Consider the following 134,936-nt stretch of genomic DNA (forward strand, 5'->3'; position numbering starts at 1 on the left):
ACTGCCAGTCAGCGGTCTGGAAAGCAGAGGATATCTCAGTTTATGCCTGCTTCATGTCCCTCTACTTCCTTGCTCTCACGGACATGGATTACACTGGAAAACACAGGTACTCCGGCAGCCCTCTCTGATGCCTACTCCTTTTCTCATTCCCCTAGACTGGTCGAGGGGGAGGCACAGGACTCCTCATCTCACCTAAGTGGTCACATAATGACCTTCCCCTGTCACACCTGTCCATATCCACTTCTTAGAAGAGATGGATGTCCTTCTCAGCTTCTTCCCTGAGGACGGCACACCGCTCTCACTACTGGGTGACTTCCAGTCAGAACATCCAGTCAGAGAAGCTTCACTCGTCTGGAGTACTTGACCTTCTCTCCTCCTTTGACCTTACCCAATCCCACTCTCCTCCGACTCATAAGGTGGGCAATCAGCTCAACCTTGTCTTCACCAGATCCTCCCATACCTCCAACCGTACTGTTACCCCTCTTCCAGTTTCTGATCATCATTTTGTATCCTTCTCCCTTCCCCTCAAATCCACCCCCTCCCAGTCAGACTCTACCCACACTGTATCCTCTCGTCGCAACCTGTTTAATCCTTCTCCCTTCTATACACTGATGCAGCCTCCTCCACCCTCCTGTCCACTCTTTCCTCATCCTTCGACTCTCTCTGTCCACTGACCGCAAGGCCAGCACGATCCTCTCCACGTGCTCGTTGGCTGTCTGAAACCCTGCAAGCTTGTAGAATAGGGCTCCGGGCAGCTGAGGGGAAATGGAGTAAAACCGGGCTCTCTGATGACCTAAAACCTTATCTCTCTCTCCTCCTCAACTACACCTCCTCCGCATTAGCTGCTAAAGCTTCTTACTACCATTCCAAAATTCAATCATCTGCCTCTGACCCAAGGAAATTGTTCTCCACATTTTCCTCACTCCTCAACCCACCTCCTACCCCTCCTCCCCCTCCTCCCTCCTTCCTGTCTGCAGATGACTTTGTCACCTACTTTGAAAAGAAGGTTGATGACATTAGCAGCTCTTTCTCTCTACCTCTCTCCAACACTGCTACCACTCCTCCCAAACCCACTGCGCTACACTCGGTCTCTTGTTTCTCAGCTCTTTCCTCCCTCTTCCCTGATGATATTCTAAAACTGGTCACATCCAAGTGGGCAACCACCTGCCCTCTCGATCCTATCCCCTCCCCCTTTCTCCAATCCATTTCCAAAGACCTCCTTCCGTTCCTTACCCCCATTATCAATTTCTCTATATCAACAGGATCTGTTCCAGCTGCCTTTAAGACAGCCAGAGTCAAGCCTCCTCTCAACAAAGAACTCTTGACCCATCTGCTGTCCATAACTACAGACCGGTATCCCTTCTCTCCTTCTTATCTAAAACCCTTGAACTTGCTGTCTCTAACCAACTGTCTCACTATCTCCTTCAGAACAACCTCCTTGACCCTCACCAATCCGGCTTTAAGGCTGGGCACTCTACTGAGACTGCTCTCCTTGCTGTCACAGTGGCCCTCCACTCTGCTCGAGCTTCCTCCCTCTCCTCTGTTCTCATTCTTCTGGACCTGTCGGCTGCATTCGGCACAGTAAACCACCTGATCCTTCTCTCCACCCTCTCAGAACTGGGCATCTCTGGCTCTGCACTCTCCTAGTTTGCATCCTACCTGGCCGATCGCTCTTACCAGGTGACGTGGAGAGGATCACTGTCCTCGCCACAAGCCCTCACCACTGGGGTCCCCCAGGGCTCCGTCCTGGGAGCCTTACTGTTCTCGCTCTATACCAAATCTCTTGGCTCAGTAATTTCCTAACATGGTTTCTCCTACCACAGCTACGCAGATGACACTCAACTCTTTCTCTCTTTCCCTCCCTCTGATTCACAGATGGCAACACGTGTCTCTGCATATCTTGCAGACATTTCTGCTTGGATGGAAGCCCACCACCTCAAGCTCAACCTTAAAAAGACTGAGCTGCTCTTCCTCCCTGGGAAAGCCTGCCCTCTCCAAGACTTCTCCATCACAGTAGATAACTCTACTGTGACCTGCTCCCAGACAGCCAAGAATCTTGGGGTAATCCTTGGTCCAGACACTTGTGATCTCCCGCCTTGACTACTGCAACGCACTCTTGGCCGGGCTCCCCGCCTCCGCCATCAGACCTCTGCAGCTCATCCAGAATGCTGCCACCCGTCTGATGTTCAATCTCCCCAAATTCTCCCATGTCACCCTCCTCCTTCGCATCCTTCACTGGCTCCTGGTAGCAGCTCACATCAGATTCAAGACCCTTTTGCTCGCCTACCGGGCGGCAAAGGAAACAGCCCCTCCCTACTTGCAAGCAATGGTCAGCCCCCAAACCCCTGCCCGATCACTCCGCTCTTCCACCTTGGCTGGCCGCCTGGCACCACAGCCTCTACGTGGATGCAGCAGTTGCGCTATTCGGTCACAAGCTTTTCACTGTCCTGGCCCTTCGCTGGTGGAATGAGCTTCCCACTGCTGTCAGGACTGCAGAGTCACTACCTATCTTCCGCCGTAGACTGAAGACCTATCTCTTTAGGCTACATCTTGACTGTCCTTACTAAACCTCTCCCCACTACCCCCCTGTACAGATTCTCTACTGTAAATAAAAATAATAATAATTCTTCCTTCTTCTAACATTGTGACTGCCAATGGCTGCTGGTCCTAGCATAGATTTGTTTTTCTTATGATGACTGATGTATAGATGATTCACTTCCTTAGACAAATGTATTTGTTGTAAATAGCTTTGGATAAAGACGTCTGCTAAATGTCTAAAATGTAAAATGTAAAAGAGCAGATACCAAGTCAGGATTTGGCCCTGTAAGCATATACCCTCTTGAGTCAGGGTTGGGGTGTCACAGTTCCGCCTGGCCACCAGAGGATGGCAGAGATCGCCCCCAGACACAAATGATCTTGACGCAATTACCCTCTCCTTAAAAAATGTTTGGTCGTTTCGTTGTCTTTGCTTGGAATCGTCTACCACAAGCTCTTGCCTGTTGAGCTCCCCTCTAGGTTGTATCTTTGATCTTTGTCTCGAGTATTTTGTTATTCTCTAGTGTTTCCTTGCATCTTCCTGTGTTTATTCTCTAGTAAAGTGGCCTATTTCAGCTTAAACCAGCATTCTCTTGTTGCGTCATCTCTGCATCTGGGTCCTACCTTACACAACCTTACATGAGGTCAATTGGATTTCAATTCAGGATGTGATTTGAAATTGTAATTCTGAAATGGTAAAACTCTGGGGCCTGATTCACTAAGCGTGAACGAGACTGAACATGAATCTGTCCTTATTTGTGTTTTATTTCAATGACTCCTTCCCTTAATCTTCATTTGTACCTTTTCGCTCTAATTTCTGTGTTTAATTTCCTTTGGAAAAAACAGGTGCAATTTGCACCATGGTGAAAACGCTTAGTGAATCAAGCCCTCAGTGTGATAGAAGTGTTTGGGTGCCACATGGTTCTACAGTATGTGCAAATACAGTACATAGATTAATGTTACATCAAAGCCTTGTCACTCTGACATGCAGAAAAAGCCTTGAAAATAGTGTCTACACATTACAAGTGCAAGCCTCAAAGCTATTTAGAAGATTATAGCATGAGTATTATGAGCACTGCTAAGTGACTTTGTTAGCACTGTGGTTCGTGCATTTGGTTCAAGAGTGGGAGGTCAGGGTTCAATCCCTATTAAATCAAAATCAAAATCAAATTTTATTTGTCACATACATCGCATACAACCGTAATTGATATAGTGAAATGCTTTGGAATCTTGCTCCTCAATCAACAACAGTCAACAATAATCAACAAAGCAACAATACAATATAACATAGTATAATAAAACAGTGACCGTAGTAGTGCATAAGGGTGTAGTGAAGAGCTTGGCGGTCATAGGAAATAAAAGCAGCAGTGTGCTGCACACAAAAGGCAATAATAAGTAGCAAAATAGTAAGTAAATAGCAGGTGGAGGAGCAGATGCAACGGTGGCCATTCTACACGGCGCCATTATTAGAGTAGTCCACCATAGTTCACTACAATATTTAGTCATAACATAAAATAATCTTATGAATCAGTTACTGTCCTTCTTCATAAAGGCTAACATTCCATGTGTGCAGTGCCCCATTTGTGAATGTCTCCCTCATTACCATATGCAATGTCACCCTTAAAAGGTTTTAATACCGCCTACAAGCAAAATTCTCATCACAAAGCTAATATGTTATGTATGAAGGCTTTACAGATACCTTATACTGGTTTGATACGTACAGCGTTTGAGGAGTGACTGGTCAAATTGTTTATTACTGAATCACATCAAAGCTTTCTGCGAAAAGAAAGGTCAGACGTAACATCATAAATCTAATTATAAATTAGGCAAAGCTCTCCACAAACATAAGCATCACAGTCCTTGAACTATGACTCATGGTCTCTTCATTGTTTCATCCTGAAACAATCAACCTTTTATCTTGACTGCAGTAGATTTATGGGGAGAAAAATACTTTCAATAGCTCTTAGATAGCTGGGATAGCTCCAGAGGTAATGAATAATCCAGGAGACTACGCACAGTTATAGATGCAACGTCAAATACAACACAAATAAACATTCACAGACACACACACACACACACACTTCACTTCTCTTAAAGCTACACTCAATACAAATTGCTTGCGCAGAAATTAGTTTTGCCTCACATGCTCAGATTGCACATTTCTATGACAGAATGACATTCCATGAGAGCATAGCCTATTTACATTTTAAAGAGTAGACATTGAATTGTGGAGGCTGCTTTTAAATTCTTTCCTCCAAATGTTTTTGTTGAGGCTGATAGAAACCTGTTTGTATCAAATATCATTGTTGAAACCTGCTTGCGGAAGCACTTTCTGATCCACCTGTTTTCATTTAATCTCAATGTTTGTATTTGAAACTGCATGATGAGGGCACTAACGACCTGGATCCTGCGGCTCCACCACTGGGTAGAGAGTTCCTTATACTGACCAACACTGGTATTGTGTAACAAATCCCTGCCATGATAGTGTATTCTAGAACAAGGACTGCACAAAGACACTGTTTATAAACAATTAAGTAATACAACCAATATATATTTTGGGTTATGATAAATTAGGACAGTTGAACAAAGCTCATTAGGCATTCATGATTCATATTCTTCAAGAATGAACGGGTATGTATTAGGGCTGTACAGATGAATCGATAAACCGAACAGATAAATCAACCAATGCTTTAAATTCATCGGATTTGTATATATCAGAATCAGCCCTAGCACAATCAATCCCCCAAATAAGTCCACAATAAAGGGATCAAACAGCCATGCACAATCTACTCAAGCTCAGGTAGCCAAACAACAGAGAACCAATCAATCAAACCCACTGCAGTAATAAGAAAAGGTATTTGTGTTGTAATGAATGCGCAATAGCTTTTTTAATACCTTCGGTATTAATATAAGTGATGTTGAGTAAGCGACTGTGTGCCATTGTTTTGTGCTCCAATACCTTACCTTCAACTGGCATTGGGCTGAAATAGGATCCTAGCAACAATTAGCCCAGTTTCCTACGTTATAGACTTCTGCTGACACCTCACAGCATGGCATGCATAAGAGAGGGGTGGCACTGTCACCTTGGGTTGGCTGTTCCATGGGCACCTTTGAACTATGCCTTTTGTTGCATGTCGGCGGATCTGAGGGAAGCATGCTATGTGTTAGGCATACTGTACATTCAACACCGGTAAAGAGCTCACGACTGACATTGAGTATCACTACTATACCTAGTACACACTGACATGTCCCACGCCATCGGTTGTGTGTAGATCAAGCTATGCCTCAACCCCAAAGTAATGAAAAAAATAAACACTGAATAAGATCAGGAAATGATATGGTGCTTGTATTTTTCCATTCGATTGGGGTTTAGGTATATAGACAGACCTACACAACAAATTGCATGACTTGAATTGTGGAGTGTATAATGTCCCTTCAACACACATTACTTAAGAAAGGTTTGTATTCACTTTATTGTAGATATATGTATAGACAACTGCTATCAGGTCCCCAAACACAGTTTAGACTGTTTTACCATTTCAAACTTTAAGACAGCTCCATACAACCCATTGATAGGGGTTACATACAGTGCCTTCGGAAAGTATTCAGACCCCTTCACTTTTTCCACATTTTGTTGTGTTATAGACTCAATTTTGAAATTTCAGTAAATTTATTAAAAATTTAAATACAGAAATATCTGTATATGTACATAAGTATTCAGACCCTTTGCTATGACACTTTCCAGTGAGCCAAAAAACAAAAATGTCATCAACAAATCACTCAATAAGGTGAATTGAGTCCATCTTAATGCAAGGATCATAGTTCATGTAATTGTATATCTTTGTTTTTATAGGGTCTCTGATTTGCATAGGAATCAGTTACACACTGTGTAGATTAGGGTGTCACTACCAACTCAGCAAATTTCATAATTTTCTCTTGATCCTGACAAACTCCCCAGTCCCTGCTGGTGACAAACATACCAATAACTTCGTGCAGCTACCACTATTCTTCACATGAGAGATAGTGCAGAAACTGCATTGCATGTGCTGGATTTGCACTAAACTTCATGCTTTGTAGTAAAACCAAATAAACACATTTCCAGCCACTTTCTTTGCTGTATCACTTCATTGTTGCAAACACAATTATGCATAAGAGATAGATTATTTTCCATTAAGGGATTTTTTTTGGCCACTTGGTTATAGACCAATTTTGTAGAGTGACTGAGATGATGTTGTCCCATCGACTGGTTTTTCCTCTCCGCCATTCAACTTTGTCGATTTTTGTAAGTCTCCCCAGGCCTCAGGGTCGCATTCCTGAGCAGTTTTGTTCCTCTCCATTTGCTCAGTTTGTAATGACAACCTGATCCATACAGTGTGTAATTGATTCCTATGCAAATCAGAGACCCTATAAAAACAAAGATATTAATTCCAAAATTACATTAACTATTATCCTTGCATTAAGATGGACTCAATTCAACTTACTGAGTGTTTTGTTGATGACATTTTAGCATTTTAGCTCATTTTAAGAGTGTCAAAGGGTCTGAATACTTATGTACATGAGGTATTTCTGTAATTCTTTTAATTTAATCCATTTTAAATTGAGTCTATAACACAACAAAATGTGGAAAAGGTGAAGGGGTCTGAATACTTTCGGAAGGCACTGTATAAGGTTTACAATCTGATAACAAAGAAGAGTTGTTACATTACAACCCCACAACTGCGGACTTGGATATTCCCTAGGTCGCGAGCGCATATTGGCAAAGCGGTGCCATGAAATCTCCAAATAAGGCGTTGACGATTCAGGTGGTGTTTCATTTTTGAAGGAGCAGCTGATGCAAGTAAACGAGTTTGGAAAGGGGTCAGCTTTGGTTATCCAGCCGTAACCAATATGACTCGCGCGTCTCCCAAGGTGTATTCGTTTCCAATGTAATACAATCTGAATGACTTCATTTGAGTATTCATGAGACACCGAGACGAATGGAAAGCACACACTGCATCACATCAGACAAACTTTATAAAATGGACATTTTTTTGAAGCAAATATTTTTCATCATCATTGCTGATGGCTTGTTCACTTTTGGTGTGGCACATTGGATGAAAAAGGCGGATAGCAAACGTGCGCACTAGAAGTGGAACATCTTGAAACATCTTTGGACCGATGTCATTTTACGAAGAGGGTTTTTCCTTATACTTTATATTCTGACACGCTTTTGGATTATTTGCTGAAATGCAATATTTGACAGGCCAAATGCCAATCGTTTTGCGATGAGTAAGCCTGCATGCTGCAAAATATTCTGGTGTCTGTGGAATCGATGCGAGCTAAAGAGGTATACCGGTCTTGCCAGGCTATAATGAGAGACACGTGACACAGACAACATTTGTGTGATAAAATAGCAAACTAAGTGATTTTACATGCATCTATAAAGAAGAGAGAGACCTGGGGGAAAATGCGTCGCATCTTTCTCTTGCAGGTAAGTTTGTGCGCATTTCCAATAGGCCAGCAGATTCTCTCCATTCTTGATCTCGGGGTAAAATAATGAAAAATGTAAATGTATAGTTCATATGGCAGTATTGGTAATATATAGCTAACCATTTATTTGGTTAAATAAATATAGTTTCTCAGTGAATGTGTGATGTTTGTGAACTCCCTATCAGTATGAGTAAATCAGAATAGGCTATTACTAAGACAATTAGACAAAATTACAATATAAAAGATAATTATAAAAGGACAATGTACTAAATGACAATTTTTCTGGTGCAAATGTACATACAGTACATGGTGACAGACTGGAAATAGCTTTGTTATCATCAGATCTATCTTTGCAAGCGAGGCAAAAGCTACACATACAATGTGGTCACAGTAAAATTATGCTAAATTGGTATGACAAAAACGAATAAAATATATGATAGGGAAATTATAATGCATGTGACTATCAGCCACATAGTTTTGGTGCCAAGTATAGTCAAGAATCTTAATAACTATTTTAAATTCTCATGCTTTCTATTCACAGCATGCACCCATTGTTTTGATTTAAGACCAGCACTGGGCACCAACATACTTAACATGCCTGTAGAGCTCACAAGGAGCACTGTGCTGGAAAGAAAACTTGTGGAAAAAAATTACATTAAGGGAATTACAGGCTTGTTTTAGACTATCAATTTACAACTTGGTTAGTGGCTAATCTGTAATTACTTGGAAGGAAGTGGTCAGCTACCTGGACCTGGCAAGACTCCATCGCAGTGAAATCTAAGCAACAGTTGACCCCCCCCCCCCCCCCCCCCCTTCTCCAAGAAGTGCCTTTTAAAGGCACTGATGTAGGTCATAGTAGTAGTTGTAAGAGCTTACTGACTATCAAATACACCCATCAAAAATGGCAAATAACAATGTATAGTTCTGACCAATATAGAGAAGAAATTAAATGTAGTAAATTAAAAGTGAAACATAGGACATCACATCTTTAATTGATCAGAGATTTACTGATATAATTACAGTACATGTGTTTGCAAGTACAATACAATAGCTATGGGTTTTGCCTCCCTCCTCATGATTCTTTATGGAATAGTACTCCAATGGAGTATTGACCCTTATCCAAAATAATGATGCAACAACAGGGATGTGTTTACATGTAAGCATGGGCATAATCTGCTTTAAGAGACAAACTGATCAGCTTTATACACATTCACCGTGTCCAATCATAAAAGAGGCAATAATAGTTCTGGACATTTTCTGTTTTCCATTTTCGTTAGCATCCTTCATGAAGCAGTTATTACAAACATCGGTTGTCTGCCAAAGATCTGTGGTGTAGCAATGACATAATATGACATAAAATGCAGTGCAATTTGTATGTGCCTACTGTACATAGACAGCCAGACAAAGCCTAGTAAACCAGTTCACTTTCTATCCCCTTGTGTATTTCACTAAGGATGAAAACAGAGATGTAGAGATTTGACTGTTCGACTCACCAGGTCTTAGTGTACATTATGCAGTAAGCCGGTCTTAGTATGTGCTGCTCATATTAAACTGTGCATGGAATTTGGAATTCGACTCAGTGACTTTCTCTGTTCTCAGGTGTCTACCCTAATAAGCATTCTCCTATCGAGGGCTTCGGCATACCTGACTTGTGAAGCTCTGCTAATGCTATCAGGAAATATCACATGTAAGCCAAACATCCCAGTTTGTCCTGCATCTGTAAAAAGTAGTTCAGACCACAAAATGATTGGATTTACTGACCCAGCTCACACAATTCTGAGAATAAAGAAGTGATGACTGTAACACACACACACACACACACACACACGCACAGACACACACACAATTTGTTTTACATGGTATTTTTATACCGTGTATCTGTGAGTATGTTTGTGTAAGTTCTGTGCAAAGCTACTGTTAGAGCTACAATGGAAAAACACAACTATCCAAGTTAATCTTATCTATAATAATATTATAAATGTGTGTATATTTTAAGCAATATTTATTAAGCAATACAGTGTTTGACCAAGGTTAAATGTGCTTAAATATCTTCTGTAACTTTTAATTTCACTGTCAAAACGACATTTTAGTTGAATTTGTTCGCAATTTTAGTTGAGTTTGTTAAGTGGTTGCATTTAGAAAAGAAAACTAACTAGTGCCACTACAGCTACAAGCCCCCCCTAGATGATGAGTAGGATGCAGTAGAATTCTTGGCTTCTTATTGAGAGTATTGATCATTTCTCTCTCTCACTTACAGTATATTCATTGGCATCCTGGAATCAGACCTCAAGCAATGTCTCAGGTCAGTGGAGCACTGAGTGTAGGATGGAATACTGTCAGATGCACAGATGTGTAATTGACTTCTTCATCTTACTGTAAGAAACAGCAAACCTGATCTCCTAGTATTATAGTATCCATAGTATTGTTTCATGGTATGATTAAGATTATCATCTTATAGTACTTAAAACATTAAAGCCTGTGTACAATGCTGTTTCTGCATTCAGCAACACAACCTATATGTTGTGTGTACTATGTGAAGACCTCTCTCACAACTGTGTTGTCACTCAGAGACAGGGCTGCACTGTGACACCTCTATTGATGGAATTGGCACCTGTTGGCCCCGGAGCAGCGCGGGACAGATGGTGTCACGGCCATGCCCAGAGATGTTCTATGGCGTCAGATACAACACTACCAGTAAGTCACTCCACACTCGTCATCCAACACATTACCTATTGTCATAACAACCTAATAGATGTCAAGTAAGATAGGACATCATGAGAAAAAAAACAAAAAAACAAAAAAAAACGTGACAACCTCAGAACAAGTTAAACATGATTTAATTATAAGATAAAGAAGAAAACATGCTCATGAGAAAGGCAACCATCCGGAACATTGAGCACTGGCTCATGTTTTTCTGTTTCTCTTCTTTATTTTATAATTAAATTAAATCTCTACACAAATAGTTACAACAACCCTGGTGAGTCACGACAACACCCATATAGTCACAAGACCATCAATTAATTAGACACTAGGAAGAAGGAACAAAACGTGAATTTACACCTTTAATCACAACCCAGAGACAGTTGCAATACTACTTTTGTAATCAGCATGTACTGTATAGACAGACACAACACCTATTAAACCACAACATCAGTAGTCACAACATTACCAGTGAGTCACAGTAATAACATTAGTAAAAACTCCACCACTAAGTCACAACAATAATATAGCCACAACTCCACCAGTAAGAAACAACAATTACATAGAGCTATTGTACACCATTTACAGAACACAGGGACTCAATTCAATTGAGTTTCTTTGTTAAATTGGACACAGAATCTTTCCATAGGACTGCAATTGAATTCCTGAAATGGCTTCAACTTTGAAATTGACAGACATTTTGCTGTACATTTTTGCTGGACGGCAACACCAGTTACATCTTATCAACGCTCGACACACCACTGGTAACTGAAAACACTCTTTGCCATATTTGTGCAACTTTATATCTCTGCCTGTTTTAACAGTAAAGCCCAGAGAAATTCTTGACTTGTATTTTCTCTTGTACCGGTAGTTCCAGACCGTTAGCCTAGCTGAAGCTACACCAATTTGGTACAGCGAGCTCTGCACACAATGGTCTAGGAACCCACCTTTCCTCACTTTAATTAACTCCCATGTTAGCTGTCCATATTCAAGCTGGCTTCTGAGTGAGTACATTGATTGGTTGTCACATAATTGTCCCCCACCAATGAAATTGGAGGGGACTATGATTCGGTCTCTGTTTGTTCATATGTCATAAGCTTTTTCTCCGACACCACTGGGACAATTTTGATGAAACTTGGGTGAATTGGGTCTGGACATTTACAAAATTACACTGAGTGGCCCAATTTTGAGGAAACTACGGTGAAAGATGCGTCTTGCCATAGAGATTGTTTAGGAGTTTCAAGGTGACGTCATTAAACACATAGAGCAAAGTAGAGAACTAGGAGTGTAACAGAGTAGCTTGCTAGCAAGAGGGGGTAAAATACATTTATAGAGTGTTTGTTTCATACAAAAAGAGTGTATATTTATTTCAGAAACTGTAGTGGAAGACATCGTCAATTCCAACTGAAGTAGCTACCATCTTGTTGTGAAATGTGTGTTTGTCTCGTCCCTCCTTCCAGCTGATTGGACGGCTATTGTAAAAGTGATATTGATGGGTGCAGCTTTTTATCCAAAGTTTAACTCTGCTCTGCAAAAAAAAAAGCTCAGCTCCACATTTTAGTTTTACAGCGCTGAAAAAATGACCTGTTCTATTAAAAATAATGGGAAAACGAGGGAAAAACAGCCGCCGTTTAAAACTAAAGCTCGCTGTGGACACGGCCCCTAATGTAGCAGGCATAACGAATTTGGAAATAATATTTAGAGAAATCAACGCGAAGCTGTAAGAAGCAAGATTGATAACGAATCAAATAAGCACTACAGGTTCTGGTAACTTTTCAGTCTGGCTACGAATGCAGCTGTAGGCCAAGTGCCTAACAAATTTGGAAATAATATAAAGTGAAGTCTGTTATGCATCATAATTTTACACTGGCCTATATCAATACGGAAACCAGAGTTAACCTTGGTTAATCTTGGCTTATAGCCAATCGCATTTGTAACCAAATAATTTGCCTGTGCAAATATTTTGTTTCAGCTAACAAATTTGGGAATAATATTTGGAGAAATCAACACAAACCTGTGAGATGCAAGACTGATGGAAATATTGGCTGTTCAAATATTATGTCTTAGCCTATTGGTGAAATTTGTGTTTGAAGTAACGGCAGCTTTAGTAGTCTAATGGCGCCCAAATTATTTTTCTCTTTGGTCACAAAATGTCGCACCAAGAGAAAAGCCCTCCCTGTGCACAACAGGGACACAGCACTGTAAAACACAGACAACCAGAGTGTCATAGTAAAAAGTTCATGAATAAATGTCTTGCCTTATTCACATCACTCTCCTTTTATAGAGGGGCGCTACATCATTCGTGGGGGACAACATGTTTACTGGACACTTGTTGTATTTGCATTTGGGCATGTTGTTCCTTGCTCCTTTCGTTGGAAGAAAAAGGAATGATGCAGTTCTTATTTATTTCACCCTTATTTTACCAGGCAAGTTGACTGAGAACATATTCTCATTTGCAACCTGGGGAATAGTTGCAGTGCAGAGGAGAGGGGATGAATGAGCCAAATGAAAGCAGGGAATGATTAGGTGGCCATGATAGTACGAGGCCAGACACCGGCGTTAACATGCCATGGGATCTTAAATGACTCGGGAGTTGGGACCTCAGTTTAACGTCTCATCCAAAGGACAGCGAATCTCTGCAAGGGTCCCTAGACCAGAGGGAGGAGTGCTACCTACTGGTCTTCCAACACCACTTCCAGCTGCCTGTTTTGGTGCCCCATCCAAGGATCGACCGAGGTGTACGCTGCTTAGCTTCCCAGACAAGCCAGCAGAGGGATTTCTTAAAACAAACATTCCTCATGGTTCATTCAATTAAAAAAGACACAAGATAAACGATACAGGGGGTACACCAACCAACGTTTATACAACAGTTAGATCCGGCAACTCCTATTAGAACAATCGGATTGGTTAAAAGGTGCATTCCAGCCATGCTCAAATAACGATAAACAATGGCAAAACATCTTTACTGCTTGATTTGAATGATCGCTGCCAGTGGCCTTTCGTCATTCATGGCCAGTGGGGCCCCCACCAGCTGATGGCGCTGTTGTGCAAATTAAGCATCACCCTGTTATATAATTGTATCTTCATATCCTACCGTTAGCAAATCAGATAAAAATTGATGAACGGCTTTAGTTTATTTTTCTTGAGTATGTAAGCTCTGAAATGTGTGACATTTGCTGTTTTTCGCAGCTGGCTGGCTGTTTCAATGCTACTGTTTTCTATGGTAGTGGGGCCAGTCCTGTTCGGCCCCTCTCTATCAATGAAACGCTATGAGTGGGGAAAATGGTTGTGCGCATGCTCAAAGTATGCCTCTCCGTTGGGTCCCTAGTGGTTCAAAAAGGTGCTGCAGCCAGAGAAAGACAAAATGCTTGAATAGGCTATGTCTTCATGGAGGCTATATCCAACTGCGTTCATGATGGGTGATGTGTTTTGTTTGACTGTGGTTCCACTGGCATGCATCTGAGCAATTTTGAACCATTAGGGACCGTGGGGCCAGTGGAGCTCAGCCCCTTGAGCCAGTGGTTAGCTTTCATTGCCATGCCAATCATGAGACTGTGGAAGTGCATGCAGCGGTGGCTCGAGGATAAGCTTTGAATAACATGTTAATGATATGAAGTGGTCAAATGTTTCTCCGGGCCCTATCTACAGTATCAGCACAGAGGTCAGCTCAATGTGTAATCCATTCTATATGCTGGATATTTCATTCTGATGCAGTGACTGTTGACAACATTTTGTCAAACATAAGCACTATGACAGGCCAGACATCCAGGGTGTGTTGTCCATACCATTCAGCCATTGTGTCATGACAGATCCCCATGGCAGTGTTTGCCCTCCTCTCAGGGTTTGTGACTCAGACTGGCAAAACTGTCCTTGCCCCTGCATTCCACACACACACCCCCCCCCCCACCCCCTCCATCCCTCACTCTCATACCCCATGCTCACTCTCGATGGTCCCTAGAGGGTTTGTGTGTGTGTGTGTGTGTGTGTGTGTGTGTGTGTGTGTGTGTGTGTGTGTGTGTGTGTGTGTGTGTGTGTGTGTGTGTGTGTGCTTGTGCACTGGTGTGTGTGGGTGGGTGCAACTGAACAGCTGAATGATTGCTATCCTGTCTAGCTCTGGTGAAAGTGGATCAGGTGGTGATCAGGTAGCACAGGTGCATTGCTTGCGGTTGATGGGGGGCAGTGACCCTTACTGACCCTCTCACTATTGCCATCAGGGGAATCTACAATCAGTTTGGTGTTGAATGAGCCCCAGCATTGTGCACCATTTGTGTTGGTTGCTGGTTGGCTTGTGCATGTGTGTGTTGCATGAATACATAAATGTATGTTTGTGCCTACTGTATTTGCATAACCGTGTCTTAGTATTAGTCAATTCTGGTGACCTCAAGTGTGTGTGTGTGTGTGTGTGTGTGTGTGTGTGTGTGTGTGTGTGTGTGTGTGTGTGTGTACAGTAAGTGCATGTGAATGTGTTTTTATTCTGCACAAAAACTACCAACTCTCTAGAGACTAATAAGTACAGTAAGATGTATGGGCATTATGTTCACTTCTATCCATAGACACAATACAAAACAGGAGACCATGAGACCAATATATATTTTACTGTTAGGTTTACATTCAGTAGAATAACTTCCATGCAAATATCTCAGTAACTTGTGAGTTTTACACAATAACACTCATGGTCATTCAAAGACTATCAACAATGTATATGATCAACTGTTGCATGCTGAATTTGAGTTTTATTCAGAATCATTTTACATTGACAGAAATATTACATTTGCTTTACTTTGTGATGGGAGCTTGAGAACATCAACAATTATTTTTAGACTGCAACTAGGTTGGTAAATATCAGATATGATTAAGATATATTCTTCCCTCAGGTGATTCATCCAATTACAGGTTGTGGCATTGCCTCTGTTAACTGTAATCATGTTTGAGCTCTAAACAAATTTGTTGAATTAAGGGGGTTGTCTAATTTGCCCTTTTGAGCACAGTCACAATTAATTCTGATAAAGGACAGCTTTTCCACTTTAATGTCTTGTTGCCACTGTAGTATTTTTAGACAGTCTTTTGAACTACAATATGCTGTACAATGTTATCTCCAAGCATGATTCTTTGTTTGCATGGCCTACTGCATGGGAATCCTTTTTGCACGATCTATATATTGTTGTAGGGAAGTCAGATGGAAAGGAAGCGTGAAGGGAAAGGGGGCAAACCATGTAAGCCCTGGAGAAGGGCCAGTGTTCCACCCTGTGCACTCACCAGGCAGGAATAGCTTTGCCCAGAACATCTGTTTCCATGGGGGAAGATTTAGCACCTGGCACACGGCTGTTGCTGTTTTTAACACCCATTCAGAAACGCTGTGCCACCACAAAGCAAAGATTACAGCTATTTTGTATGCTTCATCCCCTCTTCAAACAGTGAGGCATGATGTCTGCAGACAAAGATACCCGCCAGACAAATCTTCATGTCACCAACATAATGCCTGGTAAATAACCAGACCAACAGTTACAGGACTGACACATTTAGGCCTATGTGAAAACAACGATTGCATTTGCATGTTATTTGTAGAGCCTCAAGTTTCTCCTGACCATGTGACCTGACCAGGAAGAATTCCAGGCCCCTATACTAGTTTTATCCTATAATTACGTGATCTGATCCAGGAAAAACTCCAAAAAAGGTTATTAGTTATATATTATGCTATAGTTCCATCCCCACATTTCCTACTTGGTTGTTTGGCAACAAGGGCTGCATACTAACTTGAGTACCCCATGCTTAACTCAGATTTCACGTAAATCATACATTGATATCAATGCAAGATTTGTTTGCAAATTCCAGTCACTTGCATGAATTTCAAGATAGGCTAGAGTACTCTCCTCTGCTCTTACAGGGTTGACTTGATACAGTAGCTGAGGTAACCCAGGTAACACACTTATTTAGATTAGTCATGGCCAACTGATTTCTCATAATCCAGGGCCCAAAGAAATTGTCATCTTTGTGCTTATGAATATGTTTGTGTTCTTCCATCAAAGTACCTCATAACATCACCCCCAGTGCTCTCTCTCTCACTATTAATTAAGTTTTTCTGGACCTCAACCGTGTATGACACTCAAGGTGAAACCAAAGTTGCACACAAATCTCACTTCACCTCTCCTTCTTTCTCTCTCTCTCTCTCTCTCTCTCTGCAGATAACGTATACAGGCAATGCCTGGCCAATGCCACATGGGCGTTGAAGGGGAATTATTCCATGTGTAAGGCCATACTAAATGAAGAGGTAAGAGATTGCCCCTCTGGGTAACATGTACGTTTCACCTGTCACCAGGGACTTGAATAGTATGTTTTATTTGATTTAACCTTTATTTATCCAGGTTAGTCTCATTGAGATAAAATCTCTTTTTCAAGAGAGACCTGATTTAAAATATTTAAAACCATTTCAAATACAGTACCAGTCAAAAGTTTGGACACACCTTGCCAAGAGTGTGCAAAGCAGTCATCAAAGCAAAAGGTGGCTACTTTGAAGAATATAAAACATATTCTGGTTTGTTTAACACTTTTTTGTTTACTACATAATTCCATGTGTTCCTTCATAGTTTTGATGTCTTCAATATTAATCTACAATGTAGAAAAGCATCATTGAATGAGATGAGACCATTGAATGAGAAGGTGTGTCTAAACTTTTGACTGGTACTGTAAGTATTTTTCCCAGGTCCGGAATAGAAGATAGAATGAATACATGAATACAATATGTACGTAATGGGACAGTGAAGCATGTTTTCTTCTTTTGGCTCTATACTCCAAACATTTGGATTTGAAATCAAACAATTACTATGAGGTTAAAGTATTGATTGTCAGCTTTTATTTAAGGGTATTTTGTACATGTTGGTTTCACCATTCAGAAATTACAACACTTTTATATGTAGTCCCCCTATTTTTGGACACCAAAGTAGTGGGACAGATTAATATTATGTCCAAATGAACCACTCATGTTTAGTATTTGGTTAACAAACCTTTGCATGCAATAACTGCATCAAGTCTGTGACCCATTACCCCACCCGATGCTGAGTATCTTCTCTGGTGATGCTCTGCCAGGTCTGTACTGCAGCCATCTTCAGTTGTTTGTTTTGAGGTCCTTTTGCCTCAAATCGTATCAGGAAAAGAAATGCATGTTCAATTAGATATACATCTGAAGATTGACTTAGCCAGTCGAGAACTTTTTGGCTCTTGCTATGGCAGTATGCTTTGGGTCATTGTCTTACTGTATGATGAAGCGCCATCCAGGAATTTGCTTGTAATTTACATCATCAATTAAGACAGGTAAGCCAGTTATAGTGGCAACTATAGGTACCCAAACCATGACACCCCCTACACCACGTTTCACGGGTGAGATGGTACAGTATGCTGTAAATCTTGGGCAGATCCTTTTTTCTCAAAATGTTCCTCTTGCAATCAAACCATTTGCGATTGCTGAGCTCATCAGTGCTTCTTTTTCGTTTTAATCTGTTGATTTTGGCAAGCCTAAGGTTTTGGCTCTTTAAATGCAAACTTTCAAGAGCCAAAAAAAAATAAAAAATGCTTCACTGTCCCATTACTTACGCAGGGCACTGTATATAACATGCTATATTATATGAAATAGATATGTCTCACGTATCACATGGAATGGAAATGTGTGTGTGTTCTATATACAGTTCATTTCTATCTTCAGTGCTCTAGATATTTCACTCTGATGAATAAGCCAGAGAACTCGGATTAAAAATCAGTACATCCACCACCATTGTTTTCAGCACCGTACTCGTACTGGGTGATGAAGAGACTTTTGTAGGCCTAGCCCTAAGGCTCACTGTTCATAAAAGTCATGTTGATTATCTTTGAAAGGGTACAAATATTTTCAAGCAGCGCACTGTGACTAACACAGAACCCAGGTATTAGGATGGAGAGGTGAGATTCAAAGTAATCTATGGACAACGCAGGTTTATATGTTGTTTAGAAGGATATTTTTGTTGTTGTTTGTTTGTGGCTTGAATGGCTTGAATATTCAATCATGTTCTTTTGCCCAGACATACAATTACACAAAGGGGATTAAATCATGAAAAGACAACATTGACGTAGATAGATTTAGATCAAACAACCTAAATACACTGGCTAAGCATAATAATGTGAGGCTGAGCACAGACTACAGGATTCACCCTTGAAATATGATATTTGTTAGGACATCTATTAATTAATGATGTGTTAGATACATTACAATACACTTGGATGTAGTGTACATGCTCACAAAGGCAAGTGAAGTGACATTCACGCACTGGACTTGAATAGATACAGTTATGGTTAAAAGTGACTGGGATTGATGTATTCCTAGTATCGGTAGAACATGTTTAATCTGAGCGTAGCCACAGGGTCACATAAAACCTGTTATGTGACAGATTACTGTTGGAAGGCTTGTGAAATCCAATCACAATGAATTGAAATGACTCTCCACACAGTTTTGTCAGTCTGTGAACATAGCTTTATATTTGTATACTGTATAAGGCAGCCATAAAAAAAAGCATTTAAATAATGAGTGCAATTTACATTATTTTGTTACCTCAAATGTTTTGATAGGTACACAGGATAGAACTCAGCATACAAGCATCTACCTAATTTATCCTTCTATGTTCTGTGATATTTCCTAGAAAAAAGGCAAGATGCACTACCGAATAGCTGTAGTCATCAACTTCCTTGGCCACTGCATCTCACTGGTGGCTCTTCTTGTGGCCTTCTTTCTCTTCCTGTGTTTGAGGTAAGACTATTGCCGATAATAGTGAATACACCTTGATGTTGTAATAACAAGCAGTATATTCATGACTCCTTTTTCACGACGCCTCTTCCTAACTCAGCACCATTCTGTCATAGGGAGAGTTGTTCTATCTCAGAGCTGCACATGTGGGGTTTAGAAACCCACAACCTGGGACACATTGCCCACAAAAGCGGTTGTTACAATAATAACTGAATATAACATTTTTACGGCTAGACACCAGGGGATGAAATGGGTTTTTGACAAACCAAAATAATTAGCAGCATTATGCGTTATTTGTTTTTTCACTAATTGGTTATTTTCAATTGGAAAGTTATTGCTCATGTGAGAAATCTCGTTCTCAGTTGCTTTTTGAGGAAAATCAAGGCGAATTCAGCCAGTGGAGTCCCTCTTTAAGGGGATTGTACTGTAGCATTTCTTGGTAAACCAGGTAGAAAAAGTAAGATTAACAACAGATAGTAAGCAGTGTGATGACGTTTATCTATGTATGGCTCTGTGTGTTAATGGAGTTTATTTCTGACTTATACCACAGCTTAGTTGAATAAGAAATACTGGTTGGCTGAAGGGGCATTCTAGAGTGTATAATATTTTACAATAAACGTACAGTTGCAAAAGATAACCGGACACCGACAGTATGAATTAGTGCCATTATTAATGCAATCTATATTGAGGCGCAGAAAGTGCCCAGAGCTTTAAGCAGCTGTCGCTAGCATCCTGGGTACAGGAATATCCAAATGTTTGGAAATGCCTTCATATACAATGTATAGCAACATCTTGCTCTGCTTTCCCCTTTACCCCTCAGGAGCATTCGATGCCTGAGGAACATCATCCATTGGAATCTCATCTCTGCCTTCATTCTACGCAATGCGACCTGGTTCGTTGTCCAGATGACCATGAGCCCGGAGGTGCACGAGAGCAACGTAGTAAGTGCCAATCATTGGAATTGAACTTTGACCCTGCAAAATAGAGGGAAACTTTCACATTTGCTGTCTATGTTTTTTTCTTTAATTGATAAACAATTGTATATAGCCTTGTGGGAGCCAATTAGTACATTTTCCTATATTATTCATGAGATGTATTTGATTTCTTATTGATATTTCTACTGCATTTGTTTTTGTAATGTTGCAAATTGGAGACATTTTGATACATTGAATTGGTTTATTATGCACTACAGTAATTAGGTAGTACCTCTTCAACAGAGAGAGCTTTGTGTACATTATGTGGCTTGTGCGCTTTTGTGAATAAGCTTTGAAAAGTAACTGTCACCTGTCAGTCAGTTCTGCGTTTAGCTATAAAGCCTCACAACCTATCCCTTGGAGTGGATAACTGTGATGTGCATCACCCATACCAGCCCAAGCTAAACAATTGCTGCCTTATCTTGTAGATGGGGGATGTCCTGCCTCATGGGAAGTGATAAAATACAATATTGAGAAATACTTCTCTTAAATATTTCTATTTCTCTTAAATATTTCTCAACCATTGTCACTTCGATCCAGCACATGGGCAAACTACAGTGCCTTCAGTAAGTATTCAACCCCCTTGACTTGTTCCATATTTTGTTATAGATTCATCTATTTTAAAGTCAAGTTGTAACAACAAAATGTGGAAAAAATCCAGGGGGTGAATACTTACTGAAGGCATTGTATTTTCAGATGGGCACATACCTTCTCTCTAAACAAATTGTTAAACAATACATCATCAATTATTATCACCAAGATAACATAGAAACATTGTACATATTCAAAACAACATTGACTGTGTCCCATCCTAGATAAATCTATATATTTTTCACTTTATAGATTTGGTGTCGCCTCGTGACCGCCTCTTTCAATTACTTCCACTCCACCAACTTCTTCTGGATGTTTGGTGAGGGCTGCTACCTCCACACAGCTATCGTTCTTACCTACTCCACGGACAAGCTACGCAAGTGGATGTTCATCTGCATCGGCTGGTGTACGCACACACATTAACTTCTTCCCAATACACAGTCGATATCCTGATGCGGTTAGGGTTAGGGTTGCAGTTCACCACATTCATTGTAGAATTCTGTATTTTCTTCTTTAGAATTTCCTTCTTTTCTATTTTCTTATTTGTTTACATAAGGTATTAACGAATAAAGAACCACAAACTTTTCACTTAACTTGCCTTCTTTAGGCATAAGGTTTCAGTGGACAATTGAACAAGTTCTTGTAAATGCCAAAAATGAAAGTTATCAAACACACTCTTTACTTGCTCCTCATAACAGCATGCTCACATTCACAACAGTCCCAAGCCATTCTATACATTAGGATTAGACTATATAGAGTAGACTGTAAGAGAAATTAGAGGAAACACAGCAAGGATTTCCTGCTAAAATTGGTAGTTTGCCTTCCTTCTTTTACCCTTTTGGAAAACAGACGATCACAGTGTATTATCATCAACCTGGGTTCAGCTTTTCATTTATTAGTAAAGGATTGTTTTAGGCGACAGGTCTTGGCTTGCCTCAGTCGATTGCCGGTAATTGCTTTGACAGATCTTGGCAGACATCGTAGGCTGCATGAGGAAAGACAAGACAAGTCATTATTACTTTGTTTGATATTTCAGTGTGAATTCCCCAGCAGGATATTGTGTTGTTTCAGTTGCTTTTAAAAGAGGAAGGAATCACATAATGCCTTTTTTTCTTGCAGGTATCCCTTTCCCAATCATTGTTGCATGGGCCATAGGAAAGCTGCATTATGACAACGAAAAGTGAGTTATTTGAACGTGTTCCAGTGAATGTGTTTACACAGTTTCAGTGGCAGCCTGTGTTTCCTGTAGTCCCAGTATTGAAGAAAGGCAAAGTGAAAGTCATACTATATTGCATTAAAGAGATGAATGTTAATTAATAACCAACTATAATCACATTCACATTAAACAGGATCATCACTACTTGCAAAAAATCGTTGAGGGACAACATTGTGAAAACATGATGAAACATTATTGTTAACACATAATGAAAACTGCATTATAAACACAGAGAGACTGACTGACATCTTTTGTCTGAAATCACAGGTGCTGGTTTGGAAAGCGAGCAGGAGTGTACACAGACTATATCTATCAGGGCCCGATGATCTTCGTTTTAGTGGTAAGACAAATGCATTATACTTTATATTAAAGGTCGAGTATGTAACATTCAAGCTTTCTAAAAGCTTCCCAATTGTTGTAATGGTTATGTTTATCTTCCCTTGAAAGAAATATTTCATGTACAAACACTGTTTTTGTCTGGAAAAAGCACTTTCTATAATGGAGTGTCCCACCTGACCCTCGGTTTGCATACAAACATGTTGTTACTGCCAGTGGACTCACAGATGTTCGCATTTCTGTCTCTGGTGGCTGACTCTTCAAGATATTATTTTGCCCCCGCGCCCAGCAATAGCAACAGTCAGGCAAACAAATCAAATTAAATAATTTTCTCCTCCACCCGCGTTTGGAGTAGGAAGTGGAGGACGGAGGAGTGGAATGTGAGGGAGAAGGGCCAGTGAGTCGGTGCTGAGCTGAGGCATGGAACTAATGTATACTCTATTCAGGAATCATTAGGAGGCGTATCTGTGCCCGTCTTCTAATTGGTTATCGCCTAATCCTATTGCCTGCGACTTCGAAAAAAATAGACCTGGGCTGTGTTCCAAAATGCGTTTTTATTATTAAACATTAAACAAAATAAACATGATTTTGAATGATATCCATTGTCACAACAATGGACAAATTAACAATACAATTTAATGTTAATTTCATAATCAACATTGTTTTCTAATAGGATCACTTTTTGACAGTTTGTCATAATTTGACGTTCTGTGACAGCTGTTTAACAGGTTGTTCACAAAGTAATTTTGGTATGACAGCTTTATAACACTGCTGTCATTCAGAGGCTACTAGATAACGCTGTCATATGCTTGTCATACAGGCTCTGTCAAATAAAGTTTTAGTATGCAAAAAATAATCTTAGTGGAGATATGTATCATTTTGGCTTAAAGTTCCAACTCTTCGATTGTTTCCTAAAGAGAAAAGTCACAAGCCATTAAATTAAATTTGTTTAAACGATGAAGTGAAACTACCGCTGGAGTTCATCTTTAACATGATATATATCAGTTATACAGTAAGGTGTGATGGACAATTACACTTTGACCATCTACACCTTATTATAAACCATTATTCTCAGATGTATTTTATTTACCTTTTATAACATGTTTATGCTATGTCTGATTTTCCTACAGATCAATTTCATTTTCCTCTTCAACATAGTGAGAATCCTCATGACCAAACTGCGAGCATCCACCACATCTGAGACCATTCAGTACAGGTAAAGTATGTCTGACAAATCACGAAGAATATCTTAGCCATCAGTTACAGATTTAGTCGATTTTAACCAGCAGAATTAAATTGTGTTCAATGCAGCTTTATTTATCCTCGAGACAATTTGTTTTAGAAGTACAGTGATATATCCCATACAGATACATTTTATACATAATATAGACATTGAGGGAATTAGCGCCCAAAAGGTCCCAAACTTTGTAATTTCTATTTTTCCTCTCTTCTGCAGAAAAGCAGTGAAGGCCACCCTTGTGCTTCTACCCCTGCTGGGAATCACATACATGCTGTTCTTCGTCAACCCCGGAGAAGACGAAATCTCCCAGATTGTCTTCATATACTTTAACTCATTTCTGGAGTCCTTTCAGGTAAGTCCCATGACTTTCTTCTGTCTGGATTTTTAACATCTAATACTACTTAAAAGCAAAAGTAAACCCTCTGATGCAACAGTATCTTTGTTTGAGTGCAGCCTGGGGTTTCAATAGAGTGCCCTGTGTAAGTAATGGGACAGTGACCATTTTTTATATAATTATTATGAGGTTAAAGTAGAGATTGTAGTCCCCCTATTTTAGGCCACCAAAAGCTTTGGGACATATTTATCAAATGTCCAAATTAAGCACTCAATTGTTTAGTATTTAGTTGACAATCCTTTGCATGCAATAACTGCCGGAAGTCTACGACCCATTGACCCCACCAAACTCTGGGTATATTCTCTGGTGATGCTCTGACAGGCCTGCACTGCAGCCATCTTCAGTTGTTGTTTGTTTTTTGGACATTTTGCCTCAAGTCTTCTTCAGAAAATTAAATGCATGTCCAATAGTATTCAAATCTGGAGATTGTCTTGGCCACAACAACTTTCCACTTTTTGGCCCTGAAAAACTCCCTAGTTGCTCTAGGTTTTGGTCATTGTCCTGCTGTATGGTGAAGCGCAGTCCAATGAGTTTTGAGGCATTTGCTTGTACTTTTGCTTGGCTGACAAGATGTTTATTCCAAAATGCATACTGCTGCTGCCGTCGGAAGTTACATTATCAATTCAGACATGTGAGCCAGTTCCAGTGGAAGCCATACATGCCCAAGCCATACACTCCTCCACCATATTTCACAGATGAGGTGGTATGTAGATATTGGGCAGTTCCTTGTTTTCTCCATACTCCACTCTTGCCATCACTCTGGTACATGTTTGCCTCATCTATCCACATTACCTTTTTCCAGAACTCTGCAGGGTCTTTTAGGTACTTTTTAGCAAACCGAACCTGGCCAACCTGTTTTTGTGGCTAACTAGTTGTTTGCACCTTGCAGTGTAGCCTCTGTAGTTCTGCTGGTGAAGTGTTCTGCAGATGGTAGTCTCTGACACATTCACTCCTACCTCCTGGAGAGTGTGTGACAGTTATTTTGGGGGTTTTCTGAATCAAGGTTCAAGGTACTTCAATCACACACTGTAGAAGTCGTCCTTGGCTTACCAGGTTTTGATTATGTTTCTGATTGATTCTTTCTGAAATTTCAGCCTCATAATGGCTGCCCTGACTTTCACTGACGTCATGTTGAACAATGCTTCACTGTTCTATTACTTATGCAGGCACTATGAATGGAAAGGCATAGGCTAATAGTGATAATAAATAAACTACAGAAAAGCTTTGCTCCTCTCAGGAAATCATAAAATGAATGTCTTGTGTGTGATAAGCCTGGTGTGAGTAAATAAAGCAAGTTGGTTTTCTGAGCAGTAAACATGTCAATGTCCTCCATTTTATGATGTTTTGTTTTCTCCCCTATCTCCCTCTGTTGCAGGGCTTCTTTGTGTCAGTGTTTTACTGCTTCCTAAACAGTGAGGTAAGCAGATTCCAGTCCTCTATATTCGCCAATTTATGTTGGTCAGTAAATAGAGACCTCTATAATCAGCTTCTGCTTTTGCAGTCTGTTGAGGTTGCCGGAACAAGTTCTCAGCCACACAACTTGCAGTTTTGTTCCTCTCCATTCGCTTTGCTTGTAATGACAACCTGATCAACAAAGTGTGTAATTGATTCATATTCAACTGAGGGACACTGCAAAGACAAGGTTATACATTCAAAAACAAGTTTGAACTATCATCATTGCACTCAATGGACTCAATTCAACTTGTTGAGTAACTTATTGAATACATTTTTGCATTCGATCTAATTTTAGGAGAGCCATAGCAAGGGGGATGTAGACTTTTGCAAACAAGTCTTCTCTGTTTTTAATTTTTAATACATTATTCAAATTTTGTATAAGTTTTCTTTCACTACACCGTAACGGATTGAAATCCTGCAGTGCCCGCAAGGTCCCCCTGCTCAAGAAGGCATATGTACAGGCCCATCTGAAGTTTGCCAATGAACACCTAAATGATTCAGACTGGAGCTCCAGGCCGAGGGCGATTGATGGTTATTTTGTATTTCTTCCATTTTCTAATAATTGCACCAACAGTTGTCTCCTTCTCACCAAGCTGCTTGCTGATGGTCTTGTAGCCCATTCCAGCCTTGTGCAGGTCTACAACTCTTACCCTGATGTCCTTTGAATGTTCTTTGGTCTTGCCCATGGTGGTGGAGAGGTTGGAATGGAAGAGATTGATTCTATTGACAGGTGTCTTTTATACCCATAACAAGCAGAGATTAGGAGTACTTTTCCTAAAGTGACAGGACTAATCTGTGTGCCTCATGGGCATATAACCGGTCTGTATGAGCCAGAATTCTTGCTGGTTTGTAGGGGATCAAATACTTATTTCCTTCGATCAAATGCAAATGAATTTATAACTTTATATAATGTGTTTTTTCTGGACTTCTTTGTTGATATTCTGTCTCTATTTGTTAAAATAAAAGTACCATAAAAATTATAGACCGCTCATTTCTTTGTAATCGGGCAAACTAACAAAATCAGCAGGGGATCAAATAATTATTTCCCCCACTGTAGATTGAAGTTGATTGATTGATTGGTTAATAAGATAATTCTGATCTATGTTCCTTCACAGGTGCGGTCGGCAGTCAGAAAGAGGTTGCACCGTTGGCAGGAGCAACACTCTGTCCGTGCCAGGATGACCCAGGCTATGTCCATCCCCGCCTCGCCATCGCGAGTCAGCTTCCATAGTATCAAGCAGTCCACATCACTATGATGACAGGAGACACTAGGCAGATCTGCATATGCTTTAACCAACTCTTCTGACTATCATGTTTGGCATAACAACGACAGGGAATTTGGCTAAAGCACATCCAGATCTGGGACCAGGCGAGGGAGACACTACTGGCCCCGTATCGCCATCCAAGGAACTCAGTATTGGTGTGGATTAAAGGGAGAAAGGAGACAAGTTGGGGAACATGGGTGTGTGAAAAATAAATACAAACATTCCATGGAACTAGACTGTGGATGTTTGAGAGATGAGGCCCATCTGATTTCAGGACTGAGAGGATGGGAAGGATGTGACAGACTCAAACTATCAATCATAATTCACCTTGTGTATAGTAATAGACTTTTGCCTACCATTGAATTACGCTGTGAATTTCAGTCTTGCACTGTTTTGTCATTGAACAGCAATGGAAGTTTCACTTGACTGAACTCAATTCAACTCTACTGTACATGGTGCTGACTAATAATTATAATAAATTAAATTGTGTTCAATGCAGCTTTAAAGTGAATTCGACTCAAATTTTAGTGTCACAATCAATTGTTCTTCAGTGTTCCACTGTTGACGTGCTATTGTTTTTTCTTCTATTTTCCGCTAGATGCAGTCATGTTGTTTAAATTTCATTAACTTAACTAAAAGGTCAAAGACATTCCATGTCCCCTTATTGAATAAAAGGTTTTGCAGTTGCTGCCCTTTTAATGATGAACCAATTATGAGGGACTTTTATGACCTAGACTAAATACAGTGTCATATGTGTTTACCTCCCCTGGGTAACTGCATTTCTTTGGAATTTAGTGTGTTGGATGTTGGATGTTGGATGTTGGATGTTGGTGTTCTGGGTTAGCTGTCAACAGCTTTGTCCCTGCCTGTCTCCTGTACGACAATTTTGGTAAACATACCATACATGGACTTGAGCACTTAAAAGTGTTTTATACAGTAAACACATCAAATATTTACTCTGTAGAGAGCAAGCCCAAGGAGTATACGATGCATTTTATTCTTTATTGTGGTGAATATGAGTTCAATACCAACAAATCAGAAACTAAGCAATCTGAAAGGGCAAACACTGTATTAATGGGTAAACAAATTGTTTTATCTTGTCACTTCAAAAAATCACATTCCTACAAAGACAATAACATCCCTGTAATGTTGTAGCTCACATGCCATGTCTGCTGTTTCTTGCTATACAATTGTTTTTCATAAACATTGTATGAAGGGCCATATCTGTTTTCTCTTAATTAAGTTACTTTGTTAAATCAGCATTTTTATGATCTTTACATAATTATTTAAGTGAGAAGAGTTGTTTTATGTGTATGTAAAATAAAATGCTATTTATTCAAAGTTGGATCATTCTTATAGTTTTGGATATGTAATTTGATACTGTGGGTAATACATACCTACTCTATATAAAACTACAGGTAACACTTTATTTGAACAGTATGGCATAAAAGATTCATACCGCTGTTATAAAAGATATGACAAATGTTATAAGACATCATGGTATCTTAAGTCACTGAATGTCAAGTGTCAAGACAGTGTTGTTTGCATGCATTGGAAACACTTGACAGGTGTTATGGAATTTGTGAACAGAATGGTCAGAATGTTGCATGCTGTAATGTTATGGCTCCATCTAGTGTTACATTTGTAAACTATTTTGTGTGCTGTCTAATAAGTTCATATACATGTAGGTAGTGTAGTACTTGTGTCATATGTAGAAATTAGAGGTATTTGTGGTAGTAGAAATGAGGGGGAAGCATGGGAGGGAACCCCCTGGAATTGGATTCCATTCGGGATGAACAGCATATGCCTAGTTGCATTCAGTCTAATTCTGGACCCCCATACCATTCCCCTTTGCAGAGAATCAAGTTATTTTTCAACACTGGTTATCACTATCAGTAATAAACACATAATGTCAGAAATGTCTGTCAAGGCAACGCTGTAATGAATAATGTCCTGGCAGATGTAGACATGACAACTAATTTATTAACAACCCTTGAGAGTCCCACAACTGTTTTTTCAGGTAGACTATTGCCAGGCATGCCCTCTATTGATGTGAAATCAGCCATTATCATGTGAAATCAGTTACCATGAGCTGACATCATCTGTCATGACCAGCCATATATCACATTAGTTGTCGTGGGTTGAATCAGAGATGGTATTTGAATGTACATTACCGTAGTGTAAGATTGAATTAGCTTCAATTGCCTGTGTGTGTGTGTGTGTGTGTGTGTGTGTGTGTGTGTGTGTGTGTGTGTGTGTGTGTGATTTAGGCCTGTGTGAAACATGGTCATGCAGTGGAGGCTGGTGGATCATGCTTCTGAGTGCATGCACTCATGAAGAAACATGATAGCAGTCTATTACTATATACAGTCAGCAGTCTCTGTTTATGGTGGTCAGTATTTGGTCTCATTCTTCATTCTTCCATTCAAATATTCCAGTAGATTTGCAACGTGGCTGAATGATCTTACATGGTCATCATGATCATATCAATCTACGGTAGGCTACAAGTACAATTTATTGAATTGGGTATATGCTTGCCACGAAAACGAGAAGGAGCTAAATATACGACTCTGTTTGTATGAAGTGAAACATTTGGATAATTGTAGCATGAGATTTTCACCGACATTGTTGGGTATGACAATAATAAAGTTTCTTGCTGTATGGACTTTCCTTCCCAGTTTCCGCTGAGTAAAGATTGACAGCTATGGCAGCCAATAGAATGCACTGATTCAAGGCACTGGCAAATCACTGAACTAGTAGGCGGGTTATTATCAATCCATGGACCGTTGGTAACTGAGCAAGCAGGTAAGCATGAATTTGTCTTCTCTAACTTAAAATCAGATGATTAAATTTAGTAACTGACATAAAAAGTAAAGTTTATAAGTAAATATTTAACTACGTAATTTGATGTGATGTTGATATTTTTCTTCGTCTACTGATAGTCGAACAGACCTTGATAACCAGCATCGGTCAGAAAAGCTAGCTAGCTAACTTGCTTGTTGCTAGCTAGCTAACGTTGAGAAAGTATCAAAACATTCAATGACAAGAAATTTGCTGATAGGTTCAGACTAATCAATGAATTTCCTAGCTTTGACATCAAGCCCATCATTCACATATGTCACTAGTTAACACAATACACACAACGGATATGTTTAAACTGGCAGAAGTATCCTCTTTGCTAATTTAGCTATGACTTAACTTACACAGCTTTTACCACTGGCTGGCTCGCTACTAGCTAGCAGCAACTGTTTTGAAAAAAATGCTAGCTAGCTAACGTTAGCTCGTAACACATAGCACCAGATAATTGATTGACCGGTGATGTAGCTAAAGTTAGCTATAGTATCAAGCTGCAGTAAACTCCTTTTTTAATGGCCAACACGATAACATACTAGTGAGTATTTCCAAGACATGAAAGTAGCTAATCATTTAATTTTATTGAGCAGGATGAACTGAATGCAAAACAAGTGCTCAAGTAACGTATACATTTGTAATGGAATTCATTATTTTCCCTCAACTTTTACTTACAGGTTTCACTATATTTGCACATTTGAACTTTGGAGTTTTGGATCCAGTCTTTCCCAAATGGACACCATGTTCCAGGTATGGACAATTAGAAACTTTGCTGCAATGGGTCAATTGTATGAATTGACAGGTTGGAGATTCAAGACATGAATATTCAGTACATTTGAATTATGCCTTATTTCAAGAATTGTTCCTTTAACTCAAGGTGTATTCAAGGTGAATTGACTCCAATGTGAGCTAATATATGCCTAATGAAATATAAAAACACAAGACAATGTACAGCAGTAGACAATACAGTGAAGACAATGGTTGCATTCCAGGTTGTCTACCTTGCAGCCTATGGCAGTACACACGATGAAGAAATGTTTAAATGTTTAATGTTTAGCCGGATCAACTAGCCGGAGAGCTGACTCCACATATACCTGTATATGGAGTCTGAGTTATGGTATCACTCTCCGCATTACGGTGTTTTTTGTTTGGGGTTTCATGTGTCCTTTTATATAAACAATTTTGAGCTCCATAAGGCATCACTTCACCATGATCATTTTAGTCAGTCTAATTCCAAGAGTGTAATTTCATCCTTGTGTCCTATATCCTCACCTCATTCCCATTGATAATTCTCTAAATGTATTAGAGGAGAAGGTTCGAGGATTAAATTAAAGACTTGGTATTAGGCCCATGGTTGACTGACTACTGCAATAGAAAGATTTTATTTTGAATGTGCAATGCTGAGCGTTGCCGATAGAAATGTTATGAATAGCTGACATGATTCCTTACTCTACATGCTAGAACGACATGTTGTGCACAATTGTCTTTCTGAACTTTCCACTCAAGGTTCACAACAGATTTACTGGCATTCCATTGCCAAATGCGATCTGAAGCATTGCTTGCATTTGCCCCCATTTGGTAGAAAAAACACTTTGAAGGCTCCCTCTTGTGGTACATTGCCATTGTGCGGCTCTTTATGTCGTTCCTTGTCTGCCCTTCACTCTAGCGGCGAGCATGAGAAATGTCTCCCGCCTACCAGCAACACACACCACTTCTCGCTATGTTTGTCAGAGAGACTCAAATCCGAGGGAGAGGAGCTAGCCGCCATTTTCTGAGCGTCTCTCCCTAAAACGAGAAAAAGACTCTCAGAGAATTAGCGTCTCGAATACCTTGTTAAATTGAGGACTGGGGCTTGCGTTAAGGGATTGTGGCTATAGAACCCACGGCGGAAGTATTTAGGACCAGAAAGTAATATTTTACCTCCTTGCTATGTTAGTAGTGGTGGCGAGGCGAGCTAGCGCGTTAGCTGGTAATAAGGTGTAGCTAGTTAGCTGATTCGCCCATTGCTTGATTCCGGAACGAATCCAAGCGGCACTCTTAACTGGGTCTTTGATAAACGGGTTGCATTTTCTAAAAGAGGAATGGCTGATTAATCGATTCGAGTCGTGTTTTTTTGTGATATCAATCTACATTTTCCTTGAAAAACTGCGGGGGATTGCTGCCGAAATTCCCTCGGATAGTGCGCCTCGTCACGTGGTAGGTTCCTCCTTTTTCTTTGTTACTAGCCAGTACTAGCAAGACTGGTAAGGTTTACTCCAACTGTTTAGCTTTTAAGAAACCGTCTTTAGATCACAAACATTGACTGCTATTTATCAAAATTAAATGACTTGGCAATAACAACGTCATCAGTAAACGAACTAGCTGGTATATAACTAGCTAAGTGGTTTATTTTTGGGAACAAATTGCAATGCCAAGAAAGATCATGACCATATCATCATCATCACAGCCATCGTTAGAAGCTGAGCAATCGTCAGCCAGCGGAGTTTTAATTACAATTAGTAAGTGTAGGATGTGATCCCATATAATAAACAACTGCATGTTTATTTTTTTTATTCGCATTAGTGGTTATTATTCGAACTGAATGGTAGTGGATGTATTTTTTAATATTCGGTATGTATTGTTTTTCCAACTGTTCAGTTGCCTGACTGCACAGCCACATTTTATCTAGCTTTTAGCCAACGTAGCTAGCCAATCATATAAACTAGAGTTAGCCATAGCGAATGGACAGACTCGCTAATATGCAGATAATACTCTAATTTAACCGATGGAACCTCCAACTTAATTTCAACCGTCACCTAGAAAGAACAACACAACAAACCAGTAAAGTAACTTCAAGCAGGTCTCGATTGGGTAGGTTTTGCGGATGTGTTACGCAGTATTCTATACCGGGGTACCTTCTTCCCGACTCGGTGTGCTTGCAACTCTGAGGAGGATATACCAGCTAACTCCTATTATGGATTGACTACTTATTTACAGGCTGGTTTAAACAGTAACATGTTTGTGTGGTTAGGTTGTAGTTACTAGTGTCTAGCTAATCGATGTTACGTGAGGCGAGCATGCAATGTTGGTTGTTTAGCTAAGCGTTAGCTGACATAGCTACTTGCATCAGCTGCTTTCTGCTATGTATATTCATTTCCACACATTGCACATACAGTAACTAGCTTTTCGAATTTATTTCAGACTCTGATCAGTGATTTTGAACTATGTAATCTTGTAGCCAGTAGTTTTTTGCCAGTTGAAATTTATTCAGTGCATGCTGAAGTAATTATGAATGCGACCTCGTGAATATGGCAATTCTTGGTTTATGTAGGGCTAAAGAGCAAGGGCAGATGTAGAGGCGCTAGAATCTCCTTATGAATTTGATGATGAAATACACAATCAGTGTAAACAAATCTATAGCCATTGGGCAATCCGTTTCCAACGCTTAATTGAAACAAAGGAAATAGAAATGAAATAAGTTGTCAATACATGTTATTCATGAGCTGCATGCGAACAATTTGATTGTTTAATTATGTTATACATAGCTAACGCCTTTAATACGAACAAGTTCAGTGGATTTGTCAGAGCTGAATGGGCGGTATTACGTGGATGAATTGCATTGCATAATCTCCCTCGGAAATACCAACATGGCGTTGTGCGCGCTGACTAGAAACTGCGGTGGAATACTGAGCCTCCCATTCATCTCGCCTGACAGATGATACAGCTAGAGGCAGAGCGTGTTTTATCATTAAGGGTTTTGTTTAGATTTCTTTAGATATATACATTGTTAATTTGCACTAGATTTTTATATCATTAACTTCTTATAAATATACTACCCACCTCATTTGAAACCTGTCATAAAAATGCTCATTGCACCATTACAAATGTAAGTAGTGACGTGAACACGTTTAACCGTATTAGATCTTATTAGATTCTCGAAATGTGGATGCTTCATTTTGTTCATCTGAACATCATACAGGAAGTCGGAATGGCATGTGCTTTGGGCTATTACTGGGGCTAAATCCACCTGCTTACATGCCCATATGAAACCCTGCTGCAAGCTGACTTAGCAGGGCACATCTAGGGCAGGCAATAGGGTTTGAATAATTTGCATTGACTTTGCCTCCTTTTATCTGACTATGTTTGAATTGAATAGGCACAGATCATTCTTTGAAGAGGAGCGTTTGTAGTAAATGACGATGGCCAACTTGTTCTCACAAGCATGGGTGTTATAGATTTTACTAGTCTGAGATTAAGCTATGCTTACTTGTTCCAAGTCTGTAGCTTTATCACCCAAACCCCAAGGTCGGGGCATGGCACCCCATTCCTGCATTTTATCCCTGAAGTCAAGGAAGATTCACAGGGAAGAAATGTCCTATTTTGGGCAGATTGTTATTGAATCAGAATTCAGTCTGCAGGATTTTCTGCTTTTTGTTGTTCAGCTATAGTTGTTTCTGTAGCCTGTTTTTTTTCTTGTTTTATAATATTAGGTGAACTCAAACCCTGTGTTTTAAAGAACTCTTCTTGTGTAAGTTACATTTTGTTGCAAAAGCTGACTTTGTAATTGATAATGTCTCCACTATATGATGACAGAATCATGTTTCTTTTCCTTAAATAGATGCAATGTTTACCAGAAGTTAGAGAAGTGTGTTTAAATCATTTTATAACTAGAATGTAGACTTCCCGAAGAAACTTTGCGTGATTGCTTTTGCAGCCTAGGACAATACTGAAACTAAGAAATACCGGTGTTTCTACAATCTTGCCAGTCTTGAATCATTGGAATTATGCTAAGCAATTATATTTATGTAAAGATTCTGATGGCAACAAACAAACCTGTCATTATTATCCAAGTGTGCATTCAACCCAGTGGTGGCACAGATGGAAGGGTGTAGTGAGTAGTTGGAGTGTGCACATTAGACCCAGCCAAACAGGTATGTAACATGAGCTCAGTGCAAGGCCGGTGCACGCTCTGTAGAGTCTGACGTAAAGGAGTGTGACTTTTTTCAAGCCGCCATCTCAAAACGACCTGTTTAAAGGTAAATGCCGGGGTGTTTTTCACGTCAATCGCTGTACATTGTCACTATCAAGCAGGGACACTGGAGTTTGTCTTCATGCCTCCTATTTGCAATGCGTCTCATCAAAAAGTCTTCATAGGAAATCGGCATATACATATACGGTGAATTTGTGCCTTGTTTCAAAAGTTCCATAAAGTAGATTTTCCATTAAGCCTCAGCAACTGTACACGGTGTAGTAATCTACATTTATATCATTCCTGTTTCAGACAGATCTAATAGCGTATAAGAACACATCTTAAATTTCCCTTTTCAGATGACATTTTCTGGAATGTGAGCTTCATCTTTTTCTAGTATTCTGTGGTTCTTGTCTTAGTCAGGCCTGTCAGTCACCAACTACTATTGGTTCTCAACTCTGCCTCATACCTTCCTGTGTGGCTGTGTTGCCCTATGGCGTACTAGTGTCTGACCTTGTTTCCTGTGTCTCCCTCCCTCTGTCTCTTCCGTTCAGGCTGTCCTCTGGCGGGGCAGTAAGCGGGTGGTGTGGAGCAGGCAGCGGTGCCCGTTTCTCTGCACTGCATGGCTGCGATGGCGCCCGCTCTCACAGACGCCCCAGCCGAAGCTCACCACATCCGCTTCAAACTGGCTGCCCCATCCTCTAGTCTCTCCCCGGGCAGCGCAGAGAACAACGGGAACGCCAGCAACATACTCATCCACAGCAGCAGCACTGCTAAGCGCAAGGTCTCATCCACCACCGAAGAGTGCTCCCTCGATTTCTGTGGCGACAGCAAGAACCAGGAGCAGCAGTCCCACCAACCCGACTCTGAGACCCCAGCCTCGACCCTGGGCAAGTTCCAGCCACTGGTGGCATCCTACCTGTGCTCCGATGTGACGCCCGTCCCCTCAACTAAGGAGTCCATTAAACTACAAGGCGTCCTTATCAAACAGTCAGTTCTGAAAAGCCACAGCATCCTGCCTAGTTCCCTCTTCAACGGCGGAGGAGACTTCCTGCTGAGGAAGCGGCAGACTCTGGAGCTGTCTGGAAGCCAACTGAAGAGCCTCATGAGCGGCAGCACCAACAACGGCGGAGGCCAGGCCATGGCCCCTGTCAATGGACTCGCCAAGAAGCTGGCCATGTCCAGCACTGGCTGTGTGATGGCGGTGAATGGCGGCAAGCCCTCCGCTAATGCAGACTCTAAGCCCCAGACTCCGCCCTTAGATTCAAAGACGTTTATGGGTTCCTTGTCTGGGCATGTCCTGCTAAAGGGAACCCTCATGCAAAAGCATTCCCCAGGGGTTCCTCAAAGCGATGGAGGAAACAACCTCCAATCGCAATCTGTCCACTCTGCTGCACCTTCGCCCTCAGCCTATGGCAACACTCTGCCTGATGGGCAGCTGAACTCGGAGCACCTGATGGCGAAGTCAGACATGCCCTCAAATAAGCTGCAGCCGTCCGTAACTGACGGGGAGAGAGCAGGAAGCAGCCAGCAGGGATCCCCAGCCTGCTCTCCGGCGCCCCAGTCTCATCCCTCCTCCTCTCTTGGTAGCCTGGACGCTCAGGTGAGGGAGCGCACCCTGCTCAACAGCTGCCGCCAGGGTGAGATTGAGGGACGACTGCGGCGGCTGCGCAAGCGGCTGCAGGTGGTACAGGCCAAACAGGTGGAGCGCCACGTTCAGCAACAGCTAGGTGGCTTCCTGGACTCTGCTCTTAGCAGGCTGCCCACCGCCACCCGTAAGGCCGACATAGTGACCCCCACAGCCACATGGCGGACCGGGCGACACTCCTCTGGCACAGGGGACAGTTTAGGCAGGTATCTGAAGAGCGGCTCGATGCCCACGGAGCTGGAGCGGCTGTACCTGAGCGGCACGGCCAACTTGCACTCGGCAGAGAGTGCTTTCGACTCGGACGTGACGGAGAGCAGCTCTGGTGGGGATTCTGACCTGGAGGAGGAGGAACTGACCAGAGTTGACATTGAACAGCGACATGTCAAAATGTAAGTACCACCAGAAACATGGCACGGCCAAGGGAACGAAATAATGAAATGAAAGGCTACAAAATTGTATATGAATGACTGACTTAGTTATGAGCTAAAGAATGACACTATGAGTGTTGCACAACTACCAAGACTCCTGAAAGGGGTACAAAATGCAATTTCTCAGAATCCACCAGCAGTGCATTTAGGTGGACACCTCTGTGCCCTTTTCTTTGAAGTTACCATGTCATTTTACTATAATTTTAGCAGCAACAGAGGCCAAAAGACCTTTGTCAACCATAACATGTAATCTTGATCTGTTTGTTGCCTGGCTGGAGGGTGTAACGTACTGTAGGACTAGTGTAGATTAGAGGTGAGATTGTGCTTCTTCTCATATTGCCCAGGAGAATGATCCTAATCTTTCAGGTATGAAGGATCCCACAGCTGTCACATAAAAGTCTGTGCTTCTCTAGTTTCGCTCTCCACAATTTGCTATTAAGGCAAGCAGGTGCTAATCTTAATTAGTGAGTTTTCTCAGTAGACGGTCAAACTCCAGGGAGGGGCAGATATGCCAGCAGCTCAGGAACCATGTGTAGTAGTGTGGGTGGTGTCCTGGGGAAGACAATTCACTCCATGAATGTATTCAAACCCCTTCATAGTGGTTTACTGCAAGGCTCAAGGCTGAAGCTGAGTGTTATCTGCAGAGAGCATCCAGAGTAGCTGATGTTGTGGTTTAGATTTGAAAGAGAAGGAAACTTGGGGGTTTTCATGGAAACTGTATTTTCAGTCGGTTTGTGTGTGTTTGGGGGGGGGGGGGTTACATCAGCAGGGACTTTTAAATGTATTCTATGGGAAGTTCAAGTGAGTGTGTCTCATTTTGCAGAATATATTTGAAAGTGAAAATAGACTGCCGGGTGGGTCAGCAGCATTAATGGACTTACTGACCTGTGTAGTGTTTGGTAGATTATTAACAAAGCGGCTAAGAACAGTGATTTTTACAGCCTTTCCTGCTGCCTTTGGACCTTTGACCTAAATATCTTTGTATCCACATAGAGCTACTGAATAGGCTGCCTTACTAGCACAGCCTAAAGCATAAAAATAACGTGAATAATTCTTCTGGTTAGGATAGAGCGCAGACATAAGTGGCCCTATTTTGATCTGTATGGCAAATTAAAAACATTTCGTCCCGTCTTTTGGCAATTTGGTAGGAGCTGTGGAACGAGCAGTCAGTGACTGTTTTATGGTCTAAGCATTTGGTTGTGAGAGGTAAAAGTTGTCTCCCTTATCTACCCTATAATTGTTTTTGAACCCAGGCTTTTTTGTTAGGAATGCTAATTGTGCATCTTTATAACATGTTATTTGACCTATACTATAGATAATTTCCTCACTTCCTCTTGATAGTTAGTTGGTCAATGCTAGTTTGCTATGCTAATGTTGCAGCCCTGTTTTATTAATCAAAATATAATATGCTCAATTTAACATTTCCAGATTGTGGTATTTATATTTCCTACATTTCTCTACATTTAACATGATAGTGTTGCACCATGGCCTCCTTTCTTACGAAAGTAGGGATGCAGGTTTATATTTCTGGAGCAAACATCACAAACCACACACATTACATCATGGTTCAATAGAAAGTAGCAAATCAGTTTGAAATTGCTATTCTGTTAACCTAAGGTTGATTCTGCAAACTTTTTTTTGTTCTAGGCTTAATTCTTGTCTATATTCTTGATATTTAGGTTGACTACTGAATATTGTTTTGATGCCTAGAAGTGTGCCACCAAGCATTATATTAGTTTTTTTCTAGGGTAGTTCCTGACATCACAAATTACAGTTGCACATGCCACCCCCCAACCATGATCAGACTCTGGTTAAGTAAATGCCTGCCTCCTGCAGTGTCATGACAAGATAGAGAGATGTGACTACCAACAATCTAGACAGTTCACCAGCATAGCTAAGATACGTCTCCCTGCTGCTAGACATATCAGAGATTCTCTTTGAATATGAATACCGTTTTTACCAATCAAGGTGTCTGGTAAAAACGGTATGGTTTTTCTGAGCAGTGTAAATGACCAGTAAAATGCTCTTGTTGACTAAAGTAACTATTCATTATTTTAACTTCATCAGGAGTAGAGTGACTTGGTTGATTGGCTAGATGCCCTGTCATTCCTGAGGCGTCAAAGCTGAGGAAATGTATCCCTTTCGAGTCGTTCAGTTAAATGTACTCTCCTGATATTTAGGAGTGAAGTCACGGCCCTCTATAGAATTAGGTTGTGGAGAGGCTATTGCTTGCTGCTCATTGCTCAGCATTACACTGCAGTCTAGTCAAGTTTTTTTTTTTTTCTTCCTTTTTTTTCTCTCCTGTCTGTGTACAGGTTCCCATCCTGTTCGACACATCTGGATTTGTTTAGCTCTGCCGAGTTCCTCCTCAACATGAATCCACAGGCGTTACATAACCCCTCTTTTTATGTAATGACTGCAGCTCTCCAGCTGAATATGACCCTCTTTATACCCCACGCCCTCTGCCTACTGCCTCACTCTGATCCAACTCCCATGCACCAGGTCCTATTCACACTGGGGATGTTAAAAAAAAAAAAAAAAAGCTCAACAATTCTCTCAACCTTTAGTGGGGACAATTTCAACCAAAAGAAGTTATGAATTCTAAATGTATTGCCTAAAGGACTGTTTGTGTGTTGGGCCCTGAGTTGCTACTGGCTTTGTTTTCAGTCATCAGCTTGTTGGGATGCTTCCCTATCTGATTTAGTTTAGGGGAATGTGATCAGAGCGTTGAGATGCATACCACACAGGTAACCATATGCTGGTATTTCCCAATCATCTCTCAATGAAAACAACATTTGCGGGCTAAACTGTCTCTTTAATACTTTTACTTTTTAAAGCAAACACCATGTTTTCCTTGTTTACCCCGAGCAGTGGACCATCCAATTCGTTAGTTTCACTGATGGATGATTGCGGCTTTAAGCGTCCTTAATTGTTTCATGTAAAAATACATACATAACATACTATACAACACACAAGACTCATAAAAACAGGTTACTTTAACAGGCTTTTACTGAGGATGGTTGGCATAGGGAATTCATGATTTTTTACAGGCTAGTGATGATTGTGATGATTTACTTCTTACATGGTGGCAACAGTGGGATTGCTGTGGTCCTTTGTCATTTTATCCCACTTTGCTCCGGACCCCAATGTTTTTGTTTCTGTGTCGTTCCTCCTCAACTTATTGTTTGGTATACATTTAGCCTAGCTGACCTTGTAGATTGGAGTAGAGGGTGGCAGCTTGTCCAGGAAGAAAAAAACAAAAAAAAGAATCGCTGCAGCTTTCTTGGTAATCAGTACAATCAGAGTGTAACATTAATAGAAATATGCAGCTAGCCTGCATCCACGTCCTTCCCCATGCCAGGGATGCTTTGCACTGTGAAGCATGATCGCAAGGTCCTGAACGTTGACTCCTATAGTTGGGTGACTTGCCTTTAAGCCTTGAGCCTTTTGGGGGCCACGAACCTGTAAATGTTAGTGTACGTTGTTCAGTGTTGAAGGGGCGTTTCTCTGGGCAGTATTATTGTATGGGGGTGCTGGGTACCGTATAACATAGGCCCTATGTGCTGTGTCCAGGGAAGCGCCATGGTGGGAATGTGCTGACAAACACAAATGTGCCGTTAGTGAGTGTTGGTGCTTTGTGCTGGAGAGGGGGGAGGATGGTGCGGAGGGGAGATGGAGCTCCTCCTGTATCTGTAGGGAGGATTTTCTGAGCTCTGCTATCGACCCCTCCTTATGCTGACGATTGAGGTCATTGGTCCCCTAACAGTGTTAGTGTTATGTGCAGGGCTTGGATTTGAGTAATCGCGTTCCCAGACACTTGCACCCAAACGCTCGGAAGGTCCGGTCATCAAACTCGCCCTTTGTTTACAATGCAAGAACCTGGAGACTCAGCCGGTTGCATAGCCCATTGGCTTAACCAACCGATCAATTTCCCACAACACCTCACCCTAGTTCTTCGGCACCACACGTTTCTGATTAAGAGTCACGCCTCCGCAGTCGTGTGCTTCCCAGAAGAAGAAAAAAAGAGAAGAATTTAGAGTCCTTAGATTTATAGGTTGTGTTTAAGGTTCTACCTGCTATATGCTAGTTACCCTCTCATACCATCCCCATGTCTCATAGACCCCCTCTTCCCCCATACCCCCCTCTCCTTCATCCTAGCTGAATGTCCTTGTCTGACCTGTCTACCAGTTTTGCTTTGTTTGCACACAAGTATGGAGATGCAGATATGTAAAATGTGCCATTTGCCAATTCAGAACACAGTTTACACTCCCACTTGTTCCCTGTCAAGGATGATGAAGTGTCCCATGAGGTGACCTACCACATGGGTGTAGACTCACCCTAACCCCCACACAGCAAATCAATTCAACAATTCCCAATCTGTGAACTATGGCACAGTCCCTGAGTGATTGGTGCAATCGAATGTGAGATGTTCTCTGGGCCACTGCTTCTTTTTTAGAGAACAGCCCATTGGGACACAGATGTAAATGAGATACCGATGCATTGATTGGGCAGATCAGCCAGCAGGGTATTCAAGAGGGTGCAGTATTACAGAATGTTCACCCAAAAATGTAGGCTGTTTTGTGTCAAGCTGACAAGATCATGTGTAGAATAGGGAATTTCGCAAACTCTATAGATGATTGTATTTCCATCTGCAATGTCCTAAACGACGGCCTGCTGAATACGCCTCTGATGTATGAGCTCAATGTTGAGTATAACTTCTGATTGAAAAGGAATTAGATGAGTCAAACGAGGTCTCTGATGTCCAGAATCAATTGATAATGAGTCGTCAGTGACTCACTGCAGCAACCTCAAAAGAAAGCAGTGACAGAATTCCCCTTTTGGTTGGATTACCAGACTGATCCTAGTGGCCAATGCAATCCTGCCCCACCCCCCATGGCCTATAGATTTGCTTTTTAAGTCTATGCTCTCTGGCTACAAGCCTCCCTGACACATTTCACATTGACTCCTCCTCCTCTCTTTCCTTCTCTTCTGCCCTCCTTTGCAGAGCGACAGCCTCTTTTCACTTCCTCCATTCTAGTAGAGCTCTTGAAAATGAAAACAGAAACGGTGGGGAGGAGTGCAGAGTCTATCTTTGTCTGGCATCTGAGTCATTTATTTTCATTGTTCTCCCACGGTCAGTTTAGCTCCAGGTCTATTTTAATGAAATGGTGCCCCCTGTGGTTGCTATTCTAAAACACTGGATCATGCATTTCCCTCCAGGTTATGTACAATTTAAAGTCAATCTCCACTGCATTGGTGCCTTTCCTATGAAGAAATTATCTGATGAGAATTAGTAGTTCAGTGCAGGGCATTACCTTTTTAAGCCACTTGTCTTTCAGACAAGTAGGACTCATTTTTAACAGTCCGAAAGCTGAAGTAGAAAAAAAGGGGACTACAAATTGTGAACACCCCAAATGTATATTTTACTTTGTAGTGTGTTTTAGGTGCAAAAAAGCACTTAATCAAATAAAATGGCTTATTAAAATGATTATTACCATACAGATAATCAGACAAATGTGCTCCAGACACCATTATGCCCATTTGCTTTCAAGCCTGTCTCAAAATAAAACACTGCCCCTTTAAGGAATCTTAAATTAAATTAATCTTAACTGTTTACCTGACTTGCTTTTCAGATTGAGAGAAGTGTAAAGCTTTTGTGCTCTTTTTAGGAAGCAATCGTTTCTCCGTTGCTGTTACAAAAATGAGATATAAGTAGCCTGTAAGTAACAAAGAATATCAGATAACAAATGCACACCGCTCGTGCTTGTCAATGCAACAGAATTCTACTGCAAAGCGCTCTGCCTGGAACAAAATCACTGAGTCACAGTTTGTAAAGTTAGTTTATTGTATTGAAAGCGGCTGATATTATATTGATTCTTATAAGGAAAGGGAGTGTTATTTGTTTTGTGGTCCAGCATGTGACAGCATGTTCATGCTACATTTGACTTGTCCAGTCATACATTTTACTGGTCCCGGACTTCAGTTGTTTGTAATGGCTGATTCATGGGCCTCTGCAACATGCCACATTTAACAATCTGTGGGGAAAGCTCGTAGTAATTCATTATTCTAAGAATGACCCACTTTTTTGAAGGTCAACATACACTCCATGCGTACATTCATGTGGTGTAATTCTGTCGTTTGTATTTGAATGAATCGAACCGCGTAGAGCAGGTGTCTTGCAGGTTGAATTAACATCAGTACATTTGTGTGTTTTTCCATACCAGATGGAAGAGGGCGGAGAGTCGTTACACCGTTGAGAGGGCCTCTATCATCAGCCACTGGAATTGGCTCCAGGCTCACATATCGGACCTGGAGTACCGCATTCGCCAGCAGACGGACATTTACCGCCAGATCCGCGGCAACAAGGTCAGTGCCTTTGCATTGGGCTAAATACTTGCAGGACGCATGCGTGTCCGTATAGATGTGATGAGTGACAGAGAATCAAACGACATGGTTGGGGGTCAATTCCATTGAAATTGTCAATACTACTCATTTACTGCACTGAGCAGTCCAGAGCACGGCCCAGACAATGACACGGCAGCTCACATTTTGAGTATCCCCATATGTCACCGGTAGGCTGTCTGTGCTTTGTGTGATGTTCTTTGGTCTGAAGTTGGTGGTATGTTATGCAACATTGGCTGTGGCTTCTTTGGGATGGAGGTATAATGTTTGTCTCTACTGTTCAGGGCACAGTGGAGTTGGGAGGTGTGGCCCCCAGTGCGTTGGTTGTGGGAGGGGTAGAGGTGAAGGCTGAGCCTGTAAGCTGCCAGAGTTCTCAGGTAAGGGGTGGGGCCTTGGTAAGGGTGACAATGCGATGGTTTCCACAATCAAGGTTACTGGTAGCTTTTTATTTACTTCTTTCTAGGAAAATGGAAAACAGTTGGTTCGATGTCAATGGGTAAATTGCAAGGTGTCTAGTCAATCGTTTTGAAAGAAAAGTAAAAATGCATCAACTTATACAATTATTTAACAAATACGCCACGAGACAATCTCAGGCTACACCTTTTTTGAGTTTGTCAGCTCTGTAGATTGGGAACGTCATGTTTACGACACCACAGGCATGGAACTCAGAAGCTCAAACCACTTTTGGTGGATTTACGCTCCAGAAAAGACATCTTGTGTTCTACTGTTCCGCCGATGTAGGAAGTAGCATTGACCACCGTGAAAGCGTATCAGTTCCATCTCACATCTGTGAAGAATTGCGCAGCTGTTGCAGCAGCTCTTGTGTGGTTCCCTGGATGGCGTGGTCTCAGACTCTCTCTCCTCTCTCCAGGACTGGAGTTCGGAGCGGCTTGAGCACTCGGTGACTGCTCACGTCACAACAGCAGAGTCTGGACCGTGGAGAGGCCAGAATGGCCGGCCAGTCAACGGAGTCCTCAACAGGTATGGATGAATACGATAACGGGCCCTATTCATCAACGGGTTCCTAAATAATTCCTCGATTTGTTCTTATGAAAAGCTCATAAGTGTAAGCAAAACAGATTCATGAAACGTGCCTACACCCCAGAAAGTGACATGTCCATTGCGGTTTGATTTCTCATGTGTTCGTATGAAGGGCGCACATCCAGGATGATGATCGTTATCCTTAAAGGCATGACTAACAATCTTCATCTTGTCTGTAATATGATAAGAAAACACTGAAGATGAGTGTCAAATGCCAGTGTGTGATACTCATTAGTGTCAAGCCTTGAACAGACAAGACTGCGGTTGCGTTTGGTCCCATTTGTTTTCAATCGGATTCTGGGCGCAGACGACATCTGTGTTCAATGTGTGCATTGAAATGCAGTCAAGTTGGTTGAACAGTTGCTTTGTGATATTCTACGCTAACTTGTAACACCACAACACTTGTTAGCCTCTCAACTATGTTAGCTTTTATTCAAATCCTGTTTTGGATGCAGCAGCCAATTGTTTGAATTACAAAGTGCGAACCACCCAGCTCCCACTCACCATACCATGCTAGCAGCGGGAAAACTATCTGGCAAATCTGCTGCAGTCTGTCTGTTAAAGGCGTACGGCCTAGTTCACCAAATGCACTTCGAAGAAATATTGAATCAATGCATAATGCATTCGTAAGACACATCTGTCCACTCCTTGAGCTTATTTAGGAAGTATGTGAGGTTATGGAAACATTGCTTCAATGTATTTCTCTTGGCTCTCATGTTTGTAGGGTGGCTGACGGCACAGATCAGAAGCCTGGCGCCAAACACCAACCCACACCCAACGACAGCACCTGTGTGTCCGCCCGCACACGCCCCTTACTCAACTGCAGACGACGGCGACTCGTTCAGCCCAACACGGTGCCCAACCTCAACGGCAAGGTGAGTGTGTCTTTGAGAGATCGGCTCTGCTTTAATCAACCAACAATACTTAAACCACTCCAACCAATCATGGTCTTGAAGCGTCTGTTTAAAGGTATGTTTTATCTGCTCCACCTACTTGACTGCGGTGTTCCATGTCCAGTTTGTGGTGTTCTCCAGTTTAACTCTCGGCACCTTCGTCCCCAGGGTCAGAGGACCAACAGTGTCGAGTGCAACTGCAGGGTCAACCCCTCCTGTGTGACGTGCGGGGGTCGTCCCACCCCGAAAGAGGAACCCCAGTTTGAGCTCCCTCCTCTGGAGCGCCTGTCCCAACTGGACCCCGGTGTCCACCCCATCCTCTCCTTCCCCGATGGTGAGGTCGAGCCCCCCAGAGACAGTCTTTGTCCAGTAGTCTGTCATTTGTTTTATGAACATTAATTTCTTCATGAATTTGTTCATATGTAGTGTGTAAATCCATGCCCCTGTAACTTTTACTGTCGGTTATGTCTGAAAACTGGCACCCCAACAGTGTTTCACTGTCTTTTGTAGTATTGTAATCGTGCCACCAGTGTTCTCACTGATGATAATATTATTATGTTTTTTTAAGAAACAGGGAAGTCGAGGTGTACTCACAACTGTCAAAACATCTGAATTTCAAACACATTTCTTATTTTATCCTTCCAAATTCCTCGCGATATCTAAATTTCTCTCTCTGCTTCTTTCCGCATCCACTCTCTCCTCATCTCCCACATATTCTGTTCTCAAAGTGTGTCTCTGTTTCTCTGACAGATGTGTGTGTGAGCCTGCGTCTGCAGCAGGTGCTGAAGAGCCAGTGGCAGGGCAAGGCACTGCAGAGGACCAAGCCCCCGAAGAAGCTCTCCCTCAAACACAAGCTCTCCTCCTCCAAAGAAAAGCACAAGCTCTCCAACTCGCTCATGGCAGTTAGTAAGTACACGCACAGACATACAGATATACACTACTTGTCTCACAACCTTTGGAAATCAAGGTGTCAGTGAGACCTGGAAAGAAAAAAAAAAAGAAAGAAAAAATATATATATACACACACACACCCCCACAGACACACCCTACCTCAACTCACCAGTGCCTCTCGCTGCAGGGCTGTCTCACTATAAGAGCCGGACTGAGAAGCTGCAGCGGCAGCAGCAGCAGGACAGCGGTGGTGTGCTGTGCGCGGCCAGGCTGGAGGGCCACCCCCTCTGCAAGGCTGAGCGCCTGCAGGCCCTCTCCTCGCCCTCTGGGAGCTACAGCCGCAAGAGGCCCCGTGAGCACTCCCTGGACAGGACTGACCGTGAGTGGCCAACACAACTCTGTGACCCCATGATCCCCAGAGCTCTCCCCAAAGAATGGAAGAGTGGTGCCGGCCACGCTGTGAACTTGCCGGTGTCACTATGTAAACATTTCATGGCAAATTAAACTATTTATTTAGGAACGATAGAGTAGCTGTCTTTGATGGCGAAAGCGTTATGATGTTCTTCAGGTTGATGTTCTCGGGTTGATGATGCAATCCAGCATCACGCTGTTCAAACATCCTGGGGAGAACCTTGACTCCCCGTAGTTCACATAGCAAAGGATGTGTATGACTAAATGGTCATGTTGGTTAAATGTAGCATTTGTGGCTGCATTTTGTTTCAATGCAGTATATTTGTCTCATGTATTTGTATACTTTCTCATCTGCTGTGGTGTTAATAGTCTAGTCCATAGTGCGCTCTTACCTGGACTTTTATCTGACTGTTTATAAGCCCTGTGTGGCGCTACTTTGACCTGGGAGATCAGGTGAGATGCACATTTTGCCAGGTGGAATTTGAAGTATCACAGTGACACAGCATCATATTCGAAGGAAACACCCCTGGTCAATGACAACCCCAAGTGAAGTCAGTGCAGGCAGCAGAAAATAGCTTCTAGGGATGTACCCGAATCCAATATTCAGATTTGCATGGTTAATGAGATTTTAAACAAATAAGTGCCGAATATGAATTTGAATTATTGAGCATTTCTGTGGAGTGCATTTTCTCAAAGCAGATTGCCTAGAAAGTGAGAAAGAAAGACTCGGAGCGCTTCCCTTCAGCTGAGAGAGAGCACTAGGGGGAGGGGTGGTGCATTCACTCACACCACACACAGCAGTGAGGGAGAGGGGGTGATCTGTCTGTTTTTGCCTATTTGTTGGAAACATCCATGTTTGTTTATTCATTTACTTTTTCTTATGGATAATAACTTTGGTTCTATATTGGCAAAAAAACCAGGCTTTGTTCAGTCACTTATGTAAAAACAGTTGCCTACTCTCCAGCTAACTTTGGCCTATTGCTAGCGAACACGGGCAGTTGTTTCTCTGGGGATGCTTCTTATAAATGTTTTTATAAAGCTGGTGTATTTTGCCTCCTATAATTTTGTACTGCAATGCACGTAGATAGACCTATATGCCAATGCACAACACAACCATATTCTGCATTCTTATTAAACCTTTATGGTCAGGGCTTAAAACTGCAACCACTTGTAAATATTTAGCAGTACGACCTGGCATTTCTATTTGGGAGCATCATCAGAAGTGGTGTGAATCGCCACCTCCTTGTTAGTAGCTCACAGATCAAAGCATGGAAACGAGGCTACCGTGTCAACTGTCTCAAATTGAAGCTTTATGATTGCTTAGTAAATGTAGGGGAAAGGAAATTGGATGTTTGTGTTGAAGACAACACCCATCTGGATTGCCAGAGGGCAGCGGCGACTCTACACAGGTTTGCTCCTGTGGCCCTGGGTTGATGACCATTTTAATGACACTGATGTAAATCTCTCTCTCTTTCTCTTTCTCTCTCTCTTTCTCTCTCTCTTTCTCTCTCTCTTTCTCTCTCCCCCTCCAGCTTCCCCAAAGCTGTTCCTGGATTCGGGGAGCCCCTGCTCCTCCTTGACCAGCCTGCACTCCTCCATCCACAGCCCCCTAACCCGCCAGTTGTCCACCTCCTCTGAGAGCTCCACCCCACTGGGCCCCAACAACCAGAGCATCCTAACCACACCTGTAAGAGCACATGCTGAAGTGATTAGGTGTATTATAGGTTGACTGTAGGTGTACCAATAAGTGTTTGTATGAGAGGGAGAAGAGGATGGAGGACTGTGTGGTGAGAGTGGTTTTGATTAACACTTCACACACAGTGATTTGAGTACTAGTGTGATGGAAAAAGGAGGTCATTCTATGTGGCCTTGATTAGGTGTACCGGTAGGAACATAGATGCATCATCGTGTGTGTTACTGTCGGGAGAGAAAGAGGTCGAGAACAAGACTCGGGGGTGGATTTATTGTGAGATTAACCAGGTCTACATTAGTTTTCTATTAAACTGGACTGCTTGATCTGGTATGCCAGTTGGAGCCCAGTGATGTGAGAACATTCAGGGTTGTGATCAGGTAAGCCGTACGCTCCATTGTTCAGAGTCAGTGACTGAGGGCTTTGTGTCCATCTGTCTCCCCGACAGCAGCCCATCCGCAGGAGGCGAGGCGAGAGCTCCTTTGACATCAACAACATTGTGATCCCCATGTCTGTAGCTGCAACCACTCGCGTGGAGAAGTTGCAGTACAAAGAGATCCTCACACCCAGGTAGCTAACACACACACACACACACACACGTTGTACACTTCTAATACACATCCTACCGGTGCCCACGTACACATTAGGCTATCAATGGACATGTTTGTTTATTTATTTAGCTAAGTAAGTCAGAGAAAAGTGAGCGTGTTTCGGTCGTGTGTAGAAATGATACGACTGTGATGCTGAGCGATGTTTTTTTGCTTCTTTTTTTTTTTAAGTTGGCGCGAAGTAGACCTTTTCTCACAGCCCATGGCAGAGGATGAAAACGCCACAGAGGTAAGAAAAGAAATGCGCTTCTTTCCTAAGCTCTGTTTTGGAGACTTGTCACATTTCAAATTGCTTATAGTAACCCAAATGTGTGTGTGTGTGTGTGTGTGTGTGTGTGTGTGTGTGTGTGTGTGTGTGTGTGTAGGTGGAGGACCTCTCAGACTCGGCCTTCTCACAGCTCCATCTGCCGTGCGAGGATCAGGAGCGCTCCCGCTTTACCTGGATGGCCCTGGCCCCGGCTCAGAGGAGAGGCAGCAGGTCAGTAGTGTTAGTCAACCATATCTATTACAGACAGCGATGTACTTCTTTCTCCTAGATCAGTAAATGCATCACAGCCTCTCCTGGCTCTTCCTGGCCTGTTTTAGTATTTTCATGCCCAGTCCCAATCCCACTATCCCATTCCTGTGTCATGGAAAACGTGTCCCGTTTCACCCCGCAAGTTCTGGCGTTGAGGGTTAGCAGTAGGCTTGGCTTAGATTGGGAGTCAGCCATCATGAGAGAGCAGGCTGTGAGATGCAGAGTTCTGTGTGACCATCTGGAGGCAGTGCAGCGGAGAGACACAAACTACATAACTACGGTAGCCTAGATACTTTCACATTTCTACATTAGGGGATATTGTGACTTGCACAATCTACCTGTTAATGTGGCTGGTAGGATTGACAGATTTATCTGCTAATGCCCAAATGTATCTGCATGTGGCGGGTGGTGGGTGTTCAGGCCCTGAAGTCTGAAGGAGCTTCGGAAACCAAATAACTGGAATGAGTCAGTTATTTGTCTGAGGTTCAGTGAACACAGTTGTAGGTTTTTTCCCTTTGTGTCAGAGTTATCCCCCTGTTGCTCTACAGATCATTCATACCTGGCTGCTTGTTCCACAGGTCATACAAGTCCATCGATGGGAGGACTACCCCGTTGCTGTGCGGAACCAACCCCCCTACTCCCCAGCCGGCGTCCCCGGAACACAGCCACTGCCCCCTGCTCCACGACTACAGTTACGTGCCCTCCCCAATGAGCCCTGCCAGCCCAGACACCACCTCCAACCCCTACACGCCCTGCTCGCGCGACTCCCACCGCATGCTGTCCAGTGAGGACACGCGCTGCTCCACGCCTGACTTCACCTTCGAGGAGAGGGTACGCCCCTGCCGACTCATCAAATCAGTTTATTTGAGTAGTATTGATACTGTTACGAACCGGCACAATACCACAACCGTATTTACTGTTTCGTCATACATGTTAATGTACAATGGTTCAGATTTCAATTTCTACAGTATTATGTTAAAATACGGCATACACCTTTCCTGTTCCCTTCCTATTCCCCATACAGACGGTGGCACCATGGGAGCGTCGAAACTTCCCCATGTCGGAGGACCCTGCTCCGGAGCCAGAGATTGAGGCGGACGACGAGATAAGGCCAAGAATGCGCAACGTCTCAGGTTGCCAAGCAACAGGCTACGGTAGACTGGAATCCGATGACACAGACGCCCCCTTGCCTTGTGAGGAAGACACCCCCAAACAGAAGGCCAATGCCCACCGATGAATGACTGACAGGCTGAAGTCCCCCTCACCCCTCCCTTCTCTGGCATTAACAAGCAGAACCTCAAACCGAAACAAGATATTAAAAGGGTTCCTGTTGTTTGATATTCAAACATCAGTCTAATACTTTTCACAGTTTTTAGTGAATATTACGGAACATAGAAGCCTTTCCCTACACTTGTTTTTGTCGCAGGTAAAATAAATGTAAAAAAAAAAAAGAAGAAAAAAAGAAGAAAAAAAAAAGTATAAAACAACATGTTACAAAAAATGATTTCTGTAGTAGGCTAAATGATGTACATGGGGCTTAGCGGTGTTTCATATGTCGCGTGTACACTTGTAGCGCACTATGTAGCGGACTCCTCAAAGTATGGCCAAAGGGTGTTTTCTATTGACTAGTTTGCTTGTGTTCCCATGTACATTTTTAGTGGAGTGACAAATAACAAAACGTGAGAAAAAAAAAAGAAAAAAAAACATTCTCCCCAATAAACAGGTACATTTGGGATGATGTGTCCTTTTTGTAGAGGGCCTCTGAAATCGTGGAGCACTTCTTTCACTGCCAAGTCAAGTTTTGTTTGTTTGCTTTTTCTTGTTTGTTTCATTCCTGACAGCTTTTTTGTATTGTCTGTTAAACATTACACATTTTTGTGTTTGGATGGTAATCATTCCTTTAGAATCTCTTGAGTACACCCAGATCCTCTGACCCTGCGACCTCGCCCCATCTTGTTTGTGGGAGCGACAGCAGAGGGAGGGGGGTGTTCTATCCTAGAGCACTTGTCCTACAGGGAACGCTGCTGCATGCTATAACATGCTAATGCTAATCAAATCACCACAGCACACATAGAACAGGAACTTTCTACACATGAGGGTGAATAGGGATGACTCTAGCATCGGCTTGCTTCACTTCTTTTCTGGTGCACGCACACCTAATCCTTGGTGTAATATGTTAACGTAGTCAAATTGATGCAAAAGATAAAATCACGCAGGTTGTCTGGGTTTTTTCGTTTGGGGGGGGGCGGGGGGGGCACCATTTTGAGTACATGCTGGTGAATTATTGGAAGATGTTTATATGTTGATAATTGAATTGTCTGGTTCAACTTGACAAGAATAAGAACTGTTCTCTTGTAAACATTTCAATCAAATGTAGCAGCTCTTTGCTAGAAGCCACCCAGACCTCAGGTTTTATAGTTTTAAGGGAATATTTCTGATGCTGAGAATACTTTTGCCCCTACATCAATCTGATCTAGAGAGACTACTATTTTGCAGAATGCATTTTGTTTTTGCCACCCCACAATGTCATAACCACACCACCATTATCCCCTTGAGTAACTAATTGCTATGCAAAATCTATGGTTTTACACCTGTGTTTTTATGCCACAGTCATTCAATCACTGTATTTTTGTTTTTGTTTTTGTAGTTACGCAAGATGTCAGTGTACCTGTTAAATTGTTGCAGCAGTTAACCTTATCAAAAGCAGAATTGTTTTTTGTAAATAGTACCATTAAAACATTTATGTTTAACTTGGCATAGTTGTCTAGGTTTCCTCATTAACCTTTCTGATGTGATTACAGAAAATAATATTGCTGTTTCCTAGCTTGTTGTCTTTGTTTTAAGAACTCAGAATATTCACTTAATGGTTTCAGTCAATTATCAGTAGTATTCCTAACCTGTGCTTTTAGAGAGAGGGGAAAACAGTGGTTTAATAGTATTTATTTCAAATTCACATTTACAGAGACAAGAATCATCAAACCAGTTATTGATCAAATGCACAATAACAATATCAACAATCACATTTTCACACACAACTGTACAGCGGCAAAAATAACCAAAGGGTGATTATGATATTTGTTACTGCAAAACCTTTCTGTTAGCCCCAGTACAGAGGCTAATGGAGAGGACCACCCCAAAAAAAAAAATCTTTTCCCTATTTTAATGTGTACTGGAACTCTTCAGTCAGTACCTGCCTTCCGACATACCTGTCCCAGTAATCCACACACAGAACACAGTGCACATACCCATTGAACACATTCAAACAAATGTTGTCTATTAGTGATGAAAATAACCAACAATTTAGCATGCAGATTATTGTGTTGCAAGCACGCCCTTTTTCTATAATGTCCTGCCTTGTTGTCAGTCCTCAATAAAATATCTTTGCAATTACAAGTCAAACATACACACATTGGAAAAAACGTAATGTTGTCAATGCACCTTAGCCTCCATCAAAAGGACAGTGGTTTTCCCTTGTTCTACTGATACCTACATAATATACCCCAGTAGGCAAAGCAGGTATTACAGGATATATAATGAAAGCAGTGTAGAAAGGGAGAACAAGACTGCTTAATCGTACATGAAATGCATGCGAGGAGGTTAGTTGCTATCATATTCAGAGTTGAGACAGCAGTCTATGATGAGAATAATATAACGGTGACCCACCATAGGAAGTATTTTTAAACATTGGGATACAACTTTGTGTATTTGAACATGACCGTAGGAGACGTTGCATACATTGACATTATAGGGAACAGACCACACAGTTTTATGACCTGTGAGACAAGTTGAGGAAGGCGTGAAGGGCATGCTCATGCACAGGCAATTAGTAGGCCTATACATTCACGCAGGGCAATGCGCTAAGTACTGTACCTTCACGTGACAAGCCTGGCGAGTCCAATGCTACACGGTTCAAAACTTCTTATTTACTTAGAAAGTTAACTTAGTTTCTTGAGAATAGCCATATTTTGTTCTCGTTTTGACATTAATTTTAATGCGTTTATTGTGTATGCAATTAGGCTATTAAGTATTTCTTTCATGATGTTACCTTCATGTCTCCGCTTTTTATTTCCACTATATTTGTTGTAAGTTTTGTGTTCTTTTGGCAACATATACCATTCTCGACTTATATTCCTGTCCTTGGTCAAATCAGGCATGTGTCAATTTTACAAGTTACAGCACCCCCGCAAAAGTTCAAGGGAGGTGTGTGCCTCTGTCCAATCAGGTAATTTAATGAAAATTTTCTTTGTTTTTTGGCTTTAAGACAGTAGGGCGGCTCTTTTTCAAAGTCCATACCCTCTAGCCATAATATGGTAGACTCTGACCTTGTATACAGTAGTGCTACTGCTTACATAGTCGTCCATTATGGTCTGGATGAGAGTTTCAATTATTGTCTAGTATTCACCAGCACAACATGGATTTGAATTCAACAGTGCTCCTAGATCTTTGTCAAAATAGGCAAAAGGTGCCAATCGTGTGCAATGACCCATATTTGCTTGGACATTTTTGCCTGCTATAATTCTGTTAATTATACAATGAAGTCTTCCCCTCTAATTCATCTCTTCTTTGTTAAACATTAAGAGTAACACATATTTTTGTTTGGAATTTATCACTAATAGTAGCAACAAGTAAAATTTAAACTGCCACCTCATAAGACAAAGCGGAAACGCATTTACAACAGAGCAACAACGGAAGAACCAAAAAATAAATAAACACTGACAGTAGCAGGCACAATCCAAATGTTCCTCCATATCAAATACATGTCATATCCACAGAATACAATTAGAAAAGTGTGCCCAACACTCACACCAAGGTTCTATGCTTATTCATTCTGTATCTGTTCTTTTGTCCAGAAAGGTAATGTTAACCCCTGTGAACTATACAACCTTGGCACGCAAAGCGAAGACATCAAATAGGTGAGGTCTAAACGTAACTGTCCAAATGAAATATCTGCTACATGAGCCCACCATTCCTCACCACGTATGAACCTACTGTATACCCTGTAACTGAATGTGTTTTCTTGTGTTCACTACATTTTAAAACATGGGCCTTTGTCCCACATCTCAATCCAGTTTTCCATGTAGGCTATCAAAAAGCCATCCAGGAAATGCCCATGAAAGATAATTTGCACATCGAAAATGTAGTTCTCAATTTAAGGGCTTCGCAGCCATAGTGACAGTGAAATTAGTTTTTAAAGACACAATTAATATATGGATACAAATGTAAGATGATGTCCAGGACTGGGTTCTGCTCTGTCTTGATCATTAAACTCTTAAATTGACACTTACAAAAGGTAGAAATATAAATGGCAAAAAATTATCAACAACCACAGACATGGATGACAGAACTTTGTTTGGCCTACTTTAATTTCTCTTTTAAGACCTATTTTCTAATGATAATGCCTCAAGAACAGTTTCAAATGTCAGTGAAGATAAACAGTGATTGGTAGCTAAAAAAGTTCTGTGAAAATGACGAGGAAGGCTTCACGACTCCTACATGGTATGTGGTTGGGGTCTTGACAGTGCAATCACAAGCCTTGCATGGCCAGAGAGGCAGACACCTGGTCGGCTAATGTGGAGAGCTGTGGTGAATCCACCATGTTGATGCTGCCAGAGGAGGACATGGTACTGAGTTGGTTGGGATCATCATCCAGGGAGACGATCTCGGCACCGTGGTCAGTACGGGCCTTGGCCGTTTCGCGGAACGTCAGCTTGTGGCTCTCAATCTGCCAGTCAAAGACAAATATATGAACATCCTATGCACACTCTTCGGTAATGGTTTTGATGGATCCTGGGTCAGACGTTTTCATTGATTGATTAATGTTATTGACAAAGTGAATGTCAAAGTTGTTTGGCTATTTATCTGTGGTAAAATACTGCTATTTTTGACGAAACTATTTATTTTGCAGATGATTTATTTCATTAGGTTAAACCAAATGATCAAACCATGCAGTAACAAATATTCTCATAATGTTCTGATATTATTTGGGCACCCTCTGGTGGTAAAAGCATGGTGGAAGAGGTGAATTGAAATAGTGTTCATTTGCTCTGATAGGGATGCACTTCTCAGTTTTTTCACAGTTAGTTGCAGATTACATTCTACCCACTCTTGGTGGATGTTATGTACTTACAGGAGTCCTCAATCTTTATGAGGGGGTTCATCAGGATGGGTGTGATGGGAGCTGAGGGGAGGGGCTGAGGTGACTGTGGGGGGGTGTCAGCAGGGGAAGGGCTGTACATGCCCCCATTTGAGGGGCTGTCTTTGGAACACGCTTCTGCTTCCTTCCCCTTCTCTCTCTACAGAGGTGCCCCAGTGAGGGGGTGACAAAGCATGCAACAAAAACATGTGATGGGGTCAACATAATTAATAACTTAAAACAAAACGTGTGAAAATAAATGAATCGATGAATGATGATGATCTCAAACAAAACCATGTACCAGGTGATGTGAATGTTAGATTATTCATTTAGGGAAAACAATTTCTAAAGATGCTGAGGGGGGAGGGGGGGAGGGATGATGGCATGAAAAAAAGTGCTAGAAGCCATGTATATGTCGTTAATGGAGCAGATCACGGGGAAGGAGCCAAGTTGGTTAGGGTAAGAGACTGTGGTAAGAGAAGCAGGAAGCCAGTATTTTAGGATATAAGTGGTGAGAGAAATTAATGACACCAAACATGCAGAGGAGATGAGAGAGGGGGAAGGAGAGCAGGCGGTTAGGCAGCCACAGTCACCCAGGGGACCAATGCAATGTTGTGTGCTTTTTGTCTGTGCATGTTTCATTTGGCTTAAAGCTGCTTGCATTTTGCAACATGACCACATAGCATCCTGTTAGTTAATAGATAATTGAAAAAACTATATTTGTTTCATGTTTGTTTGCAATAATTAATTTCCATTCAGCTCTATGTTACCTTGCTCAATAGTGATTTTCATAGCACGATTGCCAAGCAAGATATTCTAATCTGGGGTATGCCATGATTGCAAGGCTTGGAGCAAGCAATAGAGAAATGTTGCAGTACATGGTGAAAATGTAGAAAACATACAATCACAGATATTGGGCTGTGTAATCCAGGTAAATTGCAATCTTCAAGAACAATTGTCTGTCATCTTACCCTCCGCCCTCCACCTCCAGCCACATGCCCGATGTTGGACAGAGAGCCAACCTTTGACTCGACCTTGAAATCTAATTTCTCCGTCTTGATCTCAATATTTCCTCCACCTAATTGCAAAAGAAGTAGTGTACTGTTATGCAAAATGTATGCACAAAAAACTAAACGATGCATGCAATAAATGTTTTCTTTAAATTGCTTATTGATGTCACTTTAGCTGACATTTTACTCTTCTTAACTCATGCATGTGAGCGACCAGTAGCAAAACATGAGTCTCCTGTGCACTTCAAGATTGTGTTAGCCAGCTGAGCTAAAGCCTAAGTATTACCTCAGGGAGCTAACGCAAATCTTCGGGTCTCATGCAAGATTCCTCATCACATGGTGGTTAACTGACCTAACACCATTATACTTCACACCCGTTTGACTTCCCCTTCCTTGCAGATACCCATCCAGGTCACAGCCCAATGTGACCTACCAGTATCAAACCCAGGTCTCGTCGCCACAAGATGGTGTTGGACAGCTGAGCTAGGTATTAGCTTGGGGAGCTAAGGTAAATTTTCAGGCATAGTTACTCTTCATGCAATGGCTCAACAAACCGGCTCCTTTACATGTGCAATGCACGAAACACTGTGATTCTCCTTAAACCTTTACCAGGATATATGACAATATGATGATGTTTGACAATGCATCATGTTGTATGGAGAGGGTCGAAGAAGTAATTACCTGGCTTATGGCGGATGTTGTCTTTAGAACCACATTTTGATTGAACATTACTCAGATCAATCTTTTTGTGGACAATTTGAACCTGTGCAGAGAGATAAAATAACAATACATATTTTTTCAGTTTATTGAATAGTTTCTTTGCGGAAAAGTATTATTGTTGACCTGCCAAGCATGCAACCACATATAGGAGGAACTTGCATTTGCCTGTTAGCATTGACCTGTTAGTTTAAGAGGGTTATTGGGAGGAGTAAAACACTGTTAACACACAATACACACAGAAACACACAGTTACGTACTAGACTAACTGGCTACGTTAAAGGGGCAATCTGGGATTCAAACACCGAAGTGGATGTGATATGACTAAGCCCATGAGGCATTTAGAAGTTATATTCTTGAAGAATCAATGGTTATATATCATTAATTTTAAGTCCAAAAATGTATTTACCAATCCCGGAGTGCCCCTTTAACCTTGCTGATATAATTGTACATTTTAAGTCAATAGTTACATTTTGATCAAACAGCTTGCTATCTTTAAACATCCCACATTTAAACTACTTTTGTAGAAAACTACAGTAAATGGTTACAATCAATTACAATATCATTAAACACTGCTTTACCACACAAAGGCATTGTTGGAGATGTTTCCTGGCAGTAAATTGAACCCAGTCTAATTTTTAACCATAACTGCCGATGTTACTAAGATAAATACCATGTTCATCAGCCATCACAATACAAACTCAGATCTGATGACCTCATCACAGGCTCCCAGGATGAGGGGCTCGGCTGGCGTCTCCTGACACAAAGCTCCCTGTCTCTCACAAGTGAGGTCACCTCTCTGCTGCTCACTACAATATGCTAGCAACTCAAAGCAGGGGCATAGGACAGACACACTTTGTTAATAAGAGATGGCTGTCCCATTTGATACCTCTGCTGAACATTGTGTGTACATTGTTTTACTTTATAACTTTATTTCAAATGTCATATTGTATTATTTATGACTGGCATTGCTACCCTTGATAACTAAATATGATATCTACAGCGCTTGACAACTGAAGTGCAATTTATATTAGATATTGACCTGTCTAGGCTCAGTTGATCAGTTTGGCCCCACTTGAATGCACAAGGCCAAGTATTCCATGCATGTTATCTGAAGGTCAAGTGAACTATTGCTGATCTCATCACCAAACACAGGGAAATTGACAGATACAGATTCAGGGGATATGTCATCAAGCCTACTTTAGGTTGCCATGAGCATTACATAAGATTTCATTAGTAGTTGTGACTAATGTCATATGATATAACAGAGTTCTGACTGACACAAGCAGCAATTTAGGTCAGCTAGCTGACAAGCCGACAAGCTAGCCAAAGATAGTTCTGTATGCAGTGCATACAGCATTATACAACAGAACAGTGTTGAATCACTTCAGCAATATCTCTGCTATTGTTATAGATACAGTATGCTCATTGCTGTTCATATAGGCTGTATGACAATTGGTAAAGTGACGTGTTAATATCTCGCAGTTGAGAAGTGGGAGTGTTGTGGTCTCAGACTGAAACGGATAGAACACACAGGGATTTTCGTGCAATAGTGTCTGAGTTCCTTTATGAAGATGCAGATTATTCTGTTGGAATAGGGAAGGGCTTTGGAAAGAGCTGCACAACTGCAGGGAGTCATGGGTTATTCCCTTTACTCACATTCCCACCTCCGGGTACATGTTTCATATTATCTTTGGAGCCACATCGAGACTGGACATAGCTTAAGTCCAACTTCTTTTCAAGTATTTGTACCTGGAAATAGTGCAGATGCAGGGAAAGAGACTGTTATCTTAGGGAAACCAAAAGCAACCAAGGCTGCGAATGAGGACCATTGTGTGAGAGGAGAAAGTCATGAAGGAATGTTTGAATGCGGTTCAAAGAGAGGTACAGTATATTCATAAGACTTAACCAGGTGATGGGGGGGGGGACCGGTAGAGAATAACTTTTCAGATTTTACCAAAGGTTGCTTTGATGATCATCAAGACTCCCTTAGTTATTCACATTGTAACCTTGTCCCCAGGCTATAGCACAGTGCATATAAAACTGGAATAACAACGACTCAAACCTGGCCTTAGTGGGAGTGAACGACTTAAACCTGACCTGAGTGGGAGTGAATGTACCGAGTAGTTATTTACATTATCCAATTTCAGTGAATCACACATCAAACGTGTGGTGTGCAAGCACTGGGAGATGATTGGTTGGTAGATTAAGCGGATTAAGCCAATGGCTATGCGACCGGCAGATTCAATCTTTGTATTGTCAGTTTTATGCGCTCCACCAGACCTTCCGAGCATTTGGGTGGAAGTGTCTGGGAATTACTGACATTGTCACCGGGACATGTTTCATATTTTCTTTGGAGCCTCGTATTTTTTTACCTGAAATGGTGCAGTCGTAGGAGAAGAAACCGTGATACTGGAGGAATCGAAAGCAGCATGGCTACAGATGATGAAAGCTGAGACTGTGAGTGAAATCTGACTATGGCTGAGCTACAGTAAGTCAGTAGTCCTTGTATAACTAGATTCTAAGAAACTAGGTTTCTTATCGGGAAGGTTCACTATTCTATCCCCAGCTGGCTTTCCACAGTGGTGCCTGTGCATGCTAAGGCTAACTAGTGGCCAGTTGGTGCTCAAAGCTCAAAACGTGAATAAGCATGTTTGAACAGCTGTGCTTCCAAATTAGCCCTGTATTATGATCTCCAGTTTGTTTACATTCTGAAGTTCATGGCAAACTATCAACGAGACACTAACAATACATAGCTAGCCACTCACCATGTTAACTAGCCAACCTAAGTACTTGGGTGTTGGAAAAATTCCACCCTCGATCTAAAATACGCCCCCAGCCCCATTTGGCCCAATGAGGACCTGACTATGGAAAATCAATTGGCCTTGATGAGGCTACTGAGAGCATGAGGGTTTCCAGCAATTGTCAGAAAGATGGGGCACTGATTGATTATTAGGATAGGTACTGTGAGAGAGATTTTGTCTTGAGAAGAAAAGTCAAACATAAGCTGAGACGACACACTGGTTCCTCACCCTGCCCCCGCCGGGAGTGTGCTTCATGTTGTCTTTGGAGCCACACCGAGCCTGGACATTGCTTAAGTCCAACTTCTTTTCAAGTATTTGGACCTGAAAGAAGTAGAGGGAAGCAAGTATTACCCTTGAGTAAATAAAAGCAGCAAGGCTGCAGATGAGGACCATGCTGAAAGAGGAATTTGAACTCTTGGAGGGAGGTGGACATACAGGGGATGTAGAGATAATTTGACTCACTTACTTAATCAATACTTAATGTAGTACATTGTCGGGTTAGTGCACCTATGATAATTTATCTTAGGAAGAGCAAGGACAGAGAACCGGAGAAGGAGTATGTTATTTCCCATTTTTAAAAGGGTTGCTTTGATGATCATAACTGTAGAGATACTCAAGACTATGGTGTTGAGTTCATCCCTTAGTTACTTGCCACCTCTGGGGACATGTTTCATATTGTCTTTGGAGCCACACTTAGACTGTACATTACTTAAGTCCATCTTCTGATCAGGTATTTGTACCTGAAAAGAGGTAGAGGTAGGGGAAGAGTCTGTTATCCTTCAGAGTTTCAAGGCAGAGGACTGAAAGCTGAGAGCTGTCTGAGGAGGATTGATGCAGACTTTTATTTGTATATAACAAATAGTTAGCCTCACCACAGTTAATATATGCCATTTAGCTGACACTGTTATCCAAAGCGACTTACATTGCAGTGAGTACATACATTTCAGTATATATGGTCCCAGCAGGAATCAAACCCACGACCTAAGCGTTGTGAGCACCATGCTCTACCAACTGAGCCACAGAGGACCACAGTTCTTCAGCGCAGTCAGAAAAATGTATAAGCCTCAAAGAAATTTACATGATTGGCCTGAATATTGGAAAGCATCGCTTAGCACCACCTACAGATTCGCTACTTTAGTCTATTCCATTGATCTCTGACTATCTTCAAGTTTCAAGAAAGCTAACTACACACAGCTGCCACTTCTGTGCAAAACACTAAAACAGATGGGGGGACAGTGAACCAGGGAACTGGAACAGAAAACAAGTTGTGTAAGGCACATTGCAGTGTACTAACACAATTACACCTCTTCTTACCCTGCCTCCTCCAGGCTGGTGTTTAATGTTGTCAGTGGAGCCAATCTTGGACCTGACGTTCTTTAGGTCTGGCATGGGGGCCGCGGGGGCAAGGGGAGCAGGTGGGCGGCTCTTCAGGGAGCCAGGAGACTTGGGTGGGGTACGCACCACCGCAACCTTCTTCACTTGATTGGTGGCCACAGCCAAGGGCTTCCCAGGAAGGGCTTTGCTGGAGGGAGACTTGGGAGTACCAGGGCTGCTCTGCCCACTGGTGTCGTCTTAAAGAGGGTTGAAAGGGTAGTGGGTAAAGGGTAGAGTGCAGAGCCAGATAATTGTTATTTAATAATCAATATGTTATTATTATTTTTAAGATTCTTATCTTTAATTTTAAGAGGCCATTGAAAAAAACTAAACTAATTGTGGGTTGGGCCATGGTGTTTTAAAGTTATGAAATGGCTTTATCCAAGACCACTTATGGCGCTTTTCCACTAGTGACTGGGTCCCAGACTTTTTCTTGTGCCAAAGCACTAGTGTTTTTTTTGTGTGCGTTATATTTCCACCAGCTAGGGTGATTCTGAGGACTTGGGGAGAGCAGAGAGGAGCAAACTATCAATGTCGTCAGAAAAATAATTGACTAATTAATAATAACATAATTGACATGACTGCAATGACTGTAATTGCTTATTGCTGAAACAATAACTGTAATAATTGTCATGTTTTCTCCAGTGAATTTCTTAGAAACTAGCATATGAGTTGTGTGGTTGAATGTGAGGCATTTATTTAGTTTGGAAATGTACAATAAAACGAGCATAGATTGTTCAGTTAGGAAGCCAGCCTGATGAGCCAGTCACATTTCTTGTGACATGAAATGGGTGCTTACCCATTGGTTGCTTATTCCCTTAAGCTGTGCAAACATAATAGTGCATGTAAATGCTTCTAAATGCGACTTTAAACCAAAGTAACTAATGGTTTATATATGTGTATGTGTGTAAGTGTATGTACGTATGTATGTATGTACCATGCCAAGTAAATAGCTGTACATTAAGAGAATTGTGATTGTTACTTTATTTTTCATGTCCTCCATTTGATGGGAGGGTTGGGGCAGCAAAAAAGGGGGGACTACAAATAATGCAAGCATTGCTATCAGATAGAAATGTAATTATATTTACGAATGTTGAATGCTGATCTACCCCCCAAAAGAAAAATAAATGTGTTTGTGCTTTTGTACCATAAAAAGTAGCAGTCCCATAGACTAGCCTAGCCAAAAAATGGGAGGGTGCAGTACACATCGCGCGCCTACCCCCAAACCCTGCCCAAGTCACAAAAAAGTCCCCAAAATCTCCCCAAAGTCCCAGGTCAGGGTAGGACCTTGGTGCCATGACCCTTTGCTTTTTATGGGCCGTTCTTGAAGATGGAAACAAAAAAGTCTGAGGCTTTGGGCTAAGCACCGGTGCCAAAAGTGACAGTGGAAAAGTGCCATTATGTCCTGTGCCTTGAATTGGACTATATTTTGCTTTGTGAAATTTTGTTTTTACCTTTGTCATTTTTCGAAGGCGGTTTCTTAGCGCCTGCTGTATTACAAAAACACCACAAATTGGACATAATCAGTGGTTTGTCAATATTACATGTGTGCTGATAGTAAGGACAGGTGAAGATGCAGTAGCAACACACCTGATTGAGTTGGGGTTTTAGCAGGGATTTTAGTTCCGGGGGCCTGAGGCCTGGCACCACCTGGAGTCTATCCATAACCAGAAAAAGAAACAAAGGATTGAACGACATTAGTGCCAATTTACTGTTTAACAAACATTCTCCAGTTAACCTTGAATTTCTTGAAAGCTGCAATTGAAAGAGAAATGGGTAGCCTAAATGCATTCAAGAGCATTGCCAAACCGTACCAAAAAAAGAACATTACACTCAGCCATTAATAGAGATTACCAGTCTAGAATAATGTAACAAATATAATCTATATTCCATTCAAAACCTTTTAATCCACCCTCAATCACGACTAGTTGCAAAAACAGCTGACAAGGCTGGGGTTAGTGAGTGTTAGTGTTAGCTATAGGAATAGTTCATGATTATACCTAATTTTCTGCTTACCCAGGGTGGTTGACACTTTTTTTGTCATATTTCCCTTCTTGAGCAAGTTCAGCTCAGGGGCTCAAAAGTCACAAACCAGGAAGTCTTAGTAAGTGTTCTTACTATAATACTAATAATACACTTTACTAATTTAACAGCAAAAATAAAAATAAAAATTCATATGGATATTTAACATCCAAAATCATGAACAATCCCTTAAATACACAAGAAAATCATTTCAGGATTTAAAGATGGTGGAGATGTCTAGCTTGTGCCACACTCAGCCATGTGCAGAGAATGATCAGGCCTATGCCATACTTACTCTGGGTTGCCTGGCCCCAAAACCACTGGCTTTAGTGGGGGTTGAGGTTGGCTCATTTTTGGAGGGGACCTTAGTTTTGGGGGCCCTGTTGACTGGGCAGGGTCTTTTAGGGGCAGAGGTGGGTCTAGCTTTGGTGGCAGTTTTGGGTGTCTTTATATCATAGGGAAAAAAATGAGTGTATAATAATAATAATTCTAATCATAATAGTTCTAAAATCTTTAAAGTAAATGATGAGAAATCATGCTATCCATGACAAATTAAGAGGAAATGAGTGGTATGTGTACCAAGTTATCTGCTTTTGGCTCAATCACCTACCTTCTTCTCCGCAGTGTCATTATCAATCTTTGATGGAGCTATGGAAGTAAAGGAGAGACCGAGACTTAAAATCCTTCCTCGAGTGTTTTTTGGGGAAAACACTGTTAATTGCTTACTTTATTGCCACTTTGTAACCCACCAAGTGCAGGAACTTTGAGACGGCAAATAGCATGTTTCTTTCTTATCTCTGTGTGTACAAGTGGAAGTGGAGACAAAATGAAAAACAATACAAAGATGGGTGATGTGGAGGACTAACAAACATGCAGAGTGACATACTGTACATACATGACTTGTGGAAACACTCAAATACACTTATCCATAAATCAAGGAGGATAGGGCTGCAGGACGAAGAGACAAAACAGAAACAAATATTGAGGAAGTGGGGAGGTGAGGACAACAAGCTCTTCCTCAGCTCATTTCCACAGTGTTTTGTTTTTTTAGAGGGAGTGCTGCATAGCATACAGTATCTGTATTGTAAATCAAAAAGTGGGAGGAATTAACTAAAGAGATTTGGTTTGGGATTGGTGAATAGAACTGCAAACAGACCTTTGAATATAGCAACCGGGACCAATGATTTTCTTCCAGGCGAACTTTGGGGAGTTTTCTTGAATTCATTTGTTGTCTTGGAGGACTGTATGACATTGCTCATCTCACGGTCATCCACAACATCAGGCATGGAAGTATAGCTTGCATCTTGTAATGCTATGTCAGTTTTAGTGTTAATTACACCTATGTCAGATAGCACAGTCGCCAAATGTTTGTCACTCTCAGAAATGATGTTCCCATTGATGTGTGTTGGGTTCTGGAATCCATTAGTGTCCTTAGATATGGGTTCATGCACCTCTTGAAGATTTTCTGGTTGACGGCCAGTGCTTCGGGACACTGGTGTGGATTCCCCAGGTACAAAGTGGGAATATGACAGACTTTGAATCCGTCTGGAATCTGGGCTTTCTGGAATGATCTGCTTGGATCCATTGTCCCAGGTAGTGAGAGAACCTGAAGCTGCTTGCTGAAGAGCTTCAGCATAGTCAAAAGCCAGTCCAGGTTTTGTGGCTTCATTTGAGATGGAGTCCTCTCCTTCATCAACCCACAATCTCTTCTGTCCTATGGATGTAAGGTCTTCCAAGGCTGTGCTGCGGACCAAAGACATGCCCGGCAGATTGCTCAACCCAGACAGGCTCTCAGGTGCATCAAGACTGACAGCCTTTTGAGAATCTGCTGCATTGTCCCACTCTGAGAGGTCCCCTCTCTCCTTTAACCCATGGCCTTGGTCATCAGAGGCCCATAAAGAGTCACTAAACCTCTTCCCACACTTCCCTGCCTGCACCGCCCCTGAGTCTCCAGCCTCCATGGTTCCAGAGTCCAGTGAACAGAAAGCTCCCAAGCTCATGAAGTCAATAATCACTTTGTTTTCAGAACCCTCAGATCCACTAGGAGCCAACATGAATCCACTGAGGGTTCCTGCACAATGCCCCTCTAGTTTGTTTGAAAAGCAGGTTAATGGTGACAGTGGTGACATTCACAGCACTCTTTTCCAATTCAATGAGAAGTAAAAGAGAAATACATTTGACAGTGAGCTCCATGACCATGATTTGGAACAAAAAAAGAACAAACTGAAAAATAAACTGTTGTTCTTCTTTATTGTAACAAATTACATAAAAATGGTGGTGTGAAAGTAAGGCCACGGGATGCATTTAATGCCTGTCCATCAGCTATGAAAAGTAAAAAAAAATGTAAAGGTTTCTAAAGCTACTTTACAAAACAAATGACGTGAAAATGAACATAATGCATCATAGCTGGATAAACAGAAAACAATGAAGAGAGGACAATGGCATTGAAACATTGATGTAACAGAGAAATGTGCTGTGATGCATGTGCTGTCGTACTGTACATTTGTTGGAAAATGTGTTTTCAACAAATATATTCCATTTTGTTGTTTGGCCTCTGAACATCTTTTAAACAGTTCTCAAATAACAATTTTCTCCCAAATATGTTATCAGTGGGGACTATTGAAATACAGTTAAATGTTTCACAGATACCACTTGGACTGTTCCGTAGTCTACAATTTAGCTAGGGACGGTTCTCAAATTAAGTCTCCATTGAAGATACTTTTTTAGTCTAGTTGTACGGTAGGCTTAATCTGTGTTCAGGAAACCTGTCCATAGTGTTCAGAGAACATACAATTAGAAGATAAATGTGTATCAAAATGGCTTGTATCTTGCAAAAAGTATTAGTATACTACATATAGTCTCAAGTGATATCAAAATACATACCGGTTGTTGCTGCTCCACCAGTTGCTGTTCAAACATGGAGATGCAGTGGGAAGAAACAAAAGACAATCATCTGTTAGGCTTTGTCAAACATATCTGTGCCATGGCTACTTAACATGAAACCACACCACTGCAAAGAAAGCAAAGCAGCATGAGACACTTTACAACATGCACAAAGTCCTCGGTTAATGCACAAAGCCACAGCAACTTCTCTTTATTTCTAAAGATTCTCATTTGAAGCATTCTGAGCACAACATGGAGTCACTCAATGAAACATCCCAATTTAAATCCAAGTAACTATGTGTGTGGGTCTATAGACAGATCACCAGATGTAGAAGGTGCTGAGACCAACACAATGTTTTCATTTAGGTCTTAATTAACATGGTCCAACACCACACCTAACCTGGTATTCCTTCTGGTTGTTCAGTGTTCTCCATTATTGTGTCATTCCCCATATCTGAGGGCACTGTATCTGTTAAACAGATCACATGGACCTTTCAATCTTCAGCTTTACCATTTTGTCCTCTCTGAAACTTGCATGCTTAGTATAATATCTATGATCAACACATGGTAGGCTCAGATTATATAGACTATTTTTCTAGTTGTGATAGTGTAGCAGTGGTATTGTGTATAAACCAGGGAGGACGTTATGCTTTGTGATTATCTGCTAAAAACCTGACCACACAACAAAGCAAAGGCACAGGAAATAATTCCATACCTAGGGGGTTAAATCAAAAGTCAACAGAAGAAGACTTTAATTGATTAAAGCAAGGAAAGAAATGTTAGTCTATGAAGACCATTAAACTCAGCAAATAAGGTATGCAAACCAAAAATAAGCCTCTTCAGGTTATGACTCTGAAACAAACAAATAGATAGTTTAAGCAAAACAGTATTAAGCTTATTCAACACACTGTACACAAAGCCATTATGTTATGTACATGAAAGAGAAAAAGCTATTGAACTTTTAATGAAATAATTGTGTTAGTAGTTTTTGGTACAGTATTCAAGCTGAAAGCAAAGGCAATGGCGGTGGTAGTGGAGGCATACCAGCTTGAACCTCATCCGCACCAGAGGTGCCTAGTAGCACCTCCTCCTCACAGGGGGCGCCCTCTAGTTCAGAGAGCTCAGGCACTGGTTCAGCTAGTCTTTCCTCTGGTGTTGGTTCCTCAAGCTCAACTGTGAGATAAAGGCAAGCTTTCAGTCAGGAATTAGGTTAAACGTCACGTTAGAGATGGTTCATACTGTACATAGGCTGCAGGTGCCACTGGACCATCTTCAGGTAGTAGTCTGGCCAGTTAAAAAGGATATCACACTATGCGATCACAGGGCACTGGGGTGTAAATAAATAAAGAATAGATACAGAATAGCAATAGATTAATATTTTGAATATTAATTTGAAAATCTAAATTATTAGTCAATATAGTCCAGGGACAAAGGAGACAACTTTGTTAATAGTGTTACATATCTTCAAAGTGCGGTGTCATTCAAGACCACAAAGTAATACGTGCAAAAGGCCCACAACAACCAACGTTAACACCAAATGTCTCCCATACATTTGCCTCATATGGTAGATCAAGGACAGAATTTCATTTGGGAATTTACAGGTTAGCAGTCAGAATTTTACTACACCTCACGTTAAAGCTTGTTTGGTTCAACACTACACCTAATATTGTATTTCCTCTGGCGGCTCGGCTGTATTTTTTATTCCTGTGACATTTCAGGGTCTGTTTAACAGATCGGAGGGACCTTTCAACCTGCAATATTCCCCCACCAACGTTAGGACAGGCCGTCATGCTCACTATTCATGATCAAAGCATGCTTGGCTCAGATTGGAGTGGGGTAAAGCAGCTCATTCTTACTAACACAGAGAACCATTCTTTCCTTGTTAGTCAGTGATACATGGCCCTTCACCAATACAAAGCTATTGTGGAGAATGGGGAGATTCATTTAGCATTTTGCATACATTTTTATACCCTAAAATGATTACTGTTTATGATGAAAAGGGGAATCATTTTTTTCAAATTTATTTTTTATTTTAACATTATTTTACCAGGTAAGTTAACTGAGAACATACTGTATTCTCTACTGATGCCTTGTTTTCAGTAGGTGCTCAAGTCAAACGCAAACCCCAACATTAGAAAACTAGGCCAAAATCTAAACGCAGCAACATTTTGCAACGTACAATAACTGGGGAAAAAACCCCAAGTATCTTACTCAGGCAGTGTGTTTAGAAAAGTTAAACTCTGTTGCAACATCCAAGTGGCCGATACAGCCAACTTTGGATCTGTTTTGATCGAGCTACATTACAGTAATTTCTAGCCTCATTACCTACATTTTGCTGTAAACATGGTAGTGCATCATGCGCAAGTGGGCCAAACTAAATTAAATTAAGAAGAAAGTAGAGATTAGTGAATGAAGGCTCTTAAAGTTATCTGTAAAGCCAAATAAAATCAGCAAACCAAATCCCTTTCCCAGGGATATGGCTCTGACTCTGAAACAAATGAATAGTTAAAGTAAATGTTAAAACTGATATCTTGCAAACAAGCACACATTTATAAACATAGTGAAGGCAAAACCAGCAGTAAGGATACAAGTGAATGTGTAACAATCTTTGGTATTCAAGCTGAATGCAAAGGGCAAAGGCAGTGGTAGTGGAAGCATACCAGCTTGAACCTCATCCTCATCAGAGGTGCCTAGTAGCACCTCCTCATCACAGGGGGCGCCCTCTAGTTCAGAGAGCTCAGGCACTGGTTCAGCTAGTCTTTCCTCTGGTGTTGGTTCCTCAGGCTCAACTGTGAGATAAAGGCAAGGTAGATGCTAAGTGTGATCCTTGGGACGACCCTACCCTAAACCCTAACCCTTAACCTTACCCTTACTCTTACTCAAATCGTAACCCTTACCTAACCCTAACCCTAATGTTAACCCTAACCGTAACCATTTTAAATCTCAACTTCAACGGGGTGATGTCAGAGTCGGATCATCCCAAGCATCCCACTTAGCATTTACCATAAAGGCAAGCTTTCAGTTGGCAATTAGGTTAGACGTCATTTGACCGAGCAAAGATGGATTCAGCAAGTGCAGGACACAGGAACACTGGCAGAGCATGTGCTCATAGGGCACTGGATTAGAGCACTGAATGTCAACAAATGCTGTGAAATAGAATACCAAAAAAGGCTTTATTACAGCATTTATACCTTGGCATTGGGTATTATTTTTGAGTCCCTAAATCCAAGCTTAATGTGCATCCTCCAATCAGCTCCCTTACTCCCCTTTCATTCAGAGAATGATGCCCTAACCCCTATTGCACCCCTGTTGCAACTGCCAACTTAATTCAGTAAGGAGCAGTTGGCCTAACTCAATATTTCATTGAAATATAATTAGATCAGGAAGTGACCAGATTTTTAAACATTGATAAATATGACCAAAAACCAGTTGTACACATCTAGAGATTCTCATCTATCACAACACTGAAAACTGTTTGACTCCTTTTTAAAGGATTTCTATGATTATCCACTTACCCCTGTTGATCCACCATTATTAGCCGAAAATGTTCCATTGTTTTGGCTTGTGAGAGACTACATTTTTGCCTTAAATCAGGGAACATGTATGGCTTCCAAATACATATACATTCTGTTTGTAGTTGCTTTATGGGCTGTCAAATACATGTTGCTGTTTTTTTGGAGCCTTAAAATGTTGGACACTGTTCACTTCCACTTGGCTACTGTTAACTTCGCTACAAGTTGCTCTACGAACACGATATGGACTCAAAAACCCCTTGGATGTTGGGATGAGTGGATAATCATAGAAATTGGATTTTAAATAGAAATCATCCTTTCAGTCTACATCTTCACTTGACTATTGGCCAAATCAGTGTCTACCTACTAAAGAGTGAAGTGTAAGGTACTCACTATGTGACGTGTTGTTGGTACACGTGCCATTTAGCTCGGTGGAGGAACCTGACTCTGAGGAGTAGTGCTTCCTGCTCTTCCGAGGGGTTATAGGGAGGGCGAAGGGGGAGAACGAGTGCACTAATGAGGGCTGTAAACTGGGGAAAGCTAGGCTACGTACTACTTGGCCAAAAGAGCAATGGGGGCATAGAGATGAAAAGAGATGATTATTACCGTTGTTGCATTTGTTTGACACAACAGTCCTCATTGTGAAAGGTTGGCAAAACTGACTGTACTCTGTTAGTACAGCTACTGTGCTTTCTGCATACAGTGTACCAACCCTACAAGGGGGCAAATATCATCACTGTAGCCAGGGCTTTTCCTATCATTGCTTTCCTTCCCTTGTCTTACTTTAGCATGCCATTGAGAACCAATTTGATTATTAAACGTACCATTTTTGTAGGTCAATGGCCTATGCACGGTCCTGAAAGCCTGATTGTTTGTGGGCTGAATTGGTAACAGTGATGGTAGATGGCAGAACAGGGAGCGTTCTGAGGCCCTGAGTCAGATGCCTGGATAACAGAGCAGAGAGTGCAGCTGCAATCGGAGACCGCCAGTCAAGCATGCCTTGTTTTCTTTACGTAGCAGGGATTAAAACAAAGCACAATCAGAAGCCTAGGCCTCAGCCTTCACCCTATTCAATGCATAGAATACGACTAGGAAACGGCATATGATTTTTATTTGAATGCTCCTCTTTTAGGCATGCGGCAGGGATGGAGAAGTTTTTGTATCTGACTAATGCTTCTTGGCTACAATGCCCACCGCGTCCACACATATCTATGAGATATTTGCTTGTGTGAAGCTATAATAAGATGTTCTAATGAAGTAATTTGTTGTCTTCCTCCTGAATAATGTGCCCCTAATCTGACTTTATGGTTTGTGCAATTTTAATGAAGAGATCCTCTGGAATTTACCCTTCAAGCTTCTTATATATTTTCGCCTATCTAGTGGCTTCAAATCAGGTGCACATGCAGAAACACAACAGCTAATGTCCAACACTGCAAGTCCATTTCAGGGGGGTTCTATTATTATTAGGAAGGTTGAAGATGTTGTTTTTTGGAACTTCTAACTCCATTTCGCCAAATCGCCGAATCGGCCAAAGGTGCCAGATTCACACCAGACTTATGCCCTGCTTCTTTAACCCTCGTTTTACTAGGCAAGTTGACTGAGAACTATTATCTTTTACAGTACCTGGGGAAGAGTCGCAGGGGAGAGGAGAGGGGATGAATGTGCCAATTGAAAGCTGGGCCATGGTGGTATGGGGCCAGATTGCAAAGCATTTCTTGATGGCTATGCTAGTTCAGCTGCTTCTCTGAGGCTGATAGGTGTCTGACCTTTCATGGGGCCATCCCCAAGGTTCCTGTGTCCCAGCTGGACCCCGTTTTCCTGGTGGTGCAGGTCATTGATGGTCATACCTCCTAAAGAAGCACTCATGGTGTCCCCAGAGTTGTAGTTGTAGCTGTTGGGTGCGTTGTTCATGTAGTCCTGGTGTTGATCCATAGCGAGTCCAATTCGGGCTACAAAAGAACAGAACGACATAAGGGAGTGAACAAAACTGAGAATGTCCTTTTCACTCAAGGTGGTTCGAGTCAAATTGGCCAACTCATGCATATTCTATTGAGAGCTCAAAGACCATCAATAATAAGCTACAGGTTGCAATGCAAAGTAATTTACCAGAGACAGTACCTGGTTGCTTTTCAAAATTGCAGGATAATAAATGAACAATCTATCTCTTCCACCTTACACAAGCGAGTGTGTCACCGGCTAAATGTAAACAGACACTGTGTGGGGGAAAACCTGGTTATTTATATACCTTAACATGGAGCCCTAGCATAGAGTTACAGGATCAAACACAAAAATAGTCCCCTGTGCCCACGTGCGTGGCATCCGCACTGTGATAAGTTGCACTTCCTAAGCAACCAGAGACCACCTCTGATTTCCTCTTTCAGACCACTCAACCAGTGCCATCACAGAGCCAAAAAGTCACTTGAGTATTGAGCTTGTGTTCTCAGACAAGATTTTGTCTGCTTTATTTCACATCTTGAGAAACGTGATTAATGTCAATCAATGGTAGGATGGGGACATGCTCACTCAGGGAGATGTGAATGGCTTCAAATCTCATATAAAGAGGATTACATGTCGTCAGATTAAAGCCTATGGTTATGTCAGCATTTTTCTGTTAGTATCACATATTTTTAGCTCTCTCTGTCTGTCTCTCTCACACTCACACACACACCCACACACACACACACACACACACACACACACACACACACACACACCACTAGCCATTGCATAGGGCTTATGGTATAATCAGCCCCAGGCTTCAGAACGGGGCTCTCTAATGTACTGTTTGCTTCGTGATTGAGATTTACCAGTCTCTAATCTTTATATGCCCTTTCCTGCCCATACCGATATACACATAACTGTGTTTGCTGGCTCGGCCTAACCCTAACTCATATTTTGTAACAAAGCTAAGGTTGGTCCACAAAATACCCTGGGGAAAAAATATGAGGTTCATTGAGAATTGAATCACCATTGTTTAAAACCACTGTTGCATGTGAAGTGAATTTTAATTGTTCCTTTTGCAAATGGCATTTGCGAAGATCCCACAAACAACATGCATTATTAATCACTCTAACAATTATCACATGCCAACTTAGCCTGATCAGCATTCGCTGAACACGGGCCCTGATCTCCTCCAGCTGCATCAACATGCTTCGTACCAATCGTTTGCTGAATGCTTTGGTGTGCATTGATTGTGCCTATTTTGTGCACACCACTGAAATTCTATGAAACGTATGATACGTAACTCAACTACCTCACAAAAGTCCCATTGTAGCATTACACATGACAGAATCCAAACAACAAGTTAGCTGCGTCCGCGCCAAAGAAAACAATTCCTTAGAGAGAAAGTTCACTCAGCTTTGTGTACCGGCGCTTTGAGGATTAAAGGAAAATTAACACAGGCAAATAAGGACAATAAGGACAAGGACAATAAGAACTAGATTCCTATAACAGATAACCACCATATCACATTCAAGGTATACCACATGCCTCTGGTTAGAAATGGAAACGCAAAAATGTAAAAAACAATGTATTGGTTGGTCAAGGATAGTGCCATCTTGGAAGCTATAACGCGAGCTTAAACTGATCCTACTTCAAAACCTTTCTCAAACACTCAAACCTTCTGTCAATAGATTCAAATGATGCACTTGCAACACATCATGTTGAATATCCTTTGGGGTGGAAGCTATATTTAACCAAGAAAAACATTTACAGTAGCAGCCAGTCCCTTGCCACAGAATTCAATCTTTGCAGACTTTAATTTCACCTGCTGAATAAATGGAGGCCTAGTCTTTATGGGAATTTCATAGGGAGGAAAAGGCACTGAGAGGTCAGCTGCTACAGCCAGCCTCTGGGTAGGGGCGTGTGAAAATGTGATCTTGGCCCAGGCCCCAGTCCTAAAGCAAACCTAGCTAAGACAGACGCCTCCAGAAAGAAGATGATCAACAAAGATATTTACATACAGTTACTCTGCGAGAACCATTTGGGACATACCATAAGACACCGTCTGAATTTGGTAGAGAGCCCTTATCTGATAGAAGAATGTTTTTCTGAGGATATGAGTGCTACCACCTTTGTTTGAGGTTCAATTTAATAGGTGTATTTTTGTTCATACAAAACCATATTAAAAACTAGTGACATCTCTTTCCTTTTTATGGGATTCACAACAAAGAAAAATGAGCAGTGGTAGTCAGGAACAACTCAGTAAAAGCTAGCAAAATGGTTTATAAACATTAAAGGTGACTGCGGGACATAAATCATTTGTAATCAATCATAATAACGATCAAATCATGTATACATATTTGTCTGCAATTCAATGGAGGAGTTGGTTTTTCTTGCCAATCATTAGATTGGAAAGTAAAAAACAAAAGGTTTGTCACCGCAGTGTGCATCTGATGGCATTCTCACTAGTGCTGCGTGTAGTTGGGCTGTGAGGCTACGATGCTGCCCTCATGCTTGACTGCCTCTGTATCTCTGACCTACTTTCCTCATGACTCCCTCTGAACACTCCCAGCTTCTCATCCTCAGGCACAGAGCACCAAAGAGAGAACCCTGACTTTACCTATTGAATAATTGTTAAGTGGACCTCAATTTTCCAGTCATATTGCGCTGAGAGAAACAGCTTGCAGCACAGTCGGGCCGGGCTGTGTGTGTTGTGTCTCACTCAGCATCTGATGGCAGCCAAAGTACACGTTAGGGGGATATTTTCTACTTTGTTTCCATGACTCCCGAGACTGAGATCCCCCCTATTCAAATCTAAATTAGGACATTTAATTTAATAACTACCAATATTAGGATGCTAGGAATATCTGTAGTGTAAACATTCCAAGGAGACTTGGGGTACATTTTCTGGAATTTGATCGATGCTAACATTGATTCTAGCATTGGAATTGAGTAATGAGGAATTCTTATGATGTCATGGCAGAGCCTGAGCAGTAATTACTGCAGACACTGCAGCTGCTGCATGTTCCAATATGTACACAAGGCCTGCAGCTATGATCGGGCACACACACCCCTGTCTGCCACTTTAATGAAGACTAGTGGTGCAATGAACTGAAGTCCTCCATCAGCAGGGTGCCAATTAACCACATACAAGAATGCAGTTTAATACTCAGTATGACATGTTATCCCCCTCTTAATGAGGCTATGCAATCCTGATCTCGAAAGACTTGTTGTTGTTGATTTTAAAATAATCTGATGAAATATGCAGGATTTTATATGAAGACCTCCACCCCCAACCACAACCACATGGCACACACACACACACACACACACACACGCACACACCACGTCCCCCGATAGTATTTTGCTATGCCGGACAGTGCCTCAAATTGAGGATTTTGTTGAATAAATCAATTTTAGGAGCATTGCAATAATGCATTGCCCCCCCTCCTCCTCCTTTGCCTTGGTGAATATGGAGTTGAACTAAATCCTGCTGCTTTCCTCCTTTCTGAACATAATCTTGTTTAATTTTGAGATGGTTTGCTTCTCCCAGTTACATTTTCAGAGATCTTTTGCAAAAGCTCTCTCTGTAATTAGTTACTGTAATTTACTGTTCAAGTTCAATTAGGCTTTGTGTGTCAGCTTTTTATAGGATTGGGGCACAGATCCTAGCACAGTCAATATAACCCTGTATACGTTTGCATTCCATCAGTACCAATAGTACTGTACAAACTGTAGTAGCTGGGTGGGGGTTTCAAAACCTCAACATGTTACTAAAGATATGCAGGCAAAGCTGTGTTTTTGCCATCTTGACTTTTACCAATGCTGCAATGACTCAATCTCTGTGTTCAATTACTGAATATGCAATCAATTTTACAGAACAATACCTTCCTGAATATGATTTTTCTCGAATGGATATATTTTCCTGTGATCCAAAAATCCACATTTAGTGGACTATGTGCAAGGGCACAACCGCATGGTTTTCCTCAACGCGCCGCTCCCCAAAACAGGAGGGGTGGAAAGAGGTGTGTCCGTGGCGATGAAATGGAGACTGTACTGTTCTCTGTTCCAACAAATTAATGTCTGCCAAGCGTCTGTTCAATCCCACAGCAATTATGATCGCATTACTTATCGATTGTGCTCAGTGTTTACTCTTTGAAAGGTAGGTTAAGCTTTACACAGTGGCAGGCTGGTTATGATGTGTAGACAAATGGCGACTAATGCGCACATGGATTTTGTGCGCGCCTCTTTTTAATCGTTAGATTAGACTCCTCAACCGACACAGAAACGGATTATTAAAGCACCCATATGTGTGAGTTGAACTACACCGGTATATGCTTAATGGCCATCTTCTCACATGTTTTACAGTAAAGCTAATACACATGAAAATAGACCGCATTGCATACGATGTAATTGGTACCAAATGTATCAAATGAAATTGGGCTTGGCATTTTGTCTGGCGCGTAGGCTGTTGATGAAAAATGCACACCATTTCGTCATGAACTGCTTCCAAAACATCCAACCTCAACACAATAGTGGTAGGCTAATAAAATATCACATTTCATATAAACATATGACAATTTGGTGGAAATTAGAATATCGGAGCAGTCTTGCCGTAGCCGAATCACAACGATTCCATAGCTATGCAGGTCCCCATATGTAAGAAAGGAGCAAGAAAGATCCAGAATAACGGGAGAAAAACACCGTGCTCAGATGCGCCGATTCCACAAATCACGTCCGCTACCATACACCACAAAGGCCAGAATAAAAAAACAAAAAAACATCGCGTGAATATGTCATTATAAATGTCGAATGATTCTTATTCTCAAAATTTCATGGATTAACCTTATTAAAATGCGAAAATCATTCATATGTAAACAACATCTCGTTGATCCGGGCCAATCAACCGACGATATTTACAAATAAATGAATAGGATAGGCGACAGAATATCACTGGTAATGCATTGCATTACATCAAACGTTTATAAGGGCAGCTACAAAAACATGTTATTTGTGTATTGTTGCATGCTCATGATCACAGTAACACCAATGCGAAAACGTCTGTTTTTGTAAAATACACTGCACTGTCCTTGAAACGAGAATACGACTTTATACATAGGGTATACACAATGTCACAATATCACCTTCCTTTATATACAAAATATATGCCTGCTATGGAGGCCCAACCTCTCCCCCCTCATGGAAAAATATAAATTACAAGACGAATGCCGATTGTAAATTACGACGGTATTGCGCCAACGCAACATTTGACACGCACTTCAGTCGAAGGCTCTTAGTGTTATGAAAAAACACGGTGCAAATAGCTTGTATTTAGATCGTGCGAATAATATAATTATCTAGATTTACTTACCTGTGTGTAAACAGCAGTGTTGTTGTCTCTACAGCGGCAGTCGCTCAACGAGCGCACAGTCCTCCGACGCAGTTCACCAAAATGCCATAGCGCGAGAGGGGCGCCAGAGAACTGAATTGTGATGGTGTCTTGAAGTGTTGTCTGTCTGTCAGTCTGTCTGTCTCTGTATGTCTGTCTGTCTGTCTGTTTGTCTGTCTGTCTCTGTCTGTTGGTCCCATTATTATGTTTTCCTACAGTCAAGATACAAGGAAGAGTAATGCTAAATGTAAAATTTTTATATTGATTTAAATATTTGTTTAGACATTCCACTTGGTTGAATCATATTTGCCAAACATACAACATATGGCCTTTTTTTCACCCTAATTAGATTTGTTCAAGAACTATGTTGACTGAAAGTACATGGATCACTGTGGACACATGGCAGTGACAAAAACAGCAGTCCAAGTGTGACGTACAGTAGGCTCTTGTGATACTGCTGTCTCTCTCACTGCCCTCTCTGTGGCCCTTCCATCACACACACTCTGCCAACTTTTACACTGAGTCGAGAAACCATTCAGTGCTGGAAAATACCAGGGGATTTATTGACATTCAAAACCTCTTTGAGAATGTTGAACCAACAATGTCTTGGCAAACCAAGCCCTCTTTCCTACTGAAGACTTACCCAGAACAACATAACATCTGCCACTATTTTGTTTTTGCTGAAGATTATTTGGATTTGTCCTGAGTGGGAGTTAATTGGGTAATACTAGAGAGTTCCCCTGCAATGGTTCATAGATGTTCAACTAACAATCAACAAACTCTTCAACAAACTGTTCATTATCTTGACCTTAACTTTAACCCTAAACCTCAACCTCAACCTAAAATTCACCTATAACCTTAACCCTAACCCTAATCTTGCATGTCAACAAAGTTGCAGTTGATACTGTAGTCTACAGACACTTAGTCTCTAGCCACCAGCTAATACAGTACGTCTGGGAAAAATGAATCAAGCTTTTGAGAAGTTCAAGAAGGGAGAGAAAAATCGTCTGGAGAGGGTCTTCTACATACAGATTCTCACGAGTTTGGGTGGGGTTCAGAATGAAATGGAGGAATCAATGAAGGAAGGCTCAGAGAAATAACGATAGCCGGATTTCCTGAATGTGCAAGTCCCTCCTGTTCCAGGACATGGAAGCCAATTGTTGAGCAGACGGTTAGCCGGGAGCATACATTATGTAATTTGTGGCAGGAAACACGGTCAACTTGGGAGATTAACAGAATCTAACTATCAACCAACTACTGTATCTAGGCCTATTAGGGGACTCTCAAAATAACATGTTAGCCTTTGTTGTTTGCCTCACTGTCTGCCAGGTGGGGGCAGACAGTGAGCAAGATCCTTATCAAACTAACGACCTCAGGCCATGTTCTTAATCCGGACTGGGTCAGCAGTCTAGCACTGTGCATTAAGGAACTACATGGCTGAAATAGATTCTGAAAAGCGTTTCCCTCCCTTGAAGAGCAGTTCTTCTTCCAAGGGCAAATGTGCAGTCAAACATATTTCAAGTTGACTTTGCTGAGGGTGACAGGCTGTCACCGGCTTCAATCTGTGTGTATACAGTGGTGTTTCCTCACACCATCCAATGAAAAACCCAGTGTAAACCAGCTACGGCATCGAAAAGCTAGCAATTCGATGGCACGGGTGGGGGTATTTCAGCTTGAGGAGTGAGGTTTATTTGAGGGATATTTGTGTACATATTGGTTTCTCCACCACTTTTTATACATAGTCCCCCTATTTCATGGCACCAAAAGTAATGAGACAATTGGCTTGGCAGGTGTTTCTGGTAAGTCAAGTGTGTTCCGTCACATCATTGATTCAGGCATAAGAGAACTGTCAATGTCTGGTATTGATTCTAGGCGTTTGGAGTCTGCTATTGGTGTCTGTGAACATGAGGACTAAAGAGGTGTTAATGAAAGTCAAGGAAGCCATTATTAGGCTAAAGAATCAGAAAATAAGTATCATAAACATAGCCAAAACTTTCCCTCCTTGGTGATTGACGTACGTCACTAAGGACGCGTTGTCCGGCCTGACAAGAAGTCCCTGTAGGAATGGATAAAGTGCCTGAGGGCCATTAACACGCAGAACTTAAGAACATGATATGGGTCATTGAGTCTGACCATATGCTGTTCATTGAACATCCTTCGTGAACTGCCCCCCCCCATCCCTGTAATGACACATCTGTCGTCAAAACCCTGTGTGAGTAGGGGTCTCTCCGCAGCTGTCGCACCATGAAGCACATCTTGGAGACAAGCACACATCCACGCTTATGCAGAGAAGGATCCAGATGGAGTGCTATGACCTATTGCTGGAATTCTCGCATGAGAAGGAGGCCAAGCTGGACTACCACTATCAGGAGTAGCCTCAGACACCTACAGTACGAGACTCATGGTTGGACAAAACACCTCAAAATAGAGGCGAAAAGCCTCTCACCTGTTCACGGTGGGGGCAGCTCGAGCCGAGACCGAGACCGAGACCAGAGTCACTGACAAGGATTTATTTAAAACATTGACTCATTATGACAACTTAAAATTGTAAATTGAAATTTTATTCCAATGATTGAATTTAAAAAAACAACATATAGAAAAAACCTCCAGGGAATGGTGGCATGGACCTTTTGACATAATACAGAGGAAAAGAACATGGTCAGAATAGACAAGTTCCTCTTGTGGCTGATAGGTATGAGGTTTCTTGATTCACTGAAGGTGGCCCTTGTTCAACTTACATGATTGGTCAGCCAGCCATGATATACTTGATGAACGCTGGAAAAAAGAGAGATGTATGAGCGTGTGAGGGAGACAGGGAAAGGTAAAAGATATAGTGTGACAGAAAAGGTTCCCAGAGGGGCAAACAATTATCAGAAAGCAAAACTAGGGAATCCTTGCATATAGAAATGGTTAGCTGACTCTAACCATTGTTCTTTGGAAGTATGGAGAGAGGAAATGAATGAAAGAAGCAATGAGTAAAGAACCACCACAATCGGGACCATGGGGGAGGGCATTTTTAAAGAGAGAGCTTTATGAACACTAGATGGAGACATAGCAGCATCGTTTTGTAGTCCCACCTTCATAGTTGATGCAGCCGTTTGTGTCCACCTGTCCTGCAAGCAACTGTTCCACTTCATCCTCAGACATCTTCTCACCTATAAAATAATAAGTTAAATGATCACATTAGAAAGACTCATGGGCTCTACCCAACACTAATTGTCCGCCGTAAATGTTTTAGGTCATGTTTCAGATAGTAGAATTAATGTACTGTATTATGCAAACATATATGCAAATCATTATCATTATTAGATCATTATTATAATATGACTGATGTGTGCTTCTGGACAGTGTTGATTTACTACTGCAGATGAATGGAGCACAATCAAAGACCTCACCTAGTGTGGCAAGCACATGCCGTAGCTCTGCCCCCATGACAGTACCATTGCCCTCCTTATCAAAGACGCGCAGACCCTCCACAAAGTCCTCTGTGGTGCCCTTATCTGGGCTCTTGGACACTTGCTGAAACATGGGTAGGAAGGTATCGAAGTCCAGCAACTGGCTGTTCATATCTGCAGACAAAAGCATGGAGATGGAGACAGGAAAATGAAATTCTCAAGTATACATTGGAATAAAAACAACAATTTAGGATAGACCCTTCATAAAGCAGGGCATTTCAACTAGCATCCACTGTACATCTGTGTCTAAAGAGCACTTCTGTCGATGTCTAGAGCTGGATGTCATCATGTACTCTACCCTCAGGTTTGGGCTTCCCCAGAAGTTTCAGAATGTCAGCATTGGTTGGGTTCTGACCCAGAGCTCGCATCACATCCCCACACTGGGCAAAACTGATCTTCATCTCCCCTGTTGTAGTCCTGTCGAACAGCGAGAAAGCCTCTTTGAACTCTGTAGAAACAAGACACAGGCAGGAGAGGATCAGCAAACTAGGACTGTTATTATAGTAATCAATCAAAAATAATGGCCACCTCTGTGGTCAGTTCCAGAAAAAATAATCCCTAATTCTCACTGTTAATGACAAAAAACAAAAAACAAAAGAGAAGGGTGCGGCTCAACTATATTTCAAATTAAAGTATTTATTTAAATCATAGCAGCAATGTATTGGTCTCAAGGAACTTCCTCAGCCCGCAAAAGAACCTCTGTGATAATTTCAAGTTTTATGTCTTGTTATTTAAACTCACTCTTAGGAAAGCAAGATTCTGTGAAAATAATATTTGGTTAAACAGTCCTGCACGAGGGCTATATTACACTGTCATAAGTGTTTCATAATGCAAGAGAAATCACAAAATTAGCATTTATAAATGTTACATAAGCTTATGTTGATCATTGATGTTGATGTTGTGTCAATCCACACAAGAAGTGAGGTATGCGGCTCTCAATGACATATTCATAGATATGGAGGAGGAGCTAATGATTGTACTATATGTTCTTGTGAACAGAAACAAAACAGCTGGTTGGTTAATACAATTGTTCCTACCTTCCACCTGGTCTGGGGTAAAGTCAGTCTGAAACAGAAACCATAAAATACATTATATTTGTAATCTGTATTGTATTGTAAAATAGCTTACAAGCAATGGCAATTGTAAGAATATATTCCCATACTCGCATAATACTGCAGCTGTCAGGTGAAACGGTGAAACACATTAGTAACGCCAGAACTGAGGACAACTAGAAACTAGAAAATAGCTTGTTAAGTTAAAATAACTGTTAACTCCTGGATGGGAAACAAGCTGTGGAGTGCTGATGGCCAGGGATCGATGTCAGTCGGTTACACATGCACAAATATTGAGGGTTTCAAGAACATACTGTATCTTCCCATTTGTTGAGCCTAAGCTCGGTCCTGGCACTATTCTTCTGAACAAATGCAGAACTGTAATGGTGTGGTAGCAGTTCTGCCACACCCAGGTTCTATTTCTGGCCTTGTGACTGCTGTACGCCTGTATAATATGTATAGATACTGTAGGTCTGAAACACATTACCACCTCTACCCCTCATGAGAGAATGGATGCTAATTTAAGAACAAGAGGAATGCATAGCTACACAGTGGGACTTGTTGGTTAGCAGATGTCCGGATTGGCATTGTGTACAGTACAGAATGTCCATAGATGCTATCCTGGAGTGTGCTATCCCAAAAATCCAGATTTGTTTTTACCATCAGAACCAGAATCTATTTGCTTAATTTGAAAGTTGGTTGATGTAGATATTCAATTAACATTAATTCCCTAATTGTACATCTGCTTAGGAATGTTAAACATTAAGCATTTAAACGATAAGAAAGAGCTACATGAATTAAACATTAATTTCCTAAACACTACGATGTTAAGAGCGGAAAACTAAACTTCTGATTTCAGAATTCAGGATTTATTTAGCTTACAATAACATGATGGTAACTTCGATATATGGTGCAAGGGGATTTCAAAAAGGACACTTTTGATTTCCTGCCCTGGACTCTAGCTAGGTTATGCCATGTGTTTCATAAAATGATATGCCACATCAACAACAGCAACCAGCAGAGGAACGGAGGAGAGAGAAGCCATGAGTTGGCTAATTGAATTGTAGAAATCACATCAACTGGCCAGCTACTACATGACTTATAACATGAGAATAAGAAAACACTGAGTACAACCCTAATAAATGGTTAGTAATACCCCAAAATTGCCCAATTAGCTACTTATTAAACACTTATAAGCCACAAATGAGTACCTTAAAAGTGTTCCCCATATTAAAGTGTTTGACATACTTGGAAAAGTAAGCACAGTTAAATGTCCGCTCTCTCTCTGTTTGATACTTCCTGCTTTTATTAAAGTTAGGGATACAGCAACACATTCTTTCCATTGTTATTTTTGGAAACAAAACTTTTGTAACAAAACTTTGCACACAAAAAAAATCAATGATTGAAGGCACTTACCTGTGCAATAACTCCCTTGGGAACAACTTTAGACTCTCCTGAAGGCTCAGACTCTGGAGCAGGAGCTGGGGTAGAAATTGGGGCTTTAGGAGGGGCAGGAGATGGGGCTTTAGGAGGGGCAGGAGATGGGGCTTTAGAAGGGGCAGGAGATGGGGCTTTGGAAGGGGCAGGAGTTGGGGCTTTAGGAGGGGCAGGAGATGGAGCTTTGGGAGGTGCAGGAGATGGGGCTTTGGAAGGTGCAGGAGATGGGGCTTTGGAAGGTGCAGGAGATGGGGCTTTGGAAGGAGTGGCAGGACCTTTGGCACGAGGTGGGGCTTTGGCAGGAGCTGCAGGGCCTTTGGCCTTTGTGGCTGCGGCTTGGGCAGGAGCAGGGTCAGAAGCTGGGGCAGGAGCAGGGTCAGAAGCTGGGGCAGGAGCAGGGTCAGAAGCTGGGGCAGGAACAGGGTCAGAAGCTGGGGCAGGAGCAGGGTCAGAAGCTGGAGCAGGAGAAGGTGTAGAATCCGGTGCTGGATCTTCAGCTGGAGCTGGGTCAGAGGGCGGGGCAGGGTCGGAAGACGGTGCAAGATCTATGGCAGGAGCAGGGTCCAAAGCCGGGGCTGGATCTGCACGAATAGGGTCAGTAGCTGGGGCTGTTTCTGGGGCAGGTGCCGTTGAAGCAGCTGCAGCAGGGTCCTCGATAATAGACTCTGGGTCGTTGGGTGCCATGTCCAAGAGAATCAAAACAAACAACTATTCTCAATATCAAATTGGCTCAAAATGGAGCCTATGCCACTCGATAACAGCTTCCTCTGGTGTAACCAGTTTCCTCTGGTGTTAAATACCATGCCCTGTCTCAGTCCAGTTGGTCATACCCCTCTTATTACACAACACACTATAAAAGGAAAGAAAGCTGAATACCCATGGCTACTTAAACAGTAACCCCCTTTTCCCCTGCAACCATTGTCAAGCCCTGAGCTCATCTTTTCTGATGTCCCTGGCCTATCCACTTGGCCCCACCTTATACTGCCTAACAGACTTGCATGGTCAAGCATCTGTTGCCCCTCATATGAGTGAGGGTGTGAATGATGGGGTATGACAGCAGTAGGGGTGGGGCCAGGGTCGGTGCTGAACAATAGAGTGTGGGGATGAAAGATTGGGTCTTTTTATAGACACATATTGGGACAAGAGCTCCTTCTCAGTAAACATACACCCCCTTCCCCCAACACACACATGAACACACAAATACACACACATACACCCTCCCAAGGCATGAAACCATATCTGTGCCCCACCTCCTACCACCCCCCAACATGCCATTGCACCCTGGGGCCAGACAGAGCTGTGTACAGTACTGTATGTTCCATGTTCAATCTCTGTTCCATGGATGTGGTGAGAGCTCACATGGGCAGCTGACCATGACAGCAGATAGGGTGGAGTCCTGGGATAAGGCGTGATGTGGTTGGATGTACCAATGTGTTGAGTAGGATATAAAATGGCAAGAGAGGATTTCTCTCATGTCAATACAGCCCATTTTGTATATTTCTTTAGGTTCATAAATTTGCAATTTTTATATATAGTACTCATGTAAACAGTTTAAAGTATGTGAGAGAAGGTATACACCCTTAGCTCAGTTTGTGGCATTCAACTTTTAACAAGGGGTTGATTCTATAAGACATAAAAAATACACCTACTACAGTATACTGTATATAGCGTCGTAGAATAAAAGTTGTTTGAAACTGTTGTAATTACGAGCCTAGAAGTGCATCGTTATCTTACTTACCCTTTCCCTTTCTCTCTCATTTGCTCTTTAGTCTTTACCTTTGTCTCAGTGTTCACTTAAATTTTGCATGATTATTCGTAAGGAAAAGAGGCCACACAGACACATTCTTCTTTCACTGTCCTCTGTCTGTCATGGTGAAGGGTCCATTGGGAAGGAGACCTTTTTCAATAATGGATAGGCTGAGAACTATGGTCCATCTGTAGCTCAGACCATGACATTCCTCCCTAGACTCTTATCTATGCTGCTCTGTGTGGTTTATGCAGGTGTTATATGTTTGAATCTGGGACAGCTCACACGTACAGAAGGCCTATCTATGTATTTCATCATGCGTATTGTATAAAAGACACTTCCATGTTTTTTTGCATGTGTTCTCTAAAAAGGTAATCAGTACACCTCCCTGGTGATGTCATCCTTTTATGTCGGATATGTAAGTTCAGTCATCCCTTAATGATTCAGTTAAATGTGGCGGAAAGCCCCTTCATGTTCACTTTGGTGAGGGAAACAGGTAAACAAGCAAAGGTACAGTAGCGAGGAAATTAAATAAGACAGGAACAGACTGCATTTCCGTGCACTTATTTTGTCCATGGCTGTTTGTGTTTTTAAGATAATATCGGAACCATTTTGAGAGACATACCTATATCTTCATCCAGACAGGATTTTGATTGGATTAAATAGGATACGTTTCTTGGCACCTGGTAGAATGTGGTGAGAGGATGACTCGGTACCCAGGCTGTACCATTTGATTCCCATTAACATTAGTCTTAACCATCTGCCGTTTGAAGATGGAACACTCCATTGCATGGGGAGGAGAGTCACTGCTAGATGGACAGTGAAATTACTTGGCATTTGTGTGCTAGCATTTAAAACTAAGGAATATGGACAAATTTGCTACTGTCGTTTTGGTCGTTTTTCATACAGTGAGTGTGGTAAGTTCAGTATTTTATTAAATGATTTGCATTTCCACTTTGTGCTATTTAGTGTGGTGTTCTTATTATTTGTATGACTGTGTGCCTTTTTATCATGAGATGGACTAGAAGGATGAAGCATGACTAATACAACAATTCAGATATAGCAAATGTACCTTTAATGATAGATATATCAGGTGTATTTTGTGATCTATGTTAAAGGGATAGTTCACCCAAATTACAAAATCACATATTTTGTTCCTTACCTACCGTGAAATGAGTCTATGGACAAGGACAGACTTCAATACAACAATGGTTCTGTTTATCTGGGCTTCTATTGTTTTTTGGTAAAAATGTTAACAATTAGTTAGTTACAGTGCCCAGATTAACAGAACCAAAGTTTGGATTGATGTCTACAATACGATGTCGTATTGTAGACTCCTTTCAGGGTAAGGAACCAAATATGTGATTTTGTAATTTGGCTGAACCATCCCTATCATTTTGCTGCACAAATATGCATAGTATAAACCATTTAGATTAACAGATGGGACGATAGACAGATACAATAATACATTGTGTCAGGGTTACAGTGAATTCACTCAATGAATGAATGATTTGCAATTTAATTAATGAATTGAAGAATTGGCAATTCATGAATTGAATGTCATTGTGTGAATTGAAATGCGAAATGACCCCAACCCTGCTCTCTCTCTCTTTCTCTCTCTCTCTCTCTCTGCATGTGTGTGTGTATGTGTGTGTGTGTGTGTGTGTGTGTGTGTGTGTGTGTGTGTGTGTGTGTGTGTGTGTGTGTGTGTGTCTTAGGTAAGGTCTACTCATCCAGAATGCTCCATTGTTCTTCATCTCTTGGAGAAGAAGGATGAATGCAAACTCAAGATGAAGGCCACCAGTGGCCTGTCATTATCAACTACTACTAAGACTGCAGGTAGAGCCTTCTCTTGACTACACGTATTGGCCTTTAATTCACTGAAAGAGAAGGGGGAAAAAGCCACAAAAGCGTACAATATGTGCATACCCCCAAAGACAGGTCCACCAACCAAAACATAAACAACTGAGCAAACGCATCCCATTACATTTTCACAAGCAAATAGCACAATGTGTGACAGACAGTGCCCTGCATAAGTAATGGGACAGTGAAGCATTTTTCTCAGCTTTTATTTGATGGCATTTATGTACATATTGGTTGTACCATTCAGAAATTACAACACTTTATATGCATAGTCTCACTGTTTCAGGATACCCCCAAATGTCCAAATTAAGCACTCATGTTTAGTATTTGGTGGACAATCCTTTGCATGCAAGAACTGCCTGAAGTCTTCGACCCATTGACCCCACCAGACCCTGGGTATATTCTCTGGTGATGCTCTGCCAGGCCTGTACTGCAGCCATCTTCAGTTGTTGTTTGTTTTGAGAAGGTTTTGCCTTAAGTCTACTCTTCAGCAAATTAAATGCATGTTCAATAGGATTTAAATCTAAGGGGTTTACTTGGCCAGCGAACAACTCCACATTTTGGGCCTGAAAAACTCCCTAGTTGCTCTGGCAGTATGTCCTGCTGTATGATGAAGCTTGTAGATATGCTCCGAAACTTGTAGCAAATGTAGCAAATCCAGCTGTAACTGATGTTAGCACACAGGCTGCCCGACATAGAGAGGTTAGGTGTTTGCAGATATCGTAAATTAGTTGGTTTGCTCTCAGACTGACTACAGTTGATGGTGTAAGCTAAGTCAGACAAGTGCTACATAGCATCTGGTTCTTGGTCTTGGGCGTTGCCATATCTCAGTCACTACAACCAACCGTTCAGCTGAAGCAGGTAAAACCCCACCAAATCCCTAATCATCGATTCTGGGACTAGAATGACCACTTTGTGAGAGCTATTTTTAAATACTATCGCTCAACAATCCCTGCAGACTTTTCAAGGCCATTTTATGCTGTAGTACAGTGAAAATGTCATGTTTAGCTCCTTTAAGTCTTAGAAATTGTTTACTATTGCTCCCTTTGTTTACAACCGCTTGTTTACAACTTTGGAAATCCAGGTTGTCTGGTGGAGTGGGATGGTGTGAGCTGCTGGCCAGCAGCCCTGATAGGACAGAGCATCGCTGTCTTCTGTCCTGTCCCCCTCCTGAAGCCTGACTCTCCACCGGGTAAACATTACATCATCTACTTCCTCAGAACTGCAGGTGTAGTCAGACATATCAAGAGGTGGAGTGTTTACACGGTGCCTTCAATGTTATTTCCCTTCCAGTTCTCATCACACGTAACTGCACAGTCCAAGGGTGGAGCAAGCCGAGCTTGCCGTATTACCAAGCCTGTTACTTTGAGGACGACAACGAAGAGGAGACTGGGGATGAGGTAGAGACATAGTTACAATGGCAAAACTGATCCTAGATCAGCACCTACTCTGAAATGTTTTGTGAATATAGGCCCTTATCCCATCTGAAAACCAAGGTAATAGCTTGAGGAGCTAATTGTAGTGTACAGGTCTTAGGCAAGGCTACTCATAAAGCAAGCTCAGTCTCCTTACCACAGTGTGTTATGTACAGTAGTCCCCTCTCAATTTAAGTGGCCTGTTTCCAGTTTTGTCAACAAGGAACCTTTAAATTGTCTGTTTTTCCTGACTCTTGTCACTGAATATTTAATTATTTGTTCCAGCAAAATTACTTTGCAATGGTGAAGCTGATCTACACTGTAGGATATGGGGTTTCTCTGTCTTCTCTCTTCGTTGCGATTCTGATTTTCTGCATCTTGAGGTGAGCTTTGGCATTTCAATGAATAGACATATTTTTTTTAATTTGAATGCATCTACATGTATCAATTAGAACGGAAGAACTTCTGTGAATCAGTCTTTAACAAGTTGCGAATAGCGTTCACAGGTGAGGCACAAAAAACAAGGCAATCTTCACTTGCAATTAATTCTTAGTGAATTCCCCCCTAAAGCTAGAAGCATACTGTACAGTACTTGCACCAAAATCAAACTTTTTTAGGTTCAAACAAAAGACGTAATTGCAAACAAAACAAACAGCTGTGTTTGTCTGCCGGAGTTGTTTGTTCGCAGTGCTGCACAGCCAAATTGTTGTGATTCACTGAAGTCACCACAGCTGAACTCCAGCCCACTATCATCTGTGATTGGTGGCAGGAGGGTTTCGTTGCTGCTGCTCCTCCACCACAAACAACAAATCAGCCATACCCTCCTGTGATAGCAGGCATAATAACAGTATTTTAATGTAACCAAAGAGAGTAAAGAGTGCTACTTCACTGTCTGCTGGTAGGCATGTGCGCTCCATTCATTCAAACTCCCAGTTCTCCTCAACGGAAGGTTGAAACAACTTGATATATGTCTAGTTTCTATTTAGAACCATAGTCTCCTCATATACCACTGATATGAGAGTTTAAGTTACCCCAAAATGCTAAAAGCCCCATCTCTTGTTTTCATCTTCTTTGATGAAATACAGTGCCACAAACAAAATGTCCCTTAGGGGGATAAAGTCTACGTACATCTATCTTATCTGTTGGTTTAGTATGAGTTTCTTTACATTAAAGAGAATACACAGCATTCACATACATAGTCAGATTTACGTATATTGCCATCTGCTGTATTGGAGTAGTATAGATATCAATTCAAAACAGAACCGCAGAAAGTATGCCCTGCAATGTTCTTGCCAAACATGTATAAACTATTAAAGAACTGAGTATGATAGAACCATGCCCCAGGCTTTAGTGTTTCCTCAATAGTAAGTGAACAAAAGACCCAATTGAGGTAATACGCAATTTACAGGTAACCTGTAACCAACCGAACACTTAAAATTTAGCTTATCAGTCAGTATAATATATATCTACTAGTTTGTCTCAACTGTATACAGGTCGCTAATGCGTTGGTCAATGTTATATGATAGATCACTGGCCTCTAAAACTGCCTTCAGTTAGACTACTCATTACAGCGGTCTTATTTGACTCTGGCAGGAAGCTACTATGCACAAGAACCTACATCCACCTCAACCTGTTCTCCACCTTCATCCTGCGAGGCCTGGCTGTGTTTGTGAAAGACACTGTGCTGTTCGCAGACGAGAGCATGGACCATTGCACCGTCTCAACGGTAGGACTAGGGTTCTGGTTATGATTATGCCCGTGGTTGGTGGGCACTCCACCCATTACAAATCATCATACAGTACTTCCCATGTAAGAAATGAATGGGACAATTCATAAACTTACCCATGAAGTGGAGAATGAATCATGAATTTGAAAATCAAGAATCTTCAAACAATGGAATTGGAATTTAATTGCAATTTAGAGTACATGAGAACCTAAAAGGGGTTCTCCACAGGGACAGCCAAACCGTTTTTCTAAGAATATACTGAGCAAGGTTGTTGGGCTTTGAATTCCCTTCAACTGTCAAAAAAATATAAGATGATATAAAGAGATGAGGTGGACTTAATGTAGAATCAAAATGTATATTTCAGAGTTTCAGAGATCTGTTTACCGTCCATTAGGTAAAGTGTAAGGCAGCGGTGACGTTCTTCCAGTACTGCGTCTTGGCCAACTTCTTCTGGCTTCTGGTGGAGGGCTTGTACCTGCAGACCCTGCTGGTTTTCACTTTCACTCAGAAGAGGAAGCTCTTTTGGTTGTACACTATCATCGGTTGGGGTAAGGTGTGTGTGTGTGTGTGTGTGTGTGTGTGTGTGTGTGTGTGTGTGTGTGTGTGTGTGTTTGTGTGTGTGTGTTCATCTAATTGTGCATTTAATTTTTCCAGGCACTCCCTCAGTAACCATCCTGAGTTGGACCGTGCTGAAGAGTCAGTTTGACAACGTAGGGTGAGAGGAGTGGGTGACTGACTGGGACTGTGACTGTGTCTAGATTAGACAGTTGTAGGTGTAGTACTTGTAGAAGTATTAGTAACACAGCATGCAAGAAGTGAAAGATGGTGAAATACATAACTGAATTTGAAAGATCAACAACGGGGAGAGAAGATGGGCATATTGAATGTGGATGGTAAAAGCTTGGGTAATCTATACTTGTATCATCTCTGCTCCAACAGGTGCTGGGATAATCTTGACAGTGGCCTGTGGTGGATCATCAAAACTCCTATCCTCCTCTCTGTCTTTGTAAGTGCTACACACCCTCTCATGGTGTGACTGGTGCTCTGTGACAATGAGAATCAAATATTTCAATCTGTATTTTGTGGTTCACAGGTAAACTTTGTGATCTTCATGAATATCAGTAGGATCATCATTCAGAAGATGAAGGTGGATGACACAAATGGAAGCGAGCGAACACCTTACAGGTGAGACTGACAGATCATTCATGCCACTTGTACAAATGTTACATGTCTATTACATGTTAAAGTATTTGGAATGGGTCCTAAACCTTCAAAACTGACTAGCTATTGTACCATAAATCAGGTACTCTCACTATATTTATCAACCCACATTGGTTACTGTAGGTGACAGTATTGGAAATCAATAAATATGAATAATGGGAACTCAATCAATTTGACAATTACAGTATGTTCAAATACAGGAATATGTTCAAATATTCCTAAGTGTAAGGCCATTTCTTCTCTTTCTCCCCCTCTTTTCTTTCTCTCTCTTTCTCTCTCTCTCTATCTCTCTCTCTCCCAAATGTCTGCTGCCCCATGGAGGAGGCTGGCAAGGTCCACTCTGCTCCTCATCCCTCTGTTTGGGGTGCACTATGTGGTCTTTGCCCTCTTCCCCGAGCATGTAGGCATAGGGCCCAGGCTCTACTTGGAACTGGTCTTGGGCTCCTTCCAGGTACAGAATCCTTATACCAGTGGTTCTGTAAGCCAGCCCCATACTTCCATGCATGCAGGTTTTTGTTTAAACCAGCACCTATTGGTGTTGTATGCAAATATTTCATATCTAGTGGTAAAGGAGTAAACCTCCATGAGAGAGCTAAGTCTTCATAAACCATGCAGAAATCTAAATAATCACTAAATCATTACAAAATGTATTTTTGTTTTCCTCTCTCTGGGATGAAAATATTCAAAAGTAAATATAACTCAAGCTGTATTATTCTATTACAGGGGTTTATAGTTGCATTGTTGTACTGCTTCTTAAATGGTGAGGTAAGATATTCTGACATTTAACATATAGTATTTTTCAATATTCATGATAAAATTCAAAAAGATACGATTAAGCTGTATTAACTCAATGTATTTCTCTCCAGGTTCAAAATGAAATTCGCAAGGTGATGAAGAGGTGTCGACCGCAGTCAGAAAACAATGCCATCAATCTGGCAACCCAGGTCTGCGTAGCCTAGATTCTGGGACATGATATGGATGGTCATTTCTCACAGTTTATAGCCTACCATGTTAATTACATGGCTCTTCATTCTTTCATTAATTTAGTTATGCCTAAAGTAGTCGGGTTGATTTTTTTGTGTGTTTTTTTTAAATTTATTTTTTACTATTACTTGTGTTTTTTACCTTTACCAGAGGATGGCAGTATAGTAAACCCTAGGAGGAGAGGATAATTTGTGCAAGAGACTATGAAATAGAATTTGTGGTGTGCTTGTATTTTCATTACAATTAATTCATTGTTCTTCTAATTGTAAGAGTTTTCGTACTAATTGTAACATTTATTGTTGGAGAAATACAGTAATTGTGTTGTATGTAATTATGCATAATTGATTTACATTTAGCTACATTATAATATTCCTTTGTCAGCATGTTTTTTTTTAGGTAAACCGTGTTTGTCTCAACTATAGCCTACTTCTCTGCCTCACAACGATCTGTGAAAAGTATGGTAACCAGTAGCTGCAAGAGGCTAATCCCGCTGTGCTGTCCATGCCATCTCTTCCAAGAAGCGTCTGCTCATTCTGCGGCAGTATGGCAACATTATCAGAGGGAGCGAACGAGCCCGGGATTAAATTTCTGTTCAGCTGTTTTATCTAGATCAACATAGGTTGGAGGGAGCATGTGCGACGTGAGAGATGGGAGTGGGGGCTTGGGGCAAATAATCTAATTTATTAATTTCTAGGTCTCAAATGAGAAATAGTCATGATTTCGTTGATGATTGCTATTTTTTGGTGTACAATAAACATTGAAATTAATTTGGCTACTTAAAGTACACATTTTGCCTGCTATAATCTTGTAAATTGTGGATAGTTTCAAATCAGTTTTAGCCAACCTCTGAAGAAATAATTGCATACGATGAAAATAGAGAATCATATTGTTCAGCCCTTCTTATGAAATTGCACGCAGTTTCCTGTAAAAGTATCCAATCATTTAATATGTTCATTGATATGTAAAAAGTTATAGTCTAAAGCCTATAAGGCCTTCTTGTAGTTTTATACATGGATTTTTTTTTTGCCATATATAGAAATGGTTGTTAAGATTTTGCGTTTGAAAATTGCGTTGGGATGCACTAGTTCCAAGAAGCAGACGACACCCATTTAAACATTTGTAATCACAGATCATTTTCCATAATCATATTACGCACATTAGAGCCAACTATAGCTTTTCCATGGGATAGGATTCCTCACTCAATCGAATTGGAGGCACACAGATGGGACGCGGACAAAGTTTCCTCTCCTTTCGTTGGTCCCTGTGCGCTATAGTCTGCAATACACACAAGAGAACTGCTTTTCCACCTGTCGCGCCATGCGCAAGACTGAAAGGAGTCTCCTATTGTGCAAGTGCACTTCGAAATCCCTACAGAATGCCATTCACGTGCACTGTCTTAGCCGCGAATTCTGCCACTGTTCGGAACCTTTTGTAAGAGAATAATGTACATTTCGTCATTAACATTATGAATCATTATCCATAAGTCATCCATAAGAAGACATTTCATTTGAGAGGAATTGGGTAGAAATTAAGAACAACAACTTCAAGGTGGCTGTGCACATTGCAATGCAAGCATATCACAAACTGCATGGATACAAGAAGGCTACGAACCAGCCAGGAAACACTGTGCAAGTTCCACATTCTGTGTAGGTCGACACATTTCAAGGAATACCTGTCATACAAAACGTACATAACATTCCCAAAGAGACACTTTTCTCCACCTATAAGTTACTTTTTAAGACGACAAAGATGCACCCATGATCGACTCCGGCTCGCCGTTTGGGAACCTCTTAGCTGCAGTCGAAGTGTCAAAAAGTTTTGACGTGATGATCCTACCTGAAGCAACTCTCAGGTTTCATTCAAGACACCACTGCGTCAGCAACAGCTGTCTTGGAGCTCGCGTTGGCCTCCAGAAGGGGAGAATTAAGTCCTCAGCCAAAGGCTTGACGGAAGACTTGAATTTCTGTGGAGTTTCTTGAGTTCTGTGGAAATATTTTTATTTGACTGTGCAAGGTAAAACGACAACTGCTCCATCTGCTCTGTATTGGGATGTGCTGGTTATGAGGGTTGAGCTTTGCGCTCTGCATGGATTAGCATGGAAGAATTTAAACGTCCCCATGTCGTAAGGGCGTAAACGGTTTAGTAGTATAGTTTTGTCTTATTGTTTACCCTTTGTTATTTTTTAAAATGTCTTGGTCTGAATTAGAAAGAGAAAGGACAAGCAACGCTGACCATCTCCAGATTCAGCTGGTCCACCTGTTGATTTGCTAATCTTGCATGTCATCTTTAAATTCGAATTGATACATTGTTCTAGTTCCACTTCTGTTATTTCCCGATTATATTGTTGACCATATTTGTCTGAGGTGATAATACAAACGAAGTCTTGGTAATGGAGTATTGAAGAGAACTGCTCCCCATGTGCAACCTACAAAGTAATTGGCAGAGGTAATATTGTAATTGAACAGTTAATAAAGTGTCTTAAAGTGGGATATCTCTAAACTATTTCCTCTGGGAATAGCCTACCTATATTTTGTAACATTCTAATGGTCTCGTAGGGGGCACTCTGGTCAACCATTTGCTTAAATTGGAAGGAGAATGAAAACAGTAATTGGATCTTAATGCATTAGAGAAAGTCAATGTCAGAGAAGGACTGTAAATGAGACGCCTGATATTTTCCATTCAATTCACCATAGGACCCCAGATGGTATACTGTATGTTATTGGTGCTAAATTTAGCCTTTGTTATGTTATTTGATTTGATTTAACCAGCTTGTGTGGGTGGGTGTGTGTCACAGATGTGTAATGTGCTACTACACTGTTGTGATACAGTAGCACCACTCAGGGGAGGGTTAGTAGTGTACTACCCCTTTCTTTGTAACCTGGCAGGTGAGGGCAGCCGTAATTTGTCAATAGCAACGTCAGATGCTTCGTCCTTTTGTGCAGTTTGGATGCTTTCCTTCCTCATCTAACCCTCCCTCCCTCCTCCCATGGAGCAGTTTATATTTAGCGAATGTCTTCATGGCAGGCAGGCAGGATACTCTGATGCTGTGGATGCTTGGTTGTACCCCACCATTCCTCCGCTGCTAATCCATGTTGCCCAAATCAGAGGTGTGGGGAGATGGAGACGGCCAGGCCCCAGGCCCTGCTCTTCTCTAGACATCCGGGTAGACATGGAGATCGGGTGGTAGCCTTCTGTCAGCAGTACACCACCTCTTATGTAACCATGCTGGATCCCTACAATGGACACCTAAGGATAGTGCTTGTACTAGCAGTGCATGAAGAGTTGCAGACGTGGCTTTTTTAAATTATATTTTCATAGATGCAACTTTACATAAAGCAGCTGAAGAGAAATCAAACCCCTGGCTCGTTCATTCCCACTGATAATTATTCACATGAAAATGTACACACATTTGATTTAATTCTCATGTTCTATCTAGACAAAGACCTGGTTACACATTGTGGCCTTCCTCCCTGTCTTCAATGAAAATATGTGCTGAATATTTTGATAACCTCAAGCATTTTAGAGTTATCAGTGTCTTGTTGTGAGGCTAGAGGACGTGTTGTAGCTTCTGATTATCCCCCTCTAAGTGAATGGTAAAAATAGCAGGTTAAGAGGATTGAATATGAATAATCAGTGGTAGATTTGCATGAAAAGAATTGTTATGCCAGGATCTGAAGTTAAGATTCTATTGATTTGGACTGGTGTCTTGTGAAAGTGGGTTGCTGGACAGGACTCCAACTACTTGGCAATCACTTGATGGGTGGAGACACACTATCGTTGTAGTAGCCTTCTAGTCCATGATGAAAGGTGTTGCCTGTTCACAGTGTGTGTGTGTGTGTGTGTGTGTGTGTGTGTGTGTGTGTGTGTGTGTGTGTGTGTGTATGTGTGTGTGTGTGTGTGTGTGTGTGCGTTCTCAACAGTGTATGTGTGCACTGGTCTTCCTCCGCCGCCTGTGTGTCACAGCACAGAGCATCACATGCTCTTGGACGCAGAAGGTGTTGGTTTTGGGTTTCTTTCACCAACGGAGGCCATGTGATTGCTTGGCAAGGTGTGCTCCTTTTCCATAGTAGGCAAAGGGTGAAATAAGGTTAAAGCTAAGGAAATCATAAATGCACCTTTTTCCAAACTCAGTCGCTTGGTTGTTTGTCATTTTGCCTCTCGATAAACTTTCCCATTCATCATTCACCCCCTCCACCCCTGATCTTGTTTGACCCCATGAGAATATCATATACCACATGAGTCATATCATCATGTTGTGCTGTAATGTGAAACTGTCTCGGATAACCTGGTTTGTCTCCTTTCAAAATGTACTTACGTAAGGCTATCACAACTGGCTATAATTTCTGTTTTAGATTCACTGAGAGACAGTTTGAGAGTTTGAAACATGTCTCTAGCTTCTTGCTCCCCTTTTATCATTTTCCATTAGATGTAACCAAGGCTCATGCACCTGCCAAATCAACCTAACCCCTTATGCACTTGTTGAGATGTGAAAGGATTTGATAAGAAGCCCCCTCATTCATTCATTCTTTGCAGCTTTGGCAAAGGAATATTAGTTGCTTTTACGAATTTTCTTGTACCAGACATGAATTTGTGTTGTTTTTTTAACTGCCACTTTTTAAAGTTCTGTAAGGATAATAAATGCAATTTATTATATTTTGAAGTTGATCTTAATGCCTGTTGATATTCTTACATTGGTGCAAGGTCACATATTAGCCCCCATTCCCCAACTATAGATCCCAAAGTAAAGATGCAGCACATTTTGCTTCATGACTGTCCAACGTGATCTCATTATCATTTGCACAATATCGTATGTAAAGTAATGTCCCAGAATCCGTAAAGATGTTTACGTGTAACCTCTGTTTGTAATTGTAAAAGAAGCTTACAGGTTTTCCACTGTGTTAAATCTTCCAGTTTCCACGAAGCACTGTGTTATCAGTGACTTACGGGGCAGTAAGGCAGTATTCGGCATTCATTTTGAGTGGTTAAGGGTTAGGGTTAGGCATTAACTTTGAGTGCTTAGGGTTACAGTTAGGTTTAGGGTTAGGCATTCACCTCGAGTGGTTAGATGTTAGGGGTAGGGTTAGGGTTAGGCATTCACTTCAAGTGGTTAGGGTAAGGGTAAGTTGTCAGGGGAATGTATTAGCAAACATTAGCATTAGCAGCAAGAATTAGCAAATAAAAACAATAAAAGCACTTTTGTCAAAATTGCTCCTAGAACCTGCAAGTGTTTGGGTTGCAAGTATGGTTTACGGACTCCCCCACCCCCAACTTAGCACCTAGCAAAGCAATATTCTTTTTCTCGCTTCTTGCTGGTTGACGTTGCCTGTGGAGAGGGGATTTGTAAACATTTTAAGTCGCGCTGACTCCACATACACGTAAACATCTTCACAGATTCTTGGACTTTACATGCTACTGCACTTAACATGCTATTGTATGTACGTGAGCTAATGGACAGCTCACACAAGGCACACACAATGACACAAGAGGAAATTGAAACAGGTGGGGGGTGGGGTTCATATTGTGGCCCCCTATGGAGTTTAAATCACAAGGTTAACTGGTGGGTGAGAGGGTGTTGAAGAAAGCAGGGATCAAGGGAGCTCTGCGATTTGAACCTGTGAGAAAATGAAGGAACTAGGGGCACAGCAAATGTCATGGGGCTGCCTGGATAAAAACCCTTGTTTGCTCTGTAGGGCTTTGTGTTTACAACTTAACACATTCCAGGCATGGTATATACTGTACCGGTATGCAGTACTGCAGGAAGGGGATTGAAATGTGAGTGTTGCTTGTTTTTCTAAAGTTTATTGGCATATGTATTGGGATACAAGGGAGTATATGTAATTCTTACTTGCAAGCACTCCTCCTCGAAAACACAATAGAACACAATCATACTATTATGATTGTCGTCTTTAGTATTTTCAAGTTGGTTCAGAGTAACCTGACAACATTCTGATACATGCTGAAAGCTGTGTAAGTTAGTTTCCGAATAGAAATATTGGCGTTCACATTCCAAGACCAGCTAGTGTAACTCACTGGTGTCTATATTACTCCCTCCATATCCTCAGACAGTATGTCAGAATGGACGGGTGGCCTTCATTAACGTGTACGGTGACATACTGTATGTGGAAGTCTGGGTCGGCCATTAGAAAGCTCTCGCTTCCGCTCTCTTCCTCCATTTATCACCAGTCCATAGCAGGATATGGAGTTCAATACTGGCTCTTGAAGCTGATGGGGCTAGGATGTAATGAGTCAAATGAGCTTTTTACTCTATTTGGTTGACAGTGGTACACAGTCATCATTATATTGTGGGTATCAGTGACGGTCCAGGCTTACATAATCCAACATTATTTTGAGACTTTTTCGAACAATTACAATTTTAATATTTTAGGTGGTCCAAGCTGTGTTGTTGGTTCTTTTTGGACACTTTACATTCATGTATATTTTTGTGGTTTGTAAAGTGTTTGTAATTATTTTAAAGACAGTTAACTGTTACTTTATACAGTAGATCGTTTTTGAATCAGAACAAACCGTTGTAACAGTTGTATGATTCATATTGAGTTAACATCACTTTGGTGCTGGTGGCTGAAATAGATTAATTGCAAAGAGCATGCCAGTTTTTTGTACTTTCAATCTAAATATGTCTATAAACTATTTACAAACCACAAAATGTATACCTTAAACATTAAGTGATTCCTTTTCTGCTCTTATTACTATCACTATTTTCCCATAAAGAATAAAACAGAACAGAAGGCATGAGGACTTACAGGATGACATACGTACTAGGTAACCAATCTTCTGATTGGACATTGTTCACTGGAACCGTGAAGTTATATATAGTTCACTATTTTGCTCCGTTTGTTAGAAATGTAATTTATCCTTCATTTCTAACTTAAGGCCTTTTCCCTTGGCTGCAAGTATAGCCTAACGTACACTGTCAAACACTGCTACAAATGTTAGCATGTCGTCAAAGGGTATTATTTACTTAAGCGACACAGGAGACAAGATACCACCGTCTCCAACCCCCATCCCACCCTCCTCATCACCCATAAGAAGAGACAAGTTATCCTATTCCAGATTGGCTAGCTGTCAATAAAATACGTGGATTATCCATGGGATGGCTTCTGATTGGTCGGGTAGGCTCCTCAATTAATGATGTGGCATAATGCAATCAGGAAATGTCTTCAATAAGCCCCAGAGGAACAAATCTGTCCTCAGGATGTGTATTTTAAGGCCAGCCATCGTTCCCTGCAAAAGAGGGGCCCCTTGTCTCCCAGAATGGGCTCTTGAAATGGAAGGGGCAGGGGGGGATGGACGGACGTCAGTGTAAGGGTAAGCCAGGATGCCCTACTTAATGGGTGACCAGAATGGCACAGTGAAGCCTAATAGTTGTGGGAAAATAACATGTGCAAAGGCCACCTTTGGCAGGAAATATGAAATACGGACTAGAGGTGTCGTGTAAAGAGGGGAAAGGGGGGTTGAGGATGGTGAGCGGTGGCATTGGTGTGTGGAGGATTTAGAGCCCTTGGTGTCATAGAGAGGAAGGAGGGAGGAAGGGAGGGAGGGTGTAGAGGCGGAAGCCCAGTGGATTTGGGCCCCCGTGTAAAATAGAAGGTGGCGGAGTGGGGAGTTAGCCCGGTAAGTTAAGTTGGCATGCTGGCCTGTTTATCGGAGGGATGTGAGGGAGAGAGCGAGGGTTCAGAGAGGGAGGAATGAGCAGAGTCATCGGGCTGCTGTAACATGACGCTCCACAGTGATTGCCTGTGGCAGCTGGGCAGCCACCGTATCTGTGTGTGTATGTGTATGTGTATGTGTGTGAATGTATGATTATCTGTATAAGTGCATTTGTGAGTATCTCAATGTGTGTGTGTGTGTGTGTGTGTGTGTGTGTGTGTGTGTGTGTGTGTGTGTGTGTGTGTGTGTGTGTGTGTGTGTGTGTGTGTGTGCGTGTGTGTGTGCGTGTGTGTGTGTGTGTTTGTTTTGCCACCACTTTCCCAGCCCAACCTACCCTCAGTGCCTCGGCTCTGAAAACACTGTGAATCCACTCAGTCATATAATCTGTATCTGTCAGTATCTACAGTACGGGCCCTAGGTCCCCTGTTCCCAGGTCATGATCATATAAGCATGCAGTTGCATCTGCCCATCTTGGCTTGTGACACACAACAGTGCTCTTGGTCTACAGCATATCCCTACTATCTGTATATTGTTGTTTTGTAGTCCTTTTCACATGACTAAATACTAAATACTCATTTTTACTCAATGATACATTTCTATTTTTGTGCATCAAACACATACTATTTAGTCCACATTTAAGGCAGATGACTACAGGTGAGGATGTCACAGGTTGATGATGGGATAATCTACCTGGTATTAATCAGTTGCCCTGTCATTTCAAATTTTTGCAGCTTCCTATTTAATAAATAACACTAAAAGATACATACTGTACATACTGTACATCGTTAGAGTAACTGCGGGTGTTATCAATCCTAACTTACTATCCCAGTAGGTAACTACGCTTTAGCCAAAAAAGACAGGATATTCAATCCCCACAAATCTAAATGGTCCTATATGCACTGATGAGGTTTTCCAACACACTGAGCTCTGACTCCTGCTTCAGTACAGTAGCTTTTTTGGTCTACTGTACTTCAGACAACAAACACTCACCACTGGGCAGGTTGTTGAGGATTCACACACAACTTCTCTCTTACTTTGAAAGTTTATTCTAAAGAAAAAAAGTACATTTCTTGCATGAATTTCATTTATATTGGGCGAACTTGTCACAAAGGACAAGAGCTTTAACCACGTTCTACATTATGATCATATCGATGTGTTGTGCATTAGGCTATCAGGATATGTATCCAGTTAGCCCACTCTGCAGTTTGGACGAAAATATTGCACTTATAAACTGAAAGTGCATGATTAGCATCTTACCATATCCTTTTTGATTGGAGTTACAAGCAAGATATTTTTTTAAGTTGGGAGCACACTAGAAAATAAACAATGTACAGCTTAACCTTAGCTGCTCCAGGGTAAACCAAACTGTCTCGACTGGTTGCTGAATGTAGAGCAGGCACGAAGTAAGCAGTGCCAGTTGGCCTGGATACGGGCCGTCTGTTAAGCTAATAAGTAATATGATGTACATGAGTAATGTCAGAGTTTCTTTGGTACTGTGGGAAAGTATCTTGTTGAAGCCTCAGCGCTGGTCCTGAGCGCGGCTCTTCACTTTGTCATTACCTTGACACTTTTATATGGTTCACCTCCTACCCCACTGCTGGTGTGGGGTTAGGGAGGGAGATGGGGGGAGGGGGCGACTGGAGATAGATAAGGCACCCAATCCTGGGATCGTTATACAGTGGCCACCAACACAGAAACACACACCATCTTGGACGCGCACATAACTACATATACTGTACATTGGCTCCTTCTCAATATGTGCACACATACTTTACCTAAAGGCAAGTGTACATGCATGGTTACGTTTTCTCACTGCTAAAAGAATTTGTTTTATTTTTCCCAAATATTCACAGACACTGTTCACACGTCTCTGAGGTTTTCATTTCTGTTGTGAATAATGTAATTTAAGTGACCATTTCAAAAGCATTTTATTGCAGATGAAGATGTCTCCCATAAATTCAATTGTTTGGGGAGACACATAATTAGTTGAATATACAGTAGGCCTATCAAATCAAAATACATTTTTTAACAGGCGAGAGTCATTGTGCTTTCCTCTCTGACAAGGCTTTCTGTAGCCAGTTGGTAAAGAGGAAAGAGCGGACTGTCAATGTCGTTCCGCTACAGTAGTTAAAGGTGAGGCATGTCATTTAGCCATTTTGATTTATCATATGATCTCAGTCATTGATCACTGCCAATGTACAGGAAGTAGAAGTGCAGAAGTAATGGGACAGTGAAGCATTTTTTCTACTTTTGGCTCTACACTCCAAAAGTTTGGATTTGAAATCAAACAGTTACTATGAGGTTAAAGTGGAGTTTCTCTATCTTTTATTTGATGGTATTTGTGTACATATTGGCTTCACCATTAAGAAATTACAATGCTTTTTATGCATAGTCCCCCTATTTCAGGGTACCACTAGAACTGGCTTACTTGTCTTCATTGATGATGTAACTGCTGACGGCAGCAGCAGGATGGATTCTGAAGTGTACAGAAACATCTTGTCAGCTCAAATACTCGCAAATGCCTCCAAACTCATTGGACATCGCTTCATCATACAGCAGAACAATGACCCAAAACATACTGCCGTAGCAACTAGGGAGTTTTTCAGGGCTAAAAAGTGGAAAGTTGTTGACTGGCCAAGGCCATCTCCAGATTTAAATCCAATTGAACATGCATTTAATTTGCTGAAGAGGAGACATATAGCAAAATGTCCTCAAAACAAACAATAACTGAAGATGGCTGCAGTACAGGCCTGGCAGAGCATCACCAGAGAAGATACCCAGTGTCTGGTGAGATCAATGGGTCGCAGACTTCAGGTAGTTATTGCATGCATCACTTTTGGTGGCCTAAAAGGGGGACTATGCCTAAAAAGTGTTGTAATGTCTTCATGGTGATAGCAACATGTACAGAACACCCCTTCAATAAAAACCAAACATTTGGAGTATAGAGCTAAAAGAAGAAAAAATGCTTCACTGTCCCATTACTTACGCAGAGCACTGTATATCATGGCCATTTAGCACTATTTTAAAGCTCAAATCTACGTACTGCACCTTTAAGCAGTTTCGCAGCCACAGCAGCTCAACTCAGCAATATAGTTATAGAAAACAAGCAGCTTCCTACTTTAAAAGTTGAAACACGACCTTCTAGAAATTCCAAAACGACTTTATCGCTGAGCTAAGACTGGTCGTAACATTGACTAAAGAGATGAGTCTTGAGCCTAGACTTGAACATTTAGAGTGAATCTGACTCCGTAACATGAATCGGAAGATTATTCCAGAGATGGGGTGCTCTGTAGCAAAAAGCTCTTCCCCCTGCCGTAGTCTTAGATATTCTGGGAACGGCTAATCTAACAGTTTGAATCATTTATTTGCAAAGTTGTTGAAATGCACTCTCTTTTTGTAAAGCGACGCAGTAGCCCACTCTCCGCTGGTAAGACAGCTGTCTATGGCTGCAAACACATTGTATGTCATTAATTATCCAACATGTGTTATGACCAAGCTCAAATATACACTCACCACGACTTTATTAGGTACACCTTATACCCTAGTACCAGGTTGGACCCCCTTTTGCCTTCAGAACTGCCTTAATTCTTTGTGGCATAGATTCAACAAGGTGCTGGAAACATTCCTCAGAGATTTTGGTCCATATTGACATGATAGCATCACGCAGTTGCTGCAGATTTGTCGGCGGCACATCCATGATGCGAATCTCCCGTTCCACCACATCCCGAAGGTGCTCTATTGGATTGAGATCTGGTGACTGTGGAGGCCATTGGAGTACAGTGAACTCATGTTCAAGAAACCAGTTTGAGATGATGTGAGCTTTGTGACATGGCGCGTTATCCTGCTGGAAGTAGCCATCAGAAGATGGGTACACTGTGGTCATAAAGGGATGGACATGGTCAGCAACAATACTCAAGTAGGCTGTGGTGTTTAAACGATGCTCAATTGGTACTAAGGGGCCCAAAGTGTGCCAAGAAAATATCCCCCACACCATTACACCACCACCACCAGCCTGAACCGTTGATACAAGGCAGGATGGATCCATGCTTTCATGTTGTTTACGCCAAATTCTGACCCTACCATCTGAATGTCGCAGCAAAAATCAAGACTCATCAGACCAGGCAACGTTTTTTCCAATCTTCTATTGTCCAATTTTGGTGAGCCCGTGCAAATTGTAGCCTCAGTTTCCTGTTCTTAGCTGACAGGAGTGGCACCTGCTGCTGTAGCCCATCTGCTTCAAGGTTCGACGTGTTGTGCATTCAGAGATGGTCTTCTGCATACCTTGGTTCTAACGAGTGGTTATTTGAGTTACTGTTGCCTTTCTATCATCTCGAACCATGACCTCTGGCATCAACAAGGCATTTTCGCCCAGAGAACTGCCGCTCACTGGATATTTTCTCTTTTTCGGGCCATTCTCTGTAAACCCTAGAGATGGTTGTGCGTGAAAATCCCAGTAGATCAGCAGTCTCTGAAATACTCAGACCAGCCCGTCTGGCACCAACAACCATGCCACGTTCAAAGTCACTTAAATCACCTTTCTTCCCCATTCTGATGCTCGGTTTGAACTTCAGCAGGTCGTCTTGACCATGTCTACATGCCTAAATGCATTGAGTTGCTGCCATGTGATTGGCTGATTAGATATTTGCGTTAACGAGCAGTTGAACAGGTGTACCTAATAAAGTCGCCAGTGAGTGTATATATATATTATTATTTTTTATAGTTGTGCCCCCTCAGAAACATAATGTACCTCTTAGTTACATTCCCATTGTTACTTTCCCCTGGCGCTGGGTCTGCAGTAAATAATGTTCAGAATTGTGAGAAAACACTACAGAAGACACTACAGCCAGTTTATATGTGTAACATCTGGAGACATAAAATTGCCTCAGTATAGGAGCTGCCCTGTTTTCTACAACTATATTGCTGAGTTGAGCTGGAGTGGTTGCTGGACATAGCTAAATAAGAAAGATATGTGCCGAAAATCCATCTGGATCGATCAACGACATACAGTATATCTAAAAACAAATGTAAGTGTAAAAATAGTGAACCATCCCTTTAATGTGGCCTCCTAAGGTTTTTCCTATTGTTCATAACTACCTCAATGCTAAATGGATTAAAAACTGTCTGGGTGAATGGAGTAAACCCTCGTTAAGTAAAAAATAAGGTATACCTTAAACTGCATGAAGAATAGCTTTATGTTATGTGGATATGACAACAATTGGTTTAAATAGTGGTTCTTGTGATCGTCGATCAGTGTAATCAGGGTATGAAATGATTATGTTATGGTAATAAATGAAAGGCAACTTGTCAGATGTAGCTAATTTGTGGTCAATTTGCAGTGTAAATAATGTGTCTAGGCCTATACCTTCTAATTGTTTCCCCAAATTATTTATAAATGTTGACTTTTTATAACTTTTTTCCAAAAAATGTTAATTGAATAGGTGGGTTCAAGCTTTCAAATTTGATAAATCATACAATGCCTGTGGCAATCTGTGCAATGAATTTTAAAATGGAGGCCGGAAGTAGGTAAGCTCCTCTGTATTCTATTTTCTGTTTTTACTGCAAATGTCTGTGAATAAACTACAAAAAGAAAACCTGGACTAGAAGAATATCTGTCAGAAACAAAAAAAAAGGTTAAAGTTCTATTAAATTGCATTGGTTTTCAATGGGACAGGGCAAATTTAGGGTGTAGTTTGTCAAGTGTTTGTCAGATTAGTGCTCCCTATAGCCTCTCCAGGGTATAAACTGTAAATCAGTGGCTCCACCTGTGAGTCTGGCAAACCTGAGTGTAGCAGAGGTGATTTGGATTCAGGCTCTCATGATGAGGTAGCCCTGCCTGAGCCATGTACAGTAAAGTCAAGTGTCGCCCTTGGACCCAGGTTGAAACATTGGTGCTGTGACCCGTATAGGTCTTCCTGTGGAGGGGGAGGTCATATAATATAGCTGAAGGTGATTTGGAGTCACGCTTGTGATGAGGTAGCCCTGCCTGCATGTTTAATACTCATATTAAAACAATAGTTGTTAATAAAGCTTTACAAATGCTCAATGTCTTGGTTTTCCAGAATGTTTGTGTAATCATTTGTAATTCTGTTCTAATTCTGAGGTTTTTTTTTCACTACACACTCTGCCTCTTCTCTCTCTCTCTCTCTCTCTCTCTCTCTCTCTCTCAGTTTATGCTAAATGATGGTTCCTCTTCTCATTGTCTCTCTCTCCCCTTCTAGCTCACTCTAGAGAGACCCCGGTGTGGTGGTATCTCTTCTCATTGTCTCTCTCTGCCCTTCTAGCTCACTCTAGAGAGACCCCGGTGTGGTGGTATCTCTTCTCATCGTCCCTCTCTCCCCTTACAGCTCACTCTAGAGAGACCCCGGTGTGGTGGTATCTCTTCTCATTGTCTCTCTCTCCCCTCATAGCTCACTCTAGAGAGACCCCGGTGTGGTGGTATCTCTTCGCAATGCGAAGATGGCACCCGTGCTCCCTCCCACAAGCGCCAAAGTGTTCCACCACTTCACCTCAGAATCACTGGCGGAGATCGAGAGGCTCCTGGAGGAAAGGAAAAAGGCAGCTGAAGTAGAGGGGTATGTGGAGGAAGGGCCATTGGCCCCCAGCAACGACCTGGAGGCTGGCAAGAGTGTGCCAATGATCTATGGAGATGCTCCCCCAGAGATGCTCAACACTCCTCTGGAGGATTTGGACCCCTTCTACAAAACACAGAAAGTCAGTCCTGGCCATCATGACACAACCAGCAGTATCACTAGGCAATTAAACTTAAACCATTTAAAACATATATATCTTCATATCAAGTGCAGTGATGTAGATTGTTAGCCAGGTAGGCTATGAGCCTTGATTAGCTTGCTTGTATTTCTCTATATATGGAAGAATGTATTACGTATTCCCATATAATTACCGAATGCATGCATTTATTTTCATGGTTACAGCAAAGTTTGCCTTGTATTTCAACAACAACAATCGGTTATTTTAGTCTTTCAGCCAAATATAGGGATGCCCTTTATGCAATCTTTTTCAGACCTTTATTGTGATCACCAGCGGACAGACAATCTTCAGGTTCAATGCTGAATCAGCTTGCTACATTCTAAGCCCCTTCAATCTTCTGAGAAGAGGATCCATAAAAATTCTCATACATTCATATCCTTTATGATTTTGGAAACATTTTGGAGGGGGGCTAGCCAGGATGGTCTTGATAATGATTATAATAATAACATTATTTACAATGCACTGTTTGAGTTATGCTTGAGTTAAGTTGTGTATTGTTTATCTATACATACAGCCTTGATGTCACTAACTGGAGTACAATCAGAGTACCAATGAATTTGCCTTGACTCTATATCAAATTATTTAGCCTGTTCATAATGATTACCATTCTTTCGAACTGCATATTTATGACAATGAGCAACCCACCGCCATGGAGTAAAACTGTTGAGTGAGTATACATATAACATACTCTTTTTCCTCTTAATCAGTTTTCCTCAACATACTATACTACTAATGCAGAAATGTACACTGTACACACATAACATTGCAGTGATCATTGGAGTTATGAAATGCTTTCTCATTGCAGATATGTTTTTACTGGTATTTATACCTTTGAGGCAACAGTCAAAGTGTTCTCTAGAGGCTTCTGTATGGGGTCATTTACATTCCTTCGAGATCCATGGAATTGGCTAGATTTCATGGTGATCAGCATGGCGTAAGTATCTGAATAACCAGTGATAGACATGTTAGTTAATTGGTTCATGGTTAACAATGAAATATATTTTCCTAAATGTAGTGTAGAAGGTTAAGTTATTATTCATGGAAGACATTACTTCTGCCTATTCTGTACCTATTTTACATTTGTATGTATCATTTGTTTGTTTTAGATTTTCAGTATGGCTACATAGGGCAACAAAACACAAAACTACATTCTGTACCTTTAATCTTAGGAATTTAAAAACAAATTGGAACACTGTAAAATAAGAAAAATTATGCAGAAGAAAATTATTATGAGGTAAACAGGCAAATGACATACAACACTTCTTGTTGCTAGATGGGTAAATGGTTGGACCACCCTCTCATGCACTGCCAGTTAGCCAGGCCATTTGGCCAAAGTAGTGGACCAATCTAAAAATAGACTCCATTAAAACATATCATATACCACACTGAATGCCGGCAGTGCATCAGCAGTGACAGTTTGAACAGTTTAATGCAACCTGTCCAAAATAGGATAATTCAATGAGTTTCCTTTGGCTAATGGTGTTGCTATGTACAATGTGTCTGTCTCCTCAGGTACGTTACTGAGTTTGTTGATCTAGGCAACATGTCAGCCCTTAGGACGTTCCGTGTACTCCGAGCGCTTAAAACAATCACTGTGATTCCTGGTATGTTTTCATTCATTTTTCACCATGTTGACACATATTACCAGTATTGGCGAGACTAGACAAATAGGAATTATATATTTTATTATATATAGAAACTTCAAAAGCATTCTCCCTGTATGCATTTAATCGATGATTTGATCTGGTTTGAATGCTCAACCTTTGTTTCAATTGTGATAGTAAACTGAACTGAACTAAATGAGAATACATATTCTCAGATGAGAACACAGCTGGATTAGGTTAATAGTTTTAGCAGGCCCATTGTCATGTTTGGAGATGTGTAGGTTTATTGTTGTTGGAAACCCTTCTATTGAGATAAGGCTTATTGGATGGCTTATTGATCTGTGGTTTCATTGACAATGTTAGTGATGTCAAAGGTTCAGGTTTATGCAAGGCCTTCTGTTCTACTATTTCACTGACATGCATTAACGCTATTTGGTCAGGTTTGAAAACCATCGTTGGTGCGCTGATCGAGTCAGTGAAGAAGATGGTGGACGTGATGATCCTCACCGTGTTTGCCCTGGCTGTCTTCGCCCTCGTCGGGCTTCAAATCTTCATGGGAAATCTGCGCAACAAGTGTGTCCGGTGGCCAATCCCCACAAACCAAACAGGATTTGATGATTACGACACCACCCCAGTGTTCAACGACACCATGGCCTTCAATGACACTACGAATAGTACATTTGATTACATGGCATATATTGACAACATTGGTAGGTTTAAATAATTTAAAAAACAGTCTGTCCCTTAACTTCATGCTGATGTTTTCATACTGGCTAAATAGATTTTATTCTGTGTTTGAATTTACCTGTCAATTGCAGAAAATCACTACTATTTGGAAGGCAGCCTGGATGCTCTTCTTTGCGGAAACAGCTCTGATGCTGGGTATGTTATTATAACTGAACAATGTAATTCCAATAAATTGTAATGCAGTCATGTATGTTTAGAACTCTTCTCTATGAATGTTGAACTAGACCTCTCTAGCAAAACAGCAACTATATTAAGAGCTACACATAACATTGTTTACTGTACTACAGCATATAATGGCCTTGACAAATCTAATCGAATAGTTGGCTCCTTGTAATTGCAATTTCCACTTGTGGCCACAAGGGAGCCAGATTTCATGTTAGCTCCTTTAAGAGAAATTAAGAGAAAGCATACTTCTCTGATAGAGAATACAATGAAAATGCAGAACTGTCAAATATACTGTAAGTCCAAGTTTTAATCAGGCAATCAGTGTTGTAGCTAGATGTTAGATGGCTTTGCAAACTGATTCTTCACCACTGCCCTGTTGATAGAAAGTGCCCTGAAGGGTTCGAGTGCATAAAGGCTGGGAGGAACCCCAACTACGGATACACCAGCTACGACTCTTTCGGCTGGGCCTTCCTGGCGCTCTTCAGACTCATGACGCAGGATTACTGGGAGAACCTGTTCCAGCTGGTTGGCACTTATTTTCCTCACTATTTACTCCTTGTGTTATTATTATAGAGTAACTTAAGGTAAACCATCTTTTCCCGTTGAAAACGGTCTATGTAGCATTGGTAGTAGTCATATACATAAATTCTAGCCCCCAAATTGACTAAAAAGTGTAATAATGACACTGGACATAAACCCAGTATTTTCAAGTTCAGTTTAAATTGAGTCAGTCCGAAAACAGACCGTGATTTTCAGCCAGTTGTGATGTCTCTTCTTTCCCTGACAAATGTTGAAGGTTGGGCTTAGGATGTGACATCAAACCACACCTACAAGAAAAAAATCTTGGTTTCAGTTGCATTTTTTTTTTTTAATGAGGAGGAGGAGGAGGAAAATCAAGGCGAAATCAGCCAATGCAGTCCCTCTTTAATGCTTAGATGTGCTGTTGAACTGCTGTCACCCACATTTTATTAAGACATGGTTTATCATTTCCTTTTAACATTCAATTGTCATGTCTTTCTAGTTTTGTTTTCAAAAATTAGATTTTTGCATTAGCATATAGTTCTTTACAATTTCACTGGTATTGCCATGTTATGTCCATGGAAAACGTCTTGCTTTGTGGTTCCTAAACCAGGGGTTTATTTTTGTAAAATGATTGGAAAAGCCTAAAAGGGACAATACAAAAATTATGACTAGTAAAGTACTTGCACAGGACAGAAAAGGAGTTACACTCTCTACTATAGACTTAGTTACTGATAAGAGAGAACTAGAGTTTCCAACACTTTGGCATTCCTGGCTGTAAAAAATGTTAGCACTCTGCAGTGCCAGAAAGTGACTCAGAGGAGGTTTATAAGGGATCTCTCTGTACTGCACAATTTACAACTATCTCAGACTGATAAAGTGTCCTCACAGTTCTGTACCTGCCTCTCCCAATTCAGACCCTTCGAGCAGCGGGGAAGACCTACATGATCTTCTTTGTGGTGGTCATCTTCTTGGGCTCCTTCTACCTCATCAACCTCATTCTGGCTGTCGTGGCCATGGCCTATGATGAACAGAATGAGGCCACTCTGGCAGAGGCTAGGGAGAAAGAGGAGGAGTTTCAGAGGCATATGGAGCAACTCAAGAACCAAGAGCAGGTCAGGTTACAGTCGGTATCCCTACAAGGGTATTGGAAACATTGGCATGTTATAGGAAACATTGGTATCGTTTACTCTACAAAGCTGCTCTGGGAGAACTGCAGTTTTATCTCTATTCTCTTTTGACGGTTTTCTTTGATGGTCAGAAAACAAACAGAAACTTCGATCCAATTCTCAGTTTTAACAGTTCCACAATCCGAAGAATGCATGGCAAAAAGTGTTGTGTAACAAATAAGTGTTAAGTGTAATTATTCAGCTCTGTGGTGTGGGAATACCCGGCAAGCTATAATTTGAATTTGTTTGAGGGCTGGTTGATTCACAGGTTACTGAAGAAAGTGATTGTCATTAGGATCTCATCTGGTTGCTTTTAGGTGTGATTGTATGTTTTGTATGGAATTATACAATATATGTATATAGTATATATGTATGTATGTACTATTTAACTATGTACTGTATCTGTGTCTATGTCTGTAATTTGCTGCTGTCTTGGACCAGGTCTATCTTGTAAAGTCTTTCTTATAAAGAGATTATTTATTGTTTTTTTTTCTCAAAGAGACTAACCTTATTCTCAGACACTTCCGCTCAAGTGCTCAGAAGGTCTGGTGGACCAACGCATCAAACTTGGCCTTTGATGCATTAGCAATACAAAGACCTGGAGAATATGCTTGTCATCACCATTGGCTTAATCGGCTTAATCTACCAACCACAACACCTCCTCCAGTGCCACACGTTTCACCAGAGCCACACCTCACAGTCGTGTGATTTGCTGAAATCAAATAATGACAAATACTTCACTCAGTAAATTCACTCACACAAAGGCCAGGTTTGAGTCCTTGTTATTCCAGGCTGTGTGCAATGGCCTGGGGACAAGGTTACAAAGAGACTAACCTGAATACCTGAATAGGTTAATACATGAAAAGATATCATATCCACAAACTATGATGTGAACATAATTTTTGGAAACCTCTGAATATTATATGTTGTTACATATCACAGACATATAACATGTGATAGTGAGGATGTTAATTTTTATACTGTTTCTGAATTCATTCCTAGTTAGACTTGTATTCACGTAATGGAGAAATAGTAGCCAAGCTCTGTGACATACCTAGCCCTCTCTCTTAAACCAAACTAAAGCTGGAAATGTTTCTAACATCGGTTATTGATTTATTTATCATTGGTGTTTGAGACAGGCACAAGCTGGGAGTCAGGCAACCCTTACCAGTCATCACACAGGGTCAGAGTTAGCGGATGATGAGCAGAGTCTCAGAGAGGAGGATGAAGTCATCAAGGACTGTAATGGGAGAATCGTGCCCCGACTGGTCATCAACCGTGTGCCCTCAGAAGAAGAGGTTAGTCTGTGACCCTCTGCTATGGTTTACCTTATCAGGTCAAAGGTCGTAGGTCAGAATGTTGCCTCAGGGCTGGGAATGCATGTTGTGTTGGCCAGGTTTCTTGGTGTTTGTCTGTAAATGCAGGTTGCTTTGCCTAATGATCTTGGGAGAATTATAAGTGCAACTGTCTGATTTGATTACTTGAACCTAGTGTGAACCAAATGCTATGACTTTGTACTCTGGCTTTTATATGGTCCTCTTGGCTCTAAATACAGAGGTCGGCCAACAGTTCTGACAACTTGTGACCAGTAATAATGAGTTTAAACATCTTTTTCCAGTCTGCTACAGAGGACGAGCACAAAAAGAAGAGGTCCATGGGCTCTTTGCACAGCATGTGTCACCTGGAGGAGCCTGGCTTGAAACATAGAACTGGCAGTGCTCTCAGTGTCCTCACCACAGCCATGGAGGGTATGAGAAAGAAATATAATGAGGATGATGATGATGATGATGATGATTGAATAACTATAGAAACGGAGGCAATGATAGTATTTCTACTTAAAATAGTTTGAGAATAGATTGATAAATTAACTGAAATGTGACCAAACTTCAATATTTATTTCATATAAATGACAGTATTACATGCATATCTACCTCTACATACAGCATCTATGCCATGACATCTATTTCTGAGCTCTGTTTTGTGCCTTTCAGACAGATATAAACATCTAGGAGATGTGTCATGTCCCAATAGCGAGTTTTGAAATGCATCAGGCTTAGTTTGGACTGCATGCAGGCAATGCTCTAATGTGAAGTGTAATTGCCGAGCTTATGATGCGGTTGTTAACATGGCACTCTGATCTCTCAGTCATTACAGTAGCATGACAGAAGCATTGTCTGAAGCCTGCCACACAGAGTAGTGTTAATCACATTGTGTGAAGGAGAGATCCCTGTTAACGTACAGTTGCATGCCCTCTTGGTGCTAAGCTTCGACTATTTCAGCCTGGCTATTTCAGTTGGGCTTGAATTCTGTGTTGTCCGCTGTTACGGTCTATTTTACTTCAATGGCTTGAGTATTGCCTAAATACCCCTGAAACATATCCCATGTGTTTAGGAAGTTGGACATGTCAATGCCATCTACAGACACTAGTGGCTTTAGTGCTGTTCCTTCATGCTTTTTTATTGACTGTAAAATATGGCTATCAAGTATGTTACTAAATATCCCAAAACTGTATTGGTGAATTAACAGCCAAGGTATGTGTTACAGGGTTCTTCCCAAATAATGTAAGAGTGGGGCTGTGAACTTGGGGAGAACCCTGGTGTTAGATTATGTTTATTTGTATTTTGGGTAATCTCGGATCCCAGAGTTTAGTCTGACTATAGACTGTGAAACTATATTTTGGGTAACCAACCTCTTGAGGCCGATATGTGCACAGGTATTATCAGGTGGAGGCTGACAATCTTTACTTTGACCTCAGTAATTTTGGATCCGGGTTTTTGGAGTGTGGAGCCGAGAGAGGAGGGGGTGCTTCGCTGTCCCATTACTGACACAGGGCACTGTATATGATTTATTATGTCATGCCAACGATAGTCATAGGAGTTGGCTAAAGCATACGGACCAGGAGCCAGGCTAGGTTAATTCTGTCTGAGACCTCTCCTTTGTACACCAGCGAACCTGATCAAACATTTTACTTTTGATGAGTGATTTTTCTCATGCAGCCTTAAATCTCTCAGCTAATTCTCAGAAACACCAGCTTTTTCGATTTAGGACTGGCAACGTGGCAAGAAATATGTGGGGAGCAGTAACACATTCCAGGGGAGTCACACATTCCAGGGAAAGCCATACCATGGAGATCATATTTTGAAACCGGAACGTGTAGATTCCATGTATTTACTGTTCCTTGTCCGTAATTATGTAATTAAGTCAAGAATGAAGAGATGAAAGATTTGTCATGTAGCATCTTTGTATGTTCAATGTATTTGTTTGCATTGGATAAAGGCGTCTGCTAAATGCCATAAATGTAAATGTAAATAACCTGTAAGTAACCTTAAGTAGTCATCTGAACGTCTTTTTTGACGGTGTTCATGAGAGATAGGAGAGGCGAAAAGGATGCCTTTCATTCTCCCCTCCACTTTCACCCTGGCTGACTAATATAAGTCCCCTTACTCATACTTCCTTCCTCTCCTCTCACTCTAATAGAGCTGGAGGATCTCCAAAGGCCTTGTCCTCCCGCATGGTACAAGTTCGCCAACACCTTCCTAAAGTGGGACTGCTGTGTGCCCTGGGTGTTCTGTAAGAAGTGGATGTTGTTTGTGGTGACGGACCCATTTGTGGACCTTGGCATCACCATCTGCATTGTGCTCAACACTCTCTTCATGGCCATGGAGCACTATCCTATGAGTCCTGAGTTTGAAGATGTTTTGTCTGTGGGGAACCTGGTGAGACAGATAGTTCAGAACCTGGGAATATTATAGAGAGATATTTCAGACCTCAATGAGCCTTCACACCTAAATCAAAGTTTGCCATATGGACCTAGCTGGGCTTCATTTTTTGAAATGATGATATGTACACCCTTCTAGGTTTTTACTGGGATCTTCACAGCAGAGATGGTCTTCAAGCTTGTCGCCATGGACCCCTACTACTACTTCCAGGTTGGCTGGAACATTTTCGACAGCATCATTGTCACATTCAGTCTGGTGGAGTTGGGGCTGGCCAACGTCCAGGGCCTGTCAGTCCTTAGGTCCTTCCGTTTGGTAAGACACACTCTATTGATTTCCACTATAAACTACACGTCATGGAATCTTTCCTTTATAATCATTCAGTTGACTGGGACAATATACAGTGATTTTAATTTCTGTTTGGACTTCAACTTGAAAGTGACATGGTTGGCTATTCATCTTATCATTGTCCCTTGTCCCTGGTCAGCCTAAAACAGGATTCAACATAGCATCAGCAAAATTTCCGTCCATGAAAACCGCTATTTGTGTATCTGCTTGTCTTTCTGTTCATTAATGTACTGTGTGTTGGAGGCAGCTGCGTGTCTTCAAACTGGCCAAGTCCTGGCCCACCCTCAACATGCTGATCAGGATCATTGGGAACTCAGTGGGTGCCTTGGGGAACCTGACTTTGGTGCTGGCCATCATCGTCTTCATCTTCGCGGTGGTGGGCATGCAACTCTTCGGCAAGGACTACAAGGATTGTGTGTGTAAGATTGCCGCTGACTGTGAGTTACCACGCTGGCACATGCACGACTTCTTCCACTCCTTCCTCATCGTGTTTCGTATCCTGTGCGGGGAGTGGATCGAGACCATGTGGGACTGCATGGAGGTGGCTGGAGCCGGGATGTGCCTCATAGTCTTCATGATGGTTATGGTCATCGGAAACCTGGTGGTGAGTGCAATAATGCTTCATCCTTAAACTCAATTGTAATCTTCATCTTGAATGCCAACCTTAAACCTTAACCTCCATCCACAGATCATTTTGCACAAAGGATTTGATAATACAGGAAATGTAGTACTATACTCAGAATGTTAATTAACTAAACATAAATTAAGTATGACCAAATGTTGCATCTGTACATTTTGTAAGCCTTGTCTTATTATTATGCTTTGATATAGATGTATAAATAGATAGTTAATGCTAAAGCAGGATTAATGTTATTTAAGTAGTGAACATTTCAGAGATCACAGATAATGCCCCTCAACAACACATGCAGTGCCTAAACTCTGAACATCTGCCGCTACTGTTAACTTGTAAATCTCTATAACTGTTATCTGAAATCTCTGCAGACCAAGTGATTATAGTATTATAATACTCAGTCAATACAGGAGATCTGGTGGTCAGCTGATAGGGAGTCTATTGTTGCCCCCCCAGGGACACCAAGGACAGACAGACAGACAGCTGGGCAACAGAATAATTTCCAGTAGGGGGGCTTACAGTACAGTGTGAAAAATATATACACATCATGTCTATGAACAGCAATGTAGCAATGTAACAATATTTCTAGTAGGAGCTGAAATATGAATTCAGTAGCAATACAATTAATGGAGCTGAACTATAGGAATCCAGTATTATGAAATTAATATAAGAGAATATGTGGAAAAATAATTGCATGTGCTGAGTATGGCATTTCATTATTCAGGTAAGTTTAGGCCTGGTTATCCACAAAATGTTTGGCTGAGGTGGCTTGACATTGCAGTAGACAACATGTGAGGCAGACAGGAGTGCAAAATGTGGGGCCACGGAACCCACTGTCCCAGACATTACGCAATGGCCTCACAGAACAAGGACATGCATTTATATGTTGAATAATATTCTAACCTGTGCACCTTTCTCCAAATTTCTAGGCATACATATTGATGAAAAAATTTAAATCACACAATCCAACGAAATTGCTAGGAATATTGGTGATATCTTCTACCTAGGAAAATTACTGTAAATTTGAACTATACTATGATATATCTGTTTACTTCATGCTGTAACATTGTTTGGGGCAGCACTCACAAGAGCAATCTAAATCACCATTTCATTTTGCAGAAGCGTTGTGTAAGGATGGAGACCTTCTCTGACCACCTCACTAGCTCATACCCTTTGTTTTATAGCTTTAAGATTCTTAGCATCTATGACGTCAACAAATTACAGATCTGCCAATTTGTTTTAAATTTCAAAATGAATCTTCTACCTATCAACTTTCACAACATGTTTCAGTTCAACAAACAAGTTCACAGTTACCCCACAAGATCATCCTCTAATCTCCATACTGCCTATTTCAGAAGTAGTAAAAGACAATTCTCAACAGAGGTCTGGTTTTTCTGGAACTGCCTCCCAGATCATCTGAAAGATTGCACTAACATTGGCCAATTTAAAAAAAAATGAACTGTCGGACGAACTGTCTTAATATTCCTTTTCAATTGATTCCTTTCATATAATTTTTTTTTCATTTAATCAATTTATTTTTAACTTCTGTCTCACTATACAAATTTTAGACTAGCCAACATTTTAGACTAACCAACAATTACATACGTTTTTTTTTTAAATTTTATTATTAATATTATATTAATTTTCTATTTTACTTTTTTCTTATTATTCTATTACTTTTTAAGGGAGGCTTCTCGACAAGCCCTACCGGGTTTCTTAACCTCCCCTGCACAATTTGCTTTCTTCTTTCATCTGTTATTGTGTGTGTGCAAATCCTAAAATAATGCAGGTGAGCTCATCACAGCTGATCACATAAGCATCATATTCACGACGTGAGCCAAATGCATTTCCTGTGGGGTTATTCATAGAATGAAGAGGAAATGGCTCATCTTGACAAGCTAACAAAAGCACTGGGTGGCATGTCCCCTTTGTGCCAAAACTAATATATGCCCCCCCCCCCCCCCCCCCCCAAACAACAGACAGAAAAAAGCAAAGCGATACATGCTATTTATTGAGCTAGAGGGGGCTTCTATTTAAGTCAAATGACCTGAGCCAGCAAACAGTGGTTTTGACCTTGGGTATGTGCTAAGACCCAGCTCAAGTGAGCCCCCTGGCAAGGAGGCAACAAACATGGACAGCTGAGCAAGTGGCATGGCGAGAGGGGCAGGGGATCTGATTTAAGACTTTGTCATACATCAGCAAAATGCACACTAATTGATAGGGAGGTAATCAAATGTCCTATCGATGCTCTACCTTATAGAACATATGGGATTTACGTTAGAGTTGCAAGAAATGCTCTACCTCACTATAAATTGCTCTTTGAATTAGTAGAGGACCGCCATTTATTTTCCAATTGCTGATCTTGTGTTTTGAGAAGGTATTTTCTGTCTATACCTGTCTGAGGATGTTTTATTCCATAGTAAATATCATGTTATAAATATGAACTCTAAACCTTCTCGAAAGGCCTGTTTGCTGTTTCTGACCCCCAAGTCCTTTAGTTCTTCATTATGGTCTCCAACCATATATTGTCACTACTATACCCTTCTGCCCTCTCAGATTTGTTCTCTCGACCCCCCACCCCCGCAACCCTGTTCCTGCTGCCCCTCTCAGCCCATTCCCTGTGCCCCTCACTGATTCTCAGCTCCCACAATGGAATGAGAGAGATCAGCCTTCCCCAGACCCATGTAATCATGATCCCCATCTAAACCTGGGAAATAGGAACCGAGAAATGGACTAACAGGGTTTAGATACTAAAGATAGCCGCCTCCACAAGAGCCGGCAGACAACATAATATTTATTGATGCGCCATCACAGGACAACACCAACTTGATACTTAATGTAGAAGAGTCATCTTGTTTCATGCCATGCAGATAGGAAAATTATTTTTTGTAATGTTTTATGTTTAAGTCAAAATGTGTTATGTCTGTTGCATGATTTGTCCCCTCAGTCTCCCTGCCTTTATTATTTTTTTTATTTTTTTTACACATCTCTCCCTCTCTCTTTTCCTTATCCTTATGTTTTCTCTCTATCCTCGAAGGTGCTGAACCTCTTCCTGGCCTTGCTGCTCAGCTCGTTCAGTGGGGACAACCTGTCCAGTGGAGACGATGACGGAGAGATGAACAATCTCCAGATCGCCATTGGCAGGATAAACAGAGGCATAGACTGGGTCAAGGCCTTTTTCCGTGGCATGGCCATGCAGATACTAGGCAAAAAGGCCAAGGAGGAGGAGGAGGGCAAGGGGGATGAAGAAGACCCCAAAAAGGAGGCTTTTGCCCTGAACCACTTGGACACCGACCAGGATTTAAAAATGGCCAACCGACCATCTAACTGCATGGTTGAGGGGAGGCCTTCAGGGTACATAGTGGATGCAGAGATTAGCCTCAATGTGCCTATCGCCCAGGGGGAGTCTGACCCAGATGATGACGACGATGAGTCTAGGTCGTCAGAAGGAGAAAGTGAACATGGTCAACATTTAAAGGTTTGATGGCAAATTTAAGATATTGATAGTAAAGACAGGACCATTTGTGCTATCCATTTGCTTATGATGATAAGAATCAGGACAAACATCAGTATCTATTGATAAGAATAGACTTATCTGACTGAAAATTTGCTGAAATAGGTAATCATTATGAGATGATATAAGACATTATAATAATAATGCTGTCATACATGTGAGTCTTATATGTGCTATGAACATATTATAACTATATGCTTTAAAGGTCCTGTGCAATCAGATCTTATCAAGTAAGTGTAAATTATACAATGTCATGTCTATATGTGTTTCCCCTTTCTAATTAACAGATGAAAACTAGCATAGATTGTTCAGTTAGCCAGCCAGATGCGGTCATATTTCCCATGAAACGAAACAGTGCGTGCTTACAAGCAGTTGAGCAAACTTAACGGTGCATAGTGTATAAATGCTTACTTCAAACCACAATAACTAAGACTTTATATCACATTTTCATGCTTTTGTAACATCAGTGTCAGACCATGGCCACTGAAATTGAGATAGATTCACTGCTAAAGTGGCAGAGGGTGTGTAGTAGTGGAGCTACAGAATAGTCATCGGTGATTGGTTTTATGTACATTCCAAACTAGGTACGTAGGCAATTTTGGAGTCTAAAAACAATAATATCAATAGCATTAAATCATAGTTTATGTGTCATTAGTGACTTTGGGTGTAATCAATCAGTGTCAAAATGCTGATTCTGATTGCACAGGTCCTTTAAGCAAAGTGTTACTGAATGGGTGACTTTAAAGTTTCAAATTCAGTTTTTGCTGATATTATGGTGTAAGTGGGATCTGCACTTTTGATGTCAAGGCTTAGGTTAGTAATTGCATTGCACCAAGACAGTCCAGACACTCTCCTACTTTAAATCAGGCGTTAAAACTCACCTCTTTAGACAGGCTTTCCTGTAAGTCCTCCCTGTGACTTGTTTGTGTTTTTGTTTGTCTTTGTGTTTTGAATGGGGCACCATAAATGGGGGACCATAAATGCCATAATTTGTATGCCCTGGCGTACAGTTTTTGCCAATATCATTAACATGGTCATGATTGGCCATACTGTTGGGCTTGTGGGTGTGGTCTGTCATATAAAAACTGATAAATCGAAGACGGTCTACCGTATCGCTATAAACCCATCTCCAAGGCTCTCCCTTGACCATTCTCAGACCGCAGTTTGATCCCATGACCTTGCCATGAGGCTAGACGCTAATCACTGTTTGCAGATTTAATTATTATTATTTTTATTGTTATTATGATTATTATTATTAGCAAGTTATGATTTTTCACACTATATTTAGCATGCCAACAAGGGGCGGTAACACTTTTGGCATTTGTGAAGTGTTTAAAATGAGTTTGTAGACAGTTAACTATGTCGTTTTTGAATCAATTATCAACAGGTTCATTGTTCACACCCAACAATGCTAATTTTAGGTGAAGCGAAGTAAAAAAAATCTTGGCTGGCTGACTCATGCTGTTGGACCATAGACTACTATCTAGGTGTCAATAAAAGGAGCTACTACAAATTTGTAATGTGGATGAACTTTCCCTAGCCACAATGAATGCATAGCACTACTGGCTATTGTGTGGACAAAACTTACCTGGTTCTCCAAGGACAGATGCTACAACATTCCATGTTTTTTCTTTGGGCAGAACTTCCTTATATAAAGGGTCGCTGGGGGAATTCTTTGTGGATGAAGCTGTGCATTAATCATTCAATCTTTCTCTTCATCCTCCTAGCTGATGGGGGCACTGGATAATGACGAGTCGTCGGTGTGCAGCACGGTGGACTACCTTGCTCCTGAGCCTGAGAAAGAGGAAGATGAGGAAGAGGAGGAGCCCGAGCCGACGGAACCAGAGGCCTTCTTCACTGACGGTACACAGGAAGTATAGTTCACTGCTGTAATACATCTTCTTTTTTTTTTTTTTTTACCTCCACCTCACTCCCTGCATTAGTTTGTTCCTTTATTTTAGAAAGAGGGATGAGATGGGCAATAGTAGGTTTGACCCCAACCATGCTGGTCACTGTTTGAAATTACCTAGCCAACGTGGTATTTTGTAAAATGCAGTGCTGTACAATGGATGAATTTCATAAAGAATAGAATATTATATTCATAATTTCATTGTATTGATAGGCCAATTGATTGTAAATTGCATTAATTAAAACTGTACTCCTCTTTGTAAATAACTTCCATTAAGTTATTTCAATTATATGGCAGATAAAAAAAGGATAAGGGGGCCTTGAGCACATTATTCAAATAACTCAATGACAGTTACTTTTGCAAATACCCTCCACTCTGTTTACAGATTTGTTTAGGCTCTCACTGTGAGCTTGAATAGAGATAACAGAGTGCTGCTATACAACTTGAGCTAAATACATCACCTTAGGGACACATACAAAAATACAAACAAGATACAAAGACACATTGTTGACATTTCTCTCCCCTCAGAATGTGTGAGGAAATGGCCATGTCTGACGGTGGACATCACTCAGGGCAAAGGCAAGAAGTGGTGGAACCTCCGTCGTACTTGCTTCACCATCGTGGAGCATGACTACTTTGAGACCTTCATTATCTTCATGATCCTCCTCAGCAGTGGAGCTCTGGTAAGTGAGTCTTCTCAGTGGACCCAGCCATAGTCCTATAGGTTTATTTTTGATAAAGTTACTGAACTTATTAATCACCTCCCTCAGGTCTCACGAGCTTAGATACTTTCAGGACAGACACAAAAAAGACACAGGAGATATCTATTTATTTTGTTATTGTATTTATTTATCCAGGCAGACACACTGAGACTGAGGTGTCTTTTGCCGGTGTGCCCTGTTTACAATACAAACATAACTACAAAACAACAGCTTAAAAAACACAACTCAACAAAATACAAAATACACACATTAATCAAGAAACAAGAGTATGTCTCTGGTCCCTAATCAAGGACTTAAAACTCATGTCAGGGACCAAGTGCTCCAACAATTCTAATATAATACACCAAGCACAAGGGGAGTGCAGTGGGTCTCCTCCGCAATTATGGGCGTTTGTTTGGCTCAAAAGAATGTGGTTTCCCGTGGGAATTCCTTTCGTTTGTTTATTTTTCACTTTTAGTCTTTTTTGGTACTCGGTAAGGCGGGGCAACAGACATTGTGGCATCATGTTTCACCTATGTCAGTGACAACATTTGTAGGCTGTGTTGGTAACTGTAAAGTTCCACTAACATTATTATTTTATGATGTGTTTTTTTTTTTTTTTTACGACATACGACAATATACTGTAATTCAATAAAAGTGTTGCAGACAAAAAAAAGATGACATAGTTGCGGCCCCTAAAACCATGTGAACCAAAGATTCTTTGGTGATTCGGTGTCAACTGCCCTGACCAACCGGTGTCAACTGCCCCACCCACTCATTGCCAGAGACTCGTTGCGAATCTATGCTAACTGAAATTTTGCTGAACAAATTATCAATTTAGCGGCCATGCTCACTAAAGGGTGCTGTTGTAATTCCTCCGGTGACCACTGATGCTGATAGCTGATTAAAGCATGAAATTCATCATTGGATGGCCAATAGAATGTGTTGTAATCAAATAAAATCAATAAAATGGTTTTCCGGCTGTAAGGACGGGGTTCCGCTATAATCATTCACAATTACAATGGGTACTGTCATTGTGTCCTTTGTGTTGCTCTTGTGGTTTGATATCCATTTTATAACATTCTGAAAGCCATGATGTTATAGTTTAATTGATAACCATTCATTCTGGGTGACTTTTGACAGGCCTTTGAAGACATAAACATTGAAAAGCGCCGAACCATCAAAATCATCCTTGAGTATGCTGATAAAATCTTCACCTACGTCTTTATCATTGAGATGCTCTTAAAGTGGTTAGCGTACGGCTATAAAACCTACTTCACTAATGCTTGGTGTTGGTTGGACTTCCTCATCGTGGATGTAAGTGTCATTCTTTTGTTTTTTAAATGAAATGAACATGTCCATTTTACTATTTCTACGTTAAACCTCACTTAGACAAGACAGTTCTTTATCATTGTGAATGTGAGCTCAATGATAAATAGAACCTAGAGAGACATAACTTGTGTTATGTTAAGTCAGCAAGTAATTCAAATCTGTCATTTTGTTTTGTCAGCAAAAATTACAGTTTTCTGAAGTCAACCATTTGATATCATTAGTTGTAATGACTTAAATAAAGTTTTAATCCCACTTCAGGTTTCCTTGATTAGCTTAGGAGCTAACTGGATGGGCTACTCTGAACTTGGACCAATTAAATCTCTCCGAACACTTAGGGCTCTGAGGCCTCTTCGAGCCCTGTCAAGATTTGAGGGGATGAGGGTGAGTAACAGCCTGCCTCATCCAAATATAGAACCCTCCTGCACACACATATAACCCCTAGTCCCTACCGTAGACATTTGTGTCCATATTAAACTAACCTGACTGTCCCTTTTCCTAACCAAGCTGGCTGAGGTGCATGCTCACAACATGGGTGTTGTAACAGAGTTGACTGAGGTAAGAGTGCTGACTGAAACGTTTAAGAAAACCTCGTCCCCTGGCTATTGTGCACAGCACAGACAAGCCTGGAATATCAACCACTCAAAGTTGACCTAATTGGGAGTGGCCATCGAAGTCTATGGGCATGACCTTACTGAGTAAAGTATTTGTCATAATTTAATTTTAGCAAATCACACTACTGCGAGGCGTTGCTACAAATGGAGGCAGAACCCGGGCAGGAACTTGAGGTGTGCTAGCAAAAACATTCCCCCTGTACTGGGCGCAAAGGAAGAAAAAAAACAATACAAGCTAGCTAGTTCACAAAGGACATAGCAAGCTAGCTAATAATGGCTTCACAGAGGAAAAAAAAGCCTAATACACCCTCAGAATCTGCGGTCGATGTGTGTTGCGCTTGTGCCTAACCCAGACTCAGCCAGTGTGTCTAACCAGTGGGAATAGTCATGTAGAAACAGACCACCAATTCCATGGCCAAATAATCCCATTTAATTTGTTTTAGCTATGTCCTTTGCTGTCAAGAATGATCAAGTCAAGTCAAGATAAATGACAAATGCATTAAGTTAGCCTACTTGCTGCAATAGCCGGTAGAGAAGAAGACTAGTCAACAGTATAATTGCAAACAGAGATATAGATAACAACACCTTACTTACTATACTTCCATTGATTGCTGCTAACGAAGGTCTCTGGGCGAGCCAAACACTATCCTGAAGTCTTTGTTTGCAATCTTACTATCCTGGTGTTTGTCTCTGCCAGCGATCAGAGCAGGTATCTCTTTCTTGAAACATCTTGGTTTGATCCTCCATGATCGACAGCAAAGGACATAATACTAGTAAAATTGGATTGTCTGGCCATTGATGGTGGTGGTCTTAACACAGAGCACAGTGTTGGCCATACCTGGTAGATTAAGCTTCTGCAATAACCTGTTGGCAAGCAAGCAAAAACATCTCTTTGGAGACTAGTTTTCTCAAACAAATCCTCTGTACATTTATTGATACCTTTATTGATGTTGATGTTACTGCATGCAGTTTGCACACTTGTGACAGAACTGCATCAAAAACTTCTTCTGAAATGTCCCTGTTGCAGATTTGGCGAGTGCATACCAGGGAAACGTAAAAAGGGGGAGGGTTAGGGGGAAGTCGTTGTTGGAGATGATTGGTTGATAGATTAAGCCGATTAAGCCAATGGCTATACGCTGTCCATTTTCGATAATCTTTCTATTGGCTTAATGAAGGTGTATTGTGCCAGAGGTGATTGTAGTGGTCATGACTGTTGTCTCTTCTTCACGGGCAGGTGGTGGTGAACGCCCTGGTTGGGGCCATCCCTTCCATCTTTAATGTGTTGCTAGTGTGCCTCATCTTCTGGCTAATCTTCAGCATCATGGGGGTCAATCTGTTTGCCGGAAAGTTCTACCGCTGCATCAACACCACCACTGATGAACTGTTCCCCATCACTGAGGTCAACAACAAGAGTGACTGCATTGCCCTCATGCAAGCCACCCAGGAGGCGCGCTGGGTCAACGTTAAGGTCAACTACGACAATGTGGGCCTGGGCTACCTCTCTCTGCTACAAGTGGTGAGCACAAGGGCTTCTGGGTGCCAGGTCCAAAAACAACCCCAACGTATCCAATCCTTTCAGATCTAGTGCCAAGAGGGCACAGGATAGGTGTTGTTTCTGGACAAGCCCCTGCTCTCTAGTCAGGTAGGATTTGTCCCAAAAGAGCAGTGGTGTTTTTAACACCAAAATTCAGGTGGGGCCAGTCAAAAACTCTCAGATGCACACAGTCAAACAAAACACATCGGCAGTAATAGAATGCAATAAAACACTGTTCTACACGCTATACTGTATATTCCCATAGCAGCAATAATGCTCAAAATAAAAGCTTTCATAATATACGACCAGTTCAGAAGTTTGTGTACAGTACCTGGACTTTTATAGCTCCTGTCCACTGATTATCTGTTTTCTCTTATTGCACATTATTGTGGTTTCTATACATGCAGTATGCACAGTTAAGTCAAGTGGATTGTGGATAGTCACATTCTAACTGTTAAATTTGAAGGCTTAGTTATAATATCATCAAGCGGTCGGGGTGTTGAACAAGTAACTGATACCTTAGCTTTTAATCAAGTTGGCAAACAACCTTTACCATTACCCACGTAAAGTCCAGGTATTTAACTCTGGCAATACAACCACTAGTCTGACCATGGGGCCAGCGGACCATTGCCTTGCCTCAATGGAGAGCAATATGTTGAGCATGCACACCTCTCTCGTAGCTTTTATTGACTGAGAGGGGCCGGCCCCGCCTGACCCCACCACGCTAGAAAACAGTAGCAGTGAACTAACCAGCCAGTTATGGACACATTTTGTAGCCTATATCAATCAAAGCAACACTGTGAATGTGTTATGATCCCAAGCAACTTTTTCACAAATAAATTGATTTGCTAACGGTAAGATGTGATATGTGAGTGTCTAATTTAATACAACAGCATTATCTGAATGATGCTAACGGACCTATTTTTTAAATCAGGTGATTTTGAAAATCCTGCTTCCTCCGGTCCCATAGTTCAACCATTTTGGACCACTGTTGAGGGTACTTCTATTTGAGCCAGGTTTTCATTTTTTTTTCTTTTTTCTTTTTTTACATTTTGTGCAGCAGATGTACGGTTTAGAAGTTTTAATTTCATTTTGGGGGAATTTTTAAACGTCCTCAATGGACCAGCCTCCACTGGCGTATTAATTTCTCCTGACTGGTATGGTCTCTTGTCAAATCGTAGCTTGTTACAAAAAGTAGGCACATCAAAAGAAAATATGTATTATTACCTGTTAAGTTGACATGTTAGGATCTTATCTCAATGGTCTGGATAGCAGATTTTGAGATGGAAGCTAACCAGTGCTAGAAGACTTTGTAAACAAACAGCTATTGTAATTGCAATTTTGACTCGTGGCCACAGGAGACCCAGATTTAATTTGTAGCTCTTTCAATCACTCCCCACTAACTTCATGTCAACACAATTGTATAGCATCTTAAAGTAGTGCCCTGTCTCTCTGCAGGCTACATTTAAAGGCTGGATGGACATCATGTATGCTGCAGTGGATTCACGAGAGGTACTCATTTACTAATTATACAATTGAACAAAACATCTTTGTATTTTGTAGTGTGTTGTATATTATTCACAATGCTATATTTTAGATTAAAAAATGTTAAAAACAGAATACAGAATTAATACTATTGCATTTAAGCCCATGCTGTTCTTAATCAGGTTGATACAAAGTTTGTAGGACACACGGATAATGGTGGTGTCAGCATTATGAAATTGATGTTATATTTTTTTAAACCCATTTGTTGTCCCCCAGCCGGAGGAGCAGCCTTCATATGAGATCAACCTCTACATGTATATTTACTTTGTCATCTTCATCATCTTTGGCTCCTTTTTCACTCTCAACCTCTTCATTGGTGTCATTATTGACAATTTCAATCAGCAAAAGAAAAAGATGAGTATCAGATAATTGTTTTCACTTGTTCATAATATCAATTGCTGGTGGGAAAATCCAGGTTTGCCCATATATCAGACTCTAGATTAAATATGCAGAATTTGAATTGATGATGCAGTATATGAATGCCAATAATAACTTTTTGTTGATTGCTTCTGCACTTTGGAGATGACATCTTCATGACTGAGGAGCAGAAGAAATACCATGAAGCCATGAAGAAACTTGGCTCCAAGAAGCCTGTGAAGCCTATCCCAAGACCCTCGGTATGCAATGTAAAATTGGCATTTAGTTACTATAACCACACCCTAATGTTACTCTAGTAATAGTAATAATAGTAGTGGTACTAGTACTGGTGGTGGTAACTTGATTTAATCTATTTAATCTAAAGACAGATTCACTCCAAGTAAGCACCCATAGCATGGTGGAGGTGAGCCAATAAAAATAAAAACACCCATAGAAAATAAGTGACATGTTATAGACAAAATGTAATGGGATAAACAAATGTAAGGAAAGTGTTTTTGCTTACAACTGCAGTTACAACTGCATAATCATTACAATACGAATACACTAAATATGTTCATAACGACCCCACAGGCATACTATTTAACATTGCTATCAATGAGGGGACAGCTCTCGTCCCCGCAAAGGGGCATGTCCGCAGACTGAAACGTCATCCTATGGGTATCCATGAAAGTGTGTTTTTTTGATGCATCAAAAACGTTAACCTGTAGGCCAGCTGTTTCCCACTCTGTTTCTATTCTATCTAAAGCATAAGACACAAAAAGGACAGTGGAATTTCATTCTCCTTTTGAAAAAGAAAATTCAAGGTCATTCTGTATTTTAGGAAGACAGTAACAGCATATGACATCACCTAGGAACGCATGACATAACCATCCTCTTCGGCACAGCACTGGTGTTAACAGACCAAATTACCCTGTGGAATTTCTGTTTGTCTCTCTCGCCCTCTCTTCCCATGCCCCTCTGCCCCTGAAGAATGAAATCCAAGGTGTGGTGTTTGACTTCATCTCTCAGCAGTTCTTTGACATCTTCATCATGGTGCTGATCTGCCTCAACATGGTGACCATGATGGTTGAGACAGACGGCCAAAGTAAAGAGAAGGACGACTTCCTTTACAAAATCAACCTCATCTTCATTATTGTCTTCACCGGAGAGTGTTTGCTCAAGATGTTTGCCCTTCGACAATATTTCTTCACTATCGGATGGAATATTTTTGATTTTGTTGTGGTCATCCTTTCAGTAGTAGGTATGTAATCTGGCACATTTTTACAGGCAGTTTATGTGCTTAAATGGGCTTAAATAGTGTTCTTGGATGGAAAGGTTTGATTGCTTCCTAACCGGTGTACATCTCATTCCATTTCAGGTATAATGCTGTCAGACATCATAGAGAAGTACTTTGTGTCGCCCACCTTATTCAGAGTTATCCGACTGGCCAGAATAGGCAGAGTCCTGCGTCTCATCAAAGGAGCCAAGGGCATTAGGACGCTGCTGTTTGCTTTGATGATGTCACTTCCTGCCTTATTTAACATTGGCCTCCTGCTTTTCCTGATCATGTTCATCTTCTCCATATTCGGTATGTCGAACTTTGCTTATGTCAAACAACAAGCTGGCATCGATGACATCTTCAACTTCCAGACGTTTGGTAGTAGTCTTATCTGCCTGTTTGAGATTACAACCTCGGCAGGCTGGGATGGGCTTTTACTCCCCATCCTAAACAGTGGTCCTCCTGACTGCGACCCAGACGCTGAGAACCCCGGCACAGACGTTAGAGGTAACTGTGGCAACCCTGGCATGGGTATCATGTTCTTCTGCAGCTATATCATCATATCTTTCCTGGTGGTGGTCAACATGTACATTGCCATTATCCTGGAGAACTTCAATGTGGCCCAGGAGGAGAGCGGTGAGCTGCTGTGCGAGGACGACTTTGAGATGTTCAACGAGACATGGGAGAAGTTTGACATCAATGGCACTCAGTTCCTGGAGTACAGCCGCCTATCAGAATTCTGTGACACACTGCAGGAGCCCTTGCGAATCGCCAAGCCCAACCGGATCCGCTTGATCGCAATGGACTTGCCCATAGTCACCGGGGACAAAATCCACTGCTTGGACATCCTGCTGGCCGTCACCCAGGAGGTGCTGGGTGACACCACGGAGATGGCAGCCATGCGGATCAGCATCGAGGCCAAGTTCATGATGAACAACCCCACCTCAGCTTCCTTTGCGCCCATCACCACCACCCTCCGTCGCATGGAGGAGGAGGTGGCCGCCGTGGTCATCCAAAGGGCTTACAGAAAGCACCTTCTCAAACGCTCCATCCGCTACGCCTCCTTCAAGAGTCGCTCTAAGAGGCTGGTGACAAAGGAGGAGGACAAGCCTCCGGAGACAGAGGGACTGCTGGTGCGAAAGATTGATGTGCTCTACGGGAACGACCCGGATCTTGCCGCAGAGATGGAGCTGGCGTCGTTGCGAGCACAATCCAGCCCAGCACATGTTACGTCTGACGCCTCAGAGCATACACAGCCCTCTAGACCGGAGCCCATTGGGCCGCACCTCATGGTCGTTCCCGTTGAGGTCACCAGTGAAGTGGTGTTGCGCTCTGCCCCCAACCGTAACCTCTCAACATCACAGGGCAGTCTACGAGAGTCAATTGTATAACAAACAGCATTGAGGGAATTCATCATGGTCTTCCTATTGCATTTTCAACCGATCAAGGGAGTCATGTTATGTTAATAGAGTGTCAGCAAGTGCACCTGACATGTCCAAATAGCACTTATATGAAGGGATTGCACATACTGTAGCCAATTATATAAGTAGAATGAATGATTAAGTCAAGCCAATTGATCATCAGGCTCAATGTTGGGAGTCTTGTTTTCTATTTCTATTTGTGTATGGCTATTTTTAGCCTACATTGATATTTGTATTTACAGCCCAAATGAAACTCACAATATCTCTTAACCATATATAAGATTTGAAAGGGGAAATTTGATATTCTGTATCCAATATGAATTTGTTATCTTTATGACAGTGAAGTATAAAGGTACCAAAATAATGTCGTTTTTGTAGAATTGCCTAAAGCCCTATTATCATTAAAACATTGTTTGTAGTTGATGAGCTTCTTGCACTCCTATAATATGATGTTGTCACAGGTGGAAATCACCTATTTGTTAACCCTTTGAAGACATCTGATTAAACTTGTATGGGCAGTCTCTCAACAGTGTCTGTTCCTTATACTATGTCTGTTTAAAGGCCCCACCCACATATTTTTTACTAATACAAATATTTTCATATGATATCAATGAATTAAGTAAAGAAGAAATGTTGCAACATATCTAAATCCATTGCATATATCCCCCTATTTGAACCGCTGATATCATGAATGAGTAAATCCAATTAGAAGCCAACTCATACGGTCCAAGCTCTCGTCACTTGATAGATTAGAGCAGTCCTCTTACTTTTATTCTAGCTCTTTCTGGAGGCCCCACTTTACTTTGCACTATTTATATCCCCCAGGTCATGTTCAAATGGTTTACTGTACAACTGCCAGAGGCACCCCTGTCTTGAGGCCACTCTGAGCTGGCTTTATCACTTCATATCCAACATATGTACCAAACTATGCTATGCTTTATTCTTCATAGTAAAATATATTTTGGGGGGGAAAAGACATGCCAATTACTGTCAACTTTGACAGGGTATGATTGCGGGATCATCACTTGTTAAACCAAGGGTTGCGTTCCGATTCTTTAGCCTTATGGAGGCTCATACACTCCCCCTCATGGATTTAAAAGGAATGGGTTGCTGTTAGGAACATGGTGGAAACCTTCCTGTCTTGCTTGCACCAATCCATCAATGCATGGGGGGGGGGGAGTGCATGAGTGCACACTTCTGGGTGAAGGGTAGAGAATTGGAACGCACCCTGGTTTAACAAGTGATTATCCCGCTATCATCCCTCTGTCAAAGTTAGCAGCAATTTCCCATATTTCTTTCACTTAGGTGGGTGTCAGTTGTTTTGGGGTTATTTTGGGAATGATTGTCAAATTAATTTGTAATGTTTACATTATGCTTATGTTGTGCAACTGACATAGTCTATAGCTACCAGATTTCTGTCTTGTATATGATTTTTACACATTTGTTTCTGATTTATAAGTCAGCAAATATACTTATGTTACAGTGGTATGCATCTACTATTATCTGCAGTTTTTCCTTTTGAGTTTATCAAAATGTCTGCTTTATTGACTAGTCCATAGTGCGATTAGTAGGAAACTACTGTATCAGGGGGTTGGGGATTGGGGGTTGAATAAACAGGACCAGCAATTTGATATTACTGGCACAACCACATAGAGCTGCAGTGCTACAGTATTCACCTACAGCAGTAGGAGCTGTAGAATATATGTTACCAATGTGACTCACTGTTGTGTCATCCATAAAAACAAAACTGTAAGTGCAATGGCACTTCCACCGTATTTTAGTAAGATTTAGCTATTTTGTTTATAGCAAAATGAACTTATTTTTAGCACTGTTAAATAGCACAGGTGTTGTGGGATTGTCTCTTCCAAGGGAATACAAAGTATAGTGTACCACAAAATACAAAAATGTTTGGAGGATGTGATCCCCCCGTCCCCGTCCCCCGTCCCCCCCGTCCCCCTAAGAAAATCTCATCATGGACTTGACAATATTATCAATAGTTGTAGCACCGAAATGTCACTTTAGGAGCATTATGCAAACAAACTAGTGTTAATTACTTAGTGTTAGTGTTGTCTGATTTTGTAATGATAGCTCCACCTGCTGTTATGTAAGTCTTAATTTAATGAAAATGTCTTACTCTGAAAATGTATAAATTAATGATTTAAGCACTTTTAAAATGTTCAAGTTTTCTCTACTAGAGTGTACAAAGCTCCCTTTTCAAACTTAGAATTAGAGCAAATGTTTGTTAGACTTTAGTTTTACTTTAAACATCCTCTCTAAACAATGAATGTTACAACTGCTACCTTAGAGCCCCAATCTGTAACTTTCATTACCAGTCAAAGATGTCATCCCGGCAATTGTTTGTAAACTGAATTCAAATAACTCATTTACCCAAGGCCCACCCCCACAGTTTACAAACAAGTAGCAGGGCAGACCTTTGACTAGAAATGAAAGTTACAGATAGTGGTTTTAACACATATTTCTTAAGAACTTCTTGTTAAGAGAGGTTACCCTTTCTTACGAATCTGCTGCAGTAGTGGCAGGAATTCCTTTTTACGAATACTAAAGAAGACCTGCAGTAATAGTATTTGAGTTGATGTCATTGCTGCAATACTTAATTAGTTTGACAGCTTGCTCCTTTTATTGCAAAATGTAAATTACTTACATAATACAGTATATACCTTTGTTTACATATAGGGAGAGTCATAATAATGCTTTTATGGTTTTGCTTGCAGCCAGCCTGTATATACTTTTGGCTCAGTGTTCGAAGTTTGACTTTTTCTAGACTATATTTCTTTGTATTATCTATTTAAAGCCATTTTATTAATGTAAATTGAACCATCTTGTTAGAATAAAATATTCTAAATGGGGAAACATAGGGGGTCTACAGTACCTTTGTATATTTCAAACAGTTACAAAGTATTTGGAATTTACGTTCAGAATTAGGGTTCTGTAGTTTGAGTAATATGTTGCCAAAGAAGACGTTCTCTTAGTAAATGCCTGCCCTCTGGTGGTCCATATGCAGCACAAATACTCTTGGCTAATATCTCTCCTTCTTTCACACCTGCTATTTTTATCCAAGGCTACAAGATGTCTTTACCACAGGTAACTTGTAAGAAGATTTTTTTAAATGGAAAATCGTTTCTTTTTGGTTTATTTCATTTGTTTTTCATTTGTTTTCACCAATGCAGAATACATTCATCAATTTTGTCATATGGCATATGACCCTAACCCTAACTATTATTGTAGCACAAATTGCTTGATTAACTGCATGCTAAAGCAATTGCTGTCTTGTTTTTGTGTAAAATTGTCCCTTTCAAAAGCCAAAAACTATTAATGAGACTATTTTTGTGCTCACAGCAGAGAAGCAAGATTCTCAAATTAGAGTTGTCACTGTCACTGATATTTTCAGTATTTTCAAATAATATACCCATTGCAAATGATGAATATGACTTCTAAATACTTTAAAGAGAGTGACTTACTTGACTTATTTGTTTAAAGGGATAGTTCACCCTAATTACAAAGTAGTGTTAGTGTTAGTTTCCGTGCCCAGATAAACAGAACCAATGTGTGGATAGAAGTCTGTCCTTCCTAGGTAAGGAAACAAATATGTGATTTTGTAATTTGAGTGAACTATCCCTTTAAGCTCCTAGTGGAGCAAAAGGCCTAAAGAAAATGTAAAAAAAATAAAATAATAATCATAATAATGAGAGTAGAAATACTGTATTACCTCATCACAACTAAGGTATTAAAGACAGATTACTAAACATTTTTGTGGTAATGGATGATTTTTTAACACTTTGGTAAACAGAATATTGCATGATGTTATTATCCGTTCTGAAGCCATGTATACCTTTTCATACCTACCTAAATGTGCGAAAATAATCATATCACACTTACAAAAGATTTTTATACGGCTTTATAAACGGCTACTGAACAGATAACATTGCTGCAACATATTGAGTAAATTTAGACTTAATGTAGACAATGCTGTGGGGCTAGATTGAGAATCCATGTAAAACTGCTAGCCAAAGCTATGCTAACACTCTAGGCTGCTGTTGCAAATGGAATGACAGATGCTTCGCTGTCACTACTGGTCACACAACAGACAACAACAAAGTATGTGATGGAAACCATATGGCTGCTGTGGTCATACTCTAGCTACTCCTCTTTAACACAACAGGTTAACCAGTGTTTAGTGTGTGCCGGAGCTAGCTGGAACGTTTTTGCTCTCAAAAACTCTTCACTTTTGCTTACAATAACATCTTTTCATTTACGTTTTTTTTCTGTTTGTGGTCAATCTTTATGGTGTGAAATTGACTACATATTGGAGCCTGCAGAAGAATAGAAATACAAATAAATATGATGCAAGCACACTAATAAAAATAAGTAAGACAGATTATAATAGTTGTTACACTGTAATTACATAATTAACTACATTGTAATACAGTGTAAAATAGTGTTACCAGAGAATTTGAGACATATAGTATTATATCGTATTGTATATTGTATTTCTTTTAAGTAATGCTGCATTGGTGTTATGTCATTCCTTCAGTAAAACAGATACAGTATGTCATAGCAATCAGGTGTTATTTGCAACATGCTTTTGCTCCATTTTGTTGGTGGTCCTGCATGCATAAATGAAGACGTGCATTAATATAGCCAACATACGATCTTGTACCTTGCTAGTTAGGTAGGTAAAGGTGGTTTATCTTGAAATGTGCTTTGGAAATGTGCTGGCCAGGCTGCCCAAGAGAAAAGGTCATGGGCGGGCAGTGACCTTCAGCCTTCATGCCAGCCGGTGCTTACAGTATGTCTCTCTCAGTCCAGTCTGCTCTCAGAACCGACACAAAGGGCACTGCCTGCTATACCAGCTAAACCTCGCACAATGTTTCTTTCTTTCTGGAAAGAGAGCTCCATCCAGATTATGGACATTGGTTACTCACTCTTGCTGATTATGATAGTGTGTACAGTCATCTTACAGGCCACCAATTGATTTTCACACAATACTGCAGGTTATCTTTTGGAACATTTCATTTCATTGTTTCTTGTAGTGTCTCTGGGACACATTACTATTTCTTAACTTAATCATTTTGCTCTCACAAAATGTCAAGTGTAGTGTGAGGTTTAGTGTTATGTCATGAATCTGAAGTTTTCCTGTCCTTGTTTAGTTCTTATAAAGGCCCTGACAGAAGTAAACAAAGAAAGAGAAGTAGAAGATAATCACTTACTGCATCACCCCTCCTCCCATACAACTATTTGCATCACTATATATCCCCTGAGCATTGCTAGCTAGCTAGTGACTGACAGGAGAAAAGACTATAACATTTTAAAAAGGGGGGCCATGATCAGCTTGGTTGAACTGACTATACAAGATATCATGCATAGATGCACTCACTGTATATAGACAAACGTGATCATTGAAGTTCCAGAGTGGAACAAGTTAA

At 41.2% G+C, this 134,936-nt stretch overlaps 5 protein-coding genes across 9 annotated transcripts; 4 read left to right on the top strand and 1 right to left on the bottom strand.

Moving 5' to 3' along the window:
• The first annotated feature begins 7,364 nt into the window (after positions 1-7,364).
• On the top strand, positions 7,365-28,283 carry crhr1 (corticotropin releasing hormone receptor 1). 2 transcript variants are annotated; one of them, XM_083687444.1, is made up of 14 exons: positions 7,365-8,005; positions 9,604-9,691; positions 10,262-10,306; positions 10,573-10,698; positions 16,887-16,972; positions 19,368-19,474; positions 20,292-20,412; positions 21,289-21,442; positions 22,156-22,216; positions 22,520-22,592; positions 23,719-23,804; positions 24,045-24,180; positions 25,598-25,639; positions 26,793-28,283. In XM_083687444.1, exons 1-14 carry the CDS (start codon positions 7,982-7,984, stop codon positions 26,931-26,933), a joined length of 1,290 nt encoding a protein of 429 aa, XP_083543570.1. In that variant the 5' UTR covers positions 7,365-7,981; the 3' UTR covers positions 26,934-28,283. The 2 variants fall into 2 exon arrangements, with proteins under 2 accessions (XP_083543570.1, XP_083543571.1); XM_083687445.1 differs by lacking the exons at positions 7,365-8,005; positions 9,604-9,691; positions 10,262-10,306 and adding an exon at positions 16,120-16,186 and having other exon boundaries at positions 10,628-10,698.
• A 1,349-nt stretch (positions 28,284-29,632) lies between these two features.
• Positions 29,633-52,024, top strand: kansl1a (KAT8 regulatory NSL complex subunit 1a). Of its 4 annotated transcripts, XM_083687324.1 has the most exons (16): positions 29,633-29,747; positions 30,470-30,542; positions 35,295-36,777; positions 43,041-43,182; positions 43,503-43,595; positions 44,090-44,199; positions 44,984-45,134; positions 45,321-45,486; positions 45,903-46,058; positions 46,231-46,422; positions 47,987-48,141; positions 48,593-48,714; positions 48,924-48,981; positions 49,118-49,230; positions 49,848-50,100; positions 50,294-52,024. In XM_083687324.1, exons 3-16 carry the CDS (start codon positions 35,363-35,365, stop codon positions 50,504-50,506), a joined length of 3,339 nt encoding a protein of 1,112 aa, XP_083543450.1. In that variant the 5' UTR covers positions 29,633-29,747; positions 30,470-30,542; positions 35,295-35,362; the 3' UTR covers positions 50,507-52,024. The 4 variants fall into 4 exon arrangements, with proteins under 4 accessions (XP_083543450.1, XP_083543449.1, XP_083543451.1 ...); XM_083687323.1 differs by lacking the exons at positions 29,633-29,747; positions 30,470-30,542 and adding an exon at positions 31,553-31,988; XM_083687325.1 differs by lacking the exons at positions 29,633-29,747; positions 30,470-30,542 and adding an exon at positions 31,553-31,988 and having other exon boundaries at positions 48,596-48,714.
• A 2,769-nt stretch (positions 52,025-54,793) lies between these two features.
• On the bottom strand, positions 54,794-71,656 carry mapta (microtubule-associated protein tau a; the record flags this gene model as incomplete). Its single annotated transcript, XM_083687072.1, is given in 15 exon segments — positions 54,794-54,991; positions 56,374-56,480; positions 57,094-57,175; positions 58,789-58,881; positions 60,162-60,254; positions 60,582-60,583; positions 60,586-60,673; positions 61,248-61,504; positions 62,898-62,964; positions 63,625-63,774; positions 63,940-63,977; positions 66,213-66,236; positions 67,257-67,385; positions 68,873-69,001; positions 71,491-71,656. Coding segments are annotated over 15 exon segments (1,623 nt in total).
• Positions 71,657-86,535: 14,879 nt separating this feature from the next.
• On the top strand, positions 86,536-91,929 carry ghrhr2 (growth hormone releasing hormone receptor 2; the record flags this gene model as incomplete). Its single annotated transcript, XM_083687661.1, has 12 exons — positions 86,536-86,584; positions 87,693-87,800; positions 87,902-88,008; positions 88,309-88,406; positions 89,617-89,749; positions 90,144-90,297; positions 90,404-90,464; positions 90,689-90,755; positions 90,843-90,934; positions 91,292-91,421; positions 91,694-91,735; positions 91,837-91,929. The coding sequence occupies 12 exons, from the start codon at positions 86,536-86,538 to the stop codon at positions 91,927-91,929; spliced, it is 1,134 nt and encodes a 377-aa protein (XP_083543787.1).
• A 14,146-nt stretch (positions 91,930-106,075) lies between these two features.
• On the top strand, positions 106,076-129,462 carry scn4aa (sodium channel, voltage-gated, type IV, alpha, a; the record flags this gene model as incomplete). The annotated part of the gene is made up of 25 exons (XM_083687662.1): positions 106,076-106,333; positions 106,644-106,771; positions 106,977-107,057; positions 107,196-107,324; positions 107,903-107,994; positions 108,435-108,704; positions 108,813-108,876; positions 109,290-109,431; positions 110,343-110,555; positions 111,734-111,892; positions 112,213-112,342; positions 114,072-114,310; positions 114,452-114,625; positions 114,906-115,262; positions 118,327-118,767; positions 120,531-120,666; positions 121,241-121,395; positions 122,557-122,730; positions 123,004-123,126; positions 124,591-124,872; positions 126,349-126,402; positions 126,652-126,793; positions 126,958-127,052; positions 127,783-128,053; positions 128,171-129,462. The coding sequence occupies exons 1-25, from the start codon at positions 106,079-106,081 to the stop codon at positions 129,460-129,462; spliced, it is 5,598 nt and encodes a 1,865-aa protein (XP_083543788.1). The 5' UTR covers positions 106,076-106,078.
• Positions 129,463-134,936: the final 5,474 nt, after the last annotated feature.

Source organism: Argentina silus, assembly GCF_951799395.1.
Source record: "Argentina silus genome assembly, chromosome: 16".
Taxonomy (NCBI): Eukaryota; Metazoa; Chordata; class Actinopteri; order Argentiniformes; family Argentinidae; genus Argentina; species Argentina silus.

Bases quoted from the DNA above. Each gene is read 5' to 3' on its own strand.
- kansl1a (XM_083687324.1), top strand. From the start codon at position 35,363: ATGGCTGCGATGGCGCCCGCTCTCACAGACGCCCCAGCCGAAGCTCAC. The intron at 45,135-45,320 runs GTGAGTGTGTCT...CTTCGTCCCCAG, and splicing joins TGCCCAACCTCAACGGCAAG to GGTCAGAGGACCAACAGTGT. The intron at 48,982-49,117 runs GTAAGAAAAGAA...GTGTGTGTGTAG, and splicing joins AGGATGAAAACGCCACAGAG to GTGGAGGACCTCTCAGACTC.
- crhr1 (XM_083687444.1), top strand. From the start codon at position 7,982: ATGCGTCGCATCTTTCTCTTGCAG. The intron at 10,699-16,886 runs GTAAGTCACTCC...CTCTCTCTGCAG, and splicing joins CGTCAGATACAACACTACCA to ATAACGTATACAGGCAATGC. The intron at 19,475-20,291 runs GTAAGACTATTG...TTTACCCCTCAG, and splicing joins TTTCTCTTCCTGTGTTTGAG to GAGCATTCGATGCCTGAGGA.